The sequence below is a fragment of the Saccoglossus kowalevskii genome, chromosome 18, assembly GCF_978046115.1.
Source record: "Saccoglossus kowalevskii chromosome 18, keSacKowa6.1, whole genome shotgun sequence".
Lineage (NCBI taxonomy): Eukaryota > Metazoa > Hemichordata > Enteropneusta > Harrimaniidae > Saccoglossus > Saccoglossus kowalevskii.
In genome coordinates this window covers 15,067,739-15,204,452 of record NC_140658.1, presented here as the reverse complement: position 1 = coordinate 15,204,452, position 136,714 = coordinate 15,067,739, and the positions used below count along the sequence as shown (strand labels likewise).

The window sequence follows — 136,714 nt, the reverse complement described above, 5'->3', positions numbered from 1 at the left end:
TTTTACTGATAGTGATATCAAAGTTAAAATAATATAACTAGACAATACCGTAAAAGACCTGTTAGTGACTGTGTTATAACAATGACTTGTATTCATCATTCAAATCTGTGAACTTGTTATAGTTTTGAGGATTTTATTCATTGTTGATATTCACAGTGATTCACAGGCTACAAACAGTGTATGGCACTGCCATGCTTGGTGGAAACTGCTACGCTCAAACAAATTTCTTTTGTTTATGACTTCAATGTTTTTTGTTCTATGAGTCTCAACTTTGCTTTTAAGAAAGTCAAAAAGCAGCTAAATTTAAGTAGTTCAACATATACATATAATTAGTCACAGCTTATGTCAAAAAAAAACATTCAAACAAAAGTTCATCTCAATGTTGAAAATAAATCGTAAATAAAAATTAAAAAAATTGATGTCAAATTTTGCAATATGCTTACGGCAATTCAGAAATTATGCCATGAGCAACATCTAAGTTGAACAAAAAATCTTTGAATAATATTCATGTTTGTGTTGAATATGAAAGTACTACTCGTACTGTAGAATAATTTAAGCATATTGCTTGCTAAATATGAGGCAAATTATTTGCTACCCCTGACTCTGTTGTTTATCACTATATATATTTAAAATCTTGAATAACAACAGATTTTTTTATACTATTTTTTTAAATAGATATAAATATATTTTGGTTAGAATCAGTTTGTATGGTGTACTGGATGGAAGATTTCTCATATACAGAATCTCTTTTAGGTAAGTTTAGTCCTTTTCCATGATTTTAATTATGTATACATGTAGAAGTTTGTGTCATATTCTACTTTCATACATTTCACCAACACTGTATCTACATGTAGCTATCATGCTAGATTTTGTGGACATTCTAGGAAGATAAGCTGCTTTATTATCACACCATACTTTAATTTAGATGCATTCAACATACATGTGATATAATCCTTATGTCTGTAGAGACGAATAGAAAACAGGCATTCTCGCCAGATAGGCTGTTCTAATATCACACCATACTTCTACTTTCATACATTTCACTAACATTGTATCTACATGTAGCTATCATGCTAGATTCTGCGGACATCCTAAGAAGATAAGCTCCTTTATCATCACACCATACTTTTACGTAGATTACATCAACATAAATGTAGGTATAATCCTTGTTTCTGTAGAGACGCATAGAAAACAGGCTTCCCCGCAAGATAGGCTGTTCTAATATCACACCATACTTGTATGTTCATACATTCCAACTACATTGCATCAGCATGCAGGTGTTACCTTAGGCACGGTAGAGAAACATAGTAAACTAGTATTCTAACTGGATAGGTTAGTCTAATTTTACACCAGACTTCACTTTGGTACATTCCATCTTCATCGAATCCATATGTAGGTATTAGGTATGTTCTGTGGACACATGAAAATTAAGCACTCGAGCTAGATAGGCTGTTTTAATATCACACCATATTTTTACTTTGATACATTGTATCTACATGTAAATAATTTGCTAAACGCTGTAGAGACACATAGAAAACTGGCATTTTAGCTAGGTAAGCTGTTTTGATTTCACGCCATATTTTTATTCAATACATTACATCTACATGTAGTTATTATCTTTGCTTCTGTAACAACGTATAATCAATCAGCATTCTCGCCCGATAGACTGTTCTCATATTACACCATACATATGCTTATATTGCATCTACATGTAGGTCATATATTAGTCCCTGTCCTGTAGAGATGCATAGTAGATTGGCTGCTGTGATATTGCACCATACTTTTACTTCGATACATCTCATTTACATTTTATCTACATATCGGTATTGTCGTAGAGACACACAGAAAACTAGGCTGCTTCGAGATCACATCATATTATACGTTGATACGTTACATCCACATTGTAACTACATTTACATGTTGCCAATTTCTGTAGAGACACATGGAAATCTAGATAGGTCACGTTGATATCACGCTATACCTTTACACTGCACTTACAATGTATTTACATGTTGGTATTATCCTAGGTTCTGAACAGACACATAGAAAACTAGCATTCAAGCTAGAAACGCTGATTATGCTGGAATCAATCGTGTCAGTTAGCATTCTACAATGCCAGCTACTACTAGTATTTGTTGATACGTTGAAGCTAGGCTTATTGAAGGATGAAAAGGACGGTATACTATAGCTAGACATTTATCATTTTAACTAGTTTATATATGATCTCGCACTCTAAATCTAGTTTGCTATATTGTTTTATGCCATTCAAATTTTCATACAATACACAAGCGTCATATGTGTTTTGTTATTTTTTAGGTAAAAACTGAAGTTGCTACCAATGTATAGATGGAGAACACTTCACACAATGAATCCCTGGAATTGTACATTTCATTTCACAATTTTTTGCAATTTCTAGAGAAGTGTGACTGCTCCCTAAACTGTTTTTCCCAAGTGATTTAAAAACACAAAAAACCTCACTTCAATTTGTATAAGAAAGTTACCTACATGACATGCTTTAAATTATTAATGAGAAAATAACACAACCTATGTTAGTTCCTCGGCTGGTACATTACAAACTGATGTCCACATCCAATTAGATTACATTCATACTGAATTCAAACTCGTACACAAAGCTATACCTCTATAACTTCATAAAGGAAGTAAATACAGATTGCAAAATGCCTTCACAGCTAGATACCAGTAGAGGTGATGATACAATCAACAGAGAACCTGAATGTGTGCAGACCATGAACAAAATGTTTCAGTGCACACAATGTAAGAAGTGTTTTACTCAATCTAGCCATCTAAAAGAGCACATGCTTACACATACAGGGATGGAGCCATTTCAGTGCAAGCAATGCGATAAATGGTTTACTAAGACTGGTAATCTAAAAAAGCATATGCTTACACATACAGGGATGGAGCCATTTCAGTGCAATCAATGCGATAAATGGTTTACTAAGACTGGTAGTCTAAAAACGCACATGCTTACACATGCAGGACTGAAACCATTTCAGTGCAAACAATGCAAAAAGTGTTTTACTCAATCTGGTAATCTAAAACAGCACATGCTTACACATACAGGGTTGAAACCATTTCAGTGCAAGCGATGTGACAAAAGATTTAATTGTTCTAATTCTCTAAGACTTCACATGTTTACACATACAGGGATGGAGCCATTTCAGTGCAAACAATGCGAACAGCGTTTTACTCAGTATAGCCATCTAAAAGAGCACATGCTTACACATACAGGGTTGAAACCATTTCAGTGCAAGCAATGCGATAAATGGTTTACTAAGACTGGTTATCTAAAAAAGCATATGCTTACTCATGCAGGGTTGAAGCCATTTCAGTGCAAGCAATGCGCGAAATGTTTTACTCAGTCTGGTAGTCTAAAAACGCACATGCTTACACATGCAGGACTGAAGCCATTTCAGTGCAAGCAATGCAAGAAGCGTTTTACTCAATCTGGTAATCTAAAACAGCACATGCTTACACATACTGGGTTGTAACCATTTCAGTGCAAGCGATGTGACAAAAGCTTTAATTGGTCTAATTCTCTAAGACTTCACATGTTTACACATACAGGGATGGAGCCATTTCAGTGCAAGCAGTGCGAGAAGTGTTTTACTCGGTCTACCAAACTTAAACACCACATGTTTAAACACTCTGGCTTGAAGCCATTCTGGTGCAAACAATGAAAGAAATGGTTTGCTTGGTCTAGCAGTCTAAAACGGCACATGCTTACACATACAAGGTTGAAACCATTTCAGTGCAAAGAAAGTAAAAAGCGTTTTGCTTATTCAAGCGATCCAGAGGAACAAATGCATATGCCGAATGTTCAATACATAAGGAACGATGATCAGCTGCAAAATAAATTTTTGGTCGTGTTAGATTGTTTGAAAAGTGGACAGGAGAATACGAGTGCGATTAGTGAAGTGAATCAGAAAATAGAGAAATTTAGAATGTACTTAGTTTCAGGAAATGAAGCCTTAAAAAGGCATGAGATTGAGTTGAATTATAAAGTCGACAAGCAAGACCAAACTATTGTAAAAGGTGAGGGCACAGAAACATTTAGACATGTACTACTTTTCTAACTCGTTATGATTTATGTTTTTTATTGAATGAAAGTGTTTATATGAGTGTATAGCTATCTTGTGTGTGTTGCCAAACATCATTCGCGAGTAACAAGCTAGTGGTTTATTAGTACAATATGATTATTATTAGTCGTGTATCATTGAAAACAAATTTCATTTTATTTTACATTGTTACATTCACTATGATGTATTTCAGTATATTACTAGACATATCTCAATCTAGATATATTTATGCAACAAATGTCAACAATGAACATGGATCTGAGTGTGAATAAATTTGTATTTTGAAAATATACAGACAATGTAATTATAATATTTCCAGTTTGATTATTGTTTATCGATGCATTTAATACTGATGATTAATGATGATTACAATATTACTTCATCATATGACTGATTATTGTTTGTGTCATTGTTAGCAATTTATTTAATTACCATAGAATAATAATAATAAATATAATATTACTTTAAATGGGCTGATACGTATCTTACATTGACACAGAACGTTCTATACTGCATGGACATATTGCCTATTCTTGACGCACATGTTTTTTTTATAAGTTACGAGCGCGTTTTCGTAATGGCCTATCAGCCACCTCAAGTGCCAAATCCATGAAATAAACAGCCAATGTCAATAGAGTAGCCTAGGTTTTATAAATGGATTAAGTACTGGCAAACCAGCTTCTGAATAGGTATGTCTTTAAACGCATGTTTTTTAGTTGATTTAGTCATCTTTTTGAACTCAGAAGCCCTCAAAACGTAATATTACATGTGAGAACGAAACTAATCCGTCGAGATTCCACGTTTTCCCCGTAAAAGGGTAGCTGGCTGTTCCTTCTCTGGACTCCCTCCCCGCGTATACTAGTACTACCAACTCCTACCATGTTCTCATTTGGTGACGCATCTCAAGCATCAGTACTCATTTCGCCTAATCTCTCGCTTTTATCGCATTTCAATCAATCGCATATTGCTTAATTTCCGACCAGTAAACGACCATATCTTCATTCCTTTCTTTTCTCCGACAATTATTAATAAGTATTTATTGCTTTCCTAGGCCAGCGACCCATATACAAACATATCAAAACAATGCACATACAGGTAGAATATGATACTATTCCCGGTTTTAGATCACACGGAAATTAAATAATAATTAATTTGTTAACAATTGTTTCCTAACTTCAAATGCTTTGAACACAAACACACAAATATTTCGTAGAATATCACCATTTGTTGCTTGAACAAGCTTTTGAAATTTATCCATGGTTGGTTGGAATGAATAATCTCGTCTTAATGTGTTATATGCTGGACAAATCAATAGAAAATGATATTCGTCCTCAACAAAATTAGCATGACCTACTTTACAGACTCTTTCCATTGAAGGCAAACCTGCGCCCCAACATTCTTCAATTCAATTTTCTCATTCGCTTATTAAAAACACTGGCCGCTTATCCAAACACTGATCACTGGCACATGAGTTGTCAAAATGGTTGTTTTAGTGCTAAAGTGATACCAGTAGAATTCAACGAGTATTAACTATTATTTAATTTCGAACTATGACCTCTTGTTATGTGAACGTTCCACAACAAGCTGATAGAGCAGAACTGTGTCCTGTTTGAATCTAGGGCTGCTACCTCGTTTCAACAATATGATTATCGAGACATTTACGCGATACAGGCAATGCTAACTCCTTAGGGAAGAGAGCAAAGAACCAGGAACACATTGATGTCTTTTCAAAAAAAACAACAAAGATGCCAGGGTCATAAATTTAAAATGCGAGGGAGCGATATTTCTGGGTTTGTGCAGTCGAAAATTAAAGCGGAAATTATTCAACAAGCAGTTGCAAAAGCGAGTGAAAAAAATGATCGAAAAGCAAAAGCGAGCAGAATGAGTTGGATCAAATTAGTGCAGTACAATTCACCACGTTCAATTACCCACCATAGACTACGGTCAGTCAAAATGACTATTTTAAACTGTAGGCATTAATCAGCAATTCTGCCGGTGACGGGAGAGATAGAATCTAGATCAGGGGAAGCCCCATGACCCCAAGATTTTTTTTCTCTTACGTCACGAACCACGTGACCGAGGCCATATGGCTGTACAATCACTCCTTTTTCATCTCCGCCTCGTCGGGAATGATTCTGAGTGGCTCTGCCTGGCTCAATTGCTTTTTCATGTCCGAATTTCTAGCGTGGGTTATTGCCGCACCCTCGGAATCAGACATTCTAGCTGCTAGGATAAGTTTTTCTTGTCTTCTTTACCCTCGTGTCGTTTTCCCCTTTGTTTGTAGTTTTTTCCACAACAAAGAAATTAAAACCGGGCGCGACTAACCACTTGTTGGTTTCGCGGCGGCACATTTTACAACTGTATTTTGTTTCCCTCATGCATGTCGTCTTTTATTTACAATGTATTTAGAAATGGATACATGCACTGGCAGCGCCAGAAGCTCACCGCCAGTTTTATCCCCAAGTTTTTGAGGCGTGTTTGCAACAATTTTACACAGAACATACAAGATTGAAACCCACATGCTAAATGCTACCAATGTATTAGTTGTGTACGGGGTTCGGGCGTTTATCCAGAGGGCATTTGTGATCTTTGGAGTTCTGGTGCCTGGGATTCTTTCCAGCATTGTGTTAAGACTACCCACGTCACTCGCTCGTGAAAAGGTTGTGCATCAGGTTTAACCGGTATGGGTGAGTTGCGCATTGGCATGAGTGAGAAGTCCTCACGCTCGGGTACCAGTACTCGTACCAAAACGTCAAGCAAGAGGCCCGATAGTGGAGGTACCGACGTATTTCAGCCTCCCCCTGCTGATCGGATGGCATCCTCACAGTCTGTTTTTGCAGGCGATGTGTTACCCAACTTTACCGGCAACAGTGAGGCTGTGCCCCTGGAGGTCACTCCTCCTATGGGGGCCATTCCGGGTCCCGTTGTGGATCCATCCTGACATGACGCCGGTTTTGCCTCTGAGATGAGGGCAATGGTTGAAGGATTGTCGGGGCAAATTGCATCTCTGGCAGGCCGGGTAGACCAGATGCAGTCGGAGCGAGATGTCTTAACTGCAGCCTTTCTGTTGGCAAGCAGGAAGAAACAATGGAAGCACAGCTCTCATTCTAGACACGTCTCTTCTGGGACACCCCCGTTCCCAGCCGTGAACCCCCACTGATTTGGGGAGGCCGAGGCTCAGGCTAGTGGCACCAGGTCTTCTCAGGGACTCAGGCACGGAACACCAACTGGGATGTTGGTAGCCAAAGCTCCAATCTCGGGGCAGGGCTTTTGGGTCAGGGCACACATTGTAAACCCCCCGCTTTCAACCAGCCAAGGTTTGCCTCACAGTACCAGACTCAATAATTTATTCTCGAGTCTGAGCTCTACTATGGGTTACGAATCTCTTCTCGCCGACCCACATGCACACTCTCAAACATGCTCTCGGCCACATATTTAAGTTGAGAGGAGGCAGTTCATCCACATCGGATACAGTGGGTACTTTGGGCGGTCCCCCAGTGTCTTCCACCATTTGGGTGATGCGGAATATTATCAATCCAGGTAACACAATGTATATTCCCCACCCTCGATTCTAAAGCAGCCACTCACAGTCACTTCTACGCTTATGGGATCGCAGGCGCCGGGATCCAGATCGACCTCGCCAACACGTCTCCCCTGGTGCAGCCGAGTGCTGAGCATGACGGATGGTGCACAGATGGTGTTGAGGGGCAGCCGTTGGTCAGCCACAGAGGATGTTACACCAAAAGCCCCTGGCTGGGGTAATGGGCTAGGTGCCACACTGAAGCGCATTTGTGCACGCCCAGGCCCCCTGAGACCTCAGAAGCAGAACGCACTCACCTCCTAGACCAGGCAACACAGTTAATGGTAGGCCACCGCACAGCTATGTGCGATATCCTCCAGTGTCATATGGCTCTACAGTGCAGCAAGACACAGTTTTAGACATGCATGTTTGCGCTGGCAAACTGAGTCAGGGGGTACACGACTGCCTCAGTTACGCAGACTGGACATCACCCACCCTATTTGATGGGAAGATAGCTGTTGCAGTCGCGGAGTTTCAGGGTGTAACAAACCAAATGGTCCAAGTCGAATCTGCTAGCCATTTGGCTGCTGCCAAGGATAAACAGAGGGCCACCCCAAGCACAAGAAACACAATGCCCTATTACTAGCTCCACTAGCCAGAGTCAGCTGGGAGGCAAGCGCTCATACCCTTCCAGGGGCGGGAAGAGTAGAGTCACGCCACTGGGAAAGAGTGGACCAGGTGATGGCTCCTCCTCCTTGGGCAGTCATCAACCCCGGCAGCAGGGGAAACATGTTTGATGCCTACCTCTGCGATTGGGGGGGGGGTGGCTTGTGTTTGGCAAGGAACCAGTTTATGACTTATTAACTCCAGTGGTCTCTGGGGAAGCTCACCTCATGGGAGAAGAGAAACCCCCCACTTGCAACTGCTGAACCCATGGCCACAGATCCCTGTTGCATGCAGATCGCGCCGGTGTATTATGGCTTGGAGGCAGAAGGGAACTGATCCCTGGACGCTCCATGTGGTGACACTCGGTTACAGAATACCACTGACATCTCCACCACCCCTGTCAGTGCCCCCACCGTTGGGAGCACTGCTAGGGGATCCCCACAAGGTGGATGCAATCAGACAATTTGCTAAGAAAGGGCGCCATATACAGAATAGTTCAGCCAGGCTTCTACTCAAATGTATTCGTAGTACCAAAATCTGGACCTAAGCAGACTAAATCAGTATGTTCTTCTTAATCGGTTCCACATGGAGACACCATCCAGTGTTCTACTCTCCATCCACCAGTTCGACTGGATAGCCTCTTTAGACTTAAGAGATATATACCTGCACATACCGGTGCACCCAGGGAGTTGCAATCTTCTTCGATTCGCCCACCTGGGCCAAGTATTTGAATTTCCTTCAGCTCCTTCAGTGTCTCTCCGAGAACTAATGCATTTCATCAGAATGATGACCTCCGTTCGAAGGATAGTTCCCAAGGCCGCACTATGCAGCTGCCCGGTCCAACGCTTGTGGCCTCCTACATCAACAGAGAGTGGGGGATGCATTCCCCATCATTGTCAGTCCTAGCAGAGCAAATTCTCCTTTGGTGCCTGGAATATAATGTGGAGCTAATTGCACACCACCTTTCAGGGATGAGGAACAGCTTGGCAGATGCCCTTTCAAAGCGGCTCCGTCTCCAGAACACGGAGTGGCAGATACCCAGTGTGAAGTCTCCAGGTTGTTTCGGCTGTAGGACAGTCCATGAAGATAGACCTGTTTGCCGCACCCCAGAACGCCAAGCTCCCAATGTACATAACACTCCTGCCGACATGAGGAGCCTGGGCCATGGACGCATTATCAATTCCACGAACCCACATGAATGTGTACGTCTTTCCTCCCTTCTCGCTAATTCACCAGGTACTGGAGAAACTTTGACAAGAGCCCACCTGCATATTAACTCTGGTGGCGTCCAATTGGTGTAGTGGAAGGGAGATTGATTGATCCATGTCATCCCTCTATCAGTCTGGTAGATGACTTCTTTGTCCACCTGCTTGACGAAATAGGTTTGTCCTATGCTGCAATCAGCCTGGTCAGCCTTGTCCCCCGCCATAGAGAACTCTTTGGGGTCTAGTCTAGCCGATTGTCCCATTATTAGGAGACTGTTTACTGCTTTCCATAATCAGAGGCTGAGAACCCGTACAGGGGAACTGCCCAATTGGGATATGTTGGTTGTGTTATCAGCCCTAAGCAGACCATCCTTTGAGTCCCTCCTTTCAGCACCACTCCTACTGGCCCTCACCTCAGGTAGGTGCTGGTCAGAGCTAGGCTCGCTGTCCTTTGCGGACGGATGTGTACAAAAAGAAAAACCCAGGACACGACTCTCAGCCAATCGTCACTCCCCAGCTGTCAAATAATGTTGGTCCGGAGGATCAGGAGTTATTGCTTCTCTGCCCTGTTCGAGCATTGAGTTGCTACTAGAACCGTACCAGGTTTTCCAGACAGGGAACCAAACACATGTTTTTGTGTTTCGGCCCTGTCAAACAGGATAACCTGGCCTCCCCGACTTCCATCGCCTGGTGGATTACTGCGACTGTACTGGCGATCTATAATACGTTATCCTCTTTAACACAGACCTTGCAGAGCCACCAAGTACGAGCGCATGAGGTCCGTGCTATTGCTAACTCACTAGTGCTAGCGTCAGACTCCCCCTCAAACACATTCTGAGGGCAGGCTTTTGGAGAACGCAGAACGTCTTTATCAACTACTACCTAAGAGACACCCAATCTATTGAGCATGGTCTCTTCAGGTTAGGCCCTGTCGTAGCGGGTCAGGCTTTAATTACTGATCCCGCCTGAATGTTCACAAGGGCTCCTGTGCATAGAAGATAAGTCAGTCTCAGCATTCTTGCGAACAGATTTTCTATACCACTAGCACTTCCTGGAAGCTCTGGTTTCGCCTTTTTCGACCTACGCCCTCATGCAGAACATTTTCGGGTTGGGGTCTAGCTTTCCCGGGCACACCAAACCCTGTCACAATAGCAGCATTTTGGCTTCTTGCTTCGGGGACAGCACAGGCAAGGTAAGACACCACCCTTTTTGGGTCTTAAATAAGGTGTTGAGTTTATTGTAGTTTGTTTTCATCCCTGACTGGGAAAAGACTTTCATCATGTTTTCTGTTTGCTCAGAAAACCCGCCATCTATCGGCGTCTGACAAAATAGTCATTTTGACTGACCGAGTCTATGGTGGGTAATTGAACATAGTGATTTTAGGCAGAGGGTTCTCTGAACCCGCCTATTCACATAGTTCATACCCACCATAGACTCTGGGTCCCCCCAACCATCCCACTATTTCCGTAGCATTGGTCTAAGTCCTCGAGGCAGAGAGAAAGGAACCAGAGTGATTGCACAGCCGTTAATGGCGCTGCCATATGGCCTCGGTCACGTGGTTCGTGACGTATGGGAAAGAGAATCTTGAGGTCATGGGGCTTTCCCTGACCTAGATTCTATCTCTCCATCACCAGCAGAATCGCTGATTAATGCCTACTGTTCAAAAAAGTCATTTTGACTGACCGGACTCTATGGTGGGTATGAACTATGTGAATAGGCGGGTTCGGAAAACCCTCTGCCTAATTTAGGTCCTTTGTAAAAATACGATTGGACAAGATCTATCATTCTGATGCATGTCAGAGACAGAAAAATGCAGTTTTGAATATTTACACCGTTCATATTTTTAAATGAGCTGTTGAAGATATACAACTTCACTTTCGGAGTTATTACCGAAGATAATGTATGACAGCAAAAAATTAACAATATTTGGTTATGTGAAATTGATTAGAATTCATGAAGCTCCAATCAGTACTGTTGTGTCTATTTCGTCAACCAAACGTAACAACCCTCGTCAATTATTATTGCAAATGTCATTTCTTTCTCCCTGGTCAATGAATCCAGAATCAATTGGGTATATGTACGTTAGTTTAGAATGATTTACATTTGGTTTCACGTGATAGTTAGTCTGATTTATCATATAGCATTTCAAACAGGAAGTCCTCGGCATGGGTCAGAGTACTAGTATACCCCAGACCACTCGTTTTGATGAATGGTCTGGGTGTGGCTTTTGGGTAAGAATAGAAAATGGATTTCAATGAGGTTGTAATTATTTGAATTTTTGAGAACGGAATTTCACTATTGAAATGAAGTTATCACGTCTAGAGGTGAATTGTTAATAGGTGAAGGGATGATAAAAAACACGCAACAACAAAGGATTATTTTTCATCACAGATATCCAGTCAAGAGAGTGGCGTCTGGACGTAACCCCAGAGTTAAACAGGACCCAAATTGATAGGGAGTAAAACACAGAATTGGAAGAGCTGTCCATGCATTGACCAATCACACAAGAGCTCACATGCACCAACGAAATATTTATTGTTGTACTTAACAAAGGGGTTTGGCACTAAAAACAATAGAAGGTTTATAGGCTGATGTTGGATTTAGTTCGTGTTATAATCCAAATCCCCTAGAAAGTGTTTTAAGCACAAGTTTTCATATGGTGTGCTTTTTTGATTGTTTGATTTACGAAATGTTTTACCATAATATGCTCGCAACGTCAAAGCTCTGAAACACTGTGTATTTAGGATGTATTTGTCATTTGTAGGCTACAAAATAGGTTGATAATTGATGTTTTACCTGTACTGCACTTATCAATTTCAATCAAATTGCACGTATAAGTAATGAACAATACATTATATATGTTGATAGTTATAATTTCACAAACTGTATTAAGGATGTCTTTATGAGTCAAAATATGTAATTTTTGGAATAGGATTTTGCTTGTTCTTGGCAAAGCTTTGACCAATTTCATTTAGGGTGAAGGGCAGGAAAAACAAGAGAATCAATTCAGTAGGAATGTACAATAGTTTCAGCAATTATATATCACAACTACCACAACTGTTCTACAATTGATGCTGCTGAATATGTTTCCGTTAGCTAGATAATCTCACATTACAGCAACATCAATTTCCAAGTATTTTAATTTGTTTTGTGTGTTTAAGTTCGTAAATTCCAAAATATTGTACACGCCTTGACTGATTGATCAATTTTACGGATACATTATATATCATACCAGACATATTAACATACATTTATCACAAGTTTCATCAATCAATTAAGATTGTTAGTTACTGAACCCACTGAAATGTGTAATAATGTCAACGTGATGTCAATGAGCCAGCGAAACAATGCGCTGTCGAACCAAATCAAATTTGCATTCAATGCAATTGAATTAATTTTCATTGAGCAGCATCTGAAGTATCAAGACATTAATGGATCTGTTTTGGAATTTGATTCTAAGGGCAGATGTCTACCACTCTATAAGACAATTGAGATGATTTTGATTTTACTATCATAAATTCATCATTCATCCGATCATTCACCATGCCTGAGCCTATTGTAAAAATAAAATGTCTATACTCGTACATTAAACCAGGTATATTTCACTTTAACTTATATATGCAGACTTATAACCTGGGATTGTGAATCATTGTAATAATTGAAAATATGTTTTGAAAATTGTGAATCCCTAAGTGGATAGATATACAAAACGTATATCGTATTATATATTTGATGCAGGAAAGACTCGAACAATGTAATGTTACAATGTATGTATTGTGTGAACACCCAATTTGATATTTCCATTAAACTCATCCTAAATCATCCTAATGAAACAAACAAATGCATAGGACACGTGATCTGAGCAAGACGAGTGCAGGTATATTCGTGGAGATCAATGATTGAGTAGTCTGAATAATCCGTGAAGCACGGGACCATCGCTATGGGAATGTTATGCGTTGCTGATCTTCTATAATTAAATATAGTGAAGTAGAACATATCATTACTTTTCGTTGTCAGCGGTCATAGTTGCCACTATAATGTGTAATTATTTCACCCATGCGTATAATGTGTATGTCTGTGCATAATAATTTATCGAATGCGTCTTTTGCTTTCATGTATGAACTGTGTCACTAATATATATATATATATATATATATATATATATATATATATATATATATATATATAGAACATAAAACATTGATATCGATAACATTCATAAAGACCATTTGTGTCATATATCTAAAGACTACTTACTACAATAAACTATGGAATCAGGATAATAACAGAGAGAACTCAAAACTACGGACATACAGGCAAATAAACAATGAAATTAAACAAGCACCATATTTAACTAAATTAAATAAACTCCATGATGTTGAAACACTAGCAAGATTACGGCTTAGTTGCCACAAATTACAGATTGAAGTAGAAGACATACTCCAAAACACCACTCAGGAAGGGACTGTGCAAAACATGCAATGTAATCCACTTCATTACATCCCGTAAAGCTTAATCTTCTCAAAGAAAGACTATTTACGATGAATTTAACAAAATTTAACATTGATACCATCTGAGAAAATTATGCTAAATGCAACAACTCGGATGATATCAACTAAAACTGTATACTGTTACAGATATTGTAAAGAGGATCTATAAAATAAAGACGCTAAAATATACTTTCCACTGTTGTGTGAATCTTGGTTACACGAGACCAAACACATAACAGAAACTCGATACAGGGATGAGCAACTCATAAAGTATACAATACAATACAATGTAATGTAATGTTAAAATGTCCGATCTTGTCCTCACGCTTTATACAGAAACAATTACAGCATTTTATTCAGAATGATCTGTGGCATTGCAGAACATGGTGCACTCCTTTTGAAACAATTGACACCACTTCATGAATTCCATGTCTATATATTAATTACAATGCAGTGAAGTGTATGTTTCATTTATTTTCTCGCTTGTTGCCAGATATTTGCCTTATGTGCTTTGATTTGTAATTTCTACTATGCAATCGTCATTGTCATATCTACGAAATTGGTTATTATCATTGTCGCTGTACTATGGGAGTGAATAATTAATCAATCCTAACAAAAGTGATACACCATCCACATTAAATATCCCACTGCATATTTAGGGAGAAACATGTTCATTGAATATGTGGACTTTGAAATTGTCAATAAGTTGCGCGTACTTTTGTTTACAGGACATACATACATATACGAGATAGAAATGTATGGCAAAATAGTAGGAAAGAGTGTGACATCGGGTTGATAATTAAATACATTTGCAAAAAACTGATGTGTAATATTCTGTTCTAGACTGATATGTATCAGTGGCTCCAATATTTTACCAAAACTTTTAATGGACTACATTCATAAACAGTGTGTATGTAAACTGTGACTTAGTCACCTGGTAATAATTACAATCAATACTTAGGACCCACAACCCTGGTCGATTTTTCTCCAATGTTTTCTCCTACGTCTAGGAAATACTTTCCAATAGTCTTTCTTTCACCACATAATATCATCCGCAAAGCAATGAAATAATATTTACATTTGTACTACACACGATTTCATCATGTAATTACAATTGAATGAATTTGCATTATTTTTTACCTCATTGTAGTGACACACCATACCGCATGGAAATTTGTTGTAGCTAGGCTAGTTACGAAGTTGATCAATATTACGAATGTAAAATATAAAAAAAAAACATATTCTACATAAGTGATATATAAAGCAAAACAAAAATATATCGACATTTTCTATACCAGAATATTTGTTCATAGCTGACTCCTAAACCAGAAAAGAAAAATAGATCACTATTCATATGACGTTTGATGAAGACAAACATTTTATTTCTGAAAACATGCAATGTAAGGAGCGGTGATAATAAATATCCATGATAATAGTTGCACATAAAGTTTGATTATATATATATATATCGAACAATGACACATAATTATCTGAGATACTTTACATGTCTCAATATAAATGGAACTAATATATGCCAGTATTTGAAAGATCCTATTCGCTGAACCGCGATCTGTAGTGTATAGAACCCATGTGACTCGTACAACGTGTCAAAAACACACTGCTTACATGAAAAAATAAAAATCTCAATGACATTTCAATCTTAAATCCTGCATTGAAAAGCTACTATTATATTTGTTGCATAGCGAGTATAATTCTGTAATGTGAACCAGTAGCATTTTCTATAATTCCCTAATCCTATTTTGATTATGTGTATTTATCCATGTATATTATATCAGTTTTATAACAAGATTTATACTTTAAATTTTGACGTTGAGCTATGTCAGTCTCGCACGAAGATGCTCCTATTTTTAATCCAATCATTGTTCTATTGTTGCAGGTACACTATTCAAAGACGTGTTGTGAAACATTTCAAAAACTGGAAATTATGTATTTATATTAATGTAACGCTGTAACCACGACTTTAATAACGATTATAAACCCCAGTCAAATCTAATCTCTAAGAGTAACAAGCTTTATTGTAAAGGAATAAATAGAAATAAAATAATCTGATCAGAAGAACATTGACATTTGCTCTGTATCACAATTATGGACATCCACTAAGTAAAATGTAAATTTGTTCAAATGTTTCAACTGTATTAGGATTCATGTTAATAATTATATGACTGTTTAATCAAGTGTCATTCAGCCAATCTTAGAAGTATAATGAAATAATTAACATTTGTGCCATTTTAAGATGTTAATCTCAAGAATCACTCACATATCTGTAAGTGCTGTGGAATTAGTTACAAACCTCCGCAGTTTGTAATAAAAAATGTGGTGTCATCATCCACAAAAGAATAGATACTGTTTGGCTTCACATACTGAGTCTGCTTGAAAATGCCAAGCCCAATTTCCATGATTCTTAAAAAGGACCAGTTATTGAAAAGATGGGAACCTGCAGTGGCGTATCTCTCATTATGCGTTTCCAACTGGGAAATTTCTATTTAATGACCGTTTAATAAGTGTCCATCCTGTGATATGGTCGATACACTTCAACATATCTTTTTTAATTGTTTATCAAATAAAAACCTGCTTTACCTTTTTGCTAACATCGTCTCTAATCTACTTTTGGATTCCTGGTGGGTGGTTCATAATCTTACCACCCGTCGCTCAGAACCCTCTGGAACTTTTCAAACAATTAATGTTAATATTCCCGCGTTATGAACCCACTGCCTAAGGTTAACAGTACATGGATAGTGGAGAATACAGGATAATGCGCTCTGCATTCTTGTATAAGTATGTTAAATGCCGGAAGTTTCAGTCCTCGGACACGAAACGATTTACGGTGAATAGTAACTTGCTGGATTTTAATAAACTGGCATTAAAACACAGAACAAGTTACATAGAATATGTTTCGTTCTCTGCAAACATATTTTATGTAACTTGTTCTTTGTTTTAAATGTTTTTATTTCCCCTTAGAATTGGGCTGGATCGGTGCGAACCGGTATCATCGGTTTCAAGGTGCTTAGTGTACTATTACGTGATCATCTTTTATATTATTTTACCCGTAAACTAAAAAGCACAATACTTGTAGGTAATATGTTAGGCCTTGTAGAGACGCTTAGCAAACCAAGCATTCTAGCTGATAGGCATATCATACAAACCATACTTTTAATTCTACCTGTAGATATTATGATTCTTGCTGAGTCGCAGATTTGTCTTTGCCTCGTCTGTCATCGACGTCTTCGCATTCTTTATTTCCCTCGTCATTAAGGTAGTAAAATGGTGTTAGTAAAATATTATGACGACTTGGATTCAGGAAAATGTAATGATTTAAAAGAAAGCTGCACAAAGATATGACCATATTTCTCCGGTGAAGTCTTGAATGAGAATAAGGCTGAAACAGGAACCTTATCACCCGTTTTATCTGAATTGTTAGTAACAGAGTATACAGATAAGATGTTATCATTTAAACCGTCCCAAAGATAAACATTTTGCAATCATCCCCGAAACGGCAGCAGTGTTAGCAGTGTTATATAAAAAAAACGTTTTATCAGTTTTTGAAAAAAAATGTGTAATGATATTCGGTTTATCTTCGATATGCATTGTTTTTATAATTGTATATATTTACTTGGTTTTAATTTAAGTAAAATATAAGTACATTTATTCAAACGGCGGTGGTCGTCGCGCCGCGTCCTGTTCGACAAGGGACTCTTGGCGACGAATACACGCGTTGCGCGACAACCATCGCCCTTTAAATGTCATATATGATTTACATGATGATCACGAGAATAATACAAAAAATGGCTAAACAAGTTATTATAAAATACACACTAGGCATTAAGATTCGATTATCGAAAGGAGCAACATAGTTGACAGCATAGTTGAAAAATATATAACAAAAAGTAAATCACAAAGAGTGTCGGACCTAGTACAAAATCCTGTGGAAGTTAATGCTAGTTTATTTTACTGCTTCCCATTATTATTGACATGTTCATTTCTGTTTTTAAGTAACAATTGTCTAGTTTGCTAATTAGAATTTTTAATTTTCTCGCAAATGCTACCTTAGTACTGTATCCCCACGGAACCCATAATAACATTTATACAATATATCAAAACTGTTAAAATAGGAAATCATGTTTGTTAATTATTTTCTCAAATTACTGGTTTGTAATTACCTTGATCACTTGTACTGCTTTTTGAAAATTGGAGTCACTTTAGCTAATTTTAAAGAATTCAGTGATACACCTGTTAAAAACGATGAATTAATTATATAATTGAGAGGCTGGGAAATGTACTCTGTGGCATAAATTAACTAATGTAGTCATATCACACAGCCTTATTTTATCAAGTGCTTTTAGTAGTTGAAATATTTCTTGATCAGAAGTTGCATGAAGAAAGAAGAATTGTGATAAGAATGTTAGTAGATAGGAATGATAGGATTTCGTGCAATGATTCAAGTGCTTCCCAAACTGTGACAAACAAATGATTAACTCCACAATGTCATGCTGGTTAACAAGAGTGGTTTGTAAATCATTGTGTGCAGAAGACATATGAAATGTACTTGGCAAATTTACGTTAATCGTGTCACAAAGATTATCCTTAATAACTTTCTAAGTCTTATCATTATCTCCGTGACAACATGTGAAGTGACCAGCATACTTAGCACTTTTCAACATATGTGTAAGCATGTTCCAATAGTGTTTATAGTTTGCGAGGATATCTGGTTGACAGTTACTTTTTAATGCTTTTGAATATAGCTTGTGTTTGCAATCAATTGACTTCCTAATTCTTGCAGTTATACAGGGTTTTCTCGCTTTTTCTTTTTTGGGTTAACTTAGTAACTTAGGGCGCATGCTTATTACAAAAACTTTAAAACTTGATTCATTGAAGTCAACACTCTCATAAACACAGTTCCAGTTTTCACTACACAAGTTATCTTGAAACGAGCTTAGGCTACTTTGTCTAGAGATGACATCGGGTTATAACAATTACCACGGTATTTTTTTTCTATTGTGTGATTGTGACAGAAAGTACTGTCTTGACTATCGAAGGCTATATCATTCACTGGCCTAGTTGAATCACTAATAGCACATACAGTAATGCTGCTAAAATATCATATCGTAGATATCAAAGTTAAAAAGTAAAATATAAACGAAATAGAGTAGTCCATAACATTCTTTCGGGTATTTATTATTTAGTGTAAAATGCGTAGATTATATTCCATACATTCGTCGATTATATTTACAAATGTTTCCACCTTACGTCAAATTCTTTTATTTATTTTATAATGAGTTGGTGCCATTTTCACTGAAATAACATTCCAACATCTCAATTCAGTCACCATGATTTTGAAATACACAAGATGAGATAAAAGTAGGATACAATACCGATAGTACAGTAAATACCTGTCTCAATGGTATTTCCTTGCAGAATGAACCCGTGATGACCTGTGACACAGACCTGTGATCAAGAGCGCCATCTGTAGGCGATTTCATTCTTAATAAAACAGTGTCTCCATAGAGGACATTGCTTCAAGGTCAACGGGATCACCGCCATTGTACGATTGACTGCATGGAACAGATTTTACATGGGGGAAATCTCTGAGCGGGGTAAGTGATTAAAGTGTACACGTCAGCCATTCATGTTTGCGGAGTTACTGATCTCGTGAAAGTACAAATAATACATATGAACACCATACGCATTAACAGATCGCGTGTATTGGCTCAGTGGCGTGCAATTTGGCACAATTCCAATAACCGTACCTACCTTCAACCGGGCTCATGTCTCGGTGTATACAAATTGGTATACGCAAGTTAAAAGAAACTTAAGACATTATAATAAGATGGAACATATCACCTGACAATATAATGATATTAACGGTAATAAATTCAAGCTTAACAGTTGAACAGAACGATCATATAGTCAATGGGTCATTGGTCACGCACTTCGTTCCAACATGTCCATGTGATTGAAACTGGGTCATGGCGTGACGGGTGAGTAAGACACTCATTAAACACTCACACAATCACAATAAAACGGGGAAGTGGTCGCATATTACGGCGTAGCAAACATGGGAAATGAAAAACCAAATAATACAAATGGAAAGAGTTCGAATCCTACTAGATATATACTCATTAGAACCAAAGCGATCGTTTCGAATAGCCGTCACTCAATTCCCGCGCGTGTGCAGGTGAGGCCCCTCCCGCTTTAATTGAACACGACTTGTTTACACCAAATTAAATCTCGAATATTTGATAATGCATTTCTTTTCTCAATTTAAAAAGTTGTAATGGTAGAAATCAATTAAACGCAACTTATTTACACCGAAATAAGTCTCAAATATTTGTTAATTCATTTTTTCACTCAATTTAAAAACTTGTAATTTTAGAAATTAATTAAACGCAACTAGTTTACACCAAATTAAGTATTAAATATTTGTTGAGGCATTTGTTCTCTCAGTTTAACAATTTGTAATGGTGGAAATTAATTAAACTCGACTTGTTTATTCATTGGAAATCATTCCAACTTACCAGCAGACAGTGCACAAGAGAGTATCATTATTGGGCTAATATTTTTAACAGGAATGCGTCTTGGAATTAGGGTTGGGTCAGATATGGTCAACGCAAATGGCAAAACACCAACTTGGTTGAAACTCAAGATGTACAATAACGAATTATGGCATACATATGGTTTACACAAAGAGAAAACACTAAATTGGCAACATTAATGACACTTGTGACTCAAATGCAAATATGTAGTATATCTTTACATATACACACTATATAGTCTCATCAAATGCAAACACAAGCTACGTACGTCAACTATATTTAGTTAAAATACGTTTTACAGCAAACATTCCTTTGCATGCATGTTAAGCAAGTTTCGATGAGCCATAAACCAACGAACACTAGAGGAAAACGTGACACCCAAGTCAGTAAAGGAAGACACAAATTTAAGTGCAGACTACGATTGTGGTTTTATTTGCATTTACTTCAAGTTCCGATTAAGGATTGGGGCAAAACAAAATAAAATCATCCGCATATAGTAGGTAAAATATTTTCAGCAAACCAAAATATAGAATCGTTGCTGAAAATACCCGCTAAGCTCATTAATAAATAGGGCAGATAATAAAGGTGACAAATGAAACTTTATGAACCTCACATAAGCATTTAAACACACCCGAAATTCCATTTGACTGCTGTATATGCATTGTAAAGTTTTAAAAAATACCATGGAGACCACAATACAACAGCAAGTATATTACGAAATAATGGTTAAAGCGATCGGACCTTTTCAAAATCTACAAAAACGCAATATAATTTCGCTCGAAGTAAAAAATATATATTGACAATTGTATCTATTATAAAATATTGTACTATACGATTTGCGAAACCCAGCTTGATTTTCATTTAAAAGAATTTTTTTCTAGACCTAAGTGTTTAATCTATTGTGGACATCGCATGAGAATTTTTGACCCAGAAGCAACGTAATTTCTCTATAACTATTAACATCATTTCGATTCCCTTTCTCGTGGAAGGATATGGCTAAACTTGCCACCCAGTCATTTTGGAAAAAGTCAGCAACAAGTAATTTGGTAGATAATTGCACTAATATTGTATAGAAATCACATGGCAAATTTTCAACAACAATACATAATTTGAGTTTTTAGATGGTCGATATATCACAGACGTGTTCTATATACAGACATACAAAGGTGGTGTACTATAGTAAGATATTCATCGGTTTAGCTAACTGGGCTGCTCATACTGTAAACATACTTTGATATATTGGATGTTCTTTATTATAATTATACACACGAGTCTCAGATTTGATTTGTTATTTTGCAGGTATAATCTAAATATGCTGCCAATATATTGACGATAGCCTCATCACTTTTAATTGAGTTGCAGATTTGCAGAGAAGTGAAACTTCTTACTCGACTGTTTATATATATAAACAAATAAGTAAATACAATGTATCAACATCCAACTAAAAGTAGAGGTGATGTAGAAGTCAACTCAGACCCTGAAGATGTGCAACTCAAGAAGAAAGAGTTCCAGTGCAAGCAATATGAACAGTGTTGTACGCGGTCCGTTGATCTAAAAAAACACATGCTGACACATACAGGGTTGAAACCATTTCAGTGCGAGCAGAGCAAGAAGTGTTTTACTCAGTCTAGCCATCTTAAACAGCGTATGGTTAAACAATCAGGGCTGAAGCAATTTCAGTGCAAGCAATGCGCGAAATGTTTTACTGGGGCTGGTAATCTGAAAACACATATGCTTACTCATGCAGGGCTGAAGCCATTTCAGTGCAAGCAATGCGCGAAATGTTATACTCGGTCTGGTAGTCTAAAAACACACATGCTTACACATGCAGGATTGAAGCCATTTCAGTGCAAGCAATGCAAAAAGTGTTTTACTCAATCTGGTAATCTAAAACAGCACATGCTTACACATACAAGTTTGAAGCCATTTCAGTGCAAGCAGTGCGATAAGTGTTTTACTCAGTCCAGTAATCTAAAACAGCACATGCGTATACATGCAGGATTGAAACCATTTCAGTGCAAGCAATGTGCTAAATGTTTTACTCAGTCTGGTGGTCTAAAAACGCACATGCTCACACATACAGGACTGAAGACATTTCAGTGCAAGCAATGCAAGAAGTATTTTACTCATTCTTGTAATCTAAAACAACACATGCTTATACATACAGGGTTGAAGCCATTTCAGTGCAAGCATTGCGCCAAATGTTTTACTCATTCTGGTAGTCTAAAACGGCACATGCTTATACATACAGGGTTGAAGACATTTCAGTGCAAGCAATGCGCGAAATGTTTTACTGATCCTAGTAATCTAAAACAACACATGCGTACACATACAAGGTTGAAGTTATTTCAGTACACGCGACTTGGTAATTTAAAACAGCGTATGTGTGCACGTACAGGGATGAAGCCATTTCAATGCAAACAATGCGATAAGTGTTTTACCCATTCACGCGATCTTGAAGAACACTTGCAGACGCCATTTGGTCAATGCATGAAGAATGCAGACCAGATGAAAATTGGAGTATTTATTGTGTTAAAATATCTGAAAACTAGACTGGAGGGTAATACAAGTGAGATTGGTAAAGTGAGGCAAGGAACAGAGACATTCAGAATGTGCTTTCTTTCTGGAAATAAGAAGACATTAAAAAGACACGAGATTAAGTTGAGATATGAAATAGTTAAGCTCGATCAAAAAAATGCAGAATTTGAGGGCACAGAAATCTTCAGACATGTGTTACTTTTTTAACTCACTGTTTTGTATGCAAAAGTGTGGTGACGTTGAGGTCAAGATATTTTGGTATGGAATGGGTAAAACAGACAATGTTTATAATTGACTGAAGATGTTATTCTATTACTAGTGCATTTATTCCCTTGTATTTGTCTATGTTAAGATTTGCATGATAGTGCTATATTGCTATGATATTATTATTATCAGCCGAGTATCACTGGAAAAAAGTTGTATTGCATTGCCTGTAGTGTAGTGTAAAGGAAGGGTAAGGTATAGTAAGGGGCGGATTTTGGCGTCGTTGTTGTTGTTGACTGACTTGTGGGTGAGATAACTGTTTCATTTTGCATTTGTTTGCATAATTATTGAGATATAGCGTAATATTTTTTCAGTTAAGACGTAATTGTTGTGAATAATTTTTTTAGTTAAAGAATATTCATTTCAATGTTTTGAAATTTAATCCCCCTAATTTGTATCAAGATTTAACCAGAAAATACATGGTGAAATAGTTGTTTTGAAATCCTTTTGAATATTTTTGTGTGACTACAAATTAATTTTCATCACATTGGAACCAGAGTTCATTATAGAAAATGCCTTTTTTCAATATATGCTAATTAGATCTGTTCAAAGTTTATTTTCAAAAACATTTATTAACATGTGCTTTACAATTTATACAACGACCTGAATGTGAGTAAATTTGTATTTCATAAATGTTCAATTACCATGTTTTTCATTATTATTATTTTTTCTTTTTTCAACACACTATTTAAATTCACCGATTGCATGTAGTACACTACTGATGATTTAATAAAATTAGTATATAAATATTTTTAATCAAACATCATGGTTACACTACTAGTATTACTGTATTATATTACATAACTTTATATTGCCTACTTGTTTGTGTGATATATTGGTACGGTGTGGATATTAACTAAATGGCTACCTAAAATTATTTTCGCATTAAATAAGTTGTTCATTCAAGTATATGTATAACTTTAAATATGGCTGATAATTATTTTATATGGACAAGTATGGTGACATTCACATCAATTCGACAGCAAGAGGTATTATATTAATATTGAGTTGCTGCTATCTTGTGGTGATTAATATTTAGCATCAGAAAGACCGGGGTCTATTGGAGTAAGGACCTCCATTATGTAAGTCTAGCTGCCGCATAATGTTCTTGCACACTTTCGGTAATCGTGCAGGAAGGTATCTATTTTGTATGCAAATTAGTGTTCTGAGACCTTCACACTAAATGCAGCATAGTAGTAGTAGAATCCTCACTCGTTGCCGAGACATTCTTGCTTGTTGTTGAAACTTACACACTATTTGGCGTAACCTTCGTATTATTGGCCTACTCTTGCCAAGATATTCTCAACAATGTAATCTACAGAAATATTTTCCCCGCAATTGTATGAAACACAAAGAACCATAATTTACACATTACATATTTTTTGCGATCGATTCTGGTTTTAAGCGTAAACTATTTGTCATTTGAAATTTCTTATTAATAGTTGCAGCGAGTATTATTATGATTCCAATCAATAACAGTACTGTATCTCATACAAATTTGAACCAGTAGGTGCAGAAAATGTATAAAAAATATAGAATGATTGAACATTTTCGATTAAGATTCTAATAAGAGTTGCATTCTGAAAGCTTGATTGAAGTTTTGTGAACATTATGAACCGTATTTAGTAGTTTAAATTGGTGAATATTTTGAATATTAACACAACATTTTTGGACATTCGAACACTGGTGAAAACAAAAAATATTTAAATTGTTCAGTAAATCTAATGTTTAGATTTCCAATATTTAATAACATAATGTTGTTGAATTGCTGATATACTACTAGCTGCGATGATTAAATTATGACGAATCCTTGTTTTTTACAACATTCTGCGAAATTCAGAGTATCAGTATGTAATAATCCCGAGACTCTGAATAACTTAAATAATATTCTCGGAGTGCAAATTTATTATAAATAGATAAATAGATGTTTTTCTAATGCTATCATTAATTTTGGCTAATTTAACACAAACTAAATAATGACTCGGCTATTTTATCTACTTAGTGTAATACCAATTTTTAAAAACATGTTTTATTTGTTTACATAATAATCCTGAATATTGATTAAACATTCAAAAAATGCACATTAAAAGTTGCAAAGTTGTAATGTAAAATTGTTTATATTATGTATATGGGTGTTCTTTAAGTAATTTAAACGTTGCTGAAAGTATATGAGTGTTTTATATTTTGCTGTGCGGCTAGTTCAGTTAGCAGATGGCCTTGCACGGAGTTGCTCGTATTTTTTAACCAATCCTTGTTTTTTTTTTAAACAAATATTGTGCGAATACTATTCAAGACGTGTTGTGAAACATTTAAAAACTACCAATGATGTATGTGTTTGTTTTAAAAAAAAAACAAAATATGTCATTGTTTAGTGAATGTCAGGGAATACCGCGAAACAGTAATACTTGGACATAAGGCACCCTTTTTAGTAGTATATTCACATAATAATGAATGCTACCATACTATTTGTAACATGCACAACCCCCTGTGTTGTAAACAGCTTCGTTCCTTCAATGTATAAATTATTTGGCTATTACTAAACGCTATGTTATTAACATCTTGGTTCAATATATAAATTATTGAGCTATTATTAAACGTTATGCTCTTTACAGCTCGATTCAATGAAAAAAATGTTGAGCTATTATTACAGACTATGTTGTACAAAGCTTGGATAATGTATACATGATACCGAGCAAATATCAATATCTTCTGATCAGTTTATTTAATTTCTATTTATTTATTTACAATAAAGCCTATGACGCTTACAGATTAGATTTGATTGGGGTGAAAGTCACATATTTATATTCATTATTATGTTGCGGTTACTGCGGTTTTATTACATCCTATTTGTCAATGAGTGCCACAATGTGCTATTGTTGAACATGTTTTAACAAAAAAATATTTATATTATGTAAGTAAATTGGGCGGGGGTTGTGCATGTTACGAATAGTATGGTAGAATTCATTATTGTGTGAATATACTACTCAAAAGTGTGCCTTATGTCCAAGCATAACTGTTTCTCAGTATTCCCTGACATTCACTAAACAAAGAAATATTTTTTTAAACTAACACATACAACATTGATAGTTTTTTAAATGTTCCACAACACGTCTTTGAGTAGTATTGCCACAATACTTTTTTATAAATGAACAAGGATTCGTTTAAAAAACAGGAGCAACTCCGTGCAAGGTCTTCTGCTAATTGAACTACCGGCACAGCAAAATATAAAACACTCATATACTTTCAACAACAATTACATTACTAAAAGAAAACGCATAGACATGATATGCACAATTTTACATTACAACTTTGTAACTTTAATGCAAATTTTTTGAATGTTTAATCAGTATTCAGGATTATTATGTATAATAAATATAAAATGTTTTTGGAAATGTGTATTATACTATGTAGATAAAATAACCGAGTCGTTATTTAGTTTGTTTTAAATTAGCTAAAATTAATGATAGTATTAGAAAAACACTATCTATTGACAATAAATTTGCACTCCGAGAATATTATTGAAGTTATTCAGAATCTTGGGATTATTACATATTGATACTCGCAGATTGTTGTAAAAACAAGGATTTGTCATAATTTAATCATTACAGCTAGTAGTAATTCAGCAATTAAACACAATTATATTATTGAATATTAAAACTCTAAATATTAGATTTACTGAACAATTTAATTTGTTTTTCACCAGTGTTCGAATGTCTTAAAATTTAGTGTCCCAGAACACTAATTTGCATGCAAAATAGATATCTTCCTGCACGATTACCGAAAGTGTGCCAGAACATTATGCGGCAGCTTAGACTTACATAATGGATGTCCTTAATCCAGTAGACCCCGGTCTTTTTGATGCTAAAATATCAATCACCACTACATAGCAGCAACTCAATAAGAATAATATAAGAATCTTGCTGTCGAATTGATGTGAATGTCACTATACTTGTCCATATAAAATAAGTATCAGCCACATTTAAAGTTATACATATAATTGAATGAACAACATATTTAATGCGAAAAAAAATTATGAAAAATATTGTAATTGAACATTTACAAAATACACGTTTACTCATATTCAGGTCGTTGTATAAATTGTCAAGCACAAACTTTGAACAGATATAATTAGCATATATTGACACAAAGGTAAAAAAAATAAAAAAAAAACATTTTCTATACTGAATTTAAGACGGGCCTGGTTCCAAAGTGATGAAAATAAATTTGTAATCACACAAAAATATTTAAAAGGTTTTCAAAACAATTATTTCACCATGGATGTTTTGGTAAATCTTGATACAGATTAGGGGATTAAATTTCAAATTATTAAAATGACTTTTCTTTAATTAAAAATAATATTTACAAGAATTAAGTCTTAACTGACAAAATTATTACGCCATATCTCAATAATTATGCAAACAAAATGAAAAATAAAACCGTTATCACCCCCACTAGTCAGGCCAACAACAACAACGACGAAGCCAAAATCCGCCCCTTACTAACTTTACTCTTCTTTTACACTACACTACGGGCAAGGCAATGCAACTTTTTTTCCAGTGATACTCGGCTGATAATAATAATATATCAGAGCAATATAGCACTATCATGCAAATCGTAACATAGACAAATACAAAGGAATAAATGTATTAGGAATAGAATAACATCTTCAGTCAATTATAAACATTGTCTGTTTTACGTATTTCATACCAAAATATCTTGACCTCAACGTCACCACATTGTTGCATACAAAAAAATGAGTTAAAAAAGTAACACATGTCTGAAGGTTTCTATATTATCAAATTCTGCAAATTTTTGATCGAGCTTAACTAATTCATATCTCAACTTATTCTCGTATCTTTTTAATGTATTCTTATCCCTAGAAAAAAAGCACATTCTGAATGTCTCTGTTCCTTGCCTCGATTTACGAATCTCACTTGTATTACCCTCCAGTCTAGTTTTCAGATATTTTAACACAACAAATAATCCAATTTTCATCTGGTCTGCATTCATCATGCATTGACCAAATGACGTATGCAAGTGTTCTTCTAGATCACTTGAATGGGTAAAACACTTCTTGCACTGTTTGCACTGAAAACTCTTCAGTCCTGTATGTGTAAGCATGTGCTGTTTTAGATTACCAGAGCGAGTAAAACATTTCTTGCATTGCTTGCACTGAAATGGCTTCAATCCTGCATGTGTAAGCATGTGCCTTTTTAGACTACCAGACTGAGTAAAACATGTTGCGCATTGCTTGCACTGAAATGGCTTCAACCTTGAATGTTTAACCATGTGCTGTTTTAGATAGCGAGACTGAGTAAAGCACTTCTCACACTGCTTGCACTGAAATGGCTTCAACCTTGCATGTGTAAGCATGTGCTGTTTCAGATTACCAGATTGAGTAAAACACTTCTTGCATTGCTTGCACTGAAATGGCTTCAATCCAGCATGTGTAAGCATGTGCATTTTTAGACTACCAGACTGAGTAAAACATTTTGCGCATTTCTTGCACTGAAATGGCTTCAATCCTGCATGAGTAAGCATATGCTTTTTTAGATTACCAGCCCCAGTAAAGCACTTCTCGCATTGCTTGCACTGAAATGGCTTCAACCCTGTATGTTTGACCATGTGCTGTTTTACATTTCCAGACTGAGTAAAACCTTTCCCGCATAGCTTGCACTGAAAGGGCTTCAACCCTGAATGTTTAACCATGTGCTGTTTTAGATTGCTAGAATATGCAAAACCTTTCCCGCATTGCTTGCACTGAAATGGCCTCAACCCTGTATGTTTATGCATGTGAATTTTTAGACTACTAGACTGATTAAAACATTTTGCGCATTGCTTGCACTGAAAGGGCTTCAACCCTGTATGTATCAGCATGTGTCTTTTTAGATCAACGGACCGAGTAAAACGCTTTTCGCATTGCTTGCACTGGAACTCTTTCTTCTTGAGTTGCACATCTTCAGGGTCTGAGTTGACTTCCACATCACCTCTACTTTTAGTTCGATTTTCATGCATTGTATTTACTTAATTATTCATATTTATAAACAATTAAGGAAGAAGTCTCAGTTCTCTTAATCCGCAACTCAATTAAAAGTGATGAGGCAATCTTCAATACATTGGCAGAATCCTTAGATTATACCTGCAAAATAACAAATCAAATCTGAGACTCGTGTGTATAATTATAATAAGAAAGTCCAATATATCACAGTATTTTTACAGTATGAGCAGCCTAGTTAGCTAAACCGATGAATAGTTTACTATAGTATACCACCTTTGTATGTCTGTATATAGAACACATCTGTGATATATCGACCATCTAGAAACTTAAATTATGTATTTTAGTTGAAAATTTACCTTCGTGATTTCTATGAAATATTAGTGAAATTATCTACCAAATTACTTGTTGCTGACATTTTCCCAAATGACGGGGTAGCAAGTTTAGTAATACCCCTTCATCAGAATAACGTTGCTGTTATTGTTGGGTCAAATATTCTCATGCGATGTTTACAATAGATTAAACACCTGGGTTTAGAACAATTGTCCTTTAAATGAAAATCAAGCTGGGTTTCGCAAATCATATAGTATATTGAAAAGGGTGTTCGTTCGCTTTAACCATTATTTCTTAATCTACACGCTGTTTAGTGTGGTCTCCAAAGCATTTTATTCAAACTTTACAGTACATACACAGCAGTCAAATGGAATCGCGGATGTATTTAAATGCTTATGCGAGGTTCATCAAGGTTCCATTTGCTCCTTTATTATTTGTATTATTTATTAATGAGCTCAGAGGGTATTTTCAGCAACGACTCTATATGTTGGTTCGCTAAAAATATTTTACTTACTATATGTGAATGATTTGATTTTGTTTTGATCCAATCCTTAATGGAAACTTGAAGTAAATGCAAATAAAACTACAATTGTAGTCTTCAGGAAAGCGGTACCTTGAGAAAATATAAGACAGGGTGATGTAATGAACAAACACTCAAATCTGTATCTTCTTTTACTGACTTTGGTATCACGTTTTTCTCTACTGGACGTTGGTTTATAGCTCAACAAACCTTGCTAAATAAGCATACAAAGGAATGTTTGCTGTAAAACGTATTTTAACTAAATTTAGTTTAATTGACGTACAAGTGTATTTGTTATTGTTGAGTAATATATATTCATGTATGGGAGTAAATTTTGAAGGTTTGATTTAGCAGGAATGTCAAAAAGGCGCATCGGAGATGTCTTCCAATACACAAAACCCTGTTATTTATGGAGAGTTGGGAAGACTTATCAGGTTTTGGTTAAGAATTTTATATATTGTTTGCTTTGCACAACATGTCCTGTTATGGCATAATTCCAGAAGACATACCAACACTTCATGCAATTTGTTTTAATGATGCTAATTTATTCATGACGTCGTAGTGTCTGCGCTCATGGATATTCATTATTATGTGGTTCAATACATTCTAAATAGGGCGATATATTATATAAGGCGGCAAGAGTTATAAATGGGGAATTAGCAATCCTTAGTCACTGTCTTGTCCACTGTACCACGAGGGTCTTCACACAAGTAAAAGGATTTAAGTTACATTTATAGGAGAACAGTTCTAAATAGTATTTACGAATCCCACTGTGAGAAACAACAGGCAGGGATGGGTTTTAAACACGGGTCTTCATGATATTTATGTAGACAAGTGACACACAACATCCCAATGGACTGACTGCTTGTGTTTGCATTTGATGAGACTATATAGTGTGTATATATAAAGATATACTACATATTTCCATTATTGAGTCACAAATTTCATTAATTTTGCCAATTTAGTGTTTTCTCCTTGTGTAAACTATATGTATGCCGTTATTGTACACCTTTAGTCCCAACAAAGTTGATGTTTTGCCATTTGCGTTGACCATATCTGACCCAACGTTTAATTAATTTCTACCATCACAAGTTTTTCAATTAAAGCGGTTGGGGTCTTCACCTGCGCACGCGCGGGAATTGAGTGACGTCTATTTGAAACGATCGCCTTGGTTGTAGTGAGTATATATCTAGAAGGATTCGAACCCTTGGCATTTGTATTAGGCGGTTTTTCATATCCCATGTTCGTTACGCCGTAATATGCGACCACTAACCCGTTTTATTGTGATCGTGTGAGTGTTTAATGAATGTCTTACTCACCCGTCACGCCATGACCCAGTTTCAATCACATGGACATGTTGGAACGAAGTGCGTGACCCTTGACCCAATGACTATATTATCGTTCTGTTCAACTGTTAAGCATGAATTTATTACCATTATATTGTCAAGTGATATGTCTTAAGTTTCTTTATTTTAATTTACGTATGCCAATGTGTATAGACCGAGCCAATGAGTCCGGTTGAAGGTAGGTACGACTTCTGGAAGTGTGTCAAATTGCACGCCACTGGGACAATACACGCGATCTGTTCATACGTATGGTGTGCATACGTATTATTTGTACTTCACGAGATCAGCAACTCTACAAACATGAATGGCTGACGTGTACACTTTAATCACTTACCTCGCTCAGAGATTTCCCCTAATGTAACATCTGTTTCATGCAGTCAATCGTACAATGGCGGTGATCCCGTTGACCTCGAAGCAATGTCCTCAACGGAGACACTATTTTATTAACAATGAAATCGCCTACAGATGGCGCTCTTGATCGCAGGTGTGTGTCACAGGTCATCACGGGTTCATTCTGCAAGGGAATACCATTGAGACAGGTATTTACTGTACTATCGGTATTGTATCAAACTATTACCTGTGTTGTGTTTTTAAAGATCATGGTGACTGAATTGAGATGTTTGAATGTTATTTCTGTGAAAATGGCACCAACTCATTATAAAATAAATGAAAGAATCCGACGTTTTTGTACTGTTTTTACTACCGTTTCTATTTAATCTTGCATGTCTTTATTGTGAGAAAAACCTTATACTTTATTTGATATATAAATATATTTATTCAAAGCATAATTAATGATATTATTGTTGGAAACTGCATGTTGTGCCTGGGACTGTATTTGAATATTATTTGTATCAAATGTCGATAACGGCAGGTGAAAAGTGTGTACGCACTTATTCCCCGCTGTCAAGAAATACTGAGTGATATTTCAAAATCGTCACAGTTCTGTATTGACGGAGTTATTTAGTTTTTTTAAAATTCATTATCATTTCACGAATTCTGGGAAACTCGTACTTCTGCCTTTAATGAGTAAACAAACAGCCACAAAACACATTCTGTCTTGAGATGACCTCGGTTGGTGCCAATTACCATCTTGTATGTGGCCTTAAAAGGGGGGTTAACGACTTGGTACGTTATATCTATAACTCGCTTAATTGAATCACAAACAAAGTGCACATAAATCAATGCTGCTAAAAATATTTGTAGATATCTTAGTTAGAAAGTTGGTTCTATTTACCAAAATGTTCACGTTATGTCACACTTTTTCGTTTATTTTGTCATGCATTGAGACCATTTTCAATCAAATGACATTCCAACAACATAATGAATTATCATAATTTTTAGATTCATAAGAGGGTTTGAAAGTAAAGTTGTCATGCGGTAGAATACTTAAGGTAAAGATGCAGGTTTGTGGGCACTTAGAAGTGATTTTGTTTTTTTTTGCTTTTTATTATTCAAACAGTCTTGGCTATAGAATGTTAAAATTTTGTAGAATTGTGAATAGTGGAACATACTCAAAAGACTACTTTTAAATAACAGGTGGAAACATTCTCTCTTTTGAATGCTTAGCAAGATTGAGCAAGGATGTACATAAATATTAAAAAAGAAATATGGCGAAAAAATTAATGACGGGATCTCCAAATTATGCACTATATTTAACTTTTTACATAATGATAAATTTGGAACTGTTACAGCCATTTTAATAATGAGCATTAGCAAACTTCTTACTGAGTGAATTGTTATGCAAATTAGCAATTATCTCAGCTTCTTTTTAGTGCACATCTCGGAACTTAAAATTGGTCCTAGGCACTTTGACCTTTTGTTTTGAATTTTTCACAAATGATTGACAATGTGTTTATCTTCAAAACGACGTTGGGGCAATGTTTTTGGTTGAACAGTGTTACAACAATCGTACTGACAACTAGCCTGGGTGTTAATTTATGCATAAACTTGAAGTAGTAAAATTTGAGCTGCTGCCCTGCAAAATTGACAACCGGTAGACAGTTTTCAAGACGGCACTTGGCAGGGCTCTAAAAGGAGTACCTACACTTTATGCAATTTTTTTTAAATTATGCTAATTTATTCATGACGTAGCAGTTTCTGTGCTCATGAATATTCATTAATTTGTGGGTCAATACAGTTTAAAAGGGGCGATATATTATTTTTAGGGGAAGAGTTAGAAAGGGGGGTTAGTAATCATTAGGGGGTCAATACAAAAGAAGGGACTCATTTGGAGAGCAGCCATGCTCCTCGTGTCTGTTGTTGCACGTGACCTACAGCTGCCAACTGTGTTCGTTATTCGACTGGCTTCCATGTGGGGTAGTATTCTTCACTCAAGAGATAGGATTTAAGTCCTAATCATAGGAGCACTGTCTACACTAGCATTCAAAAATCTAACTAAACATACCGGATTCGAACCAGCGATCGCTGACATTGCTGACATAGTACAAATCAACTGAGCTATGTGTGTAGTCATGCAAATTGAATAATTTGTTGTCATACTAGTATTTAGCTTTATTGCCAAATAGTGTTTGCGCGAAACAGTTGGGTAGGCATGGGATGTGAACCCGGGTCCTCCTGATCACTGTGTAGACAACTAAACCACAAGACCACAATTGATTGACTGGATGTATTTGCATTTGATAAGACTATGTAGTGTGTATATATATAGAAATACAACATATTTCTATTATTGAGTTACAATTGTACAAAAAATTGCCAATTTGTGTTTTTACTTGGGTAAACTATATGCATGCCATAACCCATTAGTGTACATATTGCCAATTGGGTGTTTTCCATTTGCGTTGCCCATACCTGACCCGACCCTAATCCTAATGCCAAGACACGTTCCTGTTTATAATTGCTCAATAATGATACTCTGTTGTGCACTGTCTGCGGGTAAGTTGCATTGATGTCAACTGATTAAACCAGTCGCGTTTAAGTAATTTCCACTATTAACAAGTGGTTAAATTGTGACAATAAATGTGTGGACAAATATTTGAGATTAATTTTGGTGTAGACAACTCTAGTTTGATTAATTCCCACAATTACAAGTTGTTAAATTGAGTGAATAAATCTGCGGACAAATATTTTAGACTTATTTTGGTGTAGACAGCTCTCGTTTAATTATTATACACCATTACAAGTTGTTAAATTGAGAGAATAAATGTGCGGACAAATATTTGAGAATAATTTTGGTGTAGACAACTCTCGTATAATTAATTCCCACAATTACTAGTTGTTAAATTGAGAGAATAAATGTGCGGACAAATATTTTAGACTTATTTTGGTGTAGACAACTCTCGTTTAATTAATTCCCACAATTACAAGTTGTTAAATTGAGTGAATAAATGTGCGGACAAATATTTTAGAGTTATTTTGGTGTAGACAGCTCTCGTTTGATTATTTTACACCATTACAAGTTGTTAAATTGAGAGAATAAATTTGCAGACAAATATTTGAGATTAATTTTGGTGTAGACAACTCTCGTTTAATTAATTCCCACAATTACAAGTTGTTAAATTGAGAGAATAAATGTGCGGACAAATATTTTAGACTTATTTTGGTGTTGACGGCTATCGTTTAATTATTTCACACCATTACAAGTTGTAAAATTGGGAGAATAAATGTGCGGACTAATATTTGAGACTTATTTTGGTGTAAACAACTCGCGTTTGATTAATTCCCACAATTACAAGTTGTTAAATTGTGAGACTAAATGTGTGGACAAATATTTTAGACTTATTTTGGTGTAGACAATTCTCGTTTAATTATTTTACACCATTACAAGTTGTTTAATTGAGAGAATAAATGTGCGGACAAATATTTGAGATTTATTTTGGTGTAGACAACTCTCGTTTAATCAATTCCCACAATTATAAGTTGTTAAATTGAGAGAATAAATGTGCGGACAAATATTTTAGACTTATTTTGGTGTAGACAGCTCTCGTTTAATTATTTTACACCATTAACAAGTTGTTAAATTGAGAGAATAAATGCGCGGGCAAATATTTGAGATTAATTTTGGTGTAGACAACTCTCGTTTAATTAATTCCCACAATTACAAGTTGTTAAATTGAGAGAATAAATGTGCGGACAAATATTTTAGACTTATTTTGATGTAGACAGCTCTCGTTTAATTATTTTACACCATTACAAGTTGTTAAATTGGGAGAATAAATGTATGGACTAATATTTGAGACTTATTTTGGTGTAAACAACTCGCGTTTGATTAATTCCCACAATTACAAGTTGTTAAATTGAGAGACTAAATGTATGGACAAATATTTTAGACTTATTTTGGTGTAGAAAATTCTCGTTTAATTATTTTACACCATTACAAGTTGTTAAATTGAGTGAATAAATGTGTCGACAAATATTTGATACTTATTTAGGTGTAAGAACTCGTGTTTGACCAACTTCCACTATTGCAAGTTGTTAAAATAATGAAGTAAATATACTGGTATCATTGGATATTTGATTTAATTGTGAAACTTTCTAACAAAATGTTAACTGCTGGCCTTGAACCCTCAATCAACAATTCCGCAGACACAGTATAAATTCCACAAAACCACAGAAGATAGTCGTCTGTTGCCTGAATTGTTTTCGTAATATAGGGAACGCGGCCATCGACACTTTAACAAAACTTATCTATTGTCCCAATCTGGAAACTGTTGAAGAAATTGCGCGTCGTCCAGTTTAAGTCGTAAGATATTTTAGTATTTATTCATTCAGTTTTGTATGGTTTTGTAAGGTTTAATTTTTTTGCGACGTTCTTTGTTTACTTGTTTAGGGTTTGAGAGATTTCGGTTTATTTGATTTACTTTTTTACAGTAGCTCTGAGCGGGACTCGAACCCACTGTCTTTTCAAACTAATTTTGTTTTATTTTGCTGGCACGCTTGTGTACCACGCCACGACGTTGGTCGTTAAGTGGTGTTCATTTTTCTAACTACTCGAGTGTTCCGATGAGTTGAACGGAAAAGCCAAATCGATTGCTGGTTTCTGATCGCTTCGGTTCTGGTGAGTGTGTATCTAGTGTGATTCGAACCCATGTCATTTGTATTGGGCGTTTTTTTATTTCCCATGTTGGCTACGCCGTAATATGCAACCACTTCTCCGTTTTAATGTGATTTTGAGAGTGTTTAATGATGTCTTCCTCACCCGTCACGCCATGACCCAGTTTCAACCACACGGCCATTTTGCAACACAGTGCGCGACCCTCGGCGTCACCCGACTGACTATATGATCGTTCTGTTCAACTGTTAAGCTAGGATTTATTACCGTTATTATCATTATATTGTCACAGGAGTTGTTTTACCTTATGTGTAATGTCTTAAGTATCTTTATTGTAATTTGTATATACCAATTCGTATATACCAGGAAAAGACCCCGATTGAAGGTCATGTATTTTGTGACGTCACCAATTCGTGTGTAGGTACGGCTTCTAGATCCGTGCCCGGCACTTTCTTCATAGTAAATAGATGTACCCGTAAACCAATTTTGACAGGAAATAGAAGCAAAGTTTAAAAGCTATTTTTTTTAAATCACTTTTGACCAAAAAAGCACATTTTTGTGCATATTTCAAACTATTGTGTCCATAAAAAAATATACTAACAAAATTTTAAAATTCATACAATAAGCTTTCTGAAAATATATAGTTTTGTGGACAAGGGAGGTCATCTTGGTTTCCTAATTAACTAATTAAAATACCTGTCCGGTAAACTGCATCTCTACCTTAACAAAATCGCGAGTCCTATGTAGAATCACCTGCGATGACCTTTGATGCACAAACATTTATCAAGAGCACTATCTGTCCATGTAGTCCATGATAAAAAAATAGTGTCACCGTAGAGGGCATTAATTTGAGGTCAACATGATCTCCGCCATTGTGCAATTGAATGCATAAAACAGATTTTACGGGACAAGCTTTCGTCAAATTGAGGAATATCTCTGAGCGAGGTAAGTGATTTATGTTTACGATAATGATGTACTCGTCAGACATTCATTTTTGCGGAGTTACTGATCTCGTGCATTTACCAATAATACGTATGAACAGATTCCTGTGTTGTCTCCGCGGCGTGTAATCCCAACACAAGCGACCATTGTGTATCTTGCTTTGCACAGGTGTAGAATAAGGGGTGGTTATAGTCTCAAGGTAGAACGTTATTTCTATTGATTCAACACAATTATTACGTTCAATATATAGAAACACACGAGAAACATGAATCATATGTCAACAAATATATAGTTACACATGGTGGAAAAAATCACGTGACAATATAATAAATAAAACAGAAATAAATCATAGCTTGTTAAACAGAGAACTATCATACAGTCAGTCAGTTGCCAATGGTTTGTTACAACATGTCCACATGGTTAAAACTATGCCATGGCGTGACAGGTGAGGAAGACATCATTCGACACTCACAAAATCAAAATAAAACGGGGAAGTGATCGCATAGGTGGCAAACATTGGAAATGAAAAACCACCTAATACCGGTACACACACCAAAGGCTCGAATCACCCTAGATAAGCACTAACCGAGACCAAATCAATCGATTTGGCTTTACCATTCAACTAGTCGAAACATTGAAGTAGTTAGCAAAAAGAACATCAACGTCATGACGTGGTACACAAGTGTAGCGTCGAGATGGAACAGAATTAGCTTGACAAGTCGGTGAGTTCAAGGCCCACTAAGAGCTACAATGTAAAACGTAAATCAAATAAACTGAAACATGTAAAACCATAACAAGTAAACAAGAATGTCTCTATAGGATAATAAACCTCACGAAACGCCACCATATAAAAATAAAGAATAAATAATAACTTGTAATTTTAGAAACTAATTATACGCTTGTTTAAAACAAAATAAATTCCAAATATTTGTTGGAAATTTGGTGGAAATTATTCAAACAAGAGCTGTTTACATCAAAATAAGTTTAAATTTGTTTTCAACACATTGATTCTCTTAATTTAACAACTTGTAATGGCGGAAATTAACTAAAAGACAATTGTTTAAACCAACGTTTTACCACCACTTGTTTAATTGTGATGTTTTCATTATAAATCACAAATAATCATCAACACGTGTTAGCATTAGACTTAGGTAGAAAATATTTAAAGTGAGTGGACACCTATACATACAAGTGATATACGTCTCGTTGGGAAAAACGAGTGTAGGGGGCACTTAGACTTACTCAATAGAACGCTGAGATGGGCGTTACAAATAGTAAATAGGAGTGGGTCATAAAGTAGGAAGTAGAAATAAGCGATTTTTGAATGAGTCACGCAGGTCTGGCTGCAAGGTGTGAAGTTGACAGGAAGAATAAAGTTTGAGGAGATTGGAATAGAGATAATGGCGTGAATAAAAATAATTGGGAGGGAATCCAAGAGACTGTCGTGTGTGGCCTGGGCATTGTTTTTGTTGGCCTTTTTTTGCGACTGGGTATTAGAGACCAATGTGGTGTATAATTTGTGATTTGGAATGGCGGACGGCATGAAGTTAAATGTGCATACATTTTTCGGGAAAATTTTGGAAGGCTAGATACAAGTCAGTGAACATCAGGAGGGAGAAACAAAAACGTCCAAATGGTTCTAAATCTTGCCCCCCAAATAATATATCTCCCCTTTTACAATGTATTAAACCCACGAATTATTGAATATTCATGAGCTCAGAAACTGTCATGTCATGAATTAAAAAACACGTTTTCAGAACAAGCTACCTTTGAACTGAAAGAGCTCTACTGTAACATCACCATGCATTTCCAACTCACAGTTTACAATTATGGTGAAGTTCTCTCGGCTGTCATTAACCTTGAATTCAACTTCAACGTGATTGTTTAATACCAGCAAATATATAAACATTTAAATGACTTTGACGTGTTATTCAACATTAAAAAATACAAACAAAAAATCATAGGCCCAGGTTGTTCAGAACCCAAGACAATGTAACTCTGAAAATACCATGGAAAACATTGACCCCGGTAGTTCAGTACAGAACATAATGTGTATACTGAAACAGACTATCTTCCTAGCTATAAACATTGAAATGACCTTGACCTGAAACTCAACATTTTTGAAAAACAATGGCCATAGTAGTTAACATGTCGAAAAAATGAAGAAAAAAATATCACAAAAAAATCATAACTTTCACAAAAATAGCGATATCTTCACTAAATGAACACATTTGATTGAGTCCAAATCTATATGATAATAGGAATCTCAATCAAGGCAATCTGGCAGACGGTTATAAAGAAGAAATCAAAAATATGCAAAAATTAACATAAAAAAACTATAAGTATATTTGTTAAAAAATAGACACTTGCATATGGTCTAAAGAGGTTAGTAAGTCAAATCTAGTCCATGACAAGAACATTCATGCCAAATTCTGCAATCTGACAAGCATTTGTTGAAAAAATCATTTTTGACTTAGATGACAAAAATATTCCCTAAAATTGGAAATTTGGATGTGATGAAATGTAATGAAATGAACTAATCTGACAGAGGAGTTTTGGTGTAAATAGCAAGGTGATTACGCTTACGGTATGGGAGAAGAAATCGCTTGAATAATAGTTGACAGACAATCACTGCCCATAGAGACAATCTATACCCGGTATATAAAAACAACCTGCCACACTGATCAACTTCATGTAAATAACACCGGCCCACATTGAACAAATTTATATTAATACCACAAGCCCATAGTGACAAACTTTACCTTGAGACCTCCTTTATAAAGTTTCACCTGCCCATATTGACCATCTTTATATAAATACCATCTGTCCATAGTGACCAACTTTATATCAATACCACTGGCCCATAGTGACCAACTTTACATAGAGACCTCCGTTCCATAGTGACCAAATTTATTATTATTACTATGACCAAACTTTTATGAATACTACTGGCCCATAGTGACCAACTTTATAAAAATACCACCTGTCCATAGTGACCAACTTTATTATATATACCACCCGTCCATAGTGACCAACTTTATATGAATACCACCGGCCCATATTGACCAAATTTATATAAATACCACCGGCCCGTAGTGAACAACTTTACATAGAAACTACTTTTATAAATACCACATATCCAAAGTGACATTAATAGAAAGACCATTTGTTTATAATGACCACACTTGTGTAAACCCCAACTGTCCATTTTTATATAAAGCTCTTCAGCCATTAGCAGCCACTGATGAGCAGTTCAAATGCCTCGATGACCATCATTTCTTCAATATATATTGGTCAAATAAAACCGGATGTGAAGGCTAAAATGGGGGATCATTACATATCTAGTGCTTTACAATCTGATATTTACAATTTATAATTATTTTTGTTTAATGTATGCGGGTATAGAACACAATTGTGATACTGCTGCAATTGCTTTACAAGCAAAATGAAAATGGGAAAAAGATCTTCTGGAGACCATGTTATGACAATGACTTGCATTTATCATTCAAATCTCTGAACTCGATGTAGTTTTGATGATCTTATTCTTTGTTGTTATTCGTTTGTGTGCAATCAGTGCTTTTCCAAGGCCACAAACATTGTAATAGACAGTACTATGCTCAAAACCATTTCTATTTCTTTTTCTATGATTTCAATGGTTATTTTCTACATGTGTCAACTCTGTTTTTTTTGCCTAAAACTATGTCCCCCAAAAGCAGAAAGCAGCGAATTTCAATTGATTCAACATGTACTAGTAATTAGTCGTTCACATAAATCACTGATCATATCACAGCTGAAGTAAAAAAACGAAACGTTTAAAGATTATCTTAATTTCGTAAATGAAAGCTCGAACAAAATGTACAATATCATGTTCAATCATGACTGGTTCAGGAACAAATCACAAATGCACATGTATAAAACAGTACTTCAGGTACAATACTTAATATATCGCACCAAGATCGAAACCTGATTTAGGAAACAAACCTTTGAAAAAATATGGTTCTGGTGTTGAAAGTAAAAATTCACAGATTGTAATAATTGTATTGAAGAATAAATTAATTAAATTGTATGCTGAATACGAGGCAAATTGTCTGCAACCCTTGACACAACCAAACACTGGCGTTTATTTATATATATATATATACTTACAATTCTTTAATAAAAACAGATTTGTTCATATTTTTTTTGACATAGCTATATATTTTGGATAAAATCAGTTTGTATGGTGTGCTGTGTAAAGATTTCCCCAGAACCTCTTTTTGGTAAGTCTGGCATCATTTCGTTAATTTTGAATGAACATATACATGTGGAAGGATATGTCATATATTTTACTTTATTATATCTATATTGAATCAACATGTAAATGTCATCCTAAGCTCTGTAAAGACACACAGAAAACTAGCGTTCTAGCTAGATAAGCTGATCTGATGTCACGGCATACTTTTACTTCCATTCATTACATCTTCTTTGTACCTATATGTAGGTAGTATTTTATGTTCTGTATAGTAGTAGCCATTTTGTTAGGCTCCATAGTAACACATATACATAGTATTTTCACTAGCTACTCTATTTTATTAATGTTATTCATGTAAGCTTTTATGATACATATTTGGCACACATGACGAATTGACTGCTAAAATTCCATATATTATATGCTGAGAGATAATTATCGGTAACGCATGAATTCTAGACTCAATAGAGACACATGATACATTTCAATCAGTTTGCTATTTTCCTGGAATCATTCTAGTCAGCTATCGTTCTACAATGCCAGTTGATATTTTTGCCCTGATACATGACAGAAGGCTGATATATTGCATTAAGTTAATGTATGCTGTAAATATTCATTGATACATGTATATTGAATTATACCTTTAATCGTTTAATTCAGTACACTAAAGTCTTAGATTTGTTTTCTTTTGTTTTTGCAGGTAAAAATGAAGTTGCTGTCAATGTATTGATGAAGAACACTTCAACAGTATTGAAGCCATTCCAGTGAAAACAATGTCTCGCCATCTGAAACAGCACATGATTACACGTACAGGTTTGAAGAAATTTCAGTGCAAGGAATGTGAGAAGTGTTTTAGTCGGCCCAGCTATCTAAAATTGCACATGCATACACATACAGGGCGGAAACCATTTCAGTGTAAGCATTGTGACAAATGCTTTTCTTGGCCAACTTCTCTAAAACGGCACATTGACAGACATCTTGGTTTGAAGCCATTTCAGTGCAAACAATGTAAGAAGTGTTTTACTACACATGGCCATCTAAAACAGCACATGGGTACACATACAGGATTGAAGCCATTTAAGTGCAAACAGTGTGAGAAGTGTTTTACTCTGCCTAGCCATCTTAAAGATCACATGCTTACACATACAGTTTTAAAGCCATTTCGGTGTAAGAAATGTGACAAATGCTTTACTTGGTATAATTCTCTAACACGGCACACGCGCAGACATCATGGTGTGAAGCCATTTCCGTGCAAACAATGTGAGAAGTGTTTAACCACGTCTCGCCATCTGAATTCGCACATACATACACATACAGGAGTGAAGCCATACCAGTCCAAACAATGTGAGAAGTGCTTTACTCAATCTGGTAGCCTAAAACAGCACATGGTTACACATACAGGGTGGAAGCCATTCCAGTGCAGACAACAAGACCAACGTTTTGTTTATTCAAGCAATTTAGAAAAACACATATACACGCCAAATGTCCACTACATAAATGACGCTAACCATGGATTATTGGTTGCGTTAGAATGTTTGAAAAGTCGACAGGAGGATAATACAAGTGCGATTACTAAAGTCAATCAGGGAACAGAAACATTCAGAATGTGCTTTCTTTCTAGAAATGGGAAAGCATTAAAAAAACATAAGATTAAGTTGAGCTACGAAATGGACAATCTACATCAAACAATTGCAAGAAGTGAGGGAACAGTAACCTTCAGACATGTTGTACTTTTCTGATTGTTATTTATGTAAAGGTACTTTGAAGTTCAGATCATGATATTTTGGTTTGAACGTGGTAAAACAGACTACGTTTTTATTGAATGAAGGTGTCTAAATGATGGTATACATCTATATGTATAATTTAAAATATGGTGGATAGCTATCTTGTGTTTTACCGGATAACAGATAGTGGTGTATTAGTCATTTAGTCATGTAAACAAGTTTAATTTTTTGTTAATGTTAATTTACTATACATTATTAGAACAGTATTCCAGTATACCATTGTATACATTCAATGCTATGCAACGAAGGTCAACAACAGGCATCTGAGTGTGAGTAAATGTGGAATTTTGAAAATATACATAAAAATGTATATGTATTGATGATATTTCTCATTTTGTTCGCCTTTGTTTTTTATTGTTACACAATTTGTAAGTTTCTTGGCATAGGCACTTAATACCATGTCAATGAATTATTATAAATAACATTCTTAAAATATTACAATATTAGTTCATTATATCACTTCGAATATGGATATTTATGTGTGTGATTTTCTGGAAAGTAAATAAATAAATAATTTTTAATTTTTCTTTAAATAGTCGTTTCATTCAAGTACATTTATTACTTTAAATATGACATCAGTTTGACAATCAGCAGCATAATATTATCATTGAATTCCTACCGCCCAATGATGTTTAATATTTTAGACACTCAACGAAACTCCAATTTTGCCAAGTATGTTTGGGAGTTGAAGTAGTTTCACATTCAGGTACTGATATTTTTCTATATGGCACATAAATATGTTTGTATTTGTTATATAACTCCCGGTATAATACTATAAAGTCGTTTGTTTGTATTGTTTGACATACGTCATTGAGGTATATGTGGACGAGCGGTCAGTTTTGAACGGCATAATAACCGCGTGTTTATGTGGTTTATATTACGAAGATACCTCAAAGTATGCACGAAGACAGTACTGTGACAGTCTGAGTTATTATTATTATACATCTTTATTGTACATCAAAGTTACATCAAAAATCCTAAAGTTTAGAACAGAATCAGTGAACTTCTTTGTATGGAGTACTGTCAAACCCTGATGGCAGGCATGTTTGATATTATTAGAGAACGCTTATGCACGTAATCATTCCATATTTGGAATTCGAATTTCCTAATATAACTTATGGCGTTACGGTGACAGATGCATACTAATTGATTGTAATACTTATATAAATCATGGTATATATCTTACTACAAGACCTTGCAATATTCTGTTTGACGATGCTAATATATCACGTATATCATAAACAGATGTATCAATATATCGAACTGTGACTATGGTAAATGCCGTTATTATAGCATAGTTTACCTTCATCGAATATATGTCCACATTTACCTACATAATGTCATACTGGTGGAGTAGCCTAGTATTAGTATATCTGTTACACATCAAACACGTGTAACTATCTACATTTTATATTGAGGATAAAGTGCAGACCTTAAAAATGTGTCGTATTTAATCCGTACTTAGCATTGTTTAGCCCGTGCTAAGCGTTCATGCACGTTTTCTCAGCAAGTATTTGACCTCTTAGTCCGTGCTAAGTAGCTGTGCGTGAACACTACTAATATTATATCAGCTTATAGGCATTGTCCAATATTATAGTACCATATACAAATAAACAAGACTTAATCATTCGCTACTGAACTTTCTGTCAGTGCACAACTACCACTGCGTATCCATAAACTAACTTTCTACAAAAAAACACATGTTGTACACGTACGAACAAGATAAGTTATTTACATTGCTTAAAATAAATATGCAATAAAAATCGACTTTCAATTGAATGAAAGCACAGTGGTCAACTTATTAATCTACTGCAATAATCATGGAAAGCGATATATATATAATACAATTATTGTTATAATTTGCTATCAATTGATTGAAACGACTTATGAATATAATAAGAAATGTACAAATAGTTCAATTTAACTTTGAAAGTCATTATTTGTGGCATATGAAAAAACAAAGCTCTTCTTCTTGTACTGTGGCTACGGCGCTGTTAATACAGAATTGTTGTTCAAATATCCCGATGGAGTGTTTCAATAGATAATATCTAACTTCTGGTCCTAATTGTCTTCTTATCCTAGCTTTAAAACATAGCAGTGCATTTGTAGTTTTTCCGTTCTGGCCCTTTAACTTGTCGTATCGTGTTAGATGAATTGCTACCTTGGCGTTTATTAATATATAGCATAATGACTGGTGTATTAATGACACACGTGCTCGTTCTCTCGGTGGACCCAGCAAAAACCAGGATAGCAGGCAATCCAAGCAGATCATCAAGTATACGAGTGAGCGTTTCAAATAGAGTAGACTCGATCATTCCAAGTAAACATGCATCAAATCGTCAATATCGCCACAGAAAGGGCACTTATCAGAGTTAAAAATGCGTGATTTGAAGTGATAACCTTCAGTGGGATAAGCATCATACACGAGTCGCCACTGGAGGTCGCCGCCCCGCTTGAGCACATGAGAGCACATGTATCTGTATAGATTGGTATGTTGTCAAGTTTAAGAGAGAGTAAATCATGCCACACACATGTTTGTTTAATGGGATTTAATTTAATCTAATTTAATGTGATTGAGCTGATTTAAAAACTTGTTTAGTGTGTCTCGCTATATTCTATAGAAAGGGTGGATCAATAGAATGTCACGGTTTTCATCCACATGGGCGATTTCAATAGAGTAGTTAACGTCACGTGACTCTTCACTAAGACTGTTTGTAATTAACCCTTTCCATGCTAGTGGTATTGCCCTCATTATAACATTAAGAACAATGTCAAGCACATGTTTAGAATTTTTATTAATAATATTGTGAAGTGTATTTATGTCTTTTTACGTGTTGTTATTTAATAAATCACCCATTTTGTTACGCAAGCCTCACGGAAGTGAAGCATGTCCAATGGTATGTTTTGCAGATAGTGTAGCAGTAAGGGGTTATATAATAACCGTTCCGTGATAACTTCGCCGTATGTGGTCGGTGATCCTCTTCGTTCATTCAACAATTCACGATAATATACACTTGAACCATTAATCTTTCTTGGGCAAGAAGTAATGAATATTTATATCATTACTTTGTTGCATAAAATAGTCTGTAAGAAGAAAGCAAAGAAGGTTGAGCCCCAAATAAAATTATCTCTGTAAATATTGCAGTCTGAATCAATTTATGCGAGTGTGAAGGTCAATGAGACCTTGACCAACCTCACATACGGATAGGTACACTATATTTCGCTTGAACCAATGACGCCCGTTCCATATAAAGTTTAAAAAGAGATGTTGTATTTCATCAACTATTTGATTGGGTGGCGAGAATGGTATGAGACGATATAAAATTTTAGAAGCAATGATTTGATTAATAATGAAAATTCTACCTCGGTAGGACAGCATTCAAGTTTAGATTTAACTTAACTTAATGCCATTCCAATTCTCTGCCTTATATGCATCATTATTCCTGAGAAACCTTTAGCCCTTCATTGTTCCATATAATGAATTAATGGTTTATCTGTTCGTGGTTTCCAACATCCTGCCCTGAGACCATTCGATTTATTAATATTAATTCTTGAGTTTGATGCCTCCTCATATATATGTATCTATTTGCTTAATTTCAGAAAATCGTCGTTGTGTGTGATGAAAAAGCTGACAAAATTGGCATATGCTGTTAAATGTACCGTAATATTATTGGAGTTGCAAACCTTAAGGATGCTGTACACGTTTTTGGTATTGATTTTCTAAACTGATATTTTCATATAAAATATTTACTGAACCACACAAAGCTATATATTGATGGAAAGCTTATTTCACACTGGATATGAAATCGACAAGATAGTGTGTGTATGGACGTGTATAGTCACGTGATCTCTGTGTAAACACAGAAAGCCATTTTCGGTAAAAAATAATTGAACCAATGAATAAACAAATTTAGTGGAACATTGGCAACAAAACAGTTTTTCAGACAACGCTCACCACCATTCCGCGTTAATTGAGATATATATCGACATGATAGTTGGAGAATAAATAATAATTTAGCTATCTTGAAAAAAACAATGCGATCTGGTTCTTTCCGGTATTTAGAAATTAGAACGTAATTTCGAAACAAATAGGAAAATAGAAAAATCCCAGCGCGACTTGAGAGGGAACATATCGAAGAGTGTCTGTGCGAAAAATTAGTATAATGCGTCCACTAAAACTCGAGATCAAAGGCCTGCAGTTGCCGTGAATCGCTGTTTTGTTTCACGGCAAAAACAACTTAGCAGCAACGTATCGTCGGCTAACTCAAAATCCGTTTGTCCCATGGATCAAAACAAACTCATAACGAATAGTCATGGTATCTGTCTGTCATAATCACGCAAATGTGTGGATATGCGTGGTCGCAATTGGTTATAAAGTACGAAATTATGCTCCCGAATCCAATAGGAAACACTGTTTCACGGCGTGACAAAGCCGCGCCAAAATGACGTCATGATTTACATATTCATTAATACGTTGTGGGAGAAGACACTCCTTTTCTGGAAGACTCATTACCATACATTGCCCTCCATGGAAGGTCATTCTCTTGCTCAGCTGCTGAACTAATAACCGTGGCTGAACGCACCACCAGAGTCAACTACATGTAGTTTTCTTTCCAAGATTTTTGTTTTGCGAGATGTCTCGACGAAGATCTGTATTATCTGATTTGAATGGCAATGAGGGGGATAGAAGTCACAGCGAGTGCTGAACTGAATCGGGAGATGCGATCGCTTAGGTTTAAAGTTGTCTGTCGATCGGGCGGTGAATTTTCAATTTGTTTGCTCCGTTATTATTTTGTTGATTTGTAAAATAACCTGTTCGCCATAAATCGTGTTTTCCGTTTTTTAGTTCCCAAAACTGTTGACACCACGAGGCCTGAAGTAGACAATAAGAGCGACCTGTCAGTCAGACAATGATTATTTAATTTTTTTTGAAAACAAAGAATGAATGAATGTGTTGAAGAAAAATGTCAAACTTATATGGTGTAAACAGCAATCTTTCAATTAATTCCCACCATTACAATTAAATTGAGAGAATAAACGTGTCAACAAATATATAAAACTAATTTTGGTGTACCAAAGTACCGCTAAAACGTTAAATATCTACAGTTACAAGTAGTATGACGAGTCACAAAACTGGTTTATTTCACTACTGTACTTTCGATGGGCAAATTACATTTCAAATTGTACAACAACCGGAATGAAAACGTGGAAAATCCGTTGTTTTAATGATCCAAACTGTACTCGACCCTGTATTTCAAATGGCGTTGACGCAGTCAGTAAAAGGTCAGGAAGGTCATCTTTCTGTGTTTATGCTGCTTTATTCACTGTGTATACGTTTGGGAATAACAATTATTTTGTACTCAATTTGAACTGTGTTGCATATGTAATTTTCGTATGCATTCAGTGTACAACTACATACTATTCTTATGAATATTCTTGTTAAGGGCCATAATCATGATCTTATAGTGGATGCAAGTAAACTCTTTTTTTTACTAGGTTTATCGAATTGTCAATATACTGGTATAATATAATAGCAATAACCCCCAGCCGAAGTTGGGTATACCACTTGATATTGCACAATTCACTCTATATATACACTCGCCTGTGGCTCATGCATATACGTCGTGAATTGCGCAATATCTCGCCATCAGTCGGGGGTTATTGCTTAAATATATTACTCATACGAGTGTTTTTTTCCAAGCATTACTGTTTCTCTGTACTCCGTGACATTCACTAAACAAAGAAATATTTTTTTTTAAAAAAACACATACATCATTGTTAGTTTTTAAATGTTTCACAACACGTCTTTGAATAGTATCCCCACAATACTTTTTTTTCAAAAGAACAAGAAATGGGTTAAAAAATTGGAGCAACTCCGTGCAAGGCCATGTGATAACTGAACTAGCTGCACAGCAAATTATAAAACACTCGTATACTTTCAACAATGTTTAAATTACTAAAAGAACACCCATATAAATGATATGAACAATTTTACATTACAACCTTGCAACTTTTATTGTACATTTTGTGAATGTTTAATCAATATTCAGGATGATTTTGTATAACAAATATAAAATGTTTTTGGAACTGTCTATTATACTAACTGTCTATAACCTATTCATTATTTAGTTTGTTTTAAATTAGCCAAAATTAATGATAGTACTAATCTTTACAGCTAGTAGTAATTCAAAAATTAAACAAAATTATATTATTAAATATTGAAACTCAAAACATTAGATTTACTGAACAATTTATAAAAGTTTTTTTTTTCACCAATTATCGAATGTCCTAGAATGTTGTGTTAATATCCAATCTTCACGAATTTAAACTACTAAATAGGGTTCACAATGCCCACAAAACACCAATCAAGCTCTCAAAATGCAACTCTTATTAGAATCTTAATCGAAAATATTAAATCATTCTATATTTGTATGCATTTTCTGCACTTACTGGTCCAAATTTGTATGAGATATAGTACTATTATTGATTGGAATCATAAGAATACTCTCTGCAAATATTAATAAGGAATAATTTCGAATGACAAATAGTTTACGCTTAAAACCAGATTAGATCGCAAAAAATATATACTGAGTAAATTATGGTTCTTACATAAAAAGTGTATTTCTTACAACTGCGGGAAAAGGAAAATATTTCGGCAGATTAGATTGTTGAGAATATCTTGGCAGGGGTAGGCCAGTAAAAATACGAAGGTTAGGCCAAATAGTATGAAGATTTCAACAACAATGTCTCGGCAACAAGTGAGGATTCTACTACTACTATGCCGCATTTAGTGTGAAGGTCCCAGAACACTAATTTGCATACAAAATAGATACCTTCCTGCACAATTACCGAAAGTGTGCCAGAATATAATGCGGCAGCTAGACTTACATAATGGAGGTCCTTACCCCAATAGACCCTGGTCTTGATGCTAAAATATATAAATAGGAATAAGAGTATTATGCCTCTTGTTGTCATATTGATGTAATTGTCACCATACTTGTCCATATAAAATAAGTATCAGCGACATTTAAAGTTATACATATACTTAAATGAACAACATATTTAACGCATAAATAATTTTAGTTAGCCATTTAGTTAATAGCCACACCGTACAAACATATCACACAAACAAGTAGGCAATATAAAGTTATATAATATAATACAGTAATACTAGTAGTGTGACCATAACATTTGATTAAAAATATTTATATACTAATTTTATTAAATCATCAGAAGTGTACTACATGTCATCGGTGAATTTAAATAGTGTACTGAAGGACAAAACAATAATAATGACAAATATTGTAATTGAACATTTACAAAATACAAATTTACTCACATTTAGGTCGTTGTATAAATTGTCAACAACATGTTAATAAATGTTTTTAAAAATAAACTCTGAACAGATCTAATTAGCATATATTGACTTCACACAAAGGTCAAATATTAACTAGTGTAAACAAAGCATTTTCTATAATGAACTCTGGTTCCAATGTGATGAAAATAAATTCACACAAAAATATTCAAAAGGATTTCAAAACAACTATTTCACCATGGATATTCTGGTTAAATCTTGAAACAGATTAGGGGGATTAAGTGTCAAAACATTAAAATGACTTTTCTTTAACTAAAAAAAATATATTCACAACAATTACGTCATAACTGAAAAATTATTACGCCATATTTCATTAATTATGCAAACAAAATGCAAAATGAAACCGACCGTGTACAAATTACTTGAGTTATCGTACCCATAATTCACGCCAACAACAACGACGACGCCAAAGTCTTCCCCTTACTATACCTTACCTTCGTTTACACTACACTACGGGCAAGGCAATACAACTTTTTTCTAGTGATATTCGGCAGATAATAATAATATCTTAACAATATAACATTATCATGCAAATGATAACACAGACAAATAAAGGGAATAAATGCACTAGTAATAGTATAAACACCGTCATTCAATATAAACAATGTTTGTTTTACCTATTCCATATCAAAATATCTTGACCTCAACGTCACCACACTGTTGGATACAAAACAATGAGTTAAAAAAGTAACACATGCCTGAAGGTTTCTGTGCTCTCAAATTCTGCAATGTTTTGATTGAGCTTAAATATTTCATAGGTCACTGTAATCTCGTGTCTTTTTAATGTCTTCTCATTTCTAGAAAGAAAGCACATTCTGAATGTTTCTGTTCCTTGTCTCAGTTTACTAATCTCACTTGTATTATCCTCCAGTCTAGTTTTCAGATATTTTAACACAACAAATAATCCAATTTTCATCTGGTCTGCATTCTTCATGCATTGACCAAATGGCGTCTGCAAGTGTTTTTCTAGATCGCGTGAATGGGTAAAACACTTATTGTATTGTTTGCATTGAAATGGCTTCATCCCTGAACGTGTACAAATAAGCTTTTTTAAATTACCATGTCGCTTGTACTGGAATAACTTCAACCTTGTATGTGTACGCATGTGCTGTTTTAGATTACTAGACTGAGTAAAACATTTCGCGCATTGCTTGCACTGAAACGGCTTCGACCCTGTATGTATAAGCATGTGCTGTTTTAGACTACCAGACTGAGTAAACGACTTATCGCATTGCTTGCACTGAAATGGCTTCAACCCTGCATGTGTAAGCATGTGCTGTTTTAGATTGCCAGAGTTATTAAAATATTTCTCGCATTGCTTGCACTGAAAAGGCTTCAACCCTGTATGTGTAAGCATGTGTCTTTTTAGACTACCAGACTGAGTAAAACATTTCGAGCATTGCATGCACTGAAATGGCTTCGTACTTGCATGTATAATCATGTGCTGTTTTAGATTACCAGAGAGATTAAAACACTTCTCGCATTGCTTGCACTGAAAGGGCTTCAGTCCTGTATGTGTAACCATGTGCTGATTTAGATTGCTAGACTGAGTAAAACCTTTCCCGCATTGCTTGCACTGAAATGGCTTCAACTCTGTATGTGTCAACATGTGTCTTTTTAGATCAACGGACCGAGTAAAACACTTCTCGCATTGCTTGCACTGAAAGGGCTTCAGTCCTGTATGTGTAAACATGTGTGTTTTTAGACTAAAAGACTGTGTAAAACATTTCGCGCATTGCTTGCACTGAAATGGCTTCGAACCTGCATGTGTAAGCATGTGCTGTTTTAGATTACCAGAATGAGTAAAACCCTTCTCGCATTGCTTGCACCAGCATGGCTTCAACCCGGAGTGTTTAACCATGTGGTGTTTAAGATGGCTAGACTGATTAAAACACTTCTCGCACTGCTTGCACTGAAATGGCTTCAACCTTGTATGTGTAAGCATGTGCTGTTTTAGATTACCAGACTGAGTAAAACACTTCTTGCACTGCTTGCACTGAAATGGCCTCAACCCTGCATGCATACGCATGTGCGTTTTTAAACTACTAGAATGTGTAAAACATTTCGCGCACTGCTTGCACTGAAATGGCCTCAACCCTGCATGCGTACGCATGTGCGTTTTTAAACTACTAGACTGTGTAAAACATTTTGCGCATTGCTTGCACTGAAATGGCTTAAATCCAGCATGTGTAAGCATGTGTTTTTTTAGACTACCAGACTGAGTAAAACATTTTGCGCATTGCTTGCACTGAAATGGCTTCAATCCTGCATGAATAAGCATATGCTTTTTTAGATTACCAGCCTCAGAAAAGAACTTCTCGCATTGCTTGCACTGAAATGGCTTTAACCCTGGGTGTTTAACCATGTGTTGTTTTAGATTGCCAGACTGAGTAAAACCTTTCCCGCATTGCTTGCACTGAAATGGCTTCAACCCTGGATGTTTAACCATGTGCTGTTTTAGATTGCTAGAATGAGTAAAACCTTTCCCGCATTGGTTACACTGAAATGGCTTCAACTCTGTATGTGTCAGCATGTGTCTTTTTAGATCAACGGACCGAGTAAAACACTTTTCACATTGCTTGCACTGGAACTCTTTCTTCTTGAGTTGCACATATTCAGGGTCTAAGTTGACATCAACATCACCTCTACTTTTAGTTGGATTTTCTTGCATTGTATTTACTTAATTATTCATATTTATAAACAATTAACGAAGAAGTTTCTCTTCTCTTAATCCGCAACTCAATTAAAAGTGATGAGGCAATCATCAATACATTGGCAGCATTTGTAGTTTATACCTGCAAAATAACAAATCAAATCTGAGACTCGTTTGTATCTAATGAAGAACATACAATATATCAAAGTATATTCACAGTATGAGCAGCCCAGTTAGCTAAAGCTATGAATATACTATAGTAAACCACGTTTTACTTGTTGCTGACATTTTCCGAAATGACGGGGTGGCGAGTTTAGTAATACCCCTCCATCAGAATAACGTTGCTGTTGTTGTTGGGTCAAATATTCCCATGCAATGTTTACAATTAATTAAACACCTGAATCTAGAACAATTGTCCTTTAATTGAATATCAAGCTGGGTTTCGCAAATCATATAGTATATTGAAAAACGTGTTCGATTGCGTTAACCATTTTTTCTTAATCTACACGTTGTTGTAGTGTGGTCTCCATAGTATTTTTTCCAAACTTTACAGTGCATATACAGCAGTCAAATGGAATCGCGGATGTATTTAAATGCTTATGTGAGGTTCATCAAGGTTCCATTTGTCGACTTTATTATTTGCATTATTTATTAATGAGCTCAGAGGAATTTTCAGCAACGATTCTATATGTTGATTTTACTTACTATATGTGGATGATTTGATTTTGTTTTGATCCAATCCTTAATGGAAACTTGAAGTAAATGCAAATAAAACCACAATCGTAGTCTTCAGGAAAGCCGTACCTTGAGAAAATATAAGACAGGGTGATGTAATGAACAAACACTCAAATCTGTATCTTCTTTTACTGACTTTGGTATCACGTTTTCCTCTACTGGACGTTGGTTTATAGCTCAACAAACCTTGTTGAACAAGCATACAAAGGAATGTTTGCTGTAAAACGTATTTTAACTAAATATAGTTTAATTGACGTACAAGTGTATTTGATTTGTTTGTTATTGTTGAGTAATAAATATTCATGTCCGGGAGTAAAGTTTGAAGGTTTGATTTAGCGGGAATGTCAAAAAGGCGCATCGGAGATGTCTTCCAATACACAAAACCCTGTTATTTGTGGAGAGTTGGAAAGACTTGTCAGGTTTTGGTTAAGAATTTTATTTACTGTTTGCTTTGCACAACATGTCCTGTTATGGCGCAATTCCAGAAGACGTACCGACACTTCATGCAATTGTTTTAAATGATGTAATTTATTCATGACGTGGTAGTTTCATGGATATCCATTATTTTGTGGGTCGATACATTCTAAAAGGGGCGATATATTATATAAGGCGGCAAGAGAAATGGAGAATTAGCAATCCTTAATCACTGTCTTGTCCACTGTACCACGAGGGTCTTCACACAAGTAAAAGGATTTAAGTTACATTTACAGGAGAACAATTCTCAATAGTATTTACAAATCACATTGTCAGAAACGACAGGCAGGGATGGGATTTAAACACGGGTCTTCATGGTATCTATGTAGACAAGTGACACACAACATCCCAATGGACTGACTGCTTGCGTTTGCATTTGATGAGACTATACAGTGTGTATATATAAAGATATTCTACATATTTCCATTATTGAGTCACAAATGTCATTAATGTTGCCAATTTAGTGTTTTCTCCTTGTGTAAACTATATGTATGCCGTTATTGTACACCTTTAGTCCCAACAAAGTTGATGTTTTGCCATTTGCGTTGACCATATCTGACCAAACGTTTAAATAATTTCTACCATCACAAGTTTTTAAATTGAGAGAAGAAATGCATTAATACATATTCGAGACTTATTTTGGTGTAAACAAGTTGCGTTTAATTGATTTCTACCATTACATCTTTTTTTTAAATTGAGAGAAAATTGCATTAACAAATATTTGAGATTTATTTTGGTGTAAACAAGTGTTCAATTAAAGCGGGTGGGTTCGTCATCTGCGCACGCGCGGGAATTGAGTGACGGCTATTTGAAACGATTGCATCGGTTGTAATGAGTATATATCTAGTAGGATTCGAACCCTTGGCATTTGTATTAGGCGGTTTTTCATATCCCATGTTTGCGACGCCGTAATATGCGACCACTTCCCCGTTTTATTGTGTGAGTGTTTAATGAGTGTCTTACTCACCCGTCACGCCATGACCCAGATTCAATCACATGGACATGTTGGAACGAAGTGCGTGACCCTTGACCCAATGACTATACAATCGTTCTGTTCAACTGTTAAGCTTGAATTTATTACCATTATATTGTCAAGTGATATGTCTTAAGTTTCTTTATTTTAATTTACGTATGCCAATGTGTATAGACCGAGCCAATGAGTCCAGTTGAAGGTAGGTACGTCTTCTGGAAGTGTGTCAAATTGCACGCCACTGGGACAATACACGCGATCTGTTCATACGTATGGTGTGCATACGTATTATTTGTACTTCACGAGATCAGCAACTCTACAAACATGAATGGCTGACGTGTACACTTTAATCACTTACCTCGCTCAGAGATTTCCCCTAATGTAAAATCTGTTTCATGCAGTCAATCGTACAATGGCGGTGATCCCGTTGACCTCGAAGCAATGTCCTTCACAATGAAATCGCCTACAGATGGCGCTCTTGATCACAGGTGTGTATCACAGGTCATCACGGGTTCATTCTGCAAGGGAACACCATTGAGACAAGCATTTACTGTACTATCGGTAATGTATCTTACTTTTATCTCATCTTGTGTATTTAAAAATCATGGTGAATGAATTGAGATGTTGGAATGTTATTTCAGTGAAAATGGTACCAACTCATAATAAAATAAATGAAAGAATTTGACGTAAGATGGAAACGATTAATGTAAATTTGACAAGTACACTTCCTATGTCTTCTGCAAACAATGACTTAGAAACCACTCTTGTTAACCTGCATGGCATTGTGGAGTTAATCATTTGTTTGTCTCGGGAGACACTTGAATCATTGCACGCAATCCTATCATTCCTATCTACCAACATTCTTACCACAATTCTTATTTCTTCATGCAAATTCTGATCAAGAAATATTTCAACTACTAAAAGCACTTGATAAAAATAAGGCTTTGGGGAATGACTACTTTAGTTCAAAACTGTTAATTTATGCCAGAGTACATTTCCCATCTTCTCAATTATATAATTAATTCATGGTTTTTAACTGGTGAATCCGCGAATTCTTTAAAATTAGCTAAAGTTACTCCAATTTTCAAAAAGGAGTACAAGTGATTAAGGCAATTACAAACCAGTATCAGTATTACAACATATTAGCAAAATATTTGTGAAAATAATTAACAAACATGATTTCCTATCTTAACAGTTTTGATATATTGTACAAATATTATTATGGGTTCCCTGAGAGATACAGTACTAAAAGGTAGCAATTGCGAGGAAATTGATATTGGTAATTTGATATTTGTGAACTCATATACACATTTGTCACTGTGAATCGAGATATTCTAATTAGCAAACTAGACAATTGTGATTTTTGGGTGGATGCTTACAAATTTATTTAGAAGTTACTTAACAAACAGAAATCAACATGTCAATAATAATATTAAGCAGTCAACTGAACTAGCAATAACTTCCACAGGGTTCTGTACTAGGTCCGACACTATTTGTGATTTACTTTTTGTTATATATTTTTCAACTATGCTGTCAACTATGTTGCTCATTTCGATAGTCGAATCCTATTGCCTGGTGTGAATTTTATAATAACTTGTTTAACCGTTTTTTTATTATTCTGGAGACCATCATGTAAATCATATAAGACATTTAAAAGGCGATAATCGTCGCGCAACACGTGTATTTGTCGCCAAGAGTCCCATGTTGAACAGGACGCGGAGCGAGAAGACCGCCGTTTGAATACATGTACTTGTATTTTTACTTAAATTAAAACTAAGTAAATATATACAATTAAAAAAATGTACATCGAAAGATCAACACCATTTTACTAACTTAATGGCGAGGGAAATAACAAAGCGAAGACACCGGTGACAGACAAGGCAAAGACAAATCTGCGACTCGGCGTGGACGTACTACGTCCATGGACTCAGTGCCGCGGTCACCTTGCGGGTGGTCCGAAACGGACATTGCGGTTGAATTATCCGTATCTTCGCGAAACATTTCAACTGCTTAATCCACGACGACACCGATACGTCAATCGAGATAGTGTGTATAGGAAATTTGTTGCTCGTAGACATTTGTCAAATACACAAACCCATCATTTATGTTTATGCAGCGAGCGTGCGCCCATCTATCCTCAGCAGTGGTTTATGTTGTGTATGTGTCTTTTGTAGTAGTAGGATATTACATACATGTACATACAATGTAAGTGGAATGTATCGAAGTAAGATTATGATTATGGTTTGGGCTATATACAGGGAGATACAGTATTGGTGAAATGTATCAAAGTGAAAATTGTGTAAAATAAGACCAGCCAATCTAGCTAGAAGGCTAGTTTTCTATATATTTCTTCAGAACATAGTATACTAACTAAATGTAGATACAATGTAGGTGGAATGTATCGAAGAAAATTTATTGTGTGATATCAAAGTACATATCCTATCTATCCTACCATATCTAGCTAAATTGCTAGTTTTTTATGGGTCTCTGCAGGGTCTAGTTAATACCTACATGTAGGTACAATGTTGGTAAAATGTATAGAACTGAAAGTATGGTGTGAAATGAAAGCGTCAGAAACTAGGGTAATATAAACATCGACATTTGTAAAAAATATATTCATATACCGACTTACTATAAAGTATTTACGAACCGCACTACTGGCAGTTGCCAACTACAATAACATTCAATAAAATAACTAGTTAGACTATCAAAATTATAAACTACGTCGCTATTTAGGGTGCAGTTTAGAATATCAAAATTATAAACTACGGCGTTATTTAGGTAGCTATTTAGAATATCTTATGTATAAACTACGGCGTTATTTATTTGGCTATTTAATACCTTAAGTATAAACTACGGCGCTATTTATTTAGCTATTTAGAATATTTTAATTATAAACTACGCCCCGTAGCCCCTATTTAGGTAGCTATTTAGAATATCTTAATTATAAACCATGGCGCTATTTATCAACGATATATTGTCATTTTATTATTTTTCATCACCAATTTTCGCAAGTTTGTCCCCATGAACATGGTTCAATTTTCTTTGAAGTATTACCATTTTGTTCGCAATAGTATTATATATCATTTAAACAACTGGTCGAGTGAGCACGTCGTTTCCAGCGCTCCGTGCGTTTTCGCCTGGTTTCGCTGTCTTGTTTCCGTCTGAGTTGTGATTTTTGCTATAGGCGTTCTATTCTGTTGTTATTGTCACTACGTGAGTAACTTTTTGGTGTACTTTAACATATTTTGGTGCCTTTTGGAGTGTTCCTTGCCTCTGCCTTGGCAAGGTTGTCGGCGACCAAGATGGCTGCCGCTCACGCACGACCACCTTCAACGCCAACAAGTCAGTTAACGAGAAATCATGCGATAAGGTGTGAAAATATTGATGGAATTCCAGTCGAAACATATGTGGAGGCAATTGCTGATTTAATCAGGGCTACCAATATTGTGGCGGCCTCTCGCATGAACCGATATGTCATTGTTTTTCTATCTAATGTCTCATGGGTTGACATGGTCTCTGCCTCTGGCATTGATGTTGGAGATTTGCATGTGTCAGTCGAACCTCTAGTCCGTCCCTCAACTAAAATTGTTTTATCAAATGTATCCCTTTTTTGCCAGATAAATGTATTACTGACGCCTTGGCCAACTATGGGCGTGTTATGAGCGCGGTGCAAGCGACCCCACTCGGTTGTAAAAATCCAACACTAAAACACGTTAAGTCTTTTCGCCGCTAGGTTTATGTTCATTTAAAAGATCTAAATGTTAATGATTTATTGCCTATTACATTCCAAGGTCAAACATACAACCTTTATCCTTCATCCAATGAAATGACTTGCTTTTCATATAAGATGAAGGGGCATACACGGAAAACATGTCCTAACTCACAATCAATGGATATGCAAATGATTCACAGTGAAAACAATGGTAATCAAAATAACTCAGCAACAGGTATGCAACAGGTAAAAGGTAACTTAAATACCACTGACACATTGACTGACGAAAACGATGACATAACCGATAAAAATGTTACAACACCAGCTGATACTGCTATACAAAACAATGTGACCCATCTAACAGAAAACATTGAAACTGATATGACTACTGGCTCAACCAAGAACACGACAAAAAAGCGCACGCGTTCAAAATCGCCAGTGAGCAGAGAAACACAAAATGGTGACAACACAAATAATGGAAATAAGACTGAACCGACCCTCAAAAAGCGCAACGATGGAAATGAAAATGAAAATGAAATAGAAACTATTGAAGAAAATATTTCAATTGATGAAGAGAGGGTACAAACCCCTCCTTCCCCGCCTACATACAATACAATGTTATACAATGTTAATGGCTGTCGGGATGCTCTCAAACGATATAGTGTATTTGAATATCTTAAGCGTGACCACCCATACAATTTTTATATGTTACAGGAAACGCATTCTCTTGCATCAGATGAAAACATATGGAAACTTGTGTGGCGTGGCCTTGGTATTTTTTCTCATGGCACTGTTAATCGCGCAGGTGTAGCTATCTTGTTTTCCCCAGCAACAAACGTAAATATTTTATCACAGTATATTCAAATAAATAATATCTCATTTCACATTATACATATGTATGCACCAATCAACGGCGCTGAGCGCATGGAATGTTTTTCTAAGCTTGAACATTTTATTAGTAATTTAAACAACGACCCTGTCATAATGGGAGCAGATTGTAACTGCACTACTGAACCTGAAATAGATCGAAATAAAGGTAGAGAACTTGACATGCGCACTGCTAGGCTGCTCAAATCTGTCATACATCGCCTCAAACTGTGTGATGCATGGCGTCAGCACCATGGTAACACGTTGAATTTTACTTGGGGTTGTGGTGGTACGCTGGAGCGTTTAGATAGAATTTACATCAGCAAGTGCTTGCGCGGTAAAATTAAAAATATCAATACCAGTAATGGTGCGCTAGCTTGTTCTGATCATTCTCTGGTCAGCATCATCATCACTATAGACGGTGGTAAACATAAGAGTCCTGTGTGGTGTATGAACACCGGGATTTTGGGAGATGATGAATACGAAATCATAGCTATCTCTTTACCACTCTTTGTGCCTTTGGTTTTGGTGACCGCTTCATTTCATACGTTCGCCTCATTTATGTACACGCCCAGTCTCTGATTCGCGCCTTAATTGCGCCCTCACTGCACCTATCACAGTGGCTTGGGGTATTCGACAAGGCTGTTCAATGTCCACTGCCCTCTACGTTATAGCCATTGAACCACTGTTCCAGAAAATCAGAAATGATAAAAACATTGAAGGGTTAGTCATACTACACAGCAATACACAGCATTGTAAGCTTACTGCTTATGCTGATGATGTTGAATTTTTCATAACCCGTAAACAGGACTTTAGTTCACTTGCTCACTGGTTACAAGTGTATGAGCGAGCATCAAACTCAAAAATAAATCTGCAAAAATCTGAAGGGCTATGGGCTGGCAGCTGGCGCAACAACACTGACACTCCTCTTAACATCAAATGGAACAGTGTGGGATTGAAAGTGTTGGGTGTTTATCTTGGGAACAGCCAAATATATACCGACCAGAACTGGAATGAACTTGTGTCAAAAGTGAATAATAAAATTAATTTCTAGAATCACTTCGTTCATAGCATGTCCTACAGAGGACACACACTTGTTATTAATAACCTGATTTCTTCACAGCTATTGTACCGTATTAATAGCCTAGCACCATCCATGGACGTAGTTCTGAAGGTGCACAGATTTTTGGTTGAATTCTTTTGGCAAGGCCGACATTGGGGTTCTGCCGAAACACTGTACCTCCCCTTGGAAAAAAGTGGGCAAAACGTCACGCACCTCCCAACGCGCATCAGCGCTATGCGTCTCGGTTACTTTCAAAGATACCTGCACAACAACCATAACCATCCTTGTTTTAAATTCACTGACTACTTTTTTAACCAAGTAACTAATGAGCACTTTGCCAGTCAACTTCTTTGTATCACTATTAATGCACCTCTACGTCATCTGCCATCCTTTTATTGTGAACTCCTTCAGTGTTGGAAGTCTGTTGATAAAATGCGTAATTTTAATGATAGTAACGTTATTGATATTCTCAACGAACCACTGTTTCACAATCCACTCATTCTACACCCTATAAGAAATGAACCGTTTGAACTTAGACACTTTGTGGATGCAGGAGTAACCAAAGTCAGGGACCTTGTCTAGAAAACAAAATATATTTGGTTGGATGCTGCTGATCTGGCAGATAGAATTAAAATCCACTCCCATCGTATTCTTCAACTCAGTATAAAGGTTGTTCATGATTCCATCCCCACTAAATGGAATGACACAATCAACACCTATTTCAAAAGTAAAAACGAGTGCAACCATTCTCTTTCACACCTCAGCTTTCAACTCCACTGATGATCTTAACTTACCACTTTGTAAATTTGCAAGGGGTGCAATTTATAAATATCTGATTCAGGTTCTCTATGTCAGTCATCATCCACAAAAACTAAATACTGTTTGGCGTGACATCCTGAGTCTACCTGAAAATGCCAACCCAATTTCCATGATTGTTATATAGCACCAGTTATTGGAAAATATGGGGACCTGCAGTGGCGTATATCTCATGGTGCGTTTCCAACTGGGAGATTTCTGTTCAAAGCCTGTCTGAACAGTTCTGATGAGTGTCCTTTCTTTGATGAGGTCGATACTCTTCAACATATCTTTTTTGATTGCTCGTCTAATGATAACCTACTCTACCTTTTTACGAACATCGCATCTCGTCTGGTTCAACAAGACTTTCGGATTCCTGGTTGGTGGTTCATAATATTACCACCCCGTCGATCAAAACAGTTTCATTCTAGCCAGGCACAAAACATTTTTTGCTTCTTAGCGTGCATGGCTAAAGTTGCAATTCACTCCAGCCGCCGTAACAAGCGGCAGAACAAAGGGTATAGTGACCCTCTCGAAATTCTAAAACAAAGTATTAAGTCAAGACTTAAAACGGAATATGAATATTCACGCGTTATGAACCTATTGCCTAAGTTTAACAATACATGGACAGTGGAGAATGCCTTGTGTCACATTCAGGATAATGAGCTCCGCATTAATCTATAACATACTATTGTCTTGGCAAATATTGCAATTTACGTACTCACGTACAGAAATGCACAACCAAGTTTAGAACACGAACAGAAGCCAAGAGTTTCGTCCTCTTGGTGGATTATCTGCAAACATACGTGCGTTTTTCCTTTCTGCTTGTTTTGTGCTTTTATTGTTTTAGTTTTCCCTTGGAATTTGGTAGGATGAGGTTATCATGTGCCACAGCAGCCTCCATGTCACCCTTGGGCACAATGAACGTGCGTGAACGCAGTGCCTTTCAGCACTCCCCGAATTATTACAGGTTTGGCCTCACGACTTAGTCGGTTTTCAGTTGTATTGGACATGTCCTGTGTAAGACGTTAGACGTTTTTGTACTTGGGAGAATGAGGTTACCCTTTGCCACAACTACCTCCAGGTCAGCCTTGGGCATGGTGTAGTACCTGTCAGCCTTGGGTGCCAACTTCCCTCATAATAAGTTTGGTTGACATCAGTAAGGGCATACGGTCATAAAAGCCTTGCACCAACTCAGCCTCACGTGTGAGGTATTACCTATTAAAGGCAACGTTTACGTTTATTTAAATATGTATATATGTGTCCTGGGCAAGACTTTAAACTACATCCGGTTGTGGAGTCTATGGACGTGGGAGAATGAGGTTACCCTTTGCCACAACTACCTCCAGGTCACCCTTGGGCAAGGTGTAGCACCTGTGAGCCTTGTGCCAACTTCCCACATAACAAGTTTGGTTGACGTCAGTAAAGGCATACGGTCGTACAACTGCACAGACAGATCCGCATGTAAACATGTATATATTAGTGTCAGTTGTTCTTAGTATTTGGCAGGGGGGGGGGAGGGTCGTAACCTCTTGTGGTGAGAACCAGTGTGACTGGCCTGCCAACGGGGTGCTAAGGATTTCATTGGAAAGGTTATCAGTTACATCCGTTAATGTAATTTTGTTTTACATACCCGTAAATCAAAAATCACCATTTAGAACAATAAATACATTTAATACACATCTCCAAATCAAAAATTTTACATTGTACATTGTGGTAATCTTTTGCGATTATGAGTCGTTTGTTTAAAATAACTCACCGTGACTAGTGTTTTGCATTATGAAGTATATCATTATGAAGGTCAACACACTGTACTTTAGGTAAATATTTACCATTTAGTTATTTCATTATTTCGCTTGCCAGCATTTACAGGAAACGCTTCATTCTAGAAAATCCTATCGCAAAACGGTTGGAAATAATAAATTTAACAGCAAAATACGTCCAAGCAAAGTCACTTTACTAGGAGAGTGACTGTGGCCCTAGTAATAAACTAAGTGACCTTTATAGACTGAATGGTGTTTGCGAACTTCGTATTAGTTATAAACCGTCGTTAGCTTCACGTTTATGTCACCATGGAAACAGCCAAAAAACATATTGCTTGTTTCTGAGCGGAGCGGATCGCCAACCAGCCTACCGGCATGTTTATATGGCACTAAGTCGAAGTGTCGATTTCTAATTTCACGGAACTCTGTATGCTTATGTCGATCATCGCCGAGTTTTTCAAAATCGGTTATTGAGCAGATCACTAGGCATATCACTACACAGTTTTATTTCATCGACCGTCTGAGTAAAGAAAAAACATTCAAACAAATTAATAAAAAGAGAATATGTTCTGACATTCTAAACATATACCAATAGTGATCAATAAAATAAATAAATTGTTGAAATGGATGAACGCGGGTCACGACGAGGACAAGTGGTTGAAAAAAATTAGAGCGACACATAGACAGACAAATTCAGAATTGATTCGAGTTAGCGTGATTGTCTTTGTTTTAATATTATATTAAAAATTAACTTGGTCGTAACACATTGACAGCCCAATAGTAGACTTGCTAAGGGCAAAAGATGGGTTATCGCTGCATTTTTTGGTACAAATGTCTCACCTGGCACAGATGTTTCTTGGGGCAATTGAACAACTTTCATCCAAACAGACACTCTGTATCTATGAAAATAAGGCCTAATTTGCATAATTTATGCAAATTAATAAGAAAATTATATTATATTATTAACAAATATATATTCAAAAATATATATTTTAGTAAACTACTGGCATCATCTTGGTGAACACAATTAACAAAATGTAAATGAAAATTACGATATATACTTTTTGAAAATAAAGTGGTAAAGTCTATAGAGTTTGATGAAGAATCAATAAGAAATACTGAAGTTATAAACATAACGAATGAACAAGTTAAGAAAGCGATTTCAAATCACAAAAATAATAAATCTGCTGGACCAGATGAAATTACTCATAAAATAATAACAGGAGGGGGTGAAGTAATGATTAAATCATTGAACCATATATCAATACATAAGATGGGAGACATCAACAATTTGAACAATTATAGAGTTATTTCATTATGACCAGTTATTGGAAAACTGTATAATAGAATGGTCAAAAATGAATTGAGCCAATTGATTGAACCAAGTAATATGCTCGGAGAAATCCAAAGGTTTTTTAGAAAAAACAGACGCACAGCTGACCAAATTTTTATTTTGAAAGGTATATCAACTATCCGTAAACCAGACAAAAAGCACAGTTATCTTGCATCCCTGGACTTCAAAAAAGCTTATCACAGTATTTGACGAGATGGGTTGTGGTATTCCTTACGGCAAAATGGGATAAAGGGAAAACTATGGCGGGTAATAATACACATGTATGACCACACTGAGAGTAAAATGTTATTTGGAGATGTTGAAACTGAATACATTGACTAGAAGGAGGGTCTTAGACAAGGTTGGGTCCTGGCTCCAAGGCTATTTGCAATTTATATAAATGAATTAAACAATCCTGAATAATTCATCACTAGGCATAACAATAAGTAATATACTCATTAATGGGTTATTCTTAGCTGACGATGTGGCCCTTATTGCCCCAAATGAGGAACAGCTAAACTTTATGTTAGACATTGCTATTAAGTTCTGCAAACTATGGAAAGGGAAAATATCCTGATAGTAAATAAAAGAATAAATAAACATAAGGAATGGTATATTGGAGATTTAAAAATTGAATGATCTAACGAATATAAATATTTAGGCTACTGGTTCACCAGAAACCTGTCTGAGCATACTCACTGTGTAAAACTAAGTGAAAAATTCAACAAACTATTCCCAATAAAGAAAGCAATCCTTGGAAATCATGGACACATTAATGTGGTAGATTATGGGTTATCACCATGTAATAATTTAATACGCCCTTCATTAGAATATGTTGGTGAAATAGTAACGCCCAGTTTATCTGATATGGAGAGTTTTGGAAAATGTATACTGAAAGATCAGAAAAACACATGAAGCTGTTCTTGGTGATATTGGGTTGAATACAATGAAAAGTAGATGATTAGATATAATGAAGTTAAAATATTATAGGAGACCAAATGAAATCCAGGTGGACAAAAGTTATTTTACCTACTTAAATGAGCTAAACTAAGATACTGAACAACATAGAGATTACATATTTTAGAACTGGCTAAAATATACAGATGATATAATAAAATATGTCAAAATAAGCAAAAAAACAGTTTACAAACCTAACTGATAAAAAACTAAAAACATTAGTTCTGAACCATGATGAATCCAAGTGAAGAGAAGATATGAAGGTAAAATCAAGCCTTAATTATCATAGAATATTTAAAACTAGCTGGAAAAGTGAGAAATATCTTCAGGCAATAAATAAATTTAAAGGAGCACATTTACAATTCAGAGCAAGATCATGTACTCTTGGATTAGCATATGAAAAAAAATGGGAAAATAATAGTTAAGATGACATAATTTGTCCATGTTGTGAAAAAGACGAAGAAAATCTCGAACATTTTATTTTGCAATGTCCAATTTTTAAAATAAAAGGAACAACTTAATGATGAGTGATATAAAAGAAATGTTATTGAAGATGAAAGAAACAAATTTATCTGGTAACTTTAATCAAATGAAAAACGAAGAGTTATTATGCTTCATTCTGGGAGATACCAGTCAAGGTTATAACAAAGAAATATGTTACACCATAGACAAACTTATGAAAGATTTTTTAGCTGATGCCATGGACTTTTGAACAACATTTTTACACTAATAAGTAGATTATAATGTTATTTTTATTGTACTAATATCAATTTTGTTATATGATATTTTTTCTTGATCTATAACAGTATTTCTTGTACTTATTTTAAGAAATGTATCTTTAATTTTGAAGCTCCTGTACAAATGAGCCCCCGCTTATTATATAACTAGTTTTTGAACTGATGTAACAATACTTATCCATATCAGATAAATATAATCATATTTAAAGTAATACATGCACTTGAATGAAATCATATTCAATGCAATAATTCATTATTAGCTAGTATTCCACGGTTATTAAATAACTAGCTGACATATCACACAAATAATTAGCTATATAATGAAGTATTATTGTAATTATCTTTAAATTATGTTATCAGTAATAATTTATCAACAAAGTTCTAAATACATCTAGCAATAAACTTCCGTACTGGGTAACAATAACAAACTAAAAATGAGAAATATTATAAATACATTATGTGTATATTTTCAAATTACAAATTTACTCACACTCTGTCCCCTGTTAACTATTCACATTTGTTGCATAAATGTATCTTGATTGGGAAGTATGTAGTAGTATACTGGACTTCCGAATAGTAAATACATCATTATAAATATAATTAAACTTGTTTGCAATGTTACATGACTAATAATCATACTGTACCAATATACCACTAGCTTGGGAACAGAGGTGAATGACAAACACGCTAGATAGCTATTTATCATATTTAAATTAATACATGAACATGTGTACACTCGGATAACCACCTTAATTCACTAACAGACGTTGTCTGTCTTATCTATTTCATATCACAATATCATGATCTAAACGTCATCACACTTGTACAGAAGAGTTAGAAAAGTACCACATGTCTGAAGGTTTCTGTGCCCTCCCGTTTGACAATTTGTTGCTCTAGCTTTTTGATTTCATAGCTCATCTTAATCTCATTCCTTTTTATTACCTTCTTATTTCTAGAACGATAGCACATTCTGAATGTCTCTATTCCCCGACTCACTTTACTATCCCACTCACATTTTCTTCCTCTTCACTTTTCAAAAAATCTAACACGACCAATAATCCACTTTCTAGTTGATCAGCGTTCTGAATGTTTTGGATATTTCGCGTGTGCATTTGATTTCCCAGATCGCTTGAATAAGCAAAACTCTTTTCTTTGCACTGATATGGCTCTATCCCTTTATGTGTAAGCATGTACTGTTTTGGATTGCATTTCAGAGTAAAAAACTTCCCACATTGCTTACACTGGAATGGTTTCAATCCATTATGTGTATACATGTGCTGTTTTAGATTACCAGAATGAGTAAAACATTTTTCGCATTGTTTGCACTGAAATGGCTTCAAACCTGTATGTGTACGCATTTGAATTTTCACATCACCAGACCGAGTAAAACATTTTTCGCATTGTTTGCACTGAAATGGCTTCAAACCTGTATGTGTACGCATGTGAATTTTCACATCACCAGACCGAGTAAAGCATTTATCACATTGTTGGCACTGAAATGGCTTCAACCCTGTATGTGTAAGCATGTGTCGCTTCAGATAATAAGACAGAGTAAAGCATTTTTCACATTGTTTGCACTGAAATGACTTCAACCCTGTATGTGTAAGCAAGTGTTGTTTTAGATAACCAGACCGGGTGAAGCATTTCTCACATTGTTTGCACTGAAATGGCTGCAACCCAGTATGTGTACGCATATGCTGTTTTAGATAACGAGGCAGAATAAAGCATTTCTCACATTGTTTGCACTGAAATTGCTTCAATCGTGTATGTGTAAGCATGTGCTCTTTTAAATAACGAGGCCGAGTGAAGCATTTCTCACATTGTTTGCACTGAAATGGCTTCAACCCAGTATGTGTAAGCATGTGCTGTTTTAGATAATCAGACCCAGTGAAGCATTTCTCACATTGTTTGCACTGAAATGGCTTCAATCCTGTATGTGTACGCATGTGTCTTTTAGACAATCAGACTGAGTGAAGCATTTCTCACATTGTTTGCACTGAAATGGCTTCAATCCTGTATGTGTAAGCATGTGCTCTTTTAAATAACGAGGCCGAGTGAAGCATTTCTCACATTGTTTGCACTGAAATGGCTTCAATCCTGTATGTGTAAGCATGTGCTCTTTTAAATAACGAGGCCGAGTGAAGCATTTCTCACATTGTTTGCACTGAAATGGCTTCAACCCAGTATGTGTAAGCATGTGCTGTTTTAGATAATCAGACCCAGTGAAGCATTTCTCACATTGTTTGCACTGAAATGGCTTCAATCCTGTATGTGTACGCATATGCTGTTTTAGATAACGAGGCAGAATAAAGCATTTCTCACATTGTTTGCACTGAAATTGCTTCAATCCTGTATGTGTAAGCATGTGCTCTTTTAAATAACGAGGCCGAGTGAAGCATTTCTCACATTGTTTGCACTGAAATGGCTTCAACCCAGTATGTGTAAGCATGTGCTGTTTTAGACAATCAGAATGAGTGAAGCATTTCTCACATTGTATGCACTGAAATGGCTTCAATCCTGTATGCGTACGCATGTGTCTTTTTAGACGGCCAGAATGAGTAAAAAACTGTGTATTGTTTGCACTGAAATGGCTTCAAATCTGTATGTGTGAGCACGTGAACTTTCATACCACAAGATCGAGTGAAGCATTTCTCTCATTGTTTGCACTGAGATGGCTTTAACCCAGTATGTGTAAGCATGTGCCGTTTTAGATTAGCAGACTGAGTAAAACATTTCTTGCATTGTGCGCACCGAAATGGCTTCAATCCTGTATATGTAAGCACGTGCTGTTTTAGACAATAAGACCTACGAAAGCATTTATCGCATTGTTTGCACTGAAATGGCTTCAGCCGAGTATGTGTAAGCATGTGCTGTTTTAGATAAAAAGACAAACTAAAGCATTTATTGTATTGTTTGCACTGAAATGGCTTCAACCGAGTATGTGTAAGCATGTGCCGTTTTAGATTAGCAGACTGAGTAAAACATTTCTTGCATTGTGCGCACCGAAATGGCTTCAATCCTGTATATGTAAGCACGTGCTGTTTTAGACAATAAGACCTACAAAAGCATTTATCGCATTGTTTGCACTGAAATGGCTTCAACCGAGTATGTGTAAGCATGTGCTGTTTTAGATAAAAAGACAAACTAAAGCATTTATTGTATTGTTTGCACTGAAATGGCTTCAACCGAGTATGTGTAAGCATGTGCTGTTTTAGATAAAAAGACAAACTAAAGCATTTATTGTATTGTTTGCACTGAAATGGCTTCAACCGAGTATGTGTAAGCATGTGCTGTTTTAGATAAAAAGACAGACTAAAGCATTTATCGCATTGTTTGCACTGAAATGGCTTCAATCCTGTATGTGTACGCATGTGTCTTTTTAGATGGCCAGAATGAGTAAAAACTGTTTGCATTGTTTGCACTGAAATGGCTCAAGTCTGTATGTGTAAGCATGTGCTGTTTTATATATTCAGACCGAGTGAACATTTCTCACATTGTTTGCACTGAAATGGCTTCAATCCTGTATGTGTACGCATGTGTCTTTTTAGATGGCCAGAATGAGTAAAAAACTGTTTGCATTGCTTGCACTGAAATGGCTTCAAGTCTGTATGTGTAAGCATGTGCTGTTTTAGATATTCAGACCGAGTGAAGCATTTCTCACATTGTTTGCACTGAAATGGCTTCAATCCTGTATGTGTACGCATGTGTCTTTTCAGATGGCCAGAATGAGTAAAAAACTGTTTGCATTATTTGCACTGAAATGGCTTCAAGTCTGTATGTGTGAGCATGTGCTGTTTTAGATAACGAGGCTGATTGAAGCATGTCTCACATTGTTCGCACTTAAATGGCTTCAATCCTGTATGTGTACGCATGTGATGTTTTAGATAACAAGGCCGAGTGAAGCATTTCTCACATTGTTTGCACTTAAATTGCCTCAATCCTTTATGTGTACGCATGTGAACTTTCAGACCACAAGACCGAGTGAAGCATTTCTCACATTGTTTGCACTGAAATGGCTTCAACCCAGTATGTGCAAGCATGTGCTGTTTTAGATTGCTAGATTGGGTAAAAAAACTTCTTACATTGCTTGCACTGAAACACTTTTTCCATGGTCTGATCACATTTAGGTTCTCTGTGGATTTTGTAATCACCTCTACTGGTATCTGGCTGTGAGGGCATTTTACAATCTATATTGACTTCCATTATAAAGTTATAGAAGTATAGCTGAGTGTACGAGTGTGAATTCTGATTGGATTTGGATCAGTTTAAAATGTACTAGCTTGAAATAAAACATCAGCACTCAGCAAGCAATCACATTGCAGATTTTAAGCTGAAGAACTAACATTCTAATATTGCACATTAAAAGTTGTTTTATTTTCTTAACTTAAAGAATACCATGTAGGTAACCTTCTTATCAATTTACAGTGACAAATTATATAGGCTTTGTGTTTTTTCGGACTTTTCTAAACAGTTTAGGAAGCTATCTCACTCGTGGACAAATTGTTAAATGAAATGTACAATTCCAAGGCTTCATTGTGCGAAGTATTCTCTATCTATAAATTGGCAGCAACTTCTATTTTTATCTACAAAATAACATAACACATATAAGTCCTTTGTGTACTGTATGAAATGTTGAAATGCATAATACAATATAGCAAAACATATTTACAATGCGACATCTCATTATCCTAGTTATAATGATAAATATCTAGCTATAGTATACATACCATGTGCTTCAATGGAGCCTGGCTTCAACGTATCAAAAAAGTAGCTGGTATTGTGGAATGCTAGCTGACAAGATTGATTGCAGCATAATTAGCGTGTATAAATAGAATGCCAGTTTCATATGCTAGAACCTAAGAATATAAGATAATACAAACATGTAAATACACTGTAAGTGGAATGTATCTACGTAAAAGTATAGTGTGATTTCAAAGCGTCCTATATCGCAAGAATGCTAAATTGTTATATGTCTGGGCAACATAGATACATGTAGATACAATGAAGATGTAATGTATCAAATCAAACATATAGTGTGATAACAGAGCATGCTAGTTTTTGTGTGTTTCTGCAGAACCAAAAACAATACTTATATGTTGATACAATGTAGATGTATCGAAGTGAAGATAAGCAGCTTATCCTTCATGAATGATAGTTTTCTATGTGACCACAAAACCTAGCATGACGGCTACATGTAGATGCAATATTGGTGAAATATATGAAAGTAAATATGACATAACCTTCTGCATGTTTACATATTAGAAATCACTGTAATGAACTACACTTACCGAAAAGGGATTCTGCATGGGAAATCTTTCACTCAGTACACTATACAAACTGATTCTGACCAAAATATATATCTAAAGAATATAAAAGATTACGTTGTTATAAAAGAATTTTAAGTATATATAGTAATAAACACCAGTGTCAAGGGTAGCATAAATTTGCCTCATATTTAGCAAGCAATTTGCTTAAATTTTTCGATAGTAGAAATGGCACTTTTACATTCAACACCGGAATCACTATTATTAGAACGATTTTTTTTTCAAATCAGATGTTGCTCATGGCATATCTGAAGTACCGTAAGCATATTGTACATTTTGACATCGATATTCGAATTATTTAAATGTTTTATTTTTGACATAAGCTGCGACAAGATCAGTGAGTTATGTGACAGACTAATTATATGTACATGTTTTGTAAACAGTGAAACAACACCTACATGTAGATGTGATGAATCAAATCACATTAAGTAATTAAAATATGATCCATAAATATATTAGTTAATTAGATGATCATGTCCTCAAACAGGGAGCACCTGACAAAAAAAATAGTATTGGTTTAAACGGTCATTGGTTTGTTAGTGGCGTGAGATCATATGCGAATGTGGTATTTATAAAGTTGGTCACTATTTGCAGATGATCTTTATATTTAGGTTGCCTCTAAGGTTGTTATCTTTATATAAAAGTGCTCTCTATGGGACGTGATCTGTAAGTAAATTTTAAAGTATTATACTCAATGGCTACACATACGGCTGTGATTGTAGTATATTTATATAAATTATCACTGGAAAAGGTAATACAGGGCATAATTTCAAAAGACATACCTAGACTTTATGATTTAAAAAAAAATATTCCAATTTATTCACGACTTGACAGTTGCTATGCCCATGAATATTCATTCATGTGTGGGTCAATACATTCTAAAAGGGGCGATATATTATTTTGGGGGGAAGAGTTAGGAAGTGGGATTAGCAATTCTTAGGGGGTCAATACAAAACAAGGGATCCATTTGGAGAGCAGTATGGAAATGAATGATTTGTTTTCATATTTAGCTTCATTGCAAATTAGTGTTTGCAAGAAAAGACTGGCAGGCATGGGAATAACTGCTTGATAATGATACTTCGTTGCGCACTGTCTGCAAGTAAGTTACATTGCTGTCAACTGATTAAACAAGTCACGATTAAATAATTTCCAATATTAACAAGTGGTTAAATTGTGAAAATAAATGTGTGGACACATATTTGAGATTTATTTTGGTGAAGAAACTCACGTTTGATTAATTCCCACAATTACAAGTTGTTAAATTGAGAGAATAAATGTGTGGACAAATATTTGAGACTTATTTTGGTGCAGAAAACTCTCATTAAATAATTTTACACAATTACAAGTTGTTAAATTGAGAGAATAAATGTGTTGACAAATATTTGAGACTTATTTTGGTGTAAACAACTCGTGTTTAATTAATTCCCACAATTACAAGTTGTTAAATTGAGAGAATAAATGTGTGGACAAATATTTGAGACTTATTTTGGTGTGAACAACTCAAGTTTGATTAATTCCCACAATAACAAGTTGTTAAATTGAGAGAATAAATGTGTGGACAAATATTTGAGACTTATTTTGGTGCAGAAAACTCTCATTAAATAATTTTACACAATTACAAGTTGTTAAATTGAGAGAATAAATGTGTTGACAAATATTTGAGACTTATTTTGGTGTAAACAACTCATGTTTAATTAATTCCCACAATTACAAGTTGTTAAATTGAGAGAATAAATGTGTGGACAAATATTTGAGACTTATTTTGGTGTGAACAACTCAAGTTTGATTAATTCCCACAATAACAAGTTGTTAAATTGAGAGAATAAATGAGTGGACAAATATTTAAGACTTATTTTGGTGCAGACAACTCATATTTGATTAATTCCCACATTTACAAATTGTTAAATTGAGAGAATAAATGTGTGGACAAATATTTGAAACTTATTTTGGTGTAGACAACTCTTATTTAATTACTTTAAACCATTACAAGTTGATAAATTGATAAAATAAATGTATGGACTAATTTTTGAGACTTATTTCGATGTAAACAACTCGTGTTTGATTAATTCCCACATTTACAAATTGTTAAATTGAGAGAATAAATGTGTGGACAAATATTTGAAACTTATTTTGGTGTAGACAACTCTTATTTAATTACTTTAAACCATTACAAGTTGATAAATTGATAAAATAAATGTATGGACTAATTTTTGAGACTTGTTTCGGTGTAAACAACTAGTGTTTGATTAATTCCCACAATTATAAATTGTTAAATTGAGAGAATAAATGTATGGACAAATATTTGAGACTTATTTTGGTGTCGACAACTCTCATTTAATAATTTTACGCCATTAGAAGTTGTCAAATTGAGAGAATTATTGTGTGGACAAGTATTTGAATCTTATTTTGGTGCAGACAACTCATGTTTGATTAATTCAAACAAATAAAAGTTGTTAAATTGAGAGAATAAATGTGTGGACAAATATTTGAAATTTATTTTGGTGTAGACAACTCTTATTTAATTATTTTACACCATTACAAGTTGATAAATTGAGAGAATAAATGTATGAACTAATATTTGAGACTTATTTTGGTTTGAACGACTTGCGTTTGATTAATTCGCACAATTACAAGTTGTTAAATTGAGAGAATAAATGTATGAACTAATATTTGTTACTTATTTTGGTTTAAACGACTCGCGTTTGATTAATTCAAACAATTACAAATTGTTAAATTGAGAGCATAAATATGTGGACAAATATTTGAGAGTTATTTTGGTGCATACATCTCATGTTTGATTAATTCCCACAATTACAAGTTGTTAAATTGAGAGAATAAATGTATTAACAAATATTTGAGACTTATTTTGGTGCATACAACTCATGTTTGATTAATTCCCACAATTACAATTTGTTAAATTGAGAGAATTAGGCGAGGGTTCTCCGAACCTGCCTATTCACATAGTTCATACCCACAATAGACTCCGGTCAGTCAAAATTACTATTTTGAACTGTAGGCATTAATCAGCGATTCTGCCGGTGACGGAGAGATAGAATCCAGGTCAGGGGAAGCCCCATGACCTCAAGATTCTTTTACCCCTTACGTCATGAACCCACGTGACCGAGGCCACCTGGCAGCGCCACAGGTAGCCGTCCTTCACTCTGGTTCCTTTCTCTCCGCCTCGAGGACTTAGACCAACGTGACGGAAAGAGTGGGGAGGTTGGGGGGGACCCGGAGTCTATGGTGGGTATGAACTATGTGAATAAGCGGGTTCGGAGAACCCTCGCCTAAATTCACTACGTTCAATTACCCAACATAGACTCCGGTCAGTCAAAATGACTATTTTGAACTGTAGGCAGAGTCAGACACCGATAGGTGGCGGGTTTTTCCGAGCAAACAGAAAAAAAGGAGAATGATGAAAAACTTTTCCCCAGTCCGGGATGAAAACACACCCAAAAACCTAAGTTAAGACCCAAGAAGGGTGGTGTCTTACCTTGCCTGTGCTGTCCCCGAAGCAAGAAGCCAATGCTGCTGTGGTGAGAGGGTTCGGTGTGCCCGAGAAAGCTAGACCCAAGCCGAACTCGGGGGTGATAAGCTTGAAGTAGGACCGAAACAGTTCGCATGAGGGCGTAGGTCGACAGAAGCGAAACCTGGGAGCTTCCAGGAAGTGCTAGTGGAACAGACAATCTGCCCGCAAAAATGCAGAGACTGACTTATGCGCAGAGGCCCCTGCAGTCGTTCGGGCTGGGTCAGCAAACAAGGCCTGACCTGCTACGACGGGGCCTAACCTGAAGAGACCCTGCTCAATAGATTGGGTGTCTCCTAGGTAGTAGTTGATGAAGACGTTCTGCGTTCTCCAGAAGCCTGCCCTCAGAATGTGTTTGAGGGGGGCACCTGACGCTAGCGCTAGTGAGTTAGCAATCGCACGGACCTCATGTTCTTGTACTTGGTGTCTCTGCAAGGTCTGTGTTGAGGAGGATAGTGTATTATAGACCTCCAGTACACTTGCAGTAATCCACCTGGGGATGGAAGTCGGGGAAACCGGCTTATCCCGCTTGTCAGGGCCGTAACACAAAAACATGTGTTTGGTTCCCCGTCTAGAAAACCTGGTATGGTTCTCGTAGCAACTCAGCGCTCGGACCGGGCAGAGAAGCAATTCCTCCTGATCTCCCGGACTGACAATATTTGCCAGCCGGGGGATGACGATCGGTTGAGGATCGTGTCCTGGGATTTGGTTCTTGGCGAGAACCAGATTCGTGTCTTTGTACAACTTGATCGCCCATAAAAGCGGCACAACCGTTCGCAAAGGATAGTGCGCGCCTAGCTTTGACCGGCGCCTACCTGAGGCGAGGGCCAGTAAGAAGACTATTTTCCACATCAAAAAATTGAGTGGTGCTGATTGGAGAGGCTCAAAAGGCGGTCTGCTTAGAGCGGACAACACAGCCGACATGTCCCAGTTGGGCAGTTCCCTTGCATGGGGTCTCAGCGTCTGGAAAGCAGTAAATAGTCTCCTAATAGTAGGACAATCGGTTAGTCTTGTTCCCGTACGTTTGAATGGTGGGGCACAAGGCCGACCTGTAGCCTGGAGGCTACCCACTGTTCTGGAGATGGAGTCGCCCTGAAAGGGCGTCGCCAGACTGTTCCTCACCCCTGGAAGGTGGTGTGCGGTTAGCTCCACATTGTATTCCAGGCACCAAAGGAGGATTTTGCTCCGCTAGGACTGACAACGATGGGGAATGCATCCCCCCTCCTTCTTGAAGGAGACCACCGCTGCATTGTCTGTGTGAAGCAGGACTCTGTGGTCTCGAACTACGGGTAGAAAGCGTGGTAGTGCTAAGTACACTGCTCACAGTTCGAGCCGGTTGATATGGTGGTCCCAAAACTATGTGGGAGCCATATCCTTGGGCTTGTTCGTCCAATAGATGCGCTCCCCAACCCTGGGGGGAGGCATCTGTTACCAGAATCATACCTGCGGCGAGCGGGTCCAGGGGGGCCCCTCTGCCCGAGGTTGGTCAATGATGATCACCAGGGCAGGGCTTCCTTCACTTGGTCTGAGATCGAAACTCGCCTATCTAGTTCCCATAGGAGAGCTCGGCGTTATAACAAGCGTTATACCGGGTGGCTGCGTAGTGCGGCCTAGGGAACGACCCTTCGAACTGAGGTCATCATTCCGATGATCCGCATTAGTTCACGGAGGGACACCGAGGGAACGCTGACTAGGCATTCAGCTAGGCTGCTTAGCGCTAAGCAATATGCTTGAAATAGCTAAGCCAAGCTTACCTCGTGTCAAAACTCCATGCCCAGGGACACCAACTGCGCGTTGGCTCGAGGTGGGGCTTGTCGATTTACTAACAAGCCCAACTGGTGAAGTAAATCCTGTGTTAGCCTGATGCGTTTGGCTATTACCCCTTGCCCGGGTTGTTGGTAACCAGTAGTCTGGGTACGGGTTGAGGTGTACCGACATCTGGTGAAGCAGCAGCACTACCTGTTTCATCCCTCTGGTGAACATGTAGAGCGCTGTGCCTAACCCGAACGGGGGGGGGGCACCGAAGTTCGAATACTTGGCCCAGCTGGGCGATTCGAAGGAGATGGCAACTCGCTAGGTGCATCGGTACGTGCAGGTAGGCCCCGCTTAAGTCTAGCGGGGCTAGCCAGTCAAAACGGTGGATGGAGAGAAGAACCCTGAATGGTGTCTCCATGTGGAACCGATCGAGGGGCACGTACTGATTCAGTCTGTCTAGGTCCAAAACTGGATGCCTGCCACTTGTAGATTTGGTACTACGAACACATTTGGGTAGAAGCCTGGACTTCCAGCTGATGTACCCTGTGTATGGCGTCTTTCCTCAGCAAACTGCTACTTCCTGTCTGATTGCTTCCGCCTTGCGGGAGTCCCCTGGCAGTGCCCAACAGGGGAGACACTGACGGGGGGAATGGAGATTTCAGCGGTATGCCGTAAACGGATGTCACCACCTGGAAAGGTTCAGGTATCGGTCACCCGCCGTCTCCAAACCGGACTACACCGGCGCAATCTGTGTACGACAGGGATGTGTGGCCGTGTGTTCGGCAGTTGCAAGGGGGGGTGCTCCCTTCCCCCATGAGGCGAGTTCCCCAAGGCCTGAAGTAGTCACTAAGTTGTGATCTGGCCACTCAACGAACACGTGCCTGTCCCCCCAGTTGCAGAGGTGAGCGTCAAACATGCTTCCCCTGCTGCCGGGTAAACGTCCGCCCAGAGAGGGTGAGGAGCTACCACCTGGCTCTTACCTCCCTGGGGGCGCGCCACTACCCTTCCCTCCCATGGAAGGGTGTAAGCGCTTGCTCCTGGCTGACTCTGGCTAGCGGACAATGCCCTAAGGTGTTTTGTTTTCTGTGCTTGGGGTGCCCTCCGCTTGCCCATGGCAGGATCAACTGGCTAGCGGATTCGATCTGAACCCTCTGATTCATTGCATTCCGAAGCTTCGAGACTGTACCCACCATTCCCTGAACAAAGAGGGTGGAGGGTGTCCAGTCTGCGTCACTGAGGTGGGGGACGTACCCCAGCTCAGCTTGTCGGCAAAAACACGTGCGTCTAAGGCCACGTCTCGTAGCACAGTAGTGGCCCTGGCCAAGCGAGCCAGGCAACAATAGGCGGTGTCGCACGTAGATGTGCGGTGGCCCACCAGTAAAAATGTTGCCTGGTCTAGGAGGCTGGTGCGTTCTGCCTCCAAGGTCACCAGAGTGCTGGGCACGCATAATAATGCGCTCAAGCAACTCTGCCCTCAGGGCTAGATGGGTCGTCCTCAATTGGCAAAGACACCCATGGAACGCGGCTATCCCCCTTTGCCCGGTTTGCCAAATTCGTGGTACCGGGGTCTGGGGAAGGAGCCTTGGAATCCGGTTGGGGGCGTTTTGGTATCATCCCACGCTATGGGGTCTGATCCCGAGACACACCGACCGGGTAGCGTTTGGTCCAGTGGGAAGTGTTGCCTAACGTTATCCCCACCCGGGGGCCTTAAGCATTACATCCTCCGCGGCTGACCAACGCCGCCCATCAACACCGTTTGCGTGCTCTGCGCCCTACTCCGCACTCAGATGGACAGGGGAGAGATGTACCAACGGGATTGCTTTGGATCCCGATGCCTGTGAACCCATAAGTGTTAAAGCCACCTTAGGTGATCACTTTAGGATCAAGGGTGGGGGTATATACATCGTGTCACTGGGATCGATGATACTCTCATGACAGGGTCGGTTCCCTCTGGGGACGCCCGTGGGTCGGTAAGAAAGTAGTCAAAACCCACAGCAGGGACCGGACACAAGGATAAATTCGTTACTGTTGTACCGTTACCGTGTGACGAACCCTAGCTGGCTGAAAGTGGGGGGGTCAACGAGTGCCCTGCCCTGAAAGCCCTGCCCCGAGATCGGAGACTTGGCTGCCAGCACCCCATTGGCATTCAGTGCCCGTGGATCCAGAGAAGAACCGGTGCAATTAGCCTGAGCCTCGGCCACCCCCCAAAATAGTGGGAGAGCCGTGACTGGGAACAGGGGTTCCCCGGAAGAGACGTGTTTGAATGCAAACATGCTTACGTGTCTCTTCCTGCTTGCCCACCGAGGGGACACAGTGGAGACAGCTCGCTCCGACTGTGTCTGATCTACCCGGCCTGCCAGGGATGCAATTGCCCTGACAGTCTTTCGACCAAAGCCCTCAACTCGGAGGAAAACTCGCCGCCGTGCGAGGAAGGGTCCACGAAGAGACCCGCAACAGGCCCCATAGAAGGAAAGCCTCCAGGGGCACAGCCTCGCTGCAGCCGGTAAAATCGGGTAAAAAACACCGCCTGAAAAAACAGACTGTGAGGATGCCTTCCGATCAGCGGGGGAGACCGAGAAAATATCGGTACCTCCGCCGTCGGGCCTCTTACTCGACGTCCCGGTACATGAAGTACCGGTAGCCGAGCGTGAGAACTTTCCACTCATGCAAAACATGCAACTCACTTTAACCGATTTGTTTACTGGACGCGCGACCTTGCTGTGATGCGGTCAGTGTCAGCGATTTTGATGGCTCTGAAAGAAAATCTCAGGCCTCAGAACTCCAGTGAAAAAAACACGCTTTCACGCAAAAAAAACCCGGAACCCACACGTAGCCACGACAAAGCATCTCGGATGCGGGTTCTATGCTGGTAGATTCTGAATAAACCACTGTACGGTCGGCTCGAAAGACGAGGAGACCGGAAGAAAAAGGCAGTGAGCCTTGGAGCTGTCATTACGTCGATATATTGCTAAATACATTAAAAATAAAAGACGACATGCATGAGGGAGACGAATTACAGTTGTAAAAGGTGCCGCCATGAAATCAACATGTGATTACGTAGTGGCGCCGGATTTTGATTGCTTTGCTGTGAAAAATAATACACACAAAGGGGAAAACGACACGAGGGTAAAAAAAGACAAGGAAAACTTATCCTGCCAGCTACCATGTCGGATGCCGAGCAGCGGCAACAACCCAAGCTATAAATCTGGACAGGAAAAAAAGCAGGCGATCCAGCAGAGCTCGCTAGATATTCATCTCCACTCGAGGCGGAGAGAAATTAAGAGTGAAGGATGGCTACCTGTGGCGCTGCCAGGTGGCCTCGGTCACGTGGGTTCATGACGTAAGGGGTAAAAGAATCTTGAGGTCATGGGGCTTCCCCTGACCTGGATTCTATCTCTCCGTCACTGGCAGAATCGCTGATTAATGCCTACAGTTCAAAATAGTCATTTTGACTGACCGGAGTCTATGGTGGGTAATTGAACGTAGTGAATTAAATGTATTAACAAATATTTGAGACTTATTTTGGTGCATACAACTCATGTTTGATTAATTCCCACAACAACAAGTTGTTAAATTGAGAGAATAAATGTATGGACTAATATTTGAGACTTATTTTGGTGTAAACAATTCGCATTTGATTAATTCCCACATTTACAAATTGTTAAATTGAGAGAATAAATGTATGGACAAATATTTGAGACCTATTTTGGTGTAGACAATTCACGTTAGATTAATTCCCACATTTACAAATTGTTAAATTGAGAGAATAAATGTATGGACAAATATTTGAGACTTATTTTGGTGTTGACAACTCTCATTTAATAATTTTACGCCATTACAAGTTGTTAAATTGAGAGAATTAATGTGTGGACAAGTATTTGAAACTTATTTTGGTGTAGACAATTCGCGTTTGATTAATTCCCACATTTACAAATTGTTAAATTGAGAGAATAAATGTATGGACAAATATTTGAGACTTATTTTGGTGTCGACAACTCTCATTTAATAATTTTACGCCATTAGAAGTTGTCAAATTGAGAGAATTAATGTGTGGACAAGTATTTGAAATTTATTTTGGTGTAGACAACTCGCATTTGATTAATTCCAACAATTACAAGTTGTTAAATTGAGAGAATAAATGTTTGAACTAATAATTATGACTTATTTTGATGTAAACAACTTGCGTTTGATTAATTCCCACAATTACAAGTTGTTTAATTGAGAGAATAAATGTATGAACTAATATTTGTTACTTATTTTGGTTTAAACGACTCGCGTTTGATTAATTCGCACAATTACAAGTTGTTAAATTGAGAGAATAAATGTATGAACAAATAATTGGGACTTATTTTGATGTAAACAACTATTATTTAATTATTTTACACCATTACAAGTTGATAAATTGAGAAAATAAATGTATGGACTAATATTTGAGGCTTATTTTGGTGTAAACAACTCGAGTTTGATTAATTCCCACATTTACAAATTGTTAAATTGAGAGAATAAATGTGTGGATAAATATTTGAGACATATTTTGGTGCAGACAACTCATGTTTGATTAATTCAAACAAATAAAAGTTGTTAAATTGAGAGAATAAATGTGTGGACAAATATTTGAAATTTATTTTGGAGTAGACAACTCTTATTTAATTATTTTACACCATTACAAGTTGATAAATTGAGAGAATAAATGTATGAACTAATATTTGAGACTTATTTTGGTTTAAACGTCTTGCGTTTGATTAATTCGCACAATTACAAGTTGTTAAATTGAGAGAATAAATGTATGAACTAATAATTATGACTTATTTTGATGTAAACAACTTGCGTTTGATTAATTCCCACAATTACAAGTTGTTTAATTGAGAGAATAAATGTATGAACTAATATTTGTTACTTATTTTGGTTTAAACGACTCGCGTTTGATTAATTCGAACAATTACAAATTGTTAAATTGAGAGCATAAATGTGTGGACAAATATTTGAAATTTATTTTGGTGTAGACAACTCTTATTTAATTATTTTACACCATTACAAGTTGATAAATTGAGAGAGTAAATGTATTAACAAATATTTGAGATATATTTTGGTGCATACAACTCATGTTTGATTAATTCCCACAACTACAAGTTGTTAAATTGAGAGAATAAATGTATGGACTAATATTTGAGTCTTATTTTGGTGTAAACAATTCGCGTTTGATTAATTCCCACATTTACAAATTGTTAAATTGAGAGAATAAATGTATGGACAAATATTTGAGACCTATTTTGGTGTAAACAATTCGCGTTAGATTAATTCCCACATTTACAAAGTGTTAAATTGAGAGAATAAATGTATGGACAAATATTTGAGACTTATTTTGGTGTCGACAACTCTCATTTAATAATTTTACGCCATTACAAGTTGTTAAATTGAGAGAATTAATGTGTGGACAAGTATTTGAAACTTATTTTGGTGTAGACAATTCGCGTTTGATTAATTCCCACATTTACAAATTGTTAAATTGAGAGAATAAATGTATGGACAAGTATTTGAAACTTATTTTGGTGTAGACAACTTGCATTTGATTAATTCCAACAATTCCAAGTTGTTAAATTGAGAGAATAAATGTATGAACTAATAATTATGACGTATTTTGATGTAAACAACTTGCGTTTGATTAATTCCCACAATTACAAGTTGTTTAATTGAGAGAATAAATGTATGAACTAATATTTGTTACTTATTTTGGTTTAAACAACTCGCGTTTGATTAATTCGCACAATTACAAATTGTTAAATTGAGAGCATAAATGTGTGGACAAATATTTGAAATTTATTTTGGTGTAGACAACTCTTATTTAATTATTTTACACCATTACAAGTTGATAAATTGAGAGAATAAATGTATTAACAAATATTTGAGACTTATTTTGGTGCATACAACTCATGTTTGATTAATTCCCACAATTACAAGTTGTCAAATTGAAAGAATAAATGTATTAACAAATATTTGAGACTTATTTTGGTGCATACAATTCATGTTTGATTAATTCCCACAATTACATGTTGTTAAATTGAGAGAATAAATGTGTGGACAAATAATTAGGACTGATTATTGTGTAGACAGCTCTTGTTTAATTATTTTATACCATTACAAGTTGTTAAATTGAGAGAATAAATGTATGGACTAATATTTGAGACTTATTTTGGTGTAAACGATTCGCGTTTGATTAATTCCCACATTTACAAATTGTTAAATTGAGAGAATAAATGTATGAACAAATATTTGAGACCTATTTTGGTGTAAACAATTCGCGTTAGATTAATTCCCACATTTACAAATTGTTAAATTGAGAGAATAAATGTATGGACTAATATTTGAGACTTATTTTGGTGTAAACAATTCGCGTTTGATTAATTCCCACATTTACAAATTGTTAAATTGAGAGAATAAATGTATGGACAAATATTTGAGACTTATTTTGGTGTCGACAACTCTCATTTATTAATTTTACGCCATTACAAGTTGTTAAATTGAGAGAATTAATGTGTGGACAAGTATTTGAAACTTATTTTGGTGTAGACAATTCGCGTTTGATTAATTCCCACATTTACAAATTGTTAAATTGAGAGAATAAATGTATGGACAAATATTTGAGACTTATTTTGGTGTCGACAACTCTCATTTAATAATTTTCCGCCATTACAAGTTGTCAAATTGAGAAAATTAATGTGTGGACAAGTATTTGAAACTTATTTTGGTGTAGACAACTCGCATTTGATTAATTCCAACAATTACAAGTTGTTAAATTGTAAGAAAGAATGTATGGACAAATATTGACCATAATATATGTGAGTATACCTGTCGTTAAATTAATTTCCACCTCTACAAGGTTGTTAAATTGAGAGAATAAATTTGTCGACAAATATTTGATACTTATTTAAGTAAAAGACCCAATGAAATAATGAAATAAATATAATGGTATCATTGGATATTTGATTCAATTGTGAAACTTTCTAATAAAATCTTAACTGTTGACTTCGAATTCTAAATCAACAATTCCGGAGACACAGTACAAATTCCACAACACCACAGAAGATATTCGTCACAAGACGTAAGCTATTTTATTATTTATTCATTTAGTTTTGCATTGTGGAGTTTCGTGAGTTTATTATTTTATCGCGACGTTCTTTGTTTACTTGTTACGGTTTGAAGGATTTCAGTTTATTTGATTTACGTTTTCAAGGTAGCTCTGAGCGGGACTCGACGTTGGACGTTGAGTGGTGTTTATTTTTCTAACTACTCCGGTGTTCCGATGAGTTGAACGGGAAAGTGAAAACGATTGCTGGTTTCTGATTGCTTTGGTTCTGGCATGGACGTACTGGAGATGGACTCTGCACGGTGATTCACACCTGATAAGACGCATTGTCTTTCTATTGTACTCATCTCAAATTTATGAATAGGCAAACGTACTTTCATCTTGGCTGAGTTGCCGCCCGATCTTAGTTTTGATTTTTCACGACAAGATTCGAATCTTAAATTGTATATTATATTGGGTCAAAAAAATACAGACCTTGCCCGTGAGCTGGTGCAATGTTAAGTTGTAAATCAAAGGTTTAACGCAAATCCGTATGTTCTAGTCAAGTTTACGAGCATGTTTGTAACGATCTTCTGCATTTGTTAAGAATTTTAATTTAATATTGCCACTAAACCCGGTGTGAGCGGATGACGATTTTTTTTATCAGATGTTCAATTCAAGATGGCACAAAGCTCAAGATGTTCGGAAAAGTGCGGCCGCCGTAATTCGATGTTAAAAATGGACTTCTTTAACATTAGCTTTCACGTTCATGGTGGGCTCTCGCGAGAAACAATACTGCTGTTCGTCCTCTTCAGGGACGGCTGAGTCGACAGTTTCAATGTCTTCAATATCAAAATCATTATCGTCTAGTTCCAAAATATCGGGATCAACGAAATCCGAACTGAAACCAAACTTTCTCTGGTGCCTGTTCGTTGCCATCTTGTTTTCTCTTGGCTATCGTAAACAGATCGTCGGGGGCTTCGGGACAAAACTAAGATGAACCGAGCTATAATCGGGCGTGTTCGTGATCGTTTCCCGTGGACAGGAATTCGAAATTATGCAGACACGATCGGGATTAACAGTAACCTGGTGGCGGCAACGCACATACATCAAAGCGAGTGAACATTGTGCAGCGTTCATCTCTAGTATGTCCATGGTTCTGGTGAGTGTGTATCTAGTGTGATTCAAACCCATGTCGTTTGTATTTGGCAGTTTTTCCAGTTCCCATGTTGGCTACGTCGTAATATGCAACCACTTCCCGGTTTTATTGTGATTTTGTGAGTGTTTAATGATGCCTTCGTCACCCGTCACGCCATGACCCAGTTTCAACCACACGGCCATTTTGCAACGAAGTGCGTGACCCTCGGCGTGACCCGACTGACTATATGATCGTTCTGTTCAACTGTTAAGCTAGAATTTATTACCATTATTATCATTATATTGTCACGTTATTTGTTCTACCTTATGTGTAATGTCTTAAGTATCTTTATTGTAATTTGTATATGCCAATCCGATATACCGAGGAAACAACCCCGATTGACGGTCATGTATTTTGTGACTTCACCAATTCATGTGTAGGTACGGCTTCTAGAACCGTGCCAAATAGCGATTTACAGTGAAACTATTACACCCCTTATCCAACACCGGTGCAAAGCAATAAACACAACTGTCCCTTGTATTGAGAATACACGCCAATGAAACACACGCGATCTGTTCATACTTGATATTTGTAATTTCATTACATCAATAACTCCACAAACATGAATGTCTGACGTGCACCCTTTAATCGTGGATATATATCACTTACCTTACTCAGAGATTTTCCTTAATTTTGACATAAGTTCGTCCTGTATAATCTGTCTCATGCAGTCAAACCGACACAATGACCCCGTTGACCTCGAATCAATGCCCTCTACGGTGACATCATTTTATTAACAGTGACATTGCCTGCAGATGGCGCTCTTGTTAAATGCTTTGGTACCTCAGGTCAACGCAGGCTAATATTGCATAGTAGCCGTGGTTCAGACATGTATTGATAAATATTGTACTGTATGAAATATTACTTTCAGATTCCTCTGTGTATCTGAAAATCATGGTCATTCATGGTGCTATTGTAATGGTATATGAGTGGAAATGCACTAACTCATGACAAAATAAACGGAGTTTGACGTAAGTTGAAACATTTGTAAATATAATCTACGCATATATGCAATATAATTTACGCATTTTGCACTAAACAAAAACTACAAGGGAGGAATTTTATGGATTTCTCTATTTCGTTTATATATTGACAATGTAACTATTTTTTTTTGTGTGCCATTTATTGTATATAACGTACTTGATCAATCCATTATTGTCCCTGATTTCGCCTTCCATTCACTTTCTGTCCAAAACAAGCAATAGTGAAAAGCACAACAACGTGGTTATTGGTACCACCCGAGGTCATCTTTAGACAAAGTGGGGTGTCGGGCTGATATTTGTTTACTCGTTAAAAGCAGTAAGGTGCCACATACAGCAATGTTAATAATAAAACAAAATAATCACTTATAACCGAAAGTTTGTGCGCACAGACTGCGTAGACTTTCAATAACCGTTATCGACATTTGATGAAAAAATATATTAATATACAGACACACTAAAAAATATCTACGAACCGCTCTACGCGCATTTACCAACTACGACACCATTTAATAATATAGCCAGTTATATTATCTAAATTATAAACTACAGCGCTAATTAGTTAGCTAATTAGAATATATAAATTATAAACTACAGTGCTATTTAGAAACGATATATCGTGACTTTAAAATTATAATTATTAATATAATTTGTCCCCCATAAACATTGTTCTATTTTCTTTGATGTATTAACATTTTGTTCACAATAGTGTTATATTCCATTTAGAAAAGTACAAACATGAATTAATTAAGCAATAAACCACCGCCGGAGGCGAGTATACCACGAAGTATTGCACGATTCACGTCATATATGCACGAGCGGTAGAGTTATGAAACAAAGCAGATGCTGCATGTGTATTTTAAAATAGAAGCGGTGTCAGATTCTTCGGGAGTTGGTCTAGACGTTGTCGGAAACATCCGCTTCGATCGTTACGGTCACTTCTCTATCAGAGGATTTGTTTTTATACTCCAAACTGCGAGACAGAATACTAACATAATTAGAACTATTTCAGGTTTCTTAGTTTTATCAGTAAAATTGAGCTATTGCATGAAACTGAAATACTTTGTACATTTTTTTTTTCATTTAGCTTTCTGGTTTATATAACCACCAATTTTGTCCTTCAAAGCAAACTTGCCCTACAACAAAATGTAGCAAGACATGAGTTATCTTGTAAATTGTTGAAATATGTCAACAGTTCATTTTTTTTTGAAAACAAGAGATATTTACACACTAGTAAAATCAATTATAAATTAATTGCTATAATATGCTCATTTAAGTTGTGCCCCTGATAACAGAAGGTCATACAGGTTATGACCCTGTGAGAGGGTCATTTAAGTTGTGCCCCTGATAACAGAAGGTCATACAGGTTATGACCCTGTGAGAGGGTCATTTAAGTTGTGCCCCTGATAACAGAAGGTCATACAGGTTATGACCCTGTGAGAGGGTCATTTAAGTTGTGCCCCTGATAACAGAGGGTCATACTGGTTATGACCCTGTGAGTGTCATTTAAGTTGTACCCCTGATAACAGAGGGTCATACAGGTTATAACCCTGTGAGAGGGTCATTTAGCTTGTGCCCCTGATAACAGAGGGTCATACAGGTTATGACTCTGTGAGAGGGTCATTTAGGTTGTGCCCCCGATAACAGTGTCATATGGGTTATGACCCTGTGAGAGGATCATTTGAGTTGTGCCCCTGATAACAGAGGGTCATATGGGTTATAACCCTGTGAGAGGGTCATTTAAGTTGCGCCTCTGATAACAGAGGGTCATACAGGATATGACCATGTGGGGGGGGGGGGTCATTGGAGTTGTAGCCCTCATAACAGGGGGTCATTGTGCACCGGGTACATAGGCCATGTGTTATTAAACAGCCAGAGTTGTTGCAGTAGTTGAGAACAGAAGATCTGACAGACATTCAAAATAATGTGGCCATAGAATTCCTACACTGTTTTTCCCTTGATTCTGAAAAGAGAAAATGAGCAGTAAAGCACAGCTAAATGTATAAAACAATCGTCACGACTGTTGAGATTACTGTGTCAGCAGATATGATCTTGCATATTTAATATGTAATTGTTCGCGAACGGTTATTGGAGTGGACAAATGTAGTATAGGTGGATCAAAGTACAATGCAATACAAACACACATAAATCAAGAGTCTAGGTTTGTTGGATAAAAGAGAATTGTTTATTAAATACTACTCAATATCAGACATATTTGAAATGGAAGACTTTTTACTTCCAGTGAAAAATAGGAAAATTTAAAACATTACCGTTAAAATCCTATTATAAAGCGCGGTTTATATTACAATGTATCAAATAAAAATTGGGATCAACAGCTCAAGTTTGGGGTGCGGTTTATATTAGGGACATATTGCAATCACTAAATGGGCGTGGTCATTTTTTTCCCACATTACTCGCACAAAACAAACAATACATCGTACAATCTTTTGAATATAAGCGTAACTCCAATTTAGATGTCCGGGAAGAGTGATAAGCTTCACGTCACAAAAAAAATATTCACATGAAAAGAAAATACTCCGTATATTTAATGTAATATGCATTTTTTTTATTTTCTTCGTAACGGAAAGTATATTCTGACAGGAGTTTCAAATAAAAACAAACATTAATGCATTGCTTAGTAGAAAATGATCATGGTAAGGCACTAAAAAAGTACGGTACCGTGGCTACGGTAACGCAATCTGGCCATGCTTCGGCTCACAAGTGAATAACTTACTTGTTTTCGAACTGTTAAAATTGTTGATTATTACTCAGTAGTGATTATAACAACGCACGAAAATTAAACTCGTTGAATTGTTATCAAATGCAAGTAAAATTCAACTTTTCGGTCACATGTAAACGATCGATGCGATATCCGCCATGTAGTTTGAATGCACACGAGACATTACTTGACCGGGTAAGTCAAGTCGTTAATTAACCAATCAAAATGCTGGATGGTGCCCACGTGTTCAAATTACCTTAGTTCATTTAAATATGTTAATGCAGGTCACCGACTTCATGGTGAACGAAACCCGGAAACGATTTACCGATAATGTAGTGCGATCTTTTGGCTTTGATTTGCATTGGAAAACGACGTGACTTTTTTAATCAAGAAATTAGTTGTTTTCGAAAGATAAATTGAGCATTGAAAAAGAATTTAACAGTTTTTCGGTGAGAACAGCTCATTGTCGAAAACTTGCGACACACGGACGTATTCATATGGAGTATTGACACAAGTTGTCACAAGACAAAAGCAGTTCCACTGCGTGTTTGATATCCTAAACACTACTGAACAATAAAGAGGTGTGAATATTTTTAGGCACATTGTCGAAACAAATGAATAAGATTAGGAATAATGTACCAGCTCGTTGAAACAAAGTCGGTCACGACCTTGTTGAATTGGGGGTGCGGTTAGTAATAGGTACTTTTCATGTTTTCAATTTTTGTTGAGAACCCTTTAACACTGAAGCCGAAATCGGGGGTGCGGTTACTATTAGGTTTGCAGTTTATAATAGGATTTTAACGGTAATAGTAATTTGCTATTATAGTTAATCTTCCTCATCAAACTCATCTTCAACCTCTCTATATCGTTCCCTCAATACATTTTGCGTCGACTTAGGAAGGGCTCCACCCTTAGTGAGCTGAAAATCCCAACAAATTGCAGAGTGCAGCCAGACTTTCTCTATATTTGCCTTTCTGTTTCTGGCAACACCAAGAAAGCATGGCTTCCATTGACTTGTCCACGAGCCACTGTACCAATGAAGTTGAAAAGTTTCTCCATCTGCGTCAATTTCAACTACCTTGCCAAGCTGGGGAGTATTTTTTACATGTGGTACAAAGACTGCAACCATCATATCTGGATGGAGACTGTCATAGTCGTCGACGCTCTGTACACCTTCATCCATAACACTCGGCTGAGGGGAGTAATCTCCGTCAAAATTAACAAATGCCTCTTCATTTGATGCCTCTCGATGAATTGGAGTACTTGTATTAGGTATTGGTCTAATTGCCCTGCCAATCACCACCTGTAAATATTGGAAAGCAGTGTAAGTGACATGTCATGATAATGTTAGTAAACAAGCAGCCTCTGTTCAATTTGCGCATGCTCGCAACAGGTGTGTCACGTTAGCTCGTCGCTGCGAACTCTCTGTTCTACAATATTTTCAATGAACTAACTTTATAGCTTGTAACTTAGTGCTTTACCAAACAGTACGCAGAAATGGGGGATCGTCCGCGTCGTGATAAAAAGAAGGACAAATCTGCTACAAACAACGAAACAACGTCATGCTATTTTCAAGATGTTCATGGCGACAATGACATTCTGCCTGATACACCTGGAACAGGGGATGAACATGAAACTGAGTAATCTCTCTCTTGCCAATATGAAGTCCCTAATGAAGTCATGTCTATGTGAATTGGAGAAAGAAGTTTCTGGTATTACTGTCACCACGTCATCCATTTTAAAGGAACAAAAGAAAATTTCAGAACGAGTGGCCGTTGTTGAAAACAGGTGTACAGATTTTGAGAGTTCATTACAGTTCACATGCCAGGACGTGGACAACGTAAAAAGTGCTGTCCAAAGTCTTCAGTCACAGGTATCTAGTTTACAGTCAGCTTTGGCGTCAACCACTGAGCGATTAGTAATTACGGAGACGGCATCTATCAATTTGGAGCGGTATACACGGGGATATAATCTTAGATTTGGTGGAATCGCAGAAAACGAAAAAGAAGACTGTGCAACTATTATAACTAACATTTTAACAGGGAAATTTGGAATGTCTAATGTATTAATTGACAACGCCCATCGCGTTCATATACGTGACAATAGGAAGGAAAATAGTGTACCACGACATATATTGGTTAAATTTCCCGTACGGCTTCAGCGTAGCGATATCCTTGCTAAGAAACGTTCCTGTTTAGTTGATACAGGAATATTTGTAACTGTAGATCTCTGTAAATCAGATTTGGATGCCAAACGTGCTTTGAAGGATGTTATGAACTCTGCTTATAAGAATGGTAAAAAAGTACGTTTCACAAATGGTAAACTATTTATCGATGGTCAGTTACATAATAGTCTTAGTAATATATAGTAATGTAGATTATTGTGTAATGTAACAATATATCATTTATCAGACCCATTACTGCATTTTATGTCGTCGAGCTACAAGGGAGTCCTTATATAAGTTCAAACTTATTTGTTTTGGTATTTAGAATGAATATACTACACTGCCAAAAGTTTCAACCTCCATTTTAAGTGGAAATAATTAAAATAACCAAAATGAGTCAATTGTATATGTGGGACCTCCTGCACTGTTTTCAAATAATGTGATACATGTCTACCAAGCTTTGTCTTTATGGTCATCTACATGTGGCTCAAATTATATAAAATAGTTGTTATCACTTTTGCTTCTTTTTTCTTGAATCGGTGGATGGTAACGCTAGTCGAATTTAATTTTTTTGTATTGTTAATAGTGGTATAATGCATTTAAAAATACACATTTTAGAATTCCAATATGTTCAACAGTGTATCAGAGCGTACAATTCCAAAAATTGATTATATCTATTAGATTTGTCACTTTTATTCTCTTGAATACCAAACTATTTTTTTTTTCTACTAAAAGGCCTATACTTACCTCTTAATAGCTATACATAACAATCAATTTAGAACAGAGAGCTTGCCATGCCGAGCATCTCTCGAGCTTTTTATTTTCTCCTGGCATTGTGCCCTTTTTTGGTATACAATGTCATGGCTTTTTGCCTCTTTGTTTTGTTTGCCCTTGTGTGTTTTTGGGCACTTGTGTGTTTTTTGTGGACATCGTTGTAGATGGCTGCTGTTTTTTTGTCGTTGTTTTTCTTGTATTTTGGAGACTAAAACCATTACCTGTAACTCACCCGATTGATACTAGATGCATTTATGTAGACACAATTTACTGTAATTCCTGTAATGTTGAGTCAATTTAATATAATTTCTTTAAATGTTAGAGGTTTAGGGAACCAAAAGAAAAGAAAGTCTGTCTTTGACTGGCTAAAAAATAACAAATCTCAGATCATCGTTCTTCAGGAAACGCACACAGTCGAGAAAGACGAGCAGGTTTGGACAGATCAATTATCTGGTCATTGCACATTTTCTCACGGAAATTCATTAAGTAGAGGCACGGCCATCATCTTTCGTAATCTGCAGGATTATACAATACATTCAGTCACAACAGATTCCATGAGAAGAGTCATTATTATCGCAGTGGATATTATGTGTAAGCCCTACACTCTTATTAATTCATATGCACCTAACAATGAAACCGATCATGTTCTCTTTTTGGAATCCATTATTTTGTTGCTTAATTCTATTACTATTCAACCAGACAGTGAATTTCTTTGGGGAGGGGACCATAATTTTACCCCAGATATTCTTCAAGATAGAATGGAAGGTAACCCGACACTTTGGCATAAGTCACTTTCAAAATTTGAGGATATATGCTCCGAACTTGATTTGATCGACATCTGGCGGCTGCGTAATCCCAGCACTAAGCGTTTTACTTGGCAGCGCCTAAGACCTAGGCTTATACAGAGCCGTTTAGATTATTTTTTAGTTAGTAGCTCGATTCAATTAGCAGTGAGTGCCACAGACATTGTTCCCTGTGTGCTTTCGGACCATTCTGCCATAACTTTAACCATTGGTGATAACAGTTGTAGACTTGGAACATCATATTGGAAATTCAATAATAGCTTTTTAGAAGATACAAAATTTATTAACCTAATTCAGGATAAATTTTTAACGTGGGTTGACGAGTTTGGACAAAATAACAGTATACTCTTGTGGGAATTTCTTAAATACAAAATCAAAACATGTACAATGAAGTATAGCAAATCAAAAGCGGTTGCCAGGAAAGATAAAATACGTGATTTGGAAAATAAACTATCGGAATTGGATAAATTAATGTCAACCCGTCCAACTATCAATATTCAAAATGAGCTCGAAAACGCACAAAAACAATTACAGGGGGAATATGCGTACATTACAAACGGAGCAATAATCCGTTCCCGTACAAGCTGGTACGAGCAGGGTGAAAAAAATACAAATTTTTTCTTGGGTCTTGAGCGCCATAATGCAAAAAAATCACAAATTTCTATGCTGATTGACAGTAACAACATATCTCTACATAATGCAAATGATGTTCAAGCAGAAATTAAACATTTTTATTTTAATTTATACCGCAGTAGGCGGATAAATCAATTAAATATGGACAATATATTTACAACCCACTCCAAATTAAGTTCTAAAGAAAGAGATTCGTGTGAAGGCCCTATCACAATGAACGAGGCGTTTGAGGCGCTAAAGTGTTTACCAAGCAATAAAGCCCCAGGTAATGATGGATTAAGTCCAGAATTTTACCGCACATTTTGGCCTCTAATTGGAGAAATTTTCGTAAATTCCCTAAATACTGCATATATACACGGTAAACTTAGCAACAGTCAACAACAGGGGGTTATCACACTCATCAAAAAAAAGGGGAAAGATAAAAGATTTATCAAAAACTGGAGACCAATAACCTTACTTAATACTGATTACAAAATTGCATCAAAATGCATTGCACGAAGACTTGATGAAATTCTTCCTAAAATTGTTAATGAAACTCAGTCAGCCTTTATTAAGGGTAGATCAATTGGGGACTGTGTACGCCTTATTGAATCAATTATGCATTACACCAAAGATACTAATCAACCAGGAATACTTATAGCCATTGATTTTCAAAAGGCGTTTGATAGCTTGGAATGGGATTTTATTTTCCACTCCCTTAACAGTTATAATTTTGGCCCTTCCCTTATTAACTGGATTAAATTATTTTACAATAACCCCTCCAGCTGTGTGATGAACCGAGGTCTAAGCACTGGTTATTTTGATATAAGAAGGGGAGTTAGACAGGGTGACCCGGTTTCGCCCGCCCTCTTTATTTTGTCACTTGAATTAGTTTTGAATTCACTGCGATGTGATGACTCTATTCATGGAATTCATATTCAGGGCAAGGGGGTTAAGTATTCTGCGTTTGCTGACGATCTAACCTGCTTTCTCTCGGACAAACTTTCTTGCATTAATTTGTTCTCCCTTCTTAACAAGTTTCAGACATATTCAGGGTTACACGTAAATTATGACAAAACAGAGGCAATGTGGCTTGGGTGCTGGAGGTCTCGTACGGATAAACCATTTGGGGTTCTCTGGCCATCAACTCCAATCAAAATTGTTGGTATATATTTTTCTTACAGGTACGAGAGTGCCTATCTATTAAATATGAAAGCTCCAATTGACTCTCTTAATAAATGTTTGTATCTTTGGTCCTCGCGTAGTCTGAGTCTTATTGGCAAAATTCAAATTATTAAATCACTGGTTATTCCAAAATTTCTCTATATATTTAATCTCATAATTGTCAAAATGGCGGATATTAAAAAAAAATAAATAATAAACTTCATAAATTTATTTGGAAAGGCCCAGACAGAATTGCACGTAACACTTTGATTTGGGATGTTGGCCGGGGAGGTCTAAATATGCTGGACATTTTTGCTCTTTATCACGCTTTCAGAGTTAAATGGGTTCAGCGCTTTCTAAATCCAAAAATTAATCATCCCTGGAAACTTTTTTTATCACACTGTCTGCTTCCCCGTGGTGGTTCCTTAATTTGTAGATGTAATTATAAAATTGAGCTATTACCTGTTACTCTACCCCCTTTCTATCACAGTCTATTGTGCAGTTGGTGGAAATTACATTGCCAGCAACCAGTTCAAACAGTTGCTAACAATATAATTTGGAATAACGCCAACATTCTCATTGCTAACAAGAGTGTGTGCTATCTAGATTTCATTTTAAAGGGCATTGTCTATATCTCGGACCTTTATATTTCAAATGGAAAAATAAAAAATTGGACACAACTACAAGAAATTGGGTTTACTCCTAGACAATATCTCCTTTGGCACGGCATAATTTCCGCTATACCACCAGAATGGAGAGGCTGTACTCCCTTTTTTGTTAGACCAGAATTGCCTATTGGTTTGTACATTAACAACATATTTTGTCCATTGAATATGGTAACATGTAAAGTAATACGGAATGCTCTTTCATCTCTTTATTTTATTCCACCAAAATGTAAAACTTATTTTCAGCAGTTGTTTCAATTAAATAAAATTAAGTGGGAAATTATTTTCAAGTTACCATTCAGAGTTACCATTGAAACAAAACTCCAAGAATTCCAGTGGAAACTAAATCATAATGTTTTATTTACGAATACTATGCTTCACCGTATGAGACCTCCTCTCGTCACCTCTAGCCTTTGTTCTTTTTGTCATAATAGCGATGAAACTCTAACACATTTATTCGTTACATGCAACTATGTTACTGTCCTTTGGACATCAATATGTAATAGATGGGGTGAATTTTTAAATACCCCAGACACTTTCACAGATATTCAAATTTTACTGGGCGATGATCAGTTCTCAAGTTAATTGAACCATATTATTATTATAACTAAACACATTATTTATTCCTGTAAATTAAATGGCACTTCACCTTCATTTCGTCTGGTAGAAAAAAAAGTAATGGAAACAAAAGAAATGGAATATTGTATATGTAGTAAAAATAGCACTATTGAATTGTTTCAGGTGAAGTGGGGTAATTTTACCTAATGTTGGTTTGTGCATCTTTCAATTTTCAATCCACAATTTTTTTTCAATACAATTGGAGTTACATAGTAATCTGTCTACATTTTTGTTGGTTTTGTTTCGTTTTCTTTTTTGTTTTGTTTATTACAGTATTTACTGTATTTATTAAAGTCCTGTAATTGTTTTTGTTATGGGTAATAACAAAAAATATAAAAAAAAAAAAAAAAAAAAAAAAAACAAGCAGCCTCTCGGCTGTTAGCAATGCACATTTCAATTAAAGAACAGAAAATGAACAATATGTATAATATCAAAGCAATCAGACTTGCGGTTTTTAACAAGAAGTCAAAAATATTACTTTTTACCAAAAAGACAAAAACAAAATCATTAAAACTAGAGAATTGAAGATATCAGTACCTATATATACATCTTCAATTCTCTCGTTTTAATGATTTTGTTTTTGTCTTTTTGGTAAAAGTAATATTTTTGACTTCTTGTTGTTTATATATATATATATAATAGCAAAGCAATCGGACTTGTGTTATTTTTACAAGAAGTCGAAAATATTACTTTTTACCAAAAATATTCATCCAAATTGGAGAATTAAAGATATCATCATGAAATGAAGAAATCTAAGAGGTCTACCTAAGGTACATATACACCAAATATCAAAGCATTCAGGCTTGTAGTTTTCAAGAAGAAGTCGAAAAAGTAAAACATTGACATGGACAACGGACAGTCACTCATATGATAAGCTCCGCTTGAAAAAGTCTACAGCGGAGGTAAAAAGGGACTTAATGCCTACCCAAATGGAAACCAATTTTATAAAATTATTCATTTCACAACGCCTGTGGTGGACATGGTTTACTAAAATGTAGTTGTGTAAATTTGAAAAAAATATTGAATGTCTTCCAAATTTAATGTGGATTATCTATTGGGAGATGTTTGATATTTTTTAAAAGGCTTGACAACAAAAATCAAAAATCTGTACGATAACAATATAGCTTCGAAAAGCTTGGAACCATAACAAATAATTCTGGCTTGATCAAGTATGTGTGAGCATAGAAACTTGAGCATTCTAGGAATCCAGACAAAGTGACTGCTGTACAGTTTACTATGCGATACAACAAAAGTACTGCATTCCTTAAATGTAAATATATATTTCTATTCTAATACCTACATCAGGACATTCAGTCTGGATTCGTTTTTCAATTTCTTGGAGATGTCTTGGTAAGGTTAATTCAAGCACACGTTCTCGTCTCAAATTTGCAGCTTCAATTAAATCATGAAAAAACCATTTTTCCGGGATGATATCGGGGGTCTATAAATGAATAATAGCAATGAGGACATACATGTGTTATTTGCAACATAACAAACTGAGAAAAATTGGAGAATGATAAAGTAGTCATGGAAAATATTCAGCAAATATTTCTGTGTATAATCAGATTTGAAAACGTTTTATAATGGCTTCTAACAAAGACCCCTGCATAAACACAAAGTCAAATCTGACAAAAAACCATCAATAAGTGTTCAACTGCTTTGCTCTATACCCTTGCATTGGTCTAAATTTTTAACAATTGGGACACTGATGAACATAATATAGGAATTATATATGGCCATTTCTTATGTTGGTTAGATCTTTTGTTTGATGTCTTCATTATGGCACTGGTTGCATGTCCTGTTCTGCAACAGTGTTTCAGATATGACAGTTATGCATATTGATAAGTTAACATGACCATTTATTTAATTCAAATCTCTTGTTCAACATTGTCATAATAACACAGGATTCATCATCCTAACTGCAACAGTGTTTGAGATGTATGCTTATGCTTACTAATGAGGTTAGAATCCCCACCCCATGGATGCCCATGCCACTCAGACAAAATAACTTATCTCAAGAGTAGAATACACATGTAAAATTTGAGCCCAAAGAGACCAATATAACACATGTAATTGCACAATTTCCGTTTTCACAAAATCCAAGATGGTGGTGAAACCATGTGACTGATCTGAATTCTTTTTTAACTTTTTCAATACCGAGATGCAACATTTTGTTGATGTAGCAAATTTTAAAAGAATCACTTGATTGTGGCATGAAAACTACTTTCTGTTTAACATAAATTCTTAACCAATCGTAACAAATTTGTCAAACTTCTATGTGCTACATAAATAGATGCTAAACAATACTAGTATATTTGAGGGCATTTTGCTTGGTCATTCTGAAATTTTTTTTTACTGTTCAACATGGCGAAAAAAGTCATGGAACAACTACGTTTGCATCGCTGATTGTATTACACACGAGTTGTACTATATGCTATAAAAAATCTGATCTGATCGTCTAGAGTCTCAAAGTGGTCAAATAATCACTTTCGGTTAAATTTCAATCCAATATGGCTGTTGAACCAATTGACCAATCACAATTCTGGAAGTCTAATGCACCCGATCACATTAGGAACTATAAGTATGAACAATTTTAGACCATTTGTTGAGCGTTTTTTTTCTCAAACGACTTGACAAAAGGAAAAGAAACAAGCCATGCATGGCACAGTCCCCATTAGTTATCGAATATAAGATATATAGTTTTGTTTATAGTAATATAGTTGGAATATAACAATGTCAGGAATATGATTATGGTGATTGTTTAACATTAAAATGATTGACATTTGTATCTGATCGGCAAACAAGTACTCTGGAACAGCATTAATTGAAAAATAAATTCAGTCATTTTGAATACATGTATATATCTATAACATGATGTATAACAAATATTTAAAATTTTAACATAATCAGACAAAGCAAGTCAGAGATACAACACCTGAACCACAATCATTAAAACAAAATGGCCGTCAGTCGGCCATTTTGAATCTGAAAAACAAAATGATGTGCATCAAGGTCCTATAATATCCAATGTATATACCAAGTTAATGTATATATCTGTAAACAACCGAGAAATGTTTGATTTTGATGATTTTTTAGCACAAAAATGATCGCCATTCGGCCATCTAGGATCAGATCATGAAACAAATTGATGTGCATACTGTATGTATAATATCATGTATGATGTATGTGTGAAGTTTGATTGAGATTGGTCCAGGCATGTCAAAGATAACGGACGCACAGAAGCACAAGGGTCAAAACATAAGCCCCCATTTTCGAACTGTGTCCGAAAAGGTACTAAAAATGGACGATAATTAGGGCTTGGGCCCCCAACTACATGTATCAGCTTGGAATATCTTTACCTTTGCATGATCCTCTAAATTGTCTACAAAATCTTGCAGCCATACTCGTGCATCACCTTCAGGGATTCTTCCACCATAAGAGTCTGGTAAATCTCGCTTGAGCTTTTCTGGTTCCAATTTGTCAAGAAACGGTTGGACAAATTCAGGCATGTCATTGATGTCTGGTAAACTCTAGAAAAAAAAATTATGGTATTTACAAAACATTTTACTACTGCCGTGCTTTGATTGTTTGCAAAAAAATGCTATTTAGAATGATACAAAAAGATTTTGATGTTTCAGAGGAAATAAGAATTATTTAGTAAGATATTAAACATCCTAAGCTGTTTTTATTGTCCAGGGTATGAAATAACATGGTTTCAAGGGACAAGAGTTTGCAGAGTTAACTAAACACTAGATGTACTTGATTAGGTAGTGAGAGAAGAATAATGAAAGAAATTTATACTACTGTAAAATCTGTATTAGCAATCACGGCTTCTATTAAAAGGTACAATGCAACAGAGGGGATACCTTTTCTCAATTATACAAAAATTATGGGTGTGACTTCTATTAGGGATACAGCTTCTAATACAGATTTTACGATTTCTATTAAAGCTGGGGACTCTATTGTGATTTTTACGGTATTTGGAACACATGTTTTGATCAGACAAACATTTCGAACCAACAACTAAAGATTGATTACCAGTATTAATTGAAAATTCAAAAAAATAAGTATTTTCAAGTGCAAATGTTTTTATCGATAGGGTGACCATAATTATTATTACTCATGTTTCAGTTTGCATATCACTATGGGTAAATTTGAAAAATAAATATTGAAAGCAAAAGGTAGAACACACAAGTAGATTTTTTTATGAGTAAGTTATTATCCAGTCAAACCACTACTAATGCACAATGGAATGTTGACAGTGGCTGGATGTAGGAACAAATTCTAACATACTAAATTAACATCCGACATACCTCCAAACAAATAAGTCCAAGTGTTTGATCAACTGGTTCCTGTGTACCATTTATAAACTGCACAGCTGGTCGCCATGTTGATGTACTATAATGCCTATAACGCATTCGAACTTTCCCTTCTATTCTCTTAAATTGAAAACACAATGGCTTTGAATATCCTTTAAACACCTTGGTCATATGTGGTAAAAGCCATGCCTTGATATCAAAGATCTGCCTCACATGATTCACATTTACAGGAGAGCTATATGAGCTAATGATGATTCTTTCCGTGTCTATTGTGAAACAACCAGAACACTGCATTATAACATAGATAGGTTAAAACTGCTGTGGAAGACAAGATAGTACACTTTTGTATATAATAAAAACTAAAACATCACTGCAGTAATCAAATGATGACAGAATTGAACATTTCTATAATTAGGTCATTCATATGCACAAATTTCAACCAAAAACTTATTGAGTCTGCGCATTATCCCACAGCATTTATGCTATATATTTGAGCATTAAGGTTTCATTGAAATCTGTTAAATACCGGATTCTGCCGTAAATTCACCCTAGACCGTTAAATGGCATTTTGGGTTTAAAAAAAGCTCTGCTTGACAAAGTCGACAGTGGAGCTAATAAAATGGGATCGGGCAGTTTTTTAAGGTGTTATTTTAATTTTTCCTGATGTCTAAAAGTTTGATGCCTATACAAGAGTATGATGTTTATTGCGATTAGAGTGAATGGTCAAGTTTCATTTTGACAAGGAGCTGTTATCGCTGTAAACAAGGTTAAACTATTCATCAAAAGCTCAGTTTATCTTTTGAAAACAACTATTTTTTTTATTTAAAAAACAACAGCTTTCCCATCAAAATCATCATCAGCAAATCTCTTCCGTGCTGTGTTCAATAACATTAACATATTTAAATGAGCTATGGTAATTTGAACACGTTAGCATCATCCATCGTTTTCATTGGTTGATTATCGATTTGTCCTGTCAGGTCAAAGAACACCGTCCCAGGTCAAAACATGGCGGATATTAATTTCTACAGCATCGTGCGTTGAAAATGCAATCAGAATCATTCGTTTACGATGAAATAAGTTGAAAAATAAGTTGAAATTTATTTGCATTTAATGACAATTCAACAAATTTATTTTTTGCACGTTATTATACTTAATACTCTGTAATAATCAACAATTGTGAAACACAGCATGACTGGATTGCGCTAACACAATCATTTGCTACTAAGCAATGCAGTTGTGTTTATTTTTATTTGAAAATTCTTTTGGAATATACTTTCGTTACTACCTAATAACATAACATAAACCTGCTAATAAAATCAAGAAAATAATTGTATTTTGCGCATGAGATTTCTTAATGTGATTTTTTTGGAAAAAGATGTGCTGGGTGACATTGTAATGAAATTTTAGGTGGTCTACTTTTCTATCCAGCAAGAAAAATGTATACAATTTTAGATTAGCTTCTGCAATAGTTTCTTGTGTTTTGGGTAGTCCAACAGCCAATGTTGAAGTAGGTGGATTTTTGTAATGAATGTTTTCAATAACAGCAGAGAAATCACTCAGGGAATTTTTAGGATGGGCGAATTCACAGAATCCAGTAGTACTTGAGAAACAAGTAAAAATGTTTAAAATTGTCCAAATAATATTCAAATTCAGTACCGGTAATTAAAATGGACAGATTTCAACCAAAAACCGATCATCTCCAAACATAATCTCAGAGCATTGAAATCTGAAAATTGTTTTTTGAGATATCAGAGAAACGGATACATACTCGCATTCAGACATACTAACCACAATTGTGTGCTTCACACACGGGCGTCAAAAACTGAGATCAAACTTCAATGACAGACGTTTTATTCCTCTAATAACTAAACCCTACCTACTTGTAAATCATTCAGAAAAAGGTAAAAACATAAATCAGATTTGTTTTAAAAAATAACCTACCCGTCATTGTGTATACATTGGTCTTTCTCAACACACGACTGATGCACGAGAACAGCTGATCAATGTCCTCGTGTGTATGACCAACTGGCAGGAAATGAAAATCAACCTGAAATGTTTAAAATGACATGATAAATCAAAATGATAAATTAAAGAAAGCTTAGAAAGAATTCCTGTGTTGCTGAGAGTATTGAAGACACATTAAAAATTAATTCAAAATTACTTGTACATGAGATATTGATGGAAAAGCTGAAAACTAATTATGTAAATCAGGTAACTAATATGAACAGAACAGAACAAAAAAATATGAATTATTATGCTAATTAGAAAATTACCGGTAATATGAACAAATTTTAACCCAAAATTAATCAGGCCTGTCTATTGTCCTGGAGCATTTATGTACCAAATTTTATTCAAATGTGATGATCAGTAATTGAGATATCAGAGTTAATTATGTTAATTAGGTGATTAATAAGCATAAATATTTCCCAAAAACTAATTGGGTCTCTGAATAGTTCTCTTTAAAAGTTTCATTAAATTCCAATTCGAGGTTCTTTATATATCAGTGTAACATTTTGTAAATTAATATCCAATTAAAACTAATCAGGTCTTTGCATAGTCCTAGAAGATCTATGTAGCAAGCTTTATTGAAATGTGATGATTAGTACTTGAGATATCAGTGGAAAAGCCGAAAATTGATTAATCATTATGCAAATTAGGTAATTAATATTGCACAGATTTTTACTCAAAACTAAGCAAATCTGCACATTAGTTTGGAGCATCTATGTGCCAAGTTTCATCAAAATCCAATGAGTGGTTCTTTAGATATCAGTGGAACAGTCATGGAACAGCTAAAAATCAGCTAATTATCATGCAGACTAGGTAATTAATGTGAATGGAGTTTTTACCAAAACCTAATCAAATCTGCGCATTGGTCTAGAGCATCTATGAACCAAGTTTCATCAAAAATCAATGTATGGTTCTTGAGATATCAGTGGAACAGACACACAAACAGACACACTAAGTGCAAAGACTATTTGTGCTTCGCACGCGGGAGTAAAAAACTGAATACTTTCTAATTTGATATCCATGGTGGTTTAAAATGAAAAGATGATTTTCAAGTTTGTTTCTAATAGAAACAATAGTTTTTTTTTACTGTTAATGTAATACGACAACAAGTCTGAAATGACCACAGCTATGGAATAGAAACAATAGCTAAGAAAATAATGCCTTCACAATGGTAGTGAAAAACAACTTACTTGTTCAAAAATATCCAATTCAACCAGCAGTTGCCCAAGACTTAATAAATATCTGTTTTTATTTTCTCTGTAGCAGTTGTCAAGCTGGGCAAACAATTTCCTTGATAAACGACTTTTATTGTCAACTAAGGTTTGCAATAAAACATTCATTGTAAGATTACTATCATGTGGATAATTCATCAAATCAAGATACACTGGTACCAGCTTGCCTCCTGGAACATTGGTGTGAATTATGTTACCTATAAAACAGAAACAAAATGTCTGGAATGTTGTTTATGTTTTGAATAAAGAGGCTTAACTGAAATAACTAACCAGTCAAATAGAATATTAATAATTACACAGATTACTTACCAGTCAAGTGCAAACGTATTCTAGCTAACATTGCAGTTAATTTATCTGTGACAACAAGCCTTGGGATGCATGTTTTTGCCTGATCCATGCCATCAATTATAATGCAAAACATTTCATCTGGCTCTTTTCTGGCCAGTTCCCTTGTGTTATGGTATACTCGTCTTTCAATCCTGCAGAGTTAAAGTTAAATTAATTGAGTACATTTGTAGCTTAAAGGAAAAGTCAAGTCTAACAATATTATACTCCCAGATAAAAAGAGCTCAACAAATTTAAGAACATGCAATTTACATCTTTTTCACATCACTTTTCATTTTCTTGATATTTTACTTTTCATTAATTTGTGTTGTCCACCTTCTTGATGACATATCCACTGTTGTCAGAAATTGAGAAAATGAATTCATCTTTAACTTCAAAAGGTGAACTTCAAAAACTGGGTTAACCCACTCCCGAAATTACATACATAAGTAATATGCACACTGAAAATTTAAAACAAAATTGCATTAGTATTTCTCATGTCATAGATAAATACATATTTTCAATTTTTCACAGCAGTGGATATGATGTCACACTTTACCCACAATCCTTTGCTGGAGAATCAAGATGGTAGACTACATAATACTGATGAAAAGAGATATAAAAAAACAGTGTTCTCCCCAGGCCTTTCAAGCACTGCAGGCCCGTGTCGCTTAGACAAACAGCTGCGTCGCTTTTGTTTCGCCCGAGATCCTTGAAATCCTGCCCGCGATGCTCATTCACGTTGTATTGATTACAAGTGTCAGCCTCATCTAGCACATCTTTAAAACAATAACATGTATTGATCGAAAGGTAATCCCGCCTTTGTACATAGTTATCCTTACAAAAACAGTGATAAAAACGGAAGTCTACAAGAAGTTATCAAGTCTATCAAGGGTGCGGAGCTGGGAAACCCAAAATACTAGGGTAGTAATAATTTGCCCATTGCGTCGGGATGGTCTATCCCGAGTTGCTGCACTGCGGTTAATTGCGTTTTTACTACTTCATCGCCAGTGACACTAATTACCAAGAATTAAAAAAAAAACAAGTGAAATTGAGTCGCATTGGAAAAAAAACTGTAAATAAATCGAAGTAAAAATTATTCAACTGCAGACGAGACGGACGAGGAAAAAACGAACCCTGATCTCTAGAAATACCTCATTCATAGTGCGTCATTACCGAGGAACGCCACCCTAAGGCGACACATCGCATGTAGTGACATCACAACCGATGCATGCTGGGTTACAACGGAGATTTTGATTGAGGTAACAAAGATGGCGGCGCAGAGTGCATATTTTTCCGCGATGTTTAAAAACAACATTTCGTTGGCGATTTTGATGTAATTTCTAAGTTAATCAATGAATCATTTTAATTGAGCAAACATTTGTTTGTGTATTTTTTGAACAAAAAAGTCAGAGACCGATGATCGCAACAGCAGTGGTGAATACCCGTTCAAAGCAATGCCGTCGGCTGACAATGTTACGGTGATCGTAGCGTTACACAAATAATTGATAGATCAATGAAAAATCGCTGACTTTAGTTTTGAAATGCCGTCGTAGAAAAAAATGTCATTATTTGATCTATTAATTTCTTCATACAGATTTTACAAATTTAACAAACTAATCCCCCCCCCCCGAGAAATTGATGGTTGTACTTTAGTGGAAAGTCACCATTTTGACACTATTATAACACTTTTACCACAGGTTTCTATGACAAATTATGCAATATCTGAAAATCTAGCCTGGTGACATAGGCTGAAAAAAAATATATATTGTTAATGATGGAGTTTTTGTTGTTCTGAATTATTTAAAAAATCTTGGTTTTAAAAAGTGTCAAAAATGCAATTTTTCTTGGACATTGTGCTCTATGGAATTATTCTAAAAATAGCAATTTTCAAAAGATATTAGGACTCGTTTCTCAAAAAGCACAACTGTAACACACAAAATAATGCCATTTCATTGTACCATGAGACATTAGCTTCATGATTGTACATAATAAACTAATGAACATTGTCATGCGATTCATGACCAAATGCAATTTTGTCAAAAATTATGACTAGGCTTCTACCTTTAATATAAACCTCTGCAATATATGAACTAAATGCAGGTTTAGCCCACTGATAAGAAGCATTTACAATTTGTTAGCATGGGTAAACATACACCTTAACCTAAACATCACATGTATCATTACACAATGGACTGCTATATCAAGAAGAAGAAGATGATAGACATGACAGACTTTGTTTTTATTGTACTAATTGTGACTACAAAATCACCTGTGTCATAAACATACCCCGCTAGGTATATGACTTCAAAAATTGTCATGCTTGAATCAAACTGACAATGCATTGATATAATAATATAATACTTATAATAATAATATAATAATAATACTTATACTAATAATAATATAATACTTACTCAACCTGCTTGAGATGCCTTTCAATTAAGTTTTGAATCTTGTCTCGATGACTTTTTAATTTTCCTTTTGCCAGGTCATCACGCAATTGGACACATAAGCTACACTGGATGAATTCAGTAGTCTATAATTTAGGATAAATACAAAATATTTATTATATTGAATGTAATCAGTGTTCCCCAGGCCTTTGAGGTGTCACGTTTAAGTGATACTTGGATTTTTATTACACAGTATGGAGATATAGAACATTATTACACTGAACTGCTATGATATATTGGCTAAACATGTATCAAAAGAAGCTGCCCATATTTTTTTTTCAACTTAGCATACAGTTACAGCATATTTATAAGGTATGAGATATATTCTTGAGTATTTACTAGTGAAAATGAAGGTAAATTTGATTATCTACCACGAAATACATGAAAAAAAATTCACTAAGCTTGTTAGGTAAAATTTAGGCAAGACAAGCCGCCCCCTTGACAACAAAGAACTTTTCCCTGCATGCATTGCAAAAATTGTACTCGTGTTTTTTGTCAAGTGTGGTTTGATGAACAATCACATTTTCACTACTATACGCTCATGAATAAATTGCCCACCTAATACATATACTGACGTAAGGTTGTTTTTGGCCGTTGGTTTGGAGGGAGAAAAAAGCAAATAATGACTACAATGTTTACAAGCCAGCACGCTTGGGCCACCACCCACGGCGCTTTGAAGTTTGTCCAATTCTTCTATTGACACTAATGACAGCGTTCTTTTCGATATTTCCATTCTGAACAAAGTAAGCTATAATGTATATTGTACTATAATAACTTAAATAAGGTTTTAGAAAATATAATGAAAATTCGTCACTGGCTGTGACAATTGGTTTCAATCTCATCCTGTAGCCGGACATGCTTTAAACAAAAAGTTCAACTACAGTCGCCATGTATATCAGCCTTGGTGGTGCGCATTTGAATGACTCACCTCGAAAACGCAAAATTATAGTTTTATGGGATCGGATTTCACTGAGACATCAAATCCATGGTACTTTGGGTGCATAAGTAGTGTGATAAATGCAGTTTCTTCAGCAACTACAATCGACTTTGCCGTTGCGAACATGGTAAACAAATATGGCGCCTCTTGCACGTTTACACGCTATGAATTCTGGGACTTATTTAAATTATGAAGCATGATGTGATGGTCAGGTGGGGTGGGGTAGTTATTATATTGAATTATTACCTTTGGAATTCGAAACTCTGGAAGATGCTCGGACCAAATATCGGTGAAATATTCATAAGTGATGTTATCTTGGGGTTTAATACCTAGGTCCTCTTCAAATTCTTTCACCATTCTTCCGTAGAACATTTTCTTTGATGACGCCGTAGGTAGATGTACTTGTTGTTTGTGAGGCATCCAGTCGCCAATTCTCTCAAATAAAAAAACGCATCCAAGCCAAAGCGCGCTGTGTCTTCGCTAACAATTTTTTCTTGTATCTATTGCCGTGTATAACATTTATCTTCCCTTCTTTAACAAAACGTATACAATCGGTGTATCGTTTATCACTTACGTTATGAATTTCCTGCCAGGCGTTGACACAAATGTTTTTACCAAGCAATCTATACTCTGTGGTGACTATCTTTCTTTTCCCTTTAAAAGATATTTTTGAGAATTGACGTATGTTGTCAACAATATACTGTTTCTGGGCCGATTCACCTCCGAGATCTTTAAATTTCGTTTCCACTTCTTGTAATTCGTCGGGCGTAAATGAGCGTATACATTTTGAATCGCAACATCTACGACTGTATAAATAACTATAGTTCTGCAACGGCTGAGAAAGTCTTCGTCGTTTACTCTGTTGCGGGTGAGTTGTTTGTGTTTGTAGACAATTTCCGCAATTGCACCTACACACGGAAGTATGTTCGAGTGCTTCGTTGTCAGATTGAGATTCGCAGCTTTCTGTGTCGCAGTGCGTGGATAAATCTGTGCTTAAGTCCGATTCATCTTCGAAAACTGTAGACAGTTCGTCGTTCGTATCCGTAGTGTAAACCGTGCTTAGTTCATCGTCAATTTCAGCAAACAAACCAGCGCTTTCGTCGACAGTTTGTTCCATGGTAGATGTATTTCTAAAAACATTAGTGCACTAATAATGATCATGCATCGTCATGGGAATGTCAGTGTTTATTCAAATTTACTAAGAATCAACCATAATGCAAGTGTATTGATGTGTTATTTCCTGTTTATTGGACCACGGTTACAGGCATCCTTGAATGATTAGGCAGATTCACACCTTTGAACAACCGTCTTTTTAGTAACCGTGATTGGACACGGCCCACGTGACGGTGATCTTGTTTTTACTCCATTAGATCCAAATATTCTAGAAAGTCTACATGACAAAATTGTATGTTCTAGTCTTTTTTTTACTTTTGCATGTGATCATAAATGTTTAAAAAGGTCAATGGAATGCCAGTTGTGAGAATAAATGTTATTGCTACAACACACCAGACGACTTTATAACACTAGTAGCGTCCACGTACAGTTTCTTAGCACAGACCAGGGAGCTGTTACAGCTCCCTGCACAGGCTGGGCGGTCAAAAACCTGAGCCTGCGCTAAGAAAACGTGCGTGAACGCTAAGCACGGGTTTCAAAATGCTAAGTACGGATTAAATCTGGTCTGTTTTTAAGACCCGGTCCAGACCTTTAGCACGGTATATTTAGCACCATGTATTTATTAACACAAAACATCCCTCGGAGGGGTGAAAAGAGTTACAAATCAGATATTAGTAAAAGAAAAATAACTACATACAAATTAAAGAAACAAAAAGCATAAAGAAAACAAAAAATGATAAAAATTTGTATACAAGGAATGTGTTACTGGCTTAGTTTATGTAGGTGCTGCTGTCTTATATTAAAACAGTTTTTTTTTTAATATTGCGCTAAATTGACATTTTATTATCATATAGTAATGATATGAATTCATTTTCATGTAAATTATGTGCCACCAGAAGCGGTGGCACGTAATTTTCCATGAGAGGGCGAGATCTGCTCATCAACCTTGCGCTGAAGGCTCGACTTTACTAGGGCGTCCGGGGCACGCTCCCCCTTAAAAATGAAATATATACTCTCTGAAACGCTATTTCCTGCATTTCGAGGGGAAAATTTTGCTGACACAAAGGGTTTCGGCTTGATTTTGGAGAGGCGCCGCCCCCAACATTTTTTTGAGAGGCGATCGCCCCCGTGCCGCCGCCACTGCCAACAAAGTGTGCGTGAAAGCTTAGCACCAAAAAACGCCATTGTATTGTTATTCGTAACTATTGATTTCGGCATGCCATTCCTGACATGACAATCAACGCGAGAACATCTAGGAACATTGTTCTTGAGAAAAATAAATAAACTAACGATGGGACTCCTCCTGAAACACTTCCTGTTATTCTGCAGCCTGTGCTTGATATTGGCATTGTTTTATAACCGTAGAAGTAACATGTAAAAATAATAATAATAATCTTCATTGAAACCGTATCCCGGAGTGGGATCTTAGTTGAAAATACAATAATAAAGTAATACAAAAAAATAGCAAAAAAAACAAAACAAGACATTCACAGACATTTGAATAAAGAAAAGAAGAGAAAAAAAAATATTTGGTGGTTGGTAGAGGCATCTGGCATTTTAAGATATTTTCTTGTCGTAATTTGAAACAAGTGTGGATGACTTTTCCTATGTATTACTGAGCTATCATAGTTAAAATGACTGAAGATTTTGAATATTATTAAAAAGTCCGTGCGTTCCTAGCCAATGCTAAGCACTGTCCCATCCGTTCGTGGGTTTATCCGATACGCAAACATACACGGCACTTAACCCGTGCTTCGTGTAGCGCGAACACTTAGTCTACTACTTTCTCAGTATATATCGGATTAGTTGTCATGAATGTTGCAATACACGTGACTTTAGACATATACGTGTACCTTATACTTTTTGTACCACTATTTTCCACCCGTGAAGAATATGCTTATATTATGTTATCGGTGATTATTATCTCATTTAAATACAATTCTCAACTTTACGCTAAATTTAACCATAACTAAATAAGAAGGATAACTGCCGTTTGAATCTTGTTTTGAGTCGGCCGATGTGCAATCTGTATCTCCATAGCTATGGACATCGTAGCCATATTTTTTTATTATTATCGATACTTTATTTCCAAAACTTGAATAAGAAAAAATAGTACGAATTAATTTTAAAACATTGTCGCCCTAAGTTGGCGCTGACAAAAATTATACAGCTGTTTTCACTGAAGAGTTTCGAAATTTAAATTATATCTGTTCGTCTGTCCATGTGTTTTGGGGAAAAACGATATGCACTCTGTCTTTATGAGTGTGGAAAAGAAGATAAATTGAATTCCTTTAATATAACATCTCAACAAGCTTTTCCAGATGATTTGACAGAAGACGAAAATATTGTTCGCGGTTAATCATTTTTAGCAATTAAAGCGGTATTATCGTGATTTTAGAAACAATGAACTATGATGCAATGAGGCAGGACAATTCTGAACGTGAATAGCAAAAAATACATTAAAATAGATTTAGCATTTTTTTTCAATTCTGATTAGAATTCCACGGCTTTTCATTCTTGCGCGATTTCCTGTCATTAGCTCAGTATTCTAATTTGACTAATTATTCAACTACAACAACTGTCAATCATCCATTCTACACATAAGTCGAAGTATGCGATTAGCTCTTGTTTATGTGCATAGCTCGTGATCTCAGCTGTGAAAGTGAAATAAACAATTCGTTTTTGGTGACGAGACAGCTTGTTGGAATTCAAATTCAAGTCGGGTGTATGCGTATTTCCTTCTAGAGTGACATGGTTTTTGCTGCAGTGTTAAATAAATATAATCACATATTTAAATCACGTTGCGTGGAGAAAATACATATTTTCTCTTGCACTTGTACCCCTCTAAACCTGGTTTCTGAACTACCAGCGACGTTTGTTTTTTCAAGATTGCTTTCTAGCTCAGACAACTAAACCAATTCAGGTATACCTGTGTATTCAGGTAATACTATCCATCTTGACTAACTTTGAATGGTATAATACGGAAAACTTATTATAATTATTATTATTTTGACTAGATTGCACAATAATGAAGGACCACCAGCTCCGACATTGTTATAATGTATTAACATTACAGGGAGTTCGCGTTCCCACGTAATTTTGAACAATGAATTTCAAAGCTGCGTTCTATCGCAAAAAGGACAGTTCGCGTGTGACATAATTGAATTCTTCTTTCAATTCTGTAAAACAGCACTAAACAATTATTCACAAATATTAAAACTATATCATATGGATATAAATATGGATAAATAATTTTTCTCATGTCTGGTCACCCCACTCGGGTATCAATGGCACAACGCTAGGCGCTTCCCTACAAGATCGGTAACACTGATACGGCATGTATCGTTTACAACCACCATTCAGTCAGTCGACACCCACCATTTAGTATTGACTATTTTCGTCTCATTTCGCCTTGTGAATGTGAGTCTGTTATAAATTTTTGGGATCAACTTATGAATTCCATTTATCTGATTTATGATTAGTCAACCAACCCAAGGGTATCCTTGACCAAACCAAACGGCTCTTTTTAGGGGCACTAACATGGGCGGATTTAGAGGGAGGCCGAGGGGCCGCGCACCCTATTTTTAAACTCCCGCAAGGGTTTTGCGCCATCGGCGCTCGCGAACTAGGCCTTCAGACAACTTATCGGCCCCCTATTCAGGAATCCTAGATCCGCCCCTGACTAAAACATCCAAAAATAGACATGCCGTATCAAACAACATACACGTGTACATGGTTTATACGTCAAAGAGTAATACATTTTTAAGACCAACACATTACCTCTTTTATCGAATAAATATTCTGCAGGGTTTTGACTACCTCACCCGCCCGTCTTTAAAAAAAATATTTATATTTATTTCACTCCATATATGGACATTTACAACATGAAGTAGACAGAGCTTACACACTGCCCACAAATTCGAATCTCAATGTTTTTGATAATGTGAAAGCGTTTTTCCGGCAAGTGATAGGTTGGGCTGTCAGATTGACTCCTATTTTTATTTACGCTTCCCCTGAACATTCATAGGCCCTAACCCGTGGAGCGTTTAGTCGCAGCTGTTCCTATGGATGAGGGAGTCTTCACTTGAATAATATACTCCATCGCGTCTGAGTATATACAATGCGGCACATTGATATGGTCTGAGCGTGGATGGTAGTAGGGCAGGAGTGAGGACAGGTTTTAATCTAGTTTACATCATTCGTTTCCCGTGTTTTAAGCATTTTGTTTCAACATATTTTCGAGGGTCTATGGTTTTAAGCCTTATCGCCATTGTCTATTATATTATTACTACCTTCCAGGTCTGAGCATGCAATCCTTTTGATATTTTGACAGTAACAGGGTCATTCACATTTTTTTTATTTACTCAACTTTTGCTTACTTACTTTTTTAGTTATTCTTTATTACATTTTAAACACCAACTGAGAAATGTAAAATTTTCTACACGGTTGTTATAAAGCTGTTATCTATCAATGTAAAAATTTGCATAAAGTCAATAGTTGTTAAATCTATAACATAAACACCAAATACATTGTTGATAACGAGTCTTTGTTACGTAAGTGCAATGTGGTAAGGGTAAAACCAGGCCCTGGTAAAATTAAAAGTAGAAAAAAATATTTAAAAAAAAAATATATTCACTTGAGTTATTCCAACTCAGTGTTAGTACGTCAATGTTAGGAAATTTGTTTTTATGTACACAACACCAGCGCAATCGCAATTCAGATTTACGAATTTTAGCTGCCCGTCGAAATTTGTTTGTAGATAGTGGTTTTTCGTCGCCCTTGGTCGGTTAGTTTTGCTTTAGACCACAGTCCCTCCACAAAGGAGGGACTGTGTTTAGACTTACTCAGGAGTGGTATTAATAAATATGAAAGTGAAATAAATAGGATGAACACCCACAATGTCCGATCGTACGGTTCCATGCTTTCGCAAATATTTCACGATTACGCAATTTCGGAAACGTTTTTACTAATTATTTAATAGCACTATCGAACACATTATCAATTACAGTTCGAAAAATAATGTTATACATGTACTAAGTAAAAAAAATAATTATTCAAACCACAGAAGCGTACGTACTGCTTCCCCCTATATGTCACGTGATGCACGCGTACACGTGATGACCACTGTCAAATTCCCGGGAAAGAGTCAGGCTGATGGTTTATTTGCGTTAAATGTCACATTTGCATACAAGGGAGTAGCCAATCAGCACGCGATAGTTCTTATTAATTTCCGCGGCAACTGTTTAAACTTGTATTTTACTGGTGTTCCTCGTACGATCTCGCAGTGCTCCCCGATCACTTGCCAAATTGTAAATTCACGAACACTTCGGTTCATAACATTAATTCTAGCGACAATGCCTTTACCTCGAACATGGTGGTTCAATGAGATCGACCTGAAAATTTACGTAATATTTGACTACACCGCTGAACCAGCACTTCTTAGATTGAAAAACAGCAACAAAGAATATATAGTCATATCCAGAAGATTACGCCATATCAAGAAAAGGGTACTGACAACGAGACACCGGCCAAAAGCCCCGACTTTTGAGGGTAAGGCGATATTTTTTATCTGACCATATATATGCATATAGTAACAGTAAGGCACGATGCACTAACCATAGGAGTAAATCTGTTTTTACCCCATAGGAGTAAATCTGTTTTTACCTCCATGAACTAACTAAATATTATATGCGTGAACAATGGCATATTCAGTACGAGTTATCAGTACAAGATTTCCAGTCGAAAAACAATCAGTAAAAAATGGCTAACCAGCATCACAACACATATTTAGCAAATGTAGCCTAAAACAAAACTATAAAGTCAATTAAAGGCTGGTAGTCGGCTCGCAGCGCGTGTTCGAATTTCATCCTATGGTCATTACTAAACTATGACTGAGTCTCATATCGAACAGGACGCAGCTACTACCACCGCCCTTTTAATGCAAAGTAAACCGACGTCGCGGGTGTTCGAAAATACCCTTATTCACAATCACACCACGGAGTGCTACGACACTGTACAATTGAACATATTTCATAGTTTTTTAGGCAAACCAATTCAACTTCATGAAAATGTAGATGGTTTTGAATATATTTTGGTAAAATTATCAAAGAACAATAGGGAAAAATGGGAAAAAGTTGGCAGTTCGTTTAGTGAGTGGACTGGTGGGTGGCTGGCTAAAACCCTACAGTGTTGGCTGATCTGCACTAGCTCGGAAGATGAATTCTGATTGGCTAAAAAAACAAAAAAACTTGTGGCGTTGAATGCACGTTCATTGTCAGTATTGTTATGCAAATTCAAACTAGCTAATCATTTACAACCTTCCGAGCCAGTGCAGATTAGCCCTACAGTGTTTATACCAGCAAAAGTAATAACCCACCACCAGAGGGCGACTACCGCGCTATATGAGTGACGAGAGAACAAACAAATACACACGCTTATTTTATGTACTGTAATTTGCAGGTCGTCTTTGCCGGGAAAGGTGAAAATCCGCGTAGGCTTTCGCGGTCCAGATTTGTGTGGAACAAGAATGAAGTCAGTAGACAATTTAGAGACTTCTCATCTGTTGAAGATTTTTGTGAGAAGTTTACGTCAGTCATGTCGTCAATGGCGACATCGCCTAAGTCAGCTTCAAATGAAGAATTCAGTGACGATGTGGATGAGATGAATTCAGAATCACATGACGAAGATCAGTCGCTACTCAGTCACGATGATTATATGTCCGAATCACCCGGCAACAGCACTGTTGATTCAGATGGCAACAACATTGATTCGACTGATGAATGTACACCGCCTTTGTGAGTACATTTTATCATACTCTGTCTTAATGTTTAAGGGCAATACATTCACACCGATAGTATTTGCAATAGCTGGGTGATGAAATAATGTGCCAACCTTTTCACAATAAACAATAAAGGCCATAAAGCTGTCGTCATTATAAACATTTGATAAATGTTTATTTTTCTAAATCAAAATAGTAAATTCATAGTCTTGAGGAGACATGTACACGCCTTCACTTGGCATAGATAATGTTTTGCTCTTAAGCCAATCATTATTGAATATTTAAATTGAAAGCTGGTGGCCGGTTTTACTAAGTTGGCAAGCAAACCCCTAGTTTAATGCCTTCCACTGTATCTGAAGTAGTGTCCTTTTTTGTACAAATGGAATTTAGCTGTTAAATTAAATTTTGTTTTTGTTCACTGTTCGTGACTAATGACCATGGTATGTTTCTTACACCATGCAAATTTTAAGTTAAACTCCATTCATGCCAATAACTCCTTTATTTATAATAACAATTACATGTATATTCAGGTCAATAAGCACACAGAAGCCAAGAAGAAATGGAAAAAAAAGAAAACTCTCTGAAGCTGCCAAGCAACTTTCTGTTCCGGCATTAACAAAGAAAAAGATGACACAAGAAGTCAACAGACGAATAGAGATAGACCAAATTGCCATAATAGAAAAAATCAAAGAATGTCATGTTGGTGAGAAAATTGCAACAATTCAATGTAACAACATTTATACTAATATTCTCCACATAGTATGATCAATAGAGGGCCCTGTCTTCTCATTATGTGAAATATGCAAAGCTTTTATTACACTGGTTTTAAAAAGTATATGAAAAGGAAAAAAACAGACAATTAGTTGATCGTGAAAAAATTACATGGGGTAAATATTAAAGCCAATGTACAATTGCTTTTTCACCATAAATTGTTAACTCCGGTTTTACTTTGATTATCACTATGCAATTGTATAGGGTTAAAATTATGTTTTTTTTAATATTTTTTTACAGGTACGTACTTGATTGATAACACATCACTTTGCCTTGGAAGACAGATAAGAGATGTCAATGAAAATTGGGTTGAGAAATTAGTTATGGAAATGGATGAATACCTAGACGAGGCGTATCAGCCATTGATTGTAGTTTTAAATAATGCATCGAAAGAAGCCTTTAATGAGACAAATGTAAGTTTATTAGCAGTTTCATTTTAAAAGAGGACTTCAGCCTTTATAACTCGTTAATTAAAGTGTCTTCAAATGTGACTCCTTTACTAGTACCATATTATATTGGTGTTTTTATTTAATTCCCTTACAAATGTAGACCAATTCATTTCATAGTTATATTGCATACTTCAAAACATGTGGCTGATAATAATAAAATTATTGTTATTAATTATTTGTTTATTCCAGGTAAATGGATATAAATACGATATTATAGGTGGTCAACACTCATTCACAGCCATAACTCAGTTGAGTGAAAAATACCCTTATAACAACAACTTGAAATCTAGATATGCTGTAGTTTATGCGGGACTAACAGAGGAAGAAAGAAAATGTTTAGCACATCGTCATAACCATACATGTGCATTCACATACAAAATGACATTCAGTGATAAAGTGAGTTTTTAAGTGCTACAATGGACTCTATTGGTTTTGCTTTATGAATGAATACCAAACTAATCATTGTACATCCATGGTTTGACCTTCACAAAAAATAGTTCACTTGTTTAAAGTATGTTGGCTCTTGTGTGTCATAATGCACGAGGCCCAATATCGAAGTTGATTCAACATATGGCGATAAGACTTGATAATGTATTACTATTATACACCAGTGCTACCATGGTAGTTGGATTCATAAATCAGAATACTCAGTGAAATATTATATATAATAATAACTTTATTAAACAAATAAATCATAATAATTGCCCCATAATGTCAGCTGACAAGCTTGTACTTTGACTTAGGTCCATTGGTGAAAGGTAATACAAGAAATTCTACAAACATTTCTTTCTTGTTCACATAGGTAAAAATGTGTAAAGACAGATTACAAGAAATGCCAGAATCTGAAGAAACCAGAAGTCAGTGGGAAAAGTCCTGTGCGATGATTCTGAAAGAAGTGAGTACTTGATTTCCAACAGCGATAATCAGATAAAGTGACTTATTTCATAAATGTTTCCATGCTGGAATTACTTGGTTACTGGCAAACATGGCAATGAGACACCAAGAAAAACTGAGCATGCTCATAATAAATAATTAGCTTAGATTGTAATGCCAGGGTTTTCAGTGATGTTATGACCTTGACCTTGGCTTAGACCACAGCCTAGTTTTTGTTTGATTTTATGAAAAATTAACGCTGAAATCTTTAAAAAAGAAGTCAGAAATGTTATATCTTTAAACTGTAAAAATTGCATTTTATTATAAAGAGCCATCACTTAAACACCTAGTCACAAAAATAAAGATCAGTGAAAACACTGGGCAGTTACTGTTTATTAATCTTGGCCAGGCACATGCAGTCTAAATGTAGCTTCAGTTGTCAGGGCTAGTGGATAAATGAGTCATACCATTATAAATCTTAGTGGAAACTGTAGAGGGGTGTCAGGGCAACATTTTGATAGGAATTATAGTGGTGATATTGAAACAAACCTGAATTAACAAAAAAAGTCAAGTTGTTATTAAAGGTACATTAAGGTTTACTCAGATTTATGAATGCAATTTCTTATTGATCCATTAATCAACTAAAATTGCTAAAAATCATTTATACTCTGTCCAAGTTATGCACCAAATTTATCGAGCAATTTACATTAGCAATGGAAATATTTTCTTAGTTTTACAGACCTGAGAGTAATATATTAATATTTGGTACTGAAAATAACTTATCTACATTCCTGTTTGTTTGCAGAAAGTTGATTCTGTGACAATGAACGTTGTATTTGGCATTGTGCAAAGTGCAAACTACAACCACTATGTGCGGGTTTTTGCAATGTTTGGAGAAGGAAGAGTTAAAGCGCAAAAATTGAAAGCTTCAGAGATGCTCTCCACTCCACAGATTCCACATACAAAGTTTATGGACATTTTACTTCTATCAGAAGATGAACAGTTAACATTGTTAGAACAGGTTTTGGATGGATTGTCATCCATAACTGAAATGGCCAAGGAGGAAGCTTTGTTAAAAAAGTTGAAGACTGTGCAAAAATCCTTTTGCCAGTTAACTGGATGTTTAGGGGGAGGGTGGCCAGAAGCACTTACAAGGTTTCCTCATGCAACCACTAGAGAAAAACTGGCACCCTTCCTCAAGTTAAGCTACTCGCGAGGAATTCCTGAGGAATTGGCAAGTTTTTGTCAAAGACAGTTGTTCTTTGAAAAAAATGCTGAAATGACAAGTCAGCATGCTGTTTTTTCAAAGAATGGTGTATATGCATTCACAGTTATGGAAGATATGGTGAATTTAAATTATGCTACATTAGCAAGACAGTGCCCAGGATTTACTGGATTTGACCTGACAATGGTCGACATGAGAGATGTAAGTACAATTTCTTTAAAAAAGAAAGAAAAGGTTTTGAGGTTGCAGTATTATTCTTGATTTGCAAATGAAATTATAAAGCTGTAATAAAAAATGCTCATCATGACAATAATAAAGCTCCAGAGAACTTTTATAGGACATCCATGTATGTTCATGTGATAGATGATAACTGTTTTCACTGACATATGTTAATGTTACTTAATTTTCTTTTCCTACAGAAATGGTCACTAGATGGCATTAAAAAATTAATTGTGACAATTAGAGCAATTAATCTTGGTTGCCATAAAAAAGCTTTCAATTTATGTGTCATGTGTGATGTGATCAATATCAGCCATATTATGGAGATCCTGAAAGTCGACAGAAACTTTAAAACTGTACAGGCGGGTTTTTGTCATGTACAGAACTCCAATTCAGGTAGGCTTGATAGTTTCTTTGAAATGTATACATCGTTAAAAAGTACTGTAAAAGCATAAATTAAACATTGGGTTGATGATTCTCAGGGCTTGTCTTCAGTTTCTGTTGTTTTCAGGTTAAGTACAACAACTGTTACGGGTCACAATACTTATGCTATTATGTTCGAGCATGGATGTACATCCATGGTTTGAGCAATAGTAGTTTTTTAGTTGCATCATAAATATATATATTTTCACATTTTGATCTCAAAAAACAAATACAATATGCAAAATACTGAAAAAATTTACAACCTAGAATAATAGTACAATTACATTTCTGAAAATAATAATGAAAATTCATTTCGTACACACCGGAAACATGTGGCTTTCGACCCCAAGTGTGACTGTAGCATTTGCATATGAATATACGTTTGGCAAAGAGCGTTTAACACCGGGGCTTACGGCTTTGTCTTTATAGAAATGCTTTGTTTTTTTAAAACGATATCCAACCAATGAGAAACAGAATATTATCTCGGGAAATTGGCGTTAATACCATGCATTTGTAGATTTAACTAGTTAGCCAGGAAATGTACAGTCTGTGAGAGACTGAACAAATCAGAACACGGGATAAATAATAGCATCGCGAAGGAAACACATAGCATCGCAGGCAAATCCGATAGCGTCGTGGCCCACAATGCTATTTTGGCCTGGGGGGTACACTGAGCATTTATTTTACATGATATTTAATTTACATGTTTCATGACAGTTAGTCAATAGTGCTATCAGCCTTATTGTCAATCAACATTCTGCTACAAGTGAGTGAATATATATGTGCTCGGTTAGCATAAAACATTTTGTTGGAAACACTGAACATGTATAATTTGTCATTTTGCTAAGGTTTTGATTATAAAAAGCTGGCATGTCACTATAGTAATTATGAACCCTGATTTGAAGTTTTTTGTCTGTGCCTTGAACTATATTTAGGGATAAAGTATACGCAATGTGCATGATATTTAGTGCCATTCTGTTGTGTTGAACTGTCCATATGCTTCTGTGAATATAATTGTGAAAAACAATCCTACAACCAAGGACTCACTATTGAATACTGTAAAATACTTTATCGTAGCTGAAATGACTTTTGTGTGGAATTTATCTTCACTTATTTATTTTTGATGAGTTGAATATAAAATATAAGGAAAAGGATATATTCGCTGGATTAATTTTCACTGAACCATACCTTCAGTGAGAATAGCGAAAATAAATTTCAAGCAAAAATAAAATATTTTACAGTAATTCTAATGCTTTAGATTTGTCATAAATCACTTTCTTTGTTCTAATTTAATGTTTTTTTTTTTGTTTGAAGAAAACACTAGGGCATCTCATATGAAAGAGACTGTACAATGCATGGTTGTTGGGCAGTACAACGTAGAAGGAAAAAGTGCTACCATAAACAATTTTGGTGACGAACAACCGGAAAATATATGGAAATGTCAAGATGATGGTTCTGAAAGACCAAGTATATTTTACGCACATATTGTGAAAAGATTTAGTATGCCCAGTGGTTGGATTTTACATGCAGGTAAACAAATTTACCTTATGTGTAAGATTATCTAATAGTAGCTATTAGCTAATGTTGCTATTCATTGAATACAGATGCTACTAATGCATATACTAGTAAATGTATTTATCAAATTTGAAATCTGGCATAATCACATTTGTTCTGTTTTTAGATAATGATTTGACAAAACTATGCAATTATGTTTTTCTTTCCAGGTAATGGTCTTGTGGCTGTAATTGAGGAAGGAAGGCATGTAATTGCTGCTGAAAGCAACACAAACAAATTGGCAGAGTTGTGTGACTCCCTTTCAAAGGTGATGAACACCGAAGACTTGAGTGACAATAATGACAATTAGGAGTCAATATCCTTCAGACACTTCTTGAAAAACAGCATTTACTTTTAAAATTTGTTTAATTTCAAAACCAAAGCATATTTAAAGAAAATATCAAAGAACATTGTGAGGTGTAATTTACCTAATTTGCTGCTGTACTCTCTCTCTATGCTGTGTGTTTTGAATTTCATGAATTCCAATTATAACTTCAATAAATATAATTTTACAAGACCTAGTATGTTTTTAACATGTTTGTATGTATTTGTACTTTGTACAATGAAGCCAGTGTGCCATAAAAAGAAGGGTGACTTGATAAATACCTCTCTAAAACAACAGGGTCAGTTGACAAAATGTCCCTATGCAACCATATGGTAACTTGCCAAATGCCTCTCTTATGATACCACTTGATAAATCCCTCTCTGGAACCACGACAACTTGACAAAGGCCGGTCTGGAAACGCATGGTAATTTCACAAATTCTCTTGGGGTCCCTCGACAAATGCCCCTCTGGAACCACAGGGTTACTTTGACAAATGCCCTTCTTGAAACTACAGGTTCACATGACAAGTGCCCCTCTGGAACCACAGGGTCACTTGATAAATGCCCCTCTGAAACCGTGGGGTCGTTTGACAAATGCCCCTCTGGGATCACAGGGTCAATTGACAAATGCCGCTCTGGAACCGCAGGGTCACTTGATAAATGCCCTTCTGAAACCACAGGGTCACTTGACAAGTGCCCTTCTGAAACCACAGGGTCACTTGACAAATGCCCCTCTGAAACCGTGGGGTCGTTTGACAAATGCCCCTCTGGGATCACAGGGTCAATTGACAAATGCCGCTCTGGAACCGCAGGGTCACTTGATAAATGCCCTTCTGAAACCACAGGGTCACTTGACAAATGCCCCTCTGAAACCACAGGGTCACTTGACAAATACCCTCTCAAACCACAGGGTCACTTGACAAATGCCCTTCTAAAACCACAGGGTCACTTGACAAATGCCCCTCTGAAACCACAGGGTCACTTGACAAATACCCTCTCAAACCACAGGGTCACTTGACAAATGCCCTTCTGAAACCACAGGGTCACTTGACAAATGCCCCTCTGAAACCACAGGGTCACTTGACAAATACCCTCTCAAACCACAGGGTCACTTGACAAGTGCCCCTTTGGATCCACATGGTCACTTGACAAATGCCCCTCTGAAACAACAGGGTCACTTGGCAAATGCCCCTCTGATGGAGCCAAATGCAGTCAACTCACACAAAAGTACAATTTATTCTCATTACCGATTACAAATCATGCCAACTCATTGTCTAAACAATTTTTATTGTCAATTTTGGGCAGTGCTGCTATTTTCCTTTCAAATAACATATTTGTACTGTTCACAGAATTGCTAAAATAGCAACTTATTGAATTTGAGTGATGTGTGTGATTTTGCAGACAAGAATTTGACAAATTCACTGATATTTCCAGAATTTTGTGCAGCTTGAAAAGTTGTAGATCTCAATATTAACAACGAGCATCGAAAACGCAGAATTTATTACCCCTGACTCGTACATTGGAATATAACAAATTTGAAAACTGTCATTTAAAGTGATTATGTCGAGAATATAGCATAACTAACAATATTAATCAGCAATTAGCAAATGGTTCTATTAAAAATAGCAGACATCAAGTCGATGATCATACCAAAAACAATTGCACCCACAATTCAGTACAATACGATATATAAAGCAACGATTTGTGCAGAATTCACCATTATCTAAGAATCCTGAAATAGTTCTAATCGTGTTATACTGGACATTCCTTGACTCAGATTATTGGCGAGTTTGTTGGTGTAAGACCAAACACTAACTTCATTGTTATGTGCTGTTCAATACATAATGTGTCTGGGTTCAACTCATGCCGAATCTAACACAGCGCACGCAGTTGCAATAACACAATTATTTGTATAAATTGCCAACAAATTTGCTGCTATCGAAATCTCTTTCATTATATATTCCAATTTATTTTCACCAAAGTGTGAATTACAATAACAGACTGTGTCAGTGGGTGTAACATTTACACGGGGCCTCTGAAACGACGCATTTTCCCAATCTCTGTTCTAGCTTCGGCGTAGAAACGGCGTAATATAGCCGATATTTCATCACGTGGGAGAAATTCAAAATTTGAATCTTCGTTTTTCTCCAACTGCCATGCTTGGGAAAAATGAAATAAACGATTTATTGGAAATTATGTCTGTGTCAAGAGGTCAAACTCGGAATGTTTTGTTTGTAAACAAAATTACGGACAATAGTATGATCGATGTTGAAGTTGTCACTCACCTTTCAAAATTTTTACTTTCTCGTCTTTTAGCAACACAATGCTATCAAGGTCAATTTCATTGAAATTTGCAAAGCGTTTTTTTTTCTCCGTCTGGACAAATTCTTCGGTTTCTGCAAGAAAATCTTGCTCTGACAGCTCATGTACATGAGACTCTGCCATGTTTATGTTGCAGACAACAAAAACATGTCGTAAACTAGCATGCAAAAATTGTAGGTTGTACTTTTTTTTTATTTAACCACTACTAAATTAAAATATGTATATGATATCTTCATGCTATCAAAATTTCCCTAAAATTTCCCTAATATTTAAATGCCCCTTCCTTTATTTGTTCTCGCATTAAACTTGTATTCATATTCTGGGGCCTTATTTGGAACACCATACATGTGCATTATGCTCTATTTAACCATGGCTTGCATAAATTAAAACATTCTCCCAACGAATCACAATGATGTAATCATGACATTGATACGTTGGTATAACATAATACAATATACTTTGACTTGCATTGTAATGCGTCGCCTTCTCGAGTACATGGAAGGAAATAAACTTCTTTTGATTGGCGGTGTTAGTTTGACTTTCAGTTTAAGTCGGACAATATTTATTTACTTATTTTTTTGGGAAAACTATGAGCGACGAACTCCCTCGTGTGTATGTATGTGTTGTGGTTTGACAAGAGATGTAACCCGTGGTACCATGTTGTGTGACGTTGCTGCTGAGAGGGACGTGGAATTTTTATTTATGTTGAGGAAATTAATTTAAGCAAGACAGTGAACATATTTAATCTGTGGTGATGTAATATCCACGAAGCATTGAATATAATGTTAACTCCAGTGCTACCAAGCCGCGAATTAATATAATAAACACTGATTGCTATCACGCATGCATTATATCTATAATAAACGGAAGTAGCAATAGAACCATCCCTTTAGTTTTATTTAGGATAACTTCCATTTCCCTTCTTTTCTTTTTTTTAAATTGACCATTCGGTTCAAGTTGTTGTTGCTTCTTTAATAAATATGCTATTTGTCCACATACTCCTGCAGTCGGCCCAAAGTCAATTGAGTTCGTTCTCAATTGCTTATAAAAACAACATGGCTTAACACGATTTTCGTGTCGTGGTTGTATTGTTATTTATTTACATGGCTCGTTGCTTGTAAGTGTAGTATCTTGTTAAGCTGAGAGAAAAAAGACACTGCCATGAGTCTCAGACAATGCAATCTTGTTATGATTTATGTATCTCGAATAAACAGGGTACACGGCAGCTAAAATATGTTAAATGTGTTACAGCCTATTCACATAAGCTATCGTAATGTAAATTTACCATCATGTGATTCTCAACCTAAACCAAGTAAGAACACGCCGCCGTACCGTGATCGCTTCTATGTTCTTTTTTTATCTTCGGTGTGTTTAAAAAGTTTCTTTACTTTCCATTGGATCTGTTTAGTCGTCCTTTCCGGTTTTGTCGCATAATTTTGTAAGCCATTTTTTTGTTTCCCGTTGAGCTACCAATCTATCGCAGTATTTCCTTACTCTGCCAAATAGATATTAGAGCGCGCATCCTTGTTTATTTGTTAAGCTAGAAATTATGCAAAAATGAAATAAAATGATATTTGAAATGAGAGGTTACTTGTAAACGACGATTGAGAGCGTGATATCGGCCCAAAAAATTGGGCTCAGATGCATATACACTGTCGGAGCCCTATCGGGTTAAAATAATGGTTTATTGGAGTCGAACTTGGCTCGATCCGAACGCGTATTTTTGCTGGCTCGAGCCGTTGGACTCTGATGAAAGATTTTGGCTATTATAGATGCTACCGTAGATGCCATGCAGAATTGTTATGTATAAGAATAATTATAGTCCGGTGTTTTAGGATGAAACATTGCATGTGTATTTCAAAATAAAACTGTTTGAAAGAAAAAAACTTTGTAAATTTTAGTTACTCTTAAGGATTTAGTATTGTTTTTTTTTCTTTGAAAATATCATTTTTTTTCCATATTCTTTCATACGAATATATGAAGCATGCATTAAACTAGAAAAAAAAACAATTGTAGCGATGGTTTAAGAGGGTAATACATTACTCTCTACCGCTCATGCATATATGTCGTGCATTGCGCAATATCTCACCATCAGCGGGGGTTATTGCTTAAATATACTACTCATACGGGTACTGTTTTTCCAAGCATTACTGTTTTTCGGTATTCCCTGACATTCACTAAACAAAGAAATATTTTTTTTTTAAAAACAAACACATACATCATTGGTAGTTTTTAAATGTTTCACAACACGTCTTTGAATAATATCCCCACAATACTTTTTTAAAAGAACAAGGATTGGTTCAAAAATAGGAGCAACTCCGTTCAAGGCCATCTGCTAACGGAACTAGCCGCACAGCAAAATATAAAACACTCATATACTTTCAACAACGTTTAAATTACAAAAATAACACCCATATACATGATATGAACAATTTTACATTACAACTTTGCAACTTTTATTGTACATTTTTGAATGTTTAATCAATATTCAGGATGATTATGTATAACAAATATAAAATGCTTTTGGAGCTGTCTATTATACTAGGTAGATAAAATAACCAAGTCATTATTTAGTGTTTTTTTTAAATTAGCCAAAATTAATGTTAGTATTAGAACAAACACTATCTATTCTGAAAAAAAAATTCGTCATAATTTTATCATTGCTGCTAGTAGTAATTCAGAAATTAAACAAAATTATATTATTAAATATTGAAACTCTAAACATTAGATTTACTGAACAATTTGAAAAAATGGTGTTTATATCCAAAATCTACACGAATTTAAACTACCAAATACGGTTTATAATGCTCACAAAACTCTAATCAAGCTCTCAGAATGCAACACTTATTAGAATCTTAATAGAAAATGTTCAATTATTCTATATTTTTATACATTTTCTGCACTTACTGGTCCAAATTTGTATGAGATATGGTACTGTTATTGATTGGAATCATAAGAATACTCTCTGCAACTATTAATAAGGAATAATTTCGAATGACAAATTGTTTACGCTTAAAAGCAGATTCGATCGCAAAAAGTATATACTGCATTTAGTGTGAAGGTCCCAGAACACTATTTTGCATGCAAAATATATACCTTCCTGCACGATTACCAAAAGTGTGCCAGAACATTATGCGGCAGCTAGTCTTACATAATGGAGGTCCTTACTCCAGTAGACCCCGGTTTTTCTGATGCTAAAATATAAATAACCACTACATAGGAATAACAATATTATACCTCTTGTTCTCGAATTGATGTGAATGTCACCATACTTGTCCATATAAAATAAGTATCAGCCACATTTAAAGTTGTACATATACTTGAATGAACAAAATATTTAATGCGAAAATAATTATAGTTAGTCATTTAGTTAATAGCCACACCGTACCAATATATCACACAAACAAGTAGGCAATATAAAGTTATATAATATAATATAATACAGTAATACTAGTAGTGTAACCATAACATTTGATTAAAAAATATTTATACTAATTTTATTAATTCATCAGTAGTGTACTACATGTCATCGGTAAATTTAAATAGAATAGTGTGCCGAAAAACAAAACAAAAATTAATAATGAAAAATATTGTAATTGAAGAAATACAAAATACAAATTACTCACATTTAGGTAGTTGTATAAATTTTCAAGCACATGTTAATAAATGTTTTTTTTGAAAATGAACTTTGAACAGATCTAATTAGCATATATTGACTTCACACAAAGGTCAAATATTAACTAGAGTAAAAAAGGCATTTTCTATAATGAACTCTGGTTCCAATGTGATGAAAATAAATTTGTAGTCACACAAAAATATTCAAAAGGATTTCAAAACAACTATTTCACCATGGATATTCTGGTTAAATCTTGAAACAGATTAGGGGGATTAAATGTCAAAACATTAAAATGACTTTTCCTCAACTAAAAAAAAAATATTCACAACAATTACGTCTTAACTGAAAAATTATTACGCCATATATCATTAATTATGCAAACAAAATGCAAAATAAAACCGACCGTGTAAAAACTACTTGATTTATCGCACCCACAAGTCACGCCAACAACAACGACGACGCCAAAGTCTTCCCCTTACTATACCTTACCTTCGTTTACACTACACTACGGGCAAGGCAATACAACTTTTTTCCAGTGATATTCGTCAGATAATAATAATATCTAGCAATATAACACTATTACGCAAATGATAACACAGACAAATAAAGGGAATAAATGCACTAGTAATAGTATAAACACCGTCATTCAATATAAACATGGTTTGTTTTACCTATTCCATATCATAATATCTTGACCTCAACGTCACCACACTGCTGCATACAAAACAATGAGTTAAAAAAGTAACAAATGCCTGAAGGTTTCTGTGCTCTCAAATTCAGCAGTTTTTTGATCGAGCTTAACTATTTCATAGCTCAACTTAATCTCGTGTCTTTTTAATGTCTTCTCATTTCTAGAAAGAAAGCACATTCTGAATGTCTCTGTTCCTTGCCTCAATTTACTAATCTCACTTGCATTTCTCTCCAGTCTAGTTTTCAGACATTTTAACACCACAACTAATCCAATTTTCATCTGCTCTGCATTCTTCATACGTTGACCAAAAGGCGTCTGCAAGTGTTCTTCTAGATCGCGTGAATGGGTAAAACACTTATCGCATTGTTTGCATTGAAATGGCTTCATCCTTGTACGTGTACAAATAAGATTTTTTAAATTACCATGTCGCTTGTATTGGTATAACTTCAACCTTGTATGTGTACGCATGTGCTGCTTGAGATTACTAGACTGATTAAAACATTTCGCGCATTGCTTGCACTGAAAAGGCTTCAACCCTGTATGTGTAAGCATGTGCTTTTTTAGACTACCAGACTGAGTAAAACATTTTGCGCATTGCTTGCATTGAAATGGCTTCGAACCTGCATGTATAAGCATGTGCTGTTTTAGATTACCAGAGTGATTAAAACACTTCTCGCATTGCTTGCACTGAAAGGGCTTCAGTCCTGTATGTGTAATCATGTGTGTTTTTAGACTACTAGACTGTGTAAAACATTTCGCGCATTGCTTGCACTGAAATGGCTTCGAACCTGCATGTATAAGCATGTGCGTTTTTAGTCTACCAGATTGAGTAAAACATTTCGCGCATTGCTTGCACTGAAATGGCTTCAACCCTGTATGTGTAAGCATGTGCGTTTTTAGATTAACAGATTGAGTAAAACTTTTCGCGCATTGCTTGCACTGAAATGGCTTCGAATCTGCATGTATAACCATGTGCTGTTTTAAAGTACCAGAGTGATTAAAACACTTCTCGCATTGCTTGCACTGAAAGGGCTTCAGTCCTGTATGTATAAGCATGTGTGATTTTAGAGTACTAGACTGTGTAAAACATTTTGCGCATTGCTTGCATTGAAATGGCTTCGAACCTGCATGTATAAACATGTGCTGTTTCAGATTACATGAGTGATTAAAACACTTCTCGCATTGCTTGCACTGAAAGGACTTCAGTCCTGTATGTGTAAGCATGTGCTGTTTTAGATGGCTAGACTGATTAAAACCTTTCCCGCATTCCTTGCACTGAAATGGCTTCAACCCTGGATGTTTAACCATGTGCTGTTTTAGATTGCCAGACTGAGTAAAACCTTTCCCGCATTGCTTGCACTGAAATGGCTTCACCCCTGGATGTTTAACCATGTGCTGTTTTAGATTGCTAGAATGAGTAAAACCTTCCCCGCATTGGTTGCACTGAAATGGCTTAAACTCTGTATGTGTCAGCATGTGTCTTTTTAGATCAACGGACCGAGTAAAACACTTTTCACATTGCTTGCACTGGAACTCTTTCTTCTTGAGTTGCACATATTCAGGGTCTAAGTTGACATCAACATCACCTCTACTTTTAGTTGGATTTTCTTGCATTGTATTTACTTAATTATTCATATGTATAAACAATTAACGAAGAAGTCTCACTTCTCTTAATCCGCAACTCAATTAAAAGTGATGAGGCAATCTTCAATACATTGGCAGCATTCTTAGATTATACCTGCAAAATAACAAATCAAATCTGAGACTCGTGTGTACAATTATAATAAGAACGTCCAATATATCACAGTATTTTTACAGTATGAGCAGCCCAGTTAGCTAAACCGATGAATATCTTACTATTATAGTATACCACCTTTGTATGTCTGTATATAGAACACAGAAACTTAAATTATGTATTGTTGTTGAAAATTTGCCTTCGTGATTTCCATGATATATTAGTGAAATTATTCACCAAATTACTTGTTGCTGACATTTTCCCAAATGACGGGGTGGCTAGTTTAGTAGTATCCCTTCATCAGAATAACGTTGCTGTTATTGTTGGGTCAAATATTCTCATGCGATGTTTACAATAGAATAAACACCTGGGTCTAGAACAATTGTCCTTTAAATGAAAATCAAGCTGGGTTTGCAAATAATATAGTATATTGAAAAGGGTGTTCGATCGCTTTAACCATTATTTCTTAATCTACACGCTGTTTAGTGTGGTTTTCATAGCATTTTATTCAAACTTTACAGTGCATACACAGCAGTCAAATGGAATCGCGGATGTATTTAAATGCTTATGCGAGGTTCATCAAGGTTCCATTTGTCGCCTTTATTATTTGTATTATTTATTAATGAGCTCAGAGGGTATTTTCAGCAACGACTCTATATGTTGGTTCGCTAAAAATATTTTACTTACTATATGTGGATGATTTGATTTTGTTTTGCTCCAATCCTTAATGGGAACTTGAAGTAAATGCAAATAAAACCACAATCGTAGTCTTCAGGAAAGCGGTACCTTGAGGAAATAAAAGACAGGGTGATTCAATGGACAAGCATTTAAATTTGTATCTTCCTTTACCTACTTTGGTATCAAGTTTTCCTCTAGTGGACGTTAGTTTATAGCTCAACAAACCTTGTTGAACAAGCATGTAAAGGAATGTTTGCTAAATATAGTTTAATTGACGTACAAGTGTATTTGATTTGTTTTTTATTGTTGAGTAATAAATATTCATGTACGGGAGTAAAGTTTGAAGGTTTGATTTAGCAGGAATGTCAAAAAGGCGCATCGGAGATGTTTCAAATATGTCTTCCAATACACAAAACCCTGTTATTTTTGAAGGGTTGAAAAGACATGTCCTGTTATGGCACAATTCCAGAAGACGTACCGACACTTCATGCAATTGTTTTAAATGATGCTAATTTATTCATGACGTGGTAGTTTCTGTGCTCATGGATATCCATTATTTTGTGGGTCGATACATTCTAAAAGGGGCGATACATTATATAAGGCGGCAAGAGTTATAAATGGGGAATTAGCAATCATTAGCCACTGTCTTGTCCACTGTACCACGAGGGTCTTCACACAAGTAAAAGGATTTAAGTTAGATTTATAGGAGAACAGTTCTCAATAGTATTTACAAATCCCATTGTGAGAATGACAGGCAGGAATGGGATTTAAATGCGGGTCATCATGATATCTATGCAGAAAAGTGACATACAACATCCTAATGAACTGACTGATTGTGTTTGCATTTGATGAGACTATATATTGTGTATATATAAAGATATACTATATATTTCCATTATTGAGTCACAAATGTCATTAATGTTGCCAATTTAGTGTTTTCTCCTTGTGTAAACTATATAACCCGTTATTGCACAACTTTAGTCCCAACAAAGTTGCTGTTTTGCCATTTGCGTTGACCATATCTGACCCAATCCTAATTCCAAGACACATTCCTGTTAATAAAATTAGCTCAATAATTATACTCTCTTGTGCACTGTCTGCTGGTAACTTGGAATGATGTTAAATGATTAAACAAGTCGCGTTTAATTAATTTCCACCATTACGAATTGTTAAATTGAGAGAACAAATATTTAATACTTAATTTGGTTTAAACTTGTTGCGTTTAATTGATTTCTACCATAAAAACGTTTTTAATTGAGAAAAAAATTGCATTAACAAATATTTGAGATTTATTTTGGTGTAAACAAGTCGTGTTCAATTGACGCGGGAGGGGTCGTCACCTGCGCACGCGCGGGAATTGAGTGAAGTCTATTCGAGACAATCGCTTCGGTTCTAATGAGTATATATCTTGTAGGATTCGAACTCTTGGCATTTGTATTATGCGGTTTTTCATATCCCATGTTTGCTACGCCGTAATATGCGACCACTTTCCCATTTTATTGTCATTGTTTGAGTGTTCAATGAGTGTTTTACTCACCCATCACGCCATGACCCAGTTTCAATCACATGGACATGTTGGAACGAAGTACGTGACCCTTGACCCAATGACTATATAATCGTTCTGTTCAACTGTTAAGCTTGAATTTATTACCGTTATTATCATTATATTGTCAAATTATATGTTCCATCTTACTATAATGTCTTAAGTTACTTTATTTTAATTTGCGTATACCAATTTGTATACACCGAGACAAAGAGCACGGTTGAAGGTAGGTACGGTTATTGGAATTGTGCCAAATTGCACGCCACTGAGACAATACACGCGATCTGTTCATACGTATGGTGTTCATACGTATTATTTGTACTTTCACGAGATCAGTAACTCCACAAACATGAATGGCTGACGTGTACACGTTAATCACTTACCTCGCTCAGAGATTTCCCCAATGTAAAATCTGTTTCATGCAGTCAATCGTACAATGGCTGTGATCCCGTTGCCCTTTAGGCAATGACCTCCACGGAGACACTATTTTATTAACAATGAAATCGCCTACAGATGGCGCTCTTGATCACAGGTGTGTGTCACAGTTCATCACCGGTTCATTCTGCAAAGGAATACCATTGAGGCAGGTGTTTACTGTACTATCGGTATTGTATCCTATTTTATCTGTGTTGTGTTTTTAAAGATCATGGTGACTGAATTGAGATGTTGGAAAGTTATGTCAGTGAAAATGGCTCCAACTCATTATAAAATAAATGAACGAATTCGACGTAAGGTGGAAACATTGTTAAATATAATTTACGAATGTATGCAATATAATATTTTTCAACTATGCTGTCAACTATGTTGCTTCTTTCGATAGTCGAATCTTAATGCCCCGTGTGTGTTTTATAATAAATTGTTTCGCCGATTTTTTATTATTCTCGCGACCATCATGTAAATCATATAAGACCTTTAAAGGGCGATGGTCGTCGTGCAACGCGTGTTTTTGTCGCCAAGAGTCTCATGTCGAACAGAACGCGGCGCGAGAACAATGCCGTTTGAATACATGTACTTGTATTTTTACTTAAATTAAAACAAAGTAAATATATACAATTGATAAAAACAATGCATATCGAAAGATAAACCGAATATCGTTAAACATTTTATGTTCATTACGTGTATTAAGGTAGTGAGAAGGGAAATTTTCATTTTTTTTTATTTTCCAATAATTGATAAAATGGTTTCCTTATATCTTGATACATCACCACAACTTTTCTAAAAATCGAAATTTCGGAAAGACCATACTAACATTAGTGTTTTAATGGCTAACACTGCTGCCGTTTCGGGGATAATTGCAAAATGTTTATCTTTGGGACGGTTTAAATGATAACATCTTATCTGTATATTCTGTTATTGACAGTTCAGATAAAACGGGTGATACGTTTCCTGTTTCAGAATTATTGTCACCGGAGAATCATGGTCATATCTTTGTGCAACTTTCTTTTAAATCATTCAATTGCCAAGTCGTCATATTATTTTACTAACACCACTTTACTAACTTAATGACGAGGGAAAGAAAGAAAGTGAAGACGCCGATGACAGACGAGGCAAAGACAAATCTGCGACGCGGCGTGGACGTACTACGTCCATGGACTCAGTGCCGCGGTCACCTTGCGGGTGGTCCGAAATGGACGATGCGGTATCTTCGCAAAACATTTCAACTGCTTAATCTAAGACGACACCGATACGTCAATCGAGATAGTGTGTATAGGGAATTTGTTGCTCGTAGACATCTGTCAAATACACAAACCCATCGTTTATGTTTATGCAGAGAGTGTGCGCCTATCTATCCTCAGCAGTGGTTTAGGTTGTGTATGTGTCTTTGTATTAGTAGGATATTACATACATGTACATACAGTGTAAGTGGAATGTATCGAAGTAAGATTATGATTATGGTTTAGGCTATATATAGGGAGAAACAGTATTGGTGAAATGTATCAAAGTGAAAATTGTGTAAAATAAGACCAGCCATTCTAGCTAGAAGGCTAGTTTTCTATATATCTCTTCAGAACATAGTATACTAACTACATGTAGATACAATGTAGGTGGAATGTATCAAAGAAAATTTATTGTGTGATATCAAAGTATATATCCTATCTATCCTACCCTATCTAGCTAGAATGCTAGTTTTCTATGCGTCTCTACAGGGCCTAGTATGATACCTACATGTAAGTACAATGTTGGTAAAATGTGTGGAGCTGAAAGTATGGTGTGATAAGAAAGCGTCAGAAATTAGGATAATACACTGTGAATCTAAGTGTTTTAAAATACAAAACATTTTTGTCCCCACTTTAAAATCATTTTTAAGTGATTTATAATTAAACACATTAAGTGTTTTTTTCTTAAAATCGCAAATGAGTTATTTGAAATCACTACTGTTTTAATATAAAACGTTTTACTGTTTTGTGATCAAACATTTAAAGTGTTTATAAGCTTGTCATCACTTTAAAAACACTTAAAGTGTTTATAATCTGCATAATTGCAAGAAAATGTATATTATGAAAACACCTTTAGTGGACATTTCAGGGATGTTTTTGCCATAACATAACGTTTTTAAAAGTGTTTCCACCAGAAACATGTATATAAAGTGCTTATTATCACAACACGTGTTTTTACTGGTCACACATTTCTAAAGTGTTTCCACAAGGAATATTCATAAAACGTGTTTATTATCACACAATTTTTAAAAGTGTGTTTACGAGTCACACATTTGTAAAGTTTTCCATCCAGGAACATGTATAAAATTTTCTTATTATCACAACACTTTTAAAAGTGCTTTTACTAGACACACATTGTCACACACAAAGTAATATTACCGTAATTGGTATAGTACAGGTGTGATGGTTCAAATACCAAAATGGCAACAGTAACATAAAGCCTTCCCTGGCGGCGATGATAACATACGAACACGGATGAGGCCAACAGATGAGGTTTCAACTGGTACTGGTATTATTATACTCTGCAAACATCAAGTACAATAACGCAGTAAAACTTCAAACCTCCAATAACTAGATACTTAAACTCCAACACAATTCAACGAGATCTCCGATCTGAACTCAGTGCTGAACAACTCCCCTATATATACCCCCACTCTCTATAAATAGACCATTACATCAGCATACATAATGAGTCTGGCACTTACTACAAATTTCTAAAATGTTCCATTACCTTCTATTGCCTCCTACAGTGTTCTATTATCTAATCAACCCGTTTTTAAAAAAAATCTAGAATATTCCACCCAGACACAGTACGGTTCTAGAACATTCTCAGTGACACGGAATTGGTAAATAAGTCGTATGCGACACAAATATTGTAAAGTGTTTATAATCATGACACGTAAGAAAATATCTCAACAGAAGACATAATAGACTACTCGTTTTCGTGAACATTTTTTAATCACTGCATAACATTCTCAGAGGTCGCCAGTTCAATGTTTACACAGGAACCGCAACAGGCTGTAGAAAGCTGGACTTCGTAGTGCAGACTTGGCATTGTGTAGCCACAATACACCTGTAAGTGTGAAAACAAGCTGTTATCGCCTTGTAGTGTAGATTACCACTTCACTTCGTACATGTTCAATAGTCACGAACTCTTAGTTCATTTGTTATATTCGATATACATCGATACATAAATCCAGTTGACTACTTATCGGCCTAAGACAGAACATTATCGTTCCTTGAAGTGTATCAGTGGTCCCAGACCCAAACCACGCACCCAGCTACCATTAAACTCACAATCTACTTCAGTACTGAACTTAGACCACATAGCAGTTATACTACCGAGAACCCCTAGGTGTTTGACATATCATAATATGGCTCCAAACCATTAAATATGCAAATCAAATTCAATGGACTTAAAATAGAACAACACTTGCTCTAATTACCGCCGGCGACTTATTAGATACCTTCCAATCACAAAAGAAAACACCTAATTAAAAACTTGTTAAATTTCCTGTTTGTACTCGTTGGTCTACAAAACAGTAAAAGTCACCATCTTTGTTTATATGAGACAATATCTCGCATATGCGTCGCGCGAAAACAACCGCCCTTTACCTTATATTTTGTCCCTGGCAAATGGTGACTCTAACCAAGAGGTCATTTACAGTGACTTCGCCACGAGGCACAACATATTCATAATACGACGCAGGCGGATATGACGTCAACCACTACAACAGCATCGCCGTTTTAAAAAGTGAGTTTGTGATTTGTGTTTCGTACTGTACACCGAGCGTACATAATTCCTACTAACGGCATTTTAGGGAGTTTCCATATGATTTATAAAATTTATGTTATATGTTATTTTATATTTTTTTTCATTATGTTGCAACCTATCATCCATACTTAAATCGCCCGGTGTCTGTGGTCCCGTGTTATCACTACGCGTTAGCATACTTGCACACCCAAGTATGCATCATCATATGTGAAAAATATTGGGGAAAACATATCTGACGGTTATCGTCAACGACGACCTTTCTCAATATTGCTCGTCGTGGAATTTGACCTCAGTCACCTCATAATACACTCAGCTGTGATTTACGGCTAAACCGGTTTTTTTTAAAGACCAAAACTACAGTTTAACGGCGCACGGCAATTTTACGGCAGAATCCGGTAGTTGTCAATTATGTCAATAATAAGTATACTAATGCGTCACTGTATTTATCATTTTTTTACATTTGTTAAGGATATGTTCCAGTGTGCATGTAAGAAAACAATTCCTTTCTCACTTCAATGAAGGGTGTCATTGTGTTGAAGGTATGTAACCCCCAATGACAGAATCGATTCGTCGTTAGACATGAAACTGGTAATATTGGTTTTTGGTCTGTCTTACTTTGGT

General features: G+C 36.0%; 4 protein-coding genes, 1 long non-coding RNA gene and 1 pseudogene across 6 annotated transcripts; 2 read left to right on the top strand and 4 right to left on the bottom strand.

Annotated features, from left to right (window-relative positions):
* The first annotated feature begins 2,678 nt into the window (after positions 1-2,678).
* Positions 2,679-3,701, top strand: LOC144361499 (uncharacterized; annotated as a pseudogene).
* Positions 3,702-51,547: 47,846 nt separating this feature from the next.
* On the bottom strand, positions 51,548-56,218 carry LOC146731612 (uncharacterized). Its single transcript, XM_085492958.1, has 3 exons — positions 56,059-56,218; positions 54,227-54,325; positions 51,548-53,663 (listed from the first exon to the last, which is right to left on the bottom strand). Exon 3 carries the CDS (start codon positions 53,537-53,539, stop codon positions 51,548-51,550), a length of 1,992 nt encoding a protein of 663 aa, XP_085349084.1. The 5' UTR covers positions 53,540-53,663; positions 54,227-54,325; positions 56,059-56,218.
* Positions 56,219-71,282: 15,064 nt separating this feature from the next.
* Positions 71,283-86,499, bottom strand: LOC146731611 (uncharacterized). Its single transcript, XR_014927047.1, has 4 exons — positions 86,406-86,499; positions 72,219-72,290; positions 71,658-71,786; positions 71,283-71,513 (listed from the first exon to the last, which is right to left on the bottom strand). It is a non-coding gene; the product is annotated as an uncharacterized LOC146731611 (long non-coding RNA).
* A 6,416-nt stretch (positions 86,500-92,915) lies between these two features.
* LOC144348598 (uncharacterized) lies at positions 92,916-107,939 on the bottom strand. The gene is made up of 9 exons (XM_085492957.1): positions 107,814-107,939; positions 106,595-106,716; positions 104,163-104,332; positions 103,812-104,050; positions 102,556-102,661; positions 100,609-100,880; positions 99,655-99,825; positions 97,596-97,736; positions 92,916-92,948 (listed from the first exon to the last, which is right to left on the bottom strand). The coding sequence occupies exons 1-9, from the start codon at positions 107,937-107,939 to the stop codon at positions 92,916-92,918; spliced, it is 1,380 nt and encodes a 459-aa protein (XP_085349083.1).
* A 7,182-nt stretch (positions 107,940-115,121) lies between these two features.
* On the top strand, positions 115,122-121,282 carry LOC144341778 (uncharacterized). The gene is made up of 9 exons (XM_085492956.1): positions 115,122-115,474; positions 115,989-116,161; positions 116,470-116,642; positions 116,868-117,074; positions 117,481-117,573; positions 118,357-118,977; positions 119,196-119,391; positions 120,733-120,948; positions 121,143-121,282. The coding sequence occupies exons 1-9, from the start codon at positions 115,122-115,124 to the stop codon at positions 121,280-121,282; spliced, it is 2,172 nt and encodes a 723-aa protein (XP_085349082.1).
* A 5,637-nt stretch (positions 121,283-126,919) lies between these two features.
* On the bottom strand, positions 126,920-132,396 carry LOC144364041 (uncharacterized). Of its 2 annotated transcripts, XM_085493160.1 has the most exons (4): positions 132,265-132,396; positions 130,348-130,446; positions 129,266-129,663; positions 126,920-129,181 (listed from the first exon to the last, which is right to left on the bottom strand). In XM_085493160.1, the coding sequence occupies exons 3-4, from the start codon at positions 129,537-129,539 to the stop codon at positions 127,968-127,970; spliced, it is 1,488 nt and encodes a 495-aa protein (XP_085349286.1). In that variant the 5' UTR covers positions 129,540-129,663; positions 130,348-130,446; positions 132,265-132,396; the 3' UTR covers positions 126,920-127,967. The 2 variants fall into 2 exon arrangements, with proteins under 2 accessions (XP_085349286.1, XP_085349285.1); XM_085493159.1 differs by having other exon boundaries at positions 126,920-129,663.
* Between the last annotated feature and the right edge of the window lie 4,318 nt (positions 132,397-136,714).

Bases quoted from the DNA above. Each gene is read 5' to 3' on its own strand.
- LOC146731612 (XM_085492958.1), bottom strand. From the start codon at position 53,539: ATGCAAGAAAATCCAACTAAAAGTAGAGGTGATGTTGATGTCAACTTA.
- LOC144341778 (XM_085492956.1), top strand. From the start codon at position 115,122: ATGTACTGTAATTTGCAGGTCGTCTTTGCCGGGAAAGGTGAAAATCCG. The intron at 116,643-116,867 runs GTAAGTTTATTA...TGTTTATTCCAG, and splicing joins AAGCCTTTAATGAGACAAAT to GTAAATGGATATAAATACGA. The intron at 119,392-120,732 runs GTAGGCTTGATA...TTTTGTTTGAAG, and splicing joins TGTACAGAACTCCAATTCAG to AAAACACTAGGGCATCTCAT.
- LOC144348598 (XM_085492957.1), bottom strand. From the start codon at position 107,939: ATGTTCTACGGAAGAATGGTGAAAGAATTTGAAGAGGACCTAGGTATT. The intron at 106,717-107,813 runs GTAATAATTCAA...CCTAAATTATAG, and splicing joins CAGAGTTTCGAATTCCAAAG to ACTACTGAATTCATCCAGTG. The intron at 102,662-103,811 runs GTAAGTTGTTTT...TAAACATTTCAG, and splicing joins AATTGGATATTTTTGAACAA to GTTGATTTTCATTTCCTGCC.
- LOC144364041 (XM_085493159.1), bottom strand. From the start codon at position 129,539: ATGCAAGAAAATCCAACTAAAAGTAGAGGTGATGTTGATGTCAACTTA.